Here is a 144179-nt window from a genome sequence, read left to right as displayed (position 1 = left end):
CAGCTCTATGGGGACAAAACACAACCCAAGGCATCCCTCCTACCAAGAGCCAGGTCACCTCTCCCTTAGCACATCTTGCTAGTGGGGTGTAATGTGAATCAGGAATGGCTGATTTCAGGGAATAAGCCAGCTCGTGCTGCAGAGATTGGACCCCAAGCCCCACTGCTGCTGATGATTGTCCCCAGCAGCTACCAGCAATTGCCAAACTGTCCTCTGCTCATAATTTAAGGATTTGCTAAGCCGTAGACAGAGAGCAATACAACTGCCTGACCAATTCTGTAAACAATTTGCTCAACATTATTTTTTGTTATAATATGACTTTATGCTCTTCTCAGTTCCCAAAAAACTGTAAGGCCTTTTCTTTTCTTTGAAGACCTCTTTGAAATTTAGGAGATCTTGAAGGTGGTGGGAAGGAGAGAAGGGGAGAGACTACTTCAGAGCTGGGCTGAAATCATTTGAGAACTAGGCTTTTTGCTACGGCAAAATTTCATACACTATGCCATGTTTCCAATTACAGTTTCAGGTCAACTTCTAACACCAGTGAACTAACCACCAGACACCTGCTGAATGCTGTTTACAACCATGTACTGATTTCTCATTATAGGAGTACATACAAGAGTATTTTCTGTGGAAGGTCCCTATGCTGAGTTGGATGTATGAGAGAAATTTGAGGTCAGTGCAGCATTTTGGTAATAGAATACCTAGGTTTTTACAAATCCATGGAAAGTGTGGATAATCATGGGACTTAAACACCTCTTCCATTGCTAAATCTCTTTCTTCTCAGTCCTCTTTCTTGGAGAGAATGAAGGTTTGCAGTCATACACTGTCCCTGTGTGCATGCTTTGGAATTATTTATCCCACAGGCTTACACAGGAGAAGAGCAGCAGAAGACGTCCTGTACTCTGAGCCTTCCAGTTGTTCCTTACATTGCAATATATGACACTTGAGACAAGGGGAATTAGTCTCCCTGCTGCCAGAGGAACTCGCAGTCTCATTTACTTCATGTCATGCTATACTAGCTAAGGATTGGGCATTTTTCCCCAGTAAATGGCTGCTTGATCCCAATACCATTACCTTGTTAGGGTTACATGAAAATACATAACACTTTTATCACCAGCCAGTAGATAACCCTGGAGCTGTTTCTCCTGAGCCTACAGAAGTACAGCCCCTCTGCTGACACCTGAGCAGTCACCCTAAAAGTCCAGAAATCCTGATTAGAAAGAACAATTAAGCAAACCTTCTGCTACCCCATCCAGGCCTTTTGTATAATAAAATTGTACTCCTACCTCAATGTTCAGTTCCTAACCCTGCCTTCAGACTTCTACCAAAACAGGCCCATGGACAAAATCCTCAGGTTTTTTTCTTCTTGTGGACCTCCCTAGCAAAACACACCTCATAGTAGATCATAGCTCTTGATCAAAAGACAGAGGGATAAAGTCTGTTTTCTTAGAGGGGCTATTGATTAAGTACTCTTAGTTAGAAATCTGAAATGCTAATTGATTTTGTTTTTCAAAGATCCCGTGGTACATTTTAAAACAACAAACTCCTCTGTCTAGGCAAACTCTTGATGGAGAGGTGGGATTGTATTCTATCTTTACCTATTGCTCCTAAAGGTCTCTCTTTCTCTTTCTCTCTCTCTCTCTCTCTCTCTCTCACACACACACACACACATGCTGGCGACTCCATTAGGTCTCAGACCCGAGGCTCTGAGGTATGGTGAAGGAGTGTGGGTCTCTGGTTCTGCTACAGCTCTATCTTTGACTATGGATGTTGTTGACCTAGACCCTGACCTGCAAGCTGACTTTTCAGCTTGGCCATGAAGGTAGTTTTTGACCTAGGCTCTGATTTACCCTATTCCCTTGCTTAAGTTCTGAGTGCTGAGCTATGACACCCACCCACCCACTGCCCACCAAGAGCCCTGTTAGCTTGGGAGCCTCTCCCAAGTTCTTTGGCCGCCAGGGAGCTTCCAGCCTGCACCATGTCCTGATAATAGATCCCCGTGCTTTCATATATAATAATGCACTTTGTGCCCTGATGTAACATATGTATATTGATCAACAAGCTGGGCAAGAAGATAGGCTGGATGCATCTTTTTAACTTACAATGTGTGTTCCACAAGTTTAAGTTCACTCTAAATAACCAGCTGATTTAACATTGTGAAGTATGTCTTTTGAAACGGTCAATAACAGGCAAGCTTTGCTACACCTAGACAAGAGTTAAGCACATTATTTTTATAAGACTATATTTTCCTTACTAAGTTTATTTTTTTAACAGCTAATAATGATAGTCTGCAGTGTATGTTGATAGGACCACGTTGTATGTGAACAGATCATAATTAAAATGAGTTTGCAAGTTAGCAGGTATGTGCTCATTTAATACATATGAATGTATTTCTAATGGATGAGTGCTAAACTGTATAACCTTGCAGTGCTGACCCTGTCAAAATTTGTTTAGCTACTCATGACCTGTCAAAGAGGTCACTTAAGCATTTCAAGCTCCGTATGTGCATAAACTTTTGCAGGAACAGACTGTAATTCTGAAGCTTTGAAATTCCTTTTCATCCTGTTACAATCATGCAAAGTACCCTCATTTTTTTTAATGTCTATCTTTACAGAGAATAATGAATTCAGATTTAAAAAAGCTACATGTAGCAAGTGAAAGTTTTATCCACTTCAAAGGTACAGGGCATGAAATGTAGCTTTGTGCTGGAGAGATTAAGCAATTTGCTTTAAAATTCTAATCGTATTTTAGTCATAAATTGGAGTATCTCCATCTTTAACAGTCTGCTGCTTTCTGTTGAAGGCAGGCTCACTGGTCAGTGGGCCGTCTGGTGGGTTTATATGTAAGAATTAATTCTGCAATCTTTACTTAATTGCCTCTCTAACTGCATCAAGGTGTTTTGACTTACGACATAGTAGTTTTGAGCCTCCCATTATAAACTGTGTTAAATTGGTCAGCTTGAAGGATAGTTCAAAGTTACTTCTGGAACTTTCCAGTGTTCAGCACAGCAATAATTCTGCTCCCGGCATTAAACCTACAATTAAAGCCTCTACAAGTTCCGTTACATGATCTTTTTTTTTAGCTAAAGTAATCCTTTGTAGTTACTCCTTTGAATGTACATCAGAGTTCTTAAGGTCCTTTATTTCTGAAGTTAGATGTGTTCTACCTGTTCAGCTTTCTTTTGTCATTCTCCCTTCCTTTGTATTACTCTTGTCATCCCTGTCACTACTTTCATCAGTTAATTGTCATGCGATATTCTGAGCGTAAGCCAGAGATGCTTAGGCTTGCATTGTTGGAGTAGAAACGTATGTCTGAATTTATATGAATAGCTTTCAGTCCAGTCTGATCCCTCTCTTCTGCAGCTGAAACCACTGAGCCTTCTGAACCTGAGCCTTTTATCCTAGGTTGCTCCGTTGCTGTTCCCAAGAGTGTAATTATCTTAATGGGATTGAGATGTGAACTGTAGCCTTTGTGATAAGAGGCTCCTGGGTTTTACAGGCCACTTGCACAAAATGTGTGTTTCCTTGTTTTTCTTATGAAACCACTTATGAATCCACCCCACACCATCAACTCAGCAAATATGAAGTCCAAGTAGGAATTCTTTTTTTTATTATTACATAGGTAAGTTCTTGCCTAAGAGGAAATGGGGCAGTTCCTTGGTAAAGGTAAGTCTCTTGCAGGAAGGTACCCTCTGCCAGTCTGGGTATAGCTTTGCATTCAGGGTACAGGATTTTGCTGAAAAAAGCTGAACTGGCTGGGAAATTGCCTCCAAAAGCAGAAGTAACAGGCCAAGTAACTTCTGAGAAGCCTGTCCAAAGCATTGCTTTTTGCTGGTATGTTACTTGATGCTAATATATTGCTAAGTTCCTTCAAGTTCCTCCAAATCATCCTGTCTTTTGTTCAAGGAGTTTAATTACAAGTTCCAGACTATATATCTTGACAGTCACACATTGTACTTGTAGTGTATTATACAGTAAGTTTTATGTACAGCAGTGCTTGGAAAGTTATGCCATAAAACCTGCACTAAGCTCAAATCCGAAGAAGGGGATGACTTTTTAAGAGCACTTTGATAAAACTTAAGTATGGAATATAGAATGTCTTATCCAAGGATCCACCAGTCTGAACTGTAGTGAAATTAGTTTAGTTTTCTGTTTTTCTGTAGGACTATTGGTAGTTTACATAAACCAGAAGTTACTTAAGATACAGTATGGGTTTACTTCTGACGGGTTTATGTATGTTTTCCTACATAATTTAGATATTGTCTCCTGTTAAAGGCAATTTATATAATGTATAAATCTTGACTGGGCTTGTAGCCTCCTTTCACAATGCATAAAGAATTGCCCAAATGGTATTTTGGAGGGATTGTGTGTCTTAGAAGTAAAAGTTTCTTTACTGTTTGTATACGAGTTTACTCCCTGCTATAAGGGATCTGGGTCACAGGAGTAGGGAGTTGAAACAGGTGAAGAAATTACGTGTCTAGTACTCTTTCTGTGTTAGTGACAGGTTGTTCACTGGCCAGCTGTATATTCCCACACTTTCCTAGTGAATGCTGGGCTTGAATGAGTTATCTTATTCTAGGAATTACATACTAAGATTATTATATTGCTGGGTTAATAGCAAAAGCAAATAAGTATGAGTTAATTATTATCAGAAATAACATGTTCTGCTTTCGGGTCACTGACTGCTGTGAAACTTTAACATTTTGTGTCCATCTCTGCCTGCTATTTGTGCTGAGGAGTAAGGCTAATGTCAGACTAAAGCAGTCAAAGCAGGAAGAGATGGGTTACATCATCAGTAGAGTCCAAGGCCATTTACAGTTTCTGAATTTACCCTAGCACAGCACTCCTTCATGTAGGGGTGTTTTTCCTTACCCAAATATTTTAGTTTAAAAAAATTACTCCCTAAATCACCTTAGAAGATAGAGACACCTGTTAGATTTAGGGAGTTTATGTGTTTATCCCTGGCAGAAGGCTATGAAATTTCTCTTCCTGATGCAGTATAATGGAAAAATAGGCAGTGAAGTAGCTTTAGGAGATGATGCTTCCGCTGGAAAATAAGGCTTCTCTTAGCATATTTAGCATAAATAAGCTGAAGAACATCAATTTGAATTTCACAGTTCTAATTACTTGTAGAGTGTAATGAGTGATTACTTGATGTCATGAATTCAAGCAGAAACTTTTCACTCTTGAAACAAGAATTTGATTCCTAAGGCCAAAAGCAACAGTGCATTGCAAATGTCTCTTTTATGGATGTCTTTTTCAATTCACCCAATGCGTGTTTGTCAGCTTCTCTCCTGAAAAAACCTTTTTCTAATAAGTGTTAGATGTCAGGAGTGCCAAGGGTTGCTGCTATGGGTTCATCGAGTCTAAGACTTTACTGTGCATGCCAACTCTTATGTCTAGTCCTAGCTGCTTACAGGGACTGCTGTTGTTTTATGAACATCAAATGGCAAATACACAGGAGTATTTCCTGTGCCTTACTAGCTCTTTGTGGAAGCATTAAGAGAGAAAAGCAATTTTCTGTTAGGAGCAGTTAAGTGCACAAAGTCACTGCAGAATGGTGGTTTCGTATGCTGTTATCAACTTGCCAAACTCAATCAAGTAAATGGAAAGACTCGGTAGGAAATTAGCTTGTGCTTCATTGTCTGCTCGTGGATGCTTGGCTGTGTATTGGCTCTGACAAATGCTTTCATTCAACAGTGTAATTGATAACTGCCAGACTTCCTCTTAATCAGCTGGTTTGATGTCATGCTTTATTATAGTGGCTTGTTGGCACCTTTTTAGATAACCTTGGGTCAGGGCTTCCATTGTAGAAGCCCATATGTTCAGAGGTGTAAACACAACTGTGTTTACAATAGGTAGAAAGGGACAATGCCACTTAGGAAGATCATATTTATTTGTTGGGCAGTATGAAAAGAATAAGGGTAATATTTTAAAATTGAACTAAAGGAAAAATGTCACGCATATAGCTTTGAATGCTCCAGTTTCCCAAGCAACATCTAGAGGCTCTAAATGGTGCCGGGTCTAATTATTATGCATGCACAAAGGAAGAGACAGTTCCTGCTCTGAAGAGATTAAACAGACTGGTTATTTCTTATGCATAAAGTTTTAGAAATTAGATGACTTTCAAAAAAACGGACATGGCGACAATCAAGATAAAGAAGTCATAACAGAAGCATCCCAGAGTGTCAGGTCTTTGCTGTAACTTGGATGTCACTTGACATTTCATCCGCAGGAATGTGCCATCTAGCTGCAAGCTTCACTCCCATTTCTTATTTTGGTTTTGTGTTTGGATTTTTTTCCCATTCTCCAACCTTTTTCTCAAACCTAGATGAATCCTGAAATTCATGAGAGAAAGAAAACCTATTTACAGCTCAGTCTGCTCAGCCTTGAAGTGTTTTACCACCTCTTTATTAGAAAATCCAATGTTGGATTCCCCAGCATTGAACACTTAGGATTCAGCTGGACAGGGTGCTGGGCCATCTTGTCGAGACCGTGCTTTTACCAAGAAAGTTTGGACTAGATGATCCTTGAGGTCCCTTGCAACCTGATATTCTATGATTCAAAGATGATTGAAACCAAGGAGACATGAGATTGACCCTGAACCATGGCACGCAACTCTCCCATACTGGTAAGAGTCACCAGTGCAGCGTTTGTCTGGGTAAGTTATTCCCAGCTGTGGTTTGGGAGCTTGCACAGGACAGTGACTTGTGGTGGAGACAACCTGTCATGGAGAATAAGTGAGTTTAGCTGTCTGGATGTTGGTTGTGCCAGTTTGCCTAGGGGACAGAGAAGCGTCTCTGTCTTGATTTATATGCTAGCCTCTGAAGCTGCAGAAGAGTTCAGAAAGAATTCAGTGTTAATATAAGCTCAGCAGGGGAATTTCAAACTAGTGAGCAATAAGATCTGCTGGACATGTCTCCCAATGCTTTTCACTGAGATGTAGTCAGTCAGGAAAACATCAGGAGACTTCATCTTCTAGCTGGGGAACTTGCTGTAGTTGAACTCCAGCAACATGTACCACATCCTCAAATGTTGAAGAGGTGTAATAGAAATGTAAACAGACTAACCAGCACACAAAGAAACAAAATATGACTAAGCAGAACCTTGAAAAAATTCAGAGATCTGCCATGCCATGCCAACGTTGAAAAGCTTCTTGAGGGAACTGCTAGAGTCCCTGGGGCTTTGGGTGCCTGGGCTCAAGGCCAGCCCAGAGCTGATGTAGCAGGTAGCCTTGAAAGATAGATAAGGAGCCTCAGCAAAGGCTCACCCTGAACATCTCTGTTGAGAAGCCTCAGTGGGTGCTCCTCACACTACTTTTCAGAGCTCCTTTCAGGTTAAGGCTCACACCTTTCCTAGCCTGAGCTTTGATGCAGCCATGCCCGTACCTGGCAATGGTACCGTGCTGATCTGGACACTGGCCCAGACCTGTGTTCTTGACTTTCCAGCCTATGGCCATGAACTTGCCTGATGTTCTGAATTAGGCTCTTCCCCTGGCTACCCTCCCAGATCTGGTCTGCTCCACTCCCATGCTGGGGCTGGTGGGACAGACTCTAGATGATGAGAACCCTGCACTGCCAGTGCCATGGGGATCCTCTTCTCCTCATAGTTGTCCTCTTGCAGAGCAGCCAGATGCCTCAGCACCCTGATAAGAGCTACTCTTGGTAGTCGTCCACCAGTGTGTGACCCTGGAGAGGTTTTCAATCATAAGGAACTTGTGTCAACGTAAAGAAGTTTTGATGCAATATTCCCTTAGCCCTCAGGAGCACAAGGATCTGATGTCATTGCAACAGATGTCATCATCTTGTGTTATAATAACTATTACTACATGTGGTAGGTGTAAGTAACAATCTAATACTGACAGTTGGATAATGACAGCAGGCTGCCACAGTAAATGTTGATTTATTTTTTTTAACGCTAAAATACATCAGCCTGAAAGTAGGAGACTGTGTTTTGAAGCTAACACTGAGGAGTAGTGTGGAGTAGAGGAGTGTGGGTCTGCTGCTCAAATGGTCCATCACTGAAGGGAGCAACTAAAATGGGTGACTAAGCAAGGAAAATGAGATGGTCAAGGAAAGGAAAAAGAACAATAACAAGATGGTTTTATGAGCAACACCAGGCTATTTCCTGGCTATAATGGAAAAATGGTGTCATTTTTATAACAATAATGGTAATTATTATTCACAGATCCTTTTTGTGCTAAGTATTGTGCAAACAGACCAGAAATGCAAACTCTTCCTCAAAGAATGTATGATCCAGCCATAAAACAAGAGAAAATGAACAGAGAGAGATGAAAAGAGCACAGCAAAATACAAAACAGTTTCATGGACACAGTGGAAACTTTTACAATGCATTCAAAAGTGTCTACACTAGAATATGCAGTTGCTATCAGGTAGCTTCTGGTCATTAGCATAGGCTGAAAAACAAACATCCAGAGCAGATGAACTCACGTATTGTTCCTCGCTAAATCTGCAGAAACTCCACCTTCCAAACAGCCATAGATGGTGCTGGCACTTGTTGCAGCAGCAGAGAATTTTCTAGTCCTCAAAGGTATTACTGGATGCTCCATAGCATGTGCTGTTCTGTTCTGCTGGGTGTTTGATGATTGCAGCAAGGTACTCAGCCTCTGCAATACGTTTGTGGCAAAGATCAGAAATAACCTTCTAACCTTTGCAAGCTAGGAATGTTGCAAAACCGGATTCTGCTCCAGGCTGTACCAGTGACATGTTGTTTGTCAGTCCTGAGTGAGTTTAGACCAGTGTGCCTCTTCCTGGTCCAACCTCTTCTGTGTCAAATTTGTATAGAAAGCAAGTAGTGATTTATTTTCCCTCCCCTTCAGGAGGCTTATATGTGTATGGGGCCTAGCATAGCAGATCATTTAGCATCGTGGGTCCTTTAGGCAGTGCCGTAATAGTGATGCTAAAACCAAGGAAGCTCCCTGTTTAAGCAGTGAATGATATACATGGGGGAACTTCAATATAAACTTTCCTATCCTTCTCCTAATATATCTCTATCTTGGTCTGGAAGGACAAATCTAGTTACAGAAAATAATCTAGTGTCTCAGCCTAGCAGTAAAGTACAACTTGGCTTCCTCCATTGCCAATAAAAAATATGATTTGGAACTGGACTGTCAAGCATATAAAAATAGCTTTGCCTTATATTAGGTCTTTATAATCTAGTCAAAATGACAAGTGATGTTAATGTTATTAGGCAACTGTATCCAGATGTCTCATGCCATTTCTGGAGTCAAGGATGGATCAGATTAATGATATTTCCACTTGTTTCCAAAACAGTTGACAGGAGAAGTGCTTTCATGAGTTAGAAGACCTTGGACTTACTTTTCATTCATTAATACCCACTCCTCTAATGAGGAAGACATTATAAACAGAAGAAATGGGCACAGAACTTGTGATGTTAATTTTATTGAAATGTCTTAGGAGCAATGATTGATGCATGACTATTCAGATTTCTCATGTTAGCCCACTACCTAGCACATAACATGTGAGAGTAAAGAAAGGAGTAATAATTCTGGTGTGGCTGTGTTCAGGAAACAGTGTGGTAACAGACCTATGAAGATACAGCATCTTTAACTTACAGTATCTACTATATTTAAGAAATCAAGCCAATTGTAGGACTACTTTAATGGTGAGATTAAACAACAGAGAATTGCATGTGGGCTCCTGAGCACATGAGGATCTGTAGAAAGCAGAAATGGTCCTTAGCCCTTGTTTTGTCAAATATACATTGCTATAATCAACTGGGCCTAAGCAGAATGATGCTAGAAAGAAATCTCTCAACAGACATTACAGTGTTTTTGATTATATGTTTCAGTGTTTTAAAAAAGTGATTGAACCCCTTGAAAATCTTACAAGTTCAAGGGACAGAAAGAGGCTAAGAGCTGGACAGCTTGTTTACTGTGCAAATATGAAATCAGATAAGTTCAGTCACTTGATTCTGTCAATAGGATTGCAGTAATTTGAAGAAAGTGGCAGAAAAAAAGCCCCAAAGAGCAGTCATTTAATTTTCCCTCATACAGGGAAGAGTGGCAAGGACTAGCGTTCACCTGGTTCTGAACAAAGAGAAGTGAAACAGCTCTGTTTGTGTCCTTCATAGATTCAACTGGAAATCCCTTGCTTAGTTTCTTTCTACATAAAGACTCATGAATTCTGGAGCTCACTGGCTACATCTATACAAGTAAATAACACAAGTCAGTGTCTAGTTTTTAGGTATTTGTAATAATATTCTGCACTCAGGGGTAAACACTCCTGCCATTTAAATATGAGCACTTCCAAATTTCCCTATTAGGAATGATCTCTGAGTTGCATCATGATGTCTGAGAGAATGCTGTTGGTCTGGGCTGAAAGCATGAAAATGATTATACTAAAAACTTAATTCTATGGACAATCTGATGCCTGTGCTCAGGGCTATATCCTTACCCTACATACTTATTGTTTGTACAAATGTTGCTTTAGTTCTTAGCCAGTCCAGGCTATGGATTTCTACGCCTGTTCAGTGGGTTTCTGTGGAAACACGAGGTGTAGAAGAAGTAAGAATTAGGTAAGACAATTAACATCCTGAATTTCAGAGAAAATCAGGTTTTTGACTGGTTGTTATTCTTATGTGAAGTTTACACCAGTACAGAGAGCTGCTGCACAGCACACTGCTTAAACTATTGTTTGGCTGGGATGTTCAAAGTAACTCAATGCCCACAGCTGTGTAGGGTTTTCAAAATATTCCATATATCTTGCAGTGATTTCTTCAGAAAAAAAAAAAAGCAGATATTTTAAGTGGTAATTGTTGTTGCTGAACTCTGAAAAATGTAAGGAGTTGCTGGTGTTGATCAGATAAAATTCTAATCTTCAGCGTTTTTAAATATCTGTTTAAATATTGAAGGACTTACTGAGACTTCTACTGATTCATGGACGTAAGAACCTTCTTGCAGAAAAGTAACTATCCTGTGTGCAAAAACATGAATAATTTTTCTGTTCTTCAGTGAAATGGTGCAGTAGATATGTTTTTCCTTAGTCTCTGTGCCATAATATACTAGTGTGTTTCATTATGGTAACGAAATAAATTGAAAGATGCTAATAGCTGCCATTAGGTGAATCTGTTGCAAAGATTCTGGCAAACTGAATCAAAGTAAGTGGATATACTAAGAGGCAAAAAAGAAAGAAAAAATATTTTCTTCCCCATGGTAGGCAGTTGCATACAGTGGAAGGTCTGCTGAAAACAGTATTGTATGTAGAAAATGTTAAGACACTTTATAATGCAGTGTTTTTAAAATAGGCCATAGTCAGCAGAAGGCTTGGAAAAGTATTGATAAGAGTTTGAGAAAACATGTAGTAACACATTTGATGTTCTTCCTCATCAAAGAGATGGTTAACTATTGTTTCACAGACTTTTAGATGAATCTTGTGAATAAATAAAAATCCTCAAATAATATAAATGCCTTATGACATCAATATTTGATTCAAATGGAAATAAACCTGGGAAGCAGTAATTTCCCAAGACCTAACTTGTCATCTCTGTGCATATTTTTCCATTATGGAAGGCTGACAGAAAAAAAGCCATAAATCAAAATGGCTGCATTATTTCTTCTGCACTGATTAAGTAAGAATATATATACAATTATAATATATATATAAAATAATATATATATGTAATAATATGTATATAAGTAATAATATAAGAACTGTACTGAATTTGGCTTATTAATTCTACTTCCAAGAATTCTGTATGTTTACAGTGAATAATATTTAGAAATATCACAAGTAGTTTGAAAGAAGCTAGTTCAGACTCGACAGCAGCAGCAGAAAACTCTGCCTAGGCAAGTTCACCCGAACTTTATGCTAGGTTGGAAGCTGCTCTGCCATTTGTTTCACTGAAAAATGCAGCCAGACCTGTACAACTGCAAACTGTTCAGACTTGGACAGCCTGTAGTTTGCTAAAGGGGACAATGGCTCTGCACATTTCCTCATATTAGCTGCCTATAAAATCAGAACTTACAGCATAGCAAGATCATGAGGAATCGACATCAGGACTTGACCAAACTTATTCTCCTCATAGGTACATTTCAAAGCGATAATTTTCGTATTTTCATACTTTGTATCAGTGAAAGAGAATTGAAGTTAATGTGCTCTGCTGGCATTTGAAGTCAGAATGCTAGGTCTTCCACTGTCATATGTATCCAGCTTCAGTCCATGGCTGCCTTCCAATGATGGTTCAGCATTTGTTTCACGTCTTAACAGGGTATTATAAGCTTAGCCTGCGGGCAGTGCAGGAAGTGCTTCTTCCTGCTCTGATATCACCAGTATGATAAGCAGTGCAAAGCAGTATATAATTGCTTAATGACATGCCTACTGCACTCTAAGTATGTCTTTAAAGGAATTACAGCATATAGCTCTGTAGCAGTGCAGCTATTAGTGGCCTGACAAAAGGAAGAAAATTAGTCATGCTGGACTTTGTTTTTCTGTTTGTTTTTTTTTAATAACTGTCTGTGCAACACAACGAACCTTAACAAAAAAAGCCAGAGCTTTTCATTGTAGAGTTATTAAAACTGTTCAGTGGCAGGATGCCATATGTATTCTTTTACCTTCTTTTTATTGACATTGGTTTTAATTTTAGAGCAGTCGATATCTTAGCTGGACAGCAGTAAAAAAAGTAAATTATTTAATGCAGTGTCTTTGAAATGACTGCTTTAAAGTTCTAAATGTAATTTGTAGAGTGACTTATTTTTAGAAAAAAATCAATGGAAAGACACACACACAAAAATCTTTAATCATACACTTACACAGGTACATAAACACACACACATACTCATTCCTTGTTGTCTTTGTTGTTATCCAGCTTAGGGTTTCTCTCCTAATTTTGCTTGGTTTCCTGGTTATATAAGTATTTTGTTAGTAGTAAATGACTCTCAAAAACTTAACCTGTTCAGTTTGGATAATAACCATAAAGGCAGGATAATGCTTTTATTTAAAAGCTACATCAGTTTTCCTGAGCATTGGAAAGTGGGCTGCAGTTTGCATAGTGACAGACCTCAGGCTGACCAGGGTTCTACTTAAGTTTCAAAATGGACTGGAAAGTACAGAAATCACACAGATATAGTGATGGTCATTATCTTTGCCTATTAGCAAATTATAAGGAATATCTTTCTGCTGGTGTTGGGCAATTGGAGGAAAAAATGAGAAATGCCCCGACTGCTGAATGAACATGAGGGAAAGGGCTGTCTGTAGTTGCAAGGGAATATTTTCTTCCATGTGGGTCACGCTCCTTTCAGCCCTTTTGTTCTACTGCCTGCTCATAAATACTGTTCAACCTAATGTCAAAGAGCAGTATTATCCTGCCAATGGCAGGTCTGTAGGAGGAGTGGCCACTGACTACAGCGGTAATCCTCCTTCCTGGTGGATAAAACCTACATAGTTACATTGATGGGCTTTTGTCATCATTTTGAACCATTTTGGTCAACATTTCTTTAAATGTTGTGTATGGTATAAAAATGGCATGAAAAAAACCGAAGTCCCACAACTGAAATGCTCGGAAGTTCTGCAATGCCTGCCTTAACACAATTTGTGCAACCTGAGAGGAGCCTTTGTCACTTTATGAATCTGTTTCTAACACCTGACCTCTAACCTGTAGCTACTCTTGGGCTGATTTGGAATTGTGTTAAGGCCTAGCATATCTACAATATCTCTGCTTCAGATGTTGCAGAAACTCAGAGCGCATCTAGTACATATGGTCTCCTAAAGATCAACTCAGTTGAAACTGAAGTCCATGGATTTTGTGCCTGAAACAAATGAAATAAAATGCAAGAACAGTGAAAAATCTAAAGTTCTTGCTTTCTCATATGGGGTACTCCAGACGAGTGTAATTTTTTTTTACTTGATTCTTTCTGTGCCTTGGCTTTCTCTCTCACATAAAGAATTGTATGAAAATGCAGTTATTAGGTGTTGAAATAATCAGATACGTTTATGAGGGGTGACCTCATTGCTCTCTACAACTACCTGAAAGGAGGTTGTAGAGAGGAGGGTGCTGGCCTCTTCTCCCAAGTGACAGGGGACAGGACAAGAGGGAATGGCCTCAAGCTCCACCAGGGGAGGTTTAGGCTAGACGTTAGGAAAAAATTCTTTACAGAAAGGGTCATTGGGCACTGGAACAGGCTGCCCAGGGAGGTGGTTGAGTCACCTTCCCTGGAGGTGTTTAAGGCATGGGTGGATGAGGTGCTGAGGGATATGGTTTAGTGTTTGATGGGAACGGTTGGACTCGATGATCCGGTGGGTCTCTTCCAACCTGGTTATTCTGTGATTCTGTGATTCTATGATGATTAAAACTCTAAGAATGTCTGTAAGATTATTGATTATTCCATGGTAAAATGAGTTAGAATTCATCATAGTAAGACAGAGGATTAGGCAGTAATTATTGAAGATAGAACAGTTTATCAGAAATCATTCCATTTACTGGTCATAATCCATCTTCTGTGAATTAATTTAGAGCCCCAGTTAAAACAAAAGTAAGATGTAATGAAAGACTGACTTTGCAATCTGAATATTTTTGTATATTTTTGCAATTAAAATGCATTCTCCTGGTATAAATCAACGTTGAGAATGCAACTACCCAAATGGAAAACCATCACATACATCTCTCGCATCCATTTCATCTCATACAAAAACACATAAAAAGAGGAGTTTCCCTCTGACAAAGTAATAGACAAAAAAAATGACAGGAAGATGAAACAAAGCCTTCTTCAAATAGATAGTGACTAATCTATGACTGTCCTTGGGATAAGATTTTGAAGGTTGGCTTCTTGGCTGGGGTGTATTGCCAATGTATCAATGGAGCTGTGCCAGTTTACAAGTGCTAAGAATATGACCACATAATATTACAGATTTATGATATTTACTATCATAGATAGACAATCTTCTTTTCATAACAGACATTGTACTTGGGTTTGGGTTGTTAATGGAGTGAGATATCACAGCTGGTTTTCTCTGAGGCTTAGAAAAGTTAAAACTGAAAGTACAGATATACAATAACACACTATTTCAGAAATGAAGCTCGCATTCTCTTGTAATCACCTTTTTCTTTTTGTGATTTTCTGATCTATGTCATTCCTAATAGGATCTCCTATGCTGTAATACTCTACTGTAATACTCTAGTCTGCCTGTACCATAGTAAAATTCAGCAAATATACATCAAAGTGATGTCTACTGAGGAGTGCGTATGTACACACACATGAACACCCTGGTTTTGAAAACCTGGTGAAGTCATTTCTCTCATCCAGTCCCTTGCTTTGTATTTCCCAAAAAAGGATCACTCAGAACGTGGCTTTTAAAGTGCTTTCCAGTTAGCAAAGCGGTTTTTGTAATTCTGCCTTCCCACAGGTTGATGTACTCAGTGTGGGAAGCCCTCGACTCTCTGCTAGCTCAGAGCCAGCAGTGCTGCAGGATGGCTAAGTACAGCCACGTCTCCTGGTGCAGGTTGTCCCAGTGGTTACTCATTCACAGATCACAGCAGAACAGGCCTTCTAAGCCATGGAGCAGTTTGAGGTTGCCTGAAACGGATATGGCTAGGGAGTTGTACTAACCCTTCTGGTCAGTAGCATCATCCAGCAGCCCAGTATGCATCATTACACTCTGGATTTATTTATTGTCACAGTCTAGGCTTATTAATGACCAAGAGAAATTCTTCCTTATGGTTGTCACCCTACACGGCCATCTTCTTTCCTTTGTGCCTCAGGTAATCTGTGACTAAGAGAGAGATGGGATCCATACCCAAGCCATTGAACACTAGAGCAGTGTCTCATCTCCTTGCCTCTTTCCTGCAAGTAAAGACCTTCACAGACATTTCACACATCTCACTCCTCACCCCATCCAGTCCCACTTATGCCAAGTGCTAAAATCCTGTTTGAACCCTGTCCTCTGAACTGGCAGTGGGAAGCATCAGGGTCTGATGAACAAGACACCAGACTGGGGAGCTAGACCTGACCCCTGGCTGCCACTGGTGCTATGTGTGTAGCTGATAAGATAATTTCACTTCTCTGTGAGCTTTCACTAATATTTAAGGGCTATTTCTCCTCTGCCAGGCAAAGCTGCAGTGTGTGGAGCCAGTCAAAGACAAACCTCACAACATATTCCATTCTTGCATGAAACTATTAAATCTCTGCTGAAATTAGGAACCATAAGAAAAGCTGATTCTAGCATGAATTACATTCAGCAATGTAACACACAGGACAGCTGGAAAAAAAGTGACATCGCTCAGCTTTCAAAATGTGTAGTTAAATGTAGGCATTACTTTGAATTACTCTAATTTTAGAATACATTCCTGGAGTTTTTAGAGGAGGGAAATCCATGGCTGCACACATGCCTTGTGAAATTATCATCACTACTGTAGGAATCCCAGTTCTGGCCTCTGCCTGGCCATGCTCAACCCACTAATGACTCAGACTATATGAGTATGTCTGTGTTTGTGTCTATACTTGAGTTTACATGTGTCCTTGCATGGGGGAGCAAAGTCTTTTTTTACTGACGATATTCACTCTTTTGCTTATGTGCATATCTGATGATGAACAGCATTGGGGTGGGATACTTTTCTATGTGGGCTTTACTGCTTTATCTTGATGATCAGTAATAGCTCCATAACTGCAACAGATTTTTCTTTTCTGAGAGGAGATTCAGTGTACTATAATGATTTCTCAGTCATACCCAGTAGAAAAAGAAAGAACCTGGTTTTCACTTTCATGACTGTAAAGATGGCATTAAATGTCTGGAGAAGTAATAATATAATAATATAAAACCAGTTAAACCCTCTGTTCTCTCCATGAAACAAAAGCAGTGTCTAGGAGTCATAAGATCTGGCTGGGTATGTGCTCCCTTTTCATTTGGAAACAAATTCCCAGATACTGCTCTTTCCATGCAGCTTGAGAAATGTGCTCAGCCTGCTGCTGTGCAGCTTTTTGGATGATTTCATTTTCTATAAAAAGATGATGATCTCATCTTTATTACTTAAAGATGTATCACTATTTTCTCCCTTGCCTAGCATGAAGCGGAATTTCAATTTATGACACTTGAAGCCTGGTGTGACTGTAAAAGGATTGACCTGAATGACAGAAAGGCATTTAACCCCTTCACCACTTCCAGCCTGTACATGCTTGTGTTCCAGCAGGAAGAACAGTCACTTAAAGCAGCTGGGAATTTAAATTCATGCAAGTTTTGTTTGGTGGGCTGCAGAGATGCTGCATTTCTCCATTGCAGACAGTATTGCTCCCTCTGAGCTACAGCATCTCTGATCCATGGCAGTACTTGGGTACAGACAGTGTGGTTGGACTCGATAATCTCAAAGGTCTTTTCCAACCTAGGGATTCTATGATTCTATGCTCACCTCTAGAAAAAGAGATCAGGATAGAATTCCCAGTGCATCCTCTGTATAGACTGTGAGAATACTGGCAGCCTTCCAGAAGAGAGGCATTCTATATTACAGTTATTTATCAACATTTTTCAAAAAAGAAAGGTACAGTTCAAACCCTGAAGTCATATTTTGGCATGCTCGCTATGATTTGATTTTCAAAAGACCTGTGGCATATCAGTGAGAAATGCTTAAGGTGCTAAGACTTTCAAGAACCAAGATATTAATTTAGGGGTCAGAGATACTCAAAGGTCTTTAGGCTCCAGAAACCTATTGATGCTAAACTTAAACTGAAGGTTTAAGAACCTAACACAAAACATTTTGACCTGGGTTTTTTTTTTTTTTTCGCCCCTGTGTATGCAACAAGGCTGATTGCAGAGTAGCCTTTTCACCTTAGCTACCTGTTTGTATTTTCATAACACAAGAGAGCTTTTTTGCAGGGTCATTTATTAAACTTAGTCTAATCCCAACAAGAATTTAAAAAAGAAAAATGTAGAAGGGATGAATAACTGTGTTCAGAAAAAAATTTTGCATAGAATACCACTTGCCTCCAACGTTCAGTTGTGTCTTCTACAGTAGTTTCCCATGAAGACAGGGCCCAAGAGGAAGTGCCCTGTAATGCACAAGTGACCAAAAGTACTATACTTGTGAATTTCCCACCTAAATACTCAGCCTTTCATATCTTATCACTACTTTGTTCCTGGCTACCACTGATAACATGTACCTCAAACTATAATCAAGCCCTATGCTTACATTTCAAGTCCTTCTATTGCATTGCTTCTTAAGAAACTCCTTAATAAATGCATCCAGTAGTTTTAAAATAGGCAAAAGCAGATGCTGAATTGTCCTGAGCTCAATAGGTGTACTAACAAGAAATAAAGTTTCCAATATCCCAAAGTGGCTTTTTTCTCTGTTTTTCCTTTGAAAAACACTAATCTTTAAGACCAGTTCTAATCCACACAGTTTAATCATCTTGATTTACCTCGGCCAGCACCATGCTCAGAAAGGTTGCTCCATATAAAAATTCATTTTTTACTGCCTTCTAGCCATGTCTCAGATCTTGCTGCCATGTTAAGTGCTTCTCATTAGGGGTATCACTCTTACTTTATTGTAGCAGAAGAGACAGCTTACATGGAAGCCTTGTAGAAAAGGATGATTTAAAAAAAATGGTTTATGCTGTGAGCAGTAGATGCTGATGTCATGGTTTTGTTTGGAGGGTAAAGAGAGAAACTATGGATTGCTCTTGCACAAAGCCAGTTTTCCCTAGGGTTTCTTATTATCTGTTCTTTGGTCCTGTCACAAACATAGTTCAGTAGCTTTCCAAGCACTCTATAAATGATTGAGTTTCACATACCAGCGAAATACATAGAGCAATAAAAAGGTATTCAAATAATAACAATTACGAATAAAAATACTTCACATTTGTATAGTATCTTTCAACAAGACCTTTCAAAAAACCTTTTTTAGCATAAATAAAGTCTTAAATATCTCTTAAAAGAAGATGAAAACTGTACTGCCAGTGTGAGGTTCACTGGTAAAATACAGCTGCTGTCAGGGTGCAAAAAACTAATGTCGTAAAAACTTACTGTAACATTACAGTTCAGAAACGGAGGAATTGAAATCTGCAATTGAAAACACGGGCTGAATTACTAGGAGTAAAATACAGAATAATCTTGGTTGAAAGTTGGCCAGAGCTCCAGAAATTATGCTTCTGTGAGCTCTTTAGCGACTGACAACAGCAAGCAGGCAGGAGTCCTGTTCTATGTTACAGCCTAACTGGGACATTGCTAACACTAATACATCCCTTCAGATTCTGAGTAAGGGGATCCTGCTGAACCTTTTCTAGCAATGATACCTTCACCAGAAGGGAACAGATACTTTATTAAAATACAGCAAAACATTTCCTTTTATGACAAAACCAAAGGTACTTCTATAGAGAATAAACTCATAATTTAGGCCTACTTTTGGACTTGAAGTCTGGAAGTTTGCATTTTTATGTGTCATTTGCTACCAATGCCCAAATCCAAACTAAAAGTGGATTCTTCCCCCACATACAGTTTTAGGGGAGGGTAGTCCCAAAAACCCAAATAGATACAATTTGAAGAAATGAACTTTGTTCAAGTTAAAAAAAAAAAAAGATACAGAAATAAGTGAAAAAAACCAAAGAATAGTCAAAAGTTAAATTTGCAGTAGACTGTCTAATAAGCATGCTATGTGACTTAAAAAAAATCACTCATTAAATGCTGTTTTGTTGAGAGATGCTTGGATCTTTGAAGAATTGGAACTTCATTTGCAAATGGATGTTCTCTTTTTGTACTAAAGCCAAAACCTCTGTTCAGACCACTTCCCATTTATGGATTGCTGAAAAATCTAGATGGAGATACCTTGAGACAGGGTGCCTTTGTCTCATTTTACTGTGGAAACGTGGTCCCCCTGAAATGTCAGCAAACCATAACGCAACTGAAACCACTACACAATAAAAAATCCCCACATTTATCATATGATTCATAAAACATATTAGAGTAGATCTGCTACTCAGAAGACTTCCTAAGAGAAAAGATAAACATGAGAAGAGGAACGGGCTTCCTGAATTAGCTCTGCCCTTCAAAGGCAGTCATTCTCAGGTTAGCTTAAGGGCATTCTGGCAATGATATCTCGGATGCCTGAGGCAGCTCCTCAGGTGTGGTACTTTGAAAACAGGATTTTTTTGGTGAACTTTGAAGCATCATTGACATTCAGGAGCAATCAGGAAATGTGGGATATAAATGGAAATGGAAAGGTTGCCTTGGGTAGCAATGTGGAGGCTGAGTTCTGTTAAGTCAAGCCCTGGTGACTGCAGCTAAGAGGTGCCTTGAACAACCCTAGATCAAATATATGCATATTTAAAGTCTGGTTTTCTTGCTTTTATTTCCAGATTTAAATGAAAATATATTTCAGTCTTGCTTGAATAAAATACATTGTTTTGAGTTTCTTTGCCATTTAGAATGTATTCCATAGAGCCTGACAAACTACAGAAGGATGAGCCAGCAGTGTGTCCAGGTGGCCAAGAAGGCCAATGGCATCTTGGCTTGTATCAGAAACAATGTGACCAGCAGGTCCAGGGAGGTTATTCTCCCTCTGTACTCGGCACTGGTGAGACCGCTCCTTGAATCCTGTGTTCAGTTCTGGGCCCCTCACCACAAGAAGGATGTTGAGGCTCTGGAGTGAGTCCAGAGAAGAGCGATGAAGCTGGTGAAGGGGCTGGAGAACAGGCCTTATGAGGAATGGCTGAGAGAGCTGGGGTTGTTTAGCCTGGAGAAGAGGCTGAGGGAAGACCTCATTGCTCTCTATAACTACCTGAAAGGAGGTTGTAGAGAGGAGGGTGCTGGCCTCTTCTCCCAAGTGACAGGGGACAGGACAAGAGGGAATGGCCTCAAGCTCCACCAGAGGATATTTAGGCTGGACATTAGGAAAAAATTCTTCACAGAAAGGGTCATTGGGCACTGGAACAGGCTGCCCAGGGAGGTGGTTGATTCACCTTCCCTGGAGGTGTTCAAGGCACGGGTGGATGAGGTGCTAAGGGGCATGGTTTAGTGGTTGATAGGAATGGTTGGACTTGATGATCCGGTGGGTCTCTTCCAACCTAGTTATTCTATGATTCTATGATTCTGTGATGGGATGTCATCGAGAGGGACCTGGACAGGCTGGAGAAGTGGGCCACTATGAACCCTTTATTTGATGCTGCTGAGGCAATGCTCAGAGTGCTATGTCCAGTTCTGGGTTTCTCAGTACAAGAGAGATATGGACATACTGGAGAGAGTCCAACAAAAGCCACAAGGATGAAGGGAGTGGAACACCTCACATGTGTGGAAAGGCTAAGAGACCTGTGACTGTTTAGCCTGCAGAAGAGATTGCTCAGGGGGATCTTATCAATGTATGTGTATAAACAAACAAACAAATAAAATACCTGAAGGGAGAGTGTGAAAAGGATGGATCCAGGCTACACTGATTGAGCACTGGCACAGCTTGCAACCCAAGAGGTTGTGGAGTCTCAATTTTTGAAAATACTAAAAAAATATGTGGCCATGTTGCTGGGCAGCTTGAGCAGGGGTATTGGATGATGTCCAGAGGTCCCTGCCAACCTCAACCATTCTGTGATTCTCTGTTAAGGTTGAGCAGAAAGTTTACAAAAACACAATTTCACATTTCAAACCTACTGACCGGTAGTGATGAATCCTGTGAATCCCACAGACCTGATTCCTTGTTTGTGAGCTGGCTGAGTTCATCTTGAATAGCCCATTGAATCAGAAGAAACCATTCTGGGTTTGTCTTCTAGGGAGAAACTATCGGACAACCTTTTCTTGAAAGATGGAATCAAGCCTTCCACTTATTTTCTACCACTGCAAAATTGAAGTCTACACTCATCAGGTGGTGATGTTGACCTAGAAAAAATATGAATCCACTTTCATTTCACATTCAAGGCTTGATTTCTTTTCTGTTAAAATCAGAAGCATTGGGGTCCAAGGTTGTTCTTAGACTAACCTTCCAATTACCCACACTGTTTGCATAGAGGAGTCCAAGTATGTTTAGAACCTACTGGAAGCCTAACCTCTCCTTTATGTCATCTTGACAGTTTTGTTCACGTGTTCACATAAATATCAAGGGAGCTGATTTTTTGTTTTTAAAGTATATTGTAGGTCTAGATACAGCAATGTGTATATAATGCATTACTAAACAAATAAAGAATTATTTGCTCACCAGACTAAGGGACACTCCTAAGATAATCAGATGCAAAAGTATCTTGCACCCCATAAACCCCCCCCTTTGCTAGCCCTTTCTCTATATTTCATCTAATTCAGATTAATTGGAAAGTCAACGTGTGATTCTTTGGGTGGAATGTATTTCTCAAGCCTGCAAATATGTTATTTCACTGAAATGAATATGAAATGCAAGTTCATCATTCAGTATCCAATGTACTTATCCTAGGTGTTACCCAGGGACTTTCTTTTATAATTACCCATTCTCATAATGAATCAAGCAGAAGACAAACAAGAGAAGACATTTTCATTTGACACCAAGTTCTATGTTTAAACTGTTCACTGAAGCTACGTTTGCTTAAAATATAAAGTTAAGACTTGCTATAAAAGTTTTGATTTCTATTATTTTCATTGGATATCGTAACATTTCAAGACGTTCCAGAATGGCACTGATGTTAAAGCCTGTCAAAAGCTTTCTTAAAATATGTGAAGTTTGTGAGAAGCTCTTGCTGTTCAATTATTTCTTTGATTACTATTCTTAGGGGAAAAATCTGGTGGGCACATCTTTTTCTGGATAGAAATATGCCTTGTTCTTACTTTTGCCTTACTTTAATTCAAGTCAGTATGTCTTCATTGGAAGAAGTGACCCTAAAATTGTTGCATACACTTAGGTCATCTTTGGTATTTTAAATGAAATCCTGATTCCACATAGATGTAAAAGCTTCTCCGGATCTCATAGTTTTTTTAACTATCTGGTGATTTTACTGATAACCTTACAATTTCCAGCTTTTTGTGACTGGTTTCTGCTAAAGCTTCTACCCAAAGCTGCATTGGGTTTACATTTTTTTGGCTTTGATTGTTCAACCGCTTTGTCAACATCATTGGTTTTCTGTGCTGCTTGCCAATGTTTCATCTCTTAAGTATGATTTGTCCATAGGCTTTAGGTTTTTTGTTTCACTCTGCTTTCCTTAATTAAGTAATTTACATTGTTGCCTTTCAGAGCATTTTCAGCTTTTGTGATAATATTTACTCACATATTTGTTCCTTTCTCCTAGCATTGCTTTTCCCCAACCTATCTTATGCAGGGGGATTGTTGCTGCTTCTTTTTGCCAGATGCATTTTTGAGACAAGGTGAGTCTCAAAAGAACTCACAGCTCTTCTTTCACACAGCTTTAAGTCTTTACTCATCAAATTTCAGATTTGTTTGTCTGGAAAACAATCACTATTGTTGAGGTTTCCTCAGTATTGGTACAGCAAACATGCCATACTGATTTCTTGTACTGGTCCATCTCAGGACTTACCTCATTCTTCGGTTCAACTTTATGTTCCTTTTGTTATATTTCTATGTTAACTTTTTTCCCCTCTGTAAAATGTTAGAGCTCTGAGTATTTATATATTTTTTAAAATTTCATCTCAGATTTTACTAAGCATGAATTACTTATGCTTTCCACATCGTTACCTGTATGTGCTCAGACATTGCTGGACAGTATCTGCAGTGAACCTATTAAGAAAAGTTCTCTGAATTAATTACAGCCTTTTGTTTTCAGGGAGTTGAGTTTAACAAGAAACAATTCACTGTTCATCTTCACAAATGTTTATGCAGTCGCAAGACACAATAGGTGTGCAGTGACAGGAACAGATAGCATGTAAGTTGGGAATGCTTCTTTAAGCTACAGCACTGGTTTATGCCAGTTGAGCTCCAGTAGGAGATGATCCTCTCAGCAGCACTGTCAATCAGGATCTGAAGGCAACTGTACAACTGAGGAGTTACCTCAGCTGCACCCTCTGTGAGTGCTCACCACTGCAGAATTCAGCTTGCATGTGTCACGGCTGCTATTTCATGTGGGTCTAATCAACTGTTAGCTGTTCTTTGGATCAGAAATACTCCTCTGTTCAGTAAGACATAATTAACACTAGTCCTACTGTGGTTTGCTTCCCTTAAAATTCTACAGCTCTATCATTACGTGCCAATGACTTTTATCAGGTCCTGAATACTGATGTTAGCTTCCTCCAACAGTCTTGTACATTTTTTGCCACCTCGTAATTTTCACTGTTGCACTATTTTCTAGATGCCTCAAATCTGCTTTGCTTTGTCTTTAATATGGATTCTCAACACTGCAGTTATCAGGTAGCTTTTGCAGGTTTATCAAGCCTGCCAAGAGAAAATCGAATATTTTAGCAGGCTGCTTGCTAGAATGGCTATTTTATTGTGTTCCTGCATCTTAATTTGTTTCTAGTGGGATAGTCTGTGAGCTTATGACCTTGACAACCACTGCATTTGTGGTCCCTAGTCTCAAATTATCCGGTTTGTATGGCTCTGTACTAGCTAAATGTCCTGCTATCACAGAAACCTGTGTTTTCGCCGTGATAGCGCATACTCCAAAGAAGGAATAGTATGTCTTCAGAAGCATGATTCCTCTACTAGATGGAAATTGAAAGGTTATGGCCCTTTTCTAGCACACTCTCCCATCTGTTTGGAGTAAAAGAACAGAATTTAAATTATTAATTTTTTTTTTAATTAGCGGAGACAGTTTGGGAAAACTAAAAAAAAAACACTTGTTAGGCTTGACAAGTCAGACCCAGATCTGCTGAGAGGTACTGGAAGTATTAAACATATTTGTGTAGGTCAGCCCAGCTCTAGCTATGTCCCACTTTCTCTTCCCAGAGTCAGTGATACGCTCCACAGTTGCTAATCTCCGACATGACACAATCTTTTCCACATTTTCTATCTAGAAAAGGTATAAATTTAATTCATACAGTAAGCACAGACAAATTCCTCATCAAATAGGAAAAACAGAGCTGTTCATAAAATAGCTTGGGAAGTCTTTTGGAAAAAAACCTGCTTTCCATCAAATCTGAACACAGACAATCTAAGTAGCTCTGTAACTCATCAACAAAAAAGGTACCTCATCTTAAACAAAAAAATACACCAAAGAAATAGTTTTCCACTAAAACCAATTTTGACAGGAAATGTTCAGCAGCCTTTGTGTAGGCAAATGACTCTCTTGTTAAAACTCCCACCTCCTGCCCACTGTCTCATCTGCTGCCAGCTTGGACGGGAGGCTGCTACTACCCTGTTTGGAGCACTGAGTGCAAAAAGAAGGCAGCGGAGGACAAGGCGGCAGTGCAGGACTCCTCCTCCTTAGGGGAAATCTTACTTTACCTTGACAATTGTATTGTTTCAGAAAGCAGAATGGAGGCAATAAAGCTTAGTTTAGAAAAAAACTTAGTTTATAGTACCCTCCTGTATCTCCTTCATCTAGCATTAAGGAGGCTGATCTCACACATAAAATACAGAAACATCGTAGAAGCAGTTAGTCTGGAATTACAGTACACTGACAAACCTCAAGGGCTGTTTATGCAAGCTGTTGAAACTAAGTACTTTGATTTTTGTGATGAGCCTTTATATGCTGCACAAAACAACACGGTACTTTATACCTTTATAACTGTTTGAGATGAGAATATCCCCAAAGAGCAACTCATGGGCTTTTTTCCTTAGGCCTTTTCAGAAGAATTTGTTGGCAAACAACTATGGATGAAATCATAAGTAAGAGTCTGCTCAGGAAAACACTGACCAGGAAAAGGTATGTAGTGATAGTATGAGTGCCTGAAAACTCCTTTCAAACCAAACTCAGTCATTGCTCTTGACACTGCAGGATATCAAGTAAGTGGACAAGGCAATGTCTGTGGCAGATACACCTCCCTGTGACAAGAGCATGTTTCATCAGTCACTTCAGGGATTAGAAGACAAGAACAGTTTGGTAAGGCACATACACAGAATAATTACCAAATGCCAGCTCAGGCATGAATACAAGGCAAAAAAACCCTCTCCCTGAGTTCTTTGGAAGTAGCTGACAGAAATATCATAATGCCTATTTTGAGCAACAGTTCAGTCATCCAGCTGTACCAGAAATATATGTCTCCATAACAAGAAGTGAAAGGGCTGGGATGTTCCATTACTCAGATGCCAATTAGATAAAATGGGTATAAAATTGGTTAATACTTAAGCTGATTCAATCAGCTGTCTTTACATTTAAAAGTCAGAACAGTAATTATTTCAAGCATGTTCTCAGCCACACAATCATGACAGCCTGAGGATGAGCCAATTCAGAAGATGCATCCAGTGAAGCTTATCAAGAGCTGGTTGACACACATAATTTTATTTTTATTTTGGCTTCTCTCTTTTGAGTCAATCATTTTTATGTTGAGAATTTACAGTGATATATGCATCAAAGCACTGACTAACTAGCATTAACACATAAAGATATATAAATCCCTTACACACCAATAGCAAGAACTTTTTATTTTCATTTTGCTAAGGCAATAGAAATCTAAGCATGCGGCCTCTCTTCTAGTTTTTGTAGCTACCTCACTGTGGCTGTGAATGTATATAGCTGTATGGGTTTTAACCTCTTCTCCAAGTCCCACTGAAGATAAGCCATCTCCTGTCTGGCACCCAGTTTGCAGTATTAACATGACACAGTGCCTCAGCTCATCTGCCTGGATTCTCTGCAAAACTTCTCGTTAAATCCAGCACTGTATTAACAGATACTTCTTTTGGATATTGGTCATTTGTTGAACACAGACAATATCCTTGTTCTGAACACAAGCTAGAAATATTTTCCACTCTATATTTGTGTGAGGCACTTGGAACACCTCAGACAGTCAGCACACACACTAGGAGTTGTCCACTCAGTTTACACCACTAGTCTCTCTAATAATTTAGTCTGGTTTTACAGGGCCAGTCTGAAGAAACTGGGAAAAAGCCTACTGAGAAAAATAACAAATAACCCGTGCATCAGAAGACTTCTTCTCTAAACCAACTAGTTGATTGTTTCATGTCTTTTACCTCCCAATTCAGTTGGGCAGTTTATACCTGCGAGAGGGGAAAAAAGAATAAAATTTGCAGGCTGAAACAATAATCTCTTCATCCTTAAAATAATAGTAACCCTCCTCTTCAAAATATTCCTTGGCTGCTTACTACAGGTGGATTGTTTATTAAGAGAACATGCGTTGTGTTCTCAGAAATATCTTTGAGATCTTCCTGTGGATATTATCTGTGTTTACATTTTGAACTGATTGATGTTTTATAGAAATGCACTGAATCTTTTGAATGCGCCGTTACCATTGAGAAATATTTCATGTTTATTGGTATACAGCCCAATTAACCTTTGAGAAATGATTAAAAGTGCCACACGTTAGTTTATTGTTCAATTCTTTAGCAGCTGTTCTTCACTTGTCTGAAATCATGTTATGTTGTGGCACGTCTACCTGCTCTAAAAACTGTTAGAGCTGTTTTAAGAAGTATACATGTCATTTTTTTGCGAATATGCAAAGCTCTAGCTATTATGTTTCCAATGATATTTTCAATTATGAATTCACTCTGAGGTTTCAAATCCCTGTGGTATTGCACAATACTATCAGGCATAGATCAACTACCTTTCATTCTACATTATCTTGTTAATCTCTGATGCACCTTACTAAATTCTCTTTAGACTAAAAGGTGTCAGGTACAACATGGAAGGTGAAGCTTCTTTCTGTCTGCCAGAGTACAATTCCCTGGAGCAAATCACTTATCAAAAGCCATTTCCTGTTTTTTTTTTTCATTTAATCACATTTACTTTCTCTATTAAGGATAAAATGTCCCATTTTAAAGAGATACCCAGTGCAGTGCAGAGGGTGCTTTGTTCGGGGGTGTGGAGGAAGAAGGGGTCCTGCAGTCCTGAATCCATTATCTGACTCTTCTACCAACTTCCTCTGTCTGTTGAGATGCTTTTTTCTTTTTTAGGTCTTACTGAGTCACTTTCTTCTTCCACCTTCTCTCCATGATCTCAGCTCAGCCTGTACATTAAAACAGACTCGTAATCTGTGCAGACATGGTCATTAGAAACAGGTTGTCAGAAAGTAATTAGCAAAAAAGGCCTTTGCATATACTGAAAGATAGGAGAATGAAATCAGTACTACAGAACACGACCATATAAAATCTGGCTGTTCTGTTCCTTCTTCACCCCCTCACATCATCCCGTGACACATAGCAATAGATGGTTTTATTTTATTTCAAAAATCAACCAAGTTGGACTTTCATCAATAAATTTTGCTTGTCCTTTGGAAAGTCTGGACACTGTATTCACTTCTGTTTGTTCCTTCTGTGTTTTGCTATAAAAAGAGTTCTTCATACTGTTACTTCTCAGATTTCTACCACAAAGTCCTTCTGCATTTCCCTGATACACTCCTGATCATTTTAATAGGTCACATTACAGAAGAATGTATAATTTGTCCTGCTTCACATTATCATGTGACTTCTGCGAGCAACAGCTTGGGAAGTGTCAGACCTGAGTAAGAACATGTGAAAACAAAGGGATAAAAATAAAGCAGGACAGGAAGAAAACTAAGAAAAAAAGAAAATACCTGATTTTTAACAAATAAATAAGTAAATGGCAAAGTAATTGAGTAATGACTACAAAATTCATTATTTTCAAAATATTTTCCCTTATAACTGCATCTCACCCACATTGCACACAATTTTAAGGTCTAAAAGCTGTCAACATAGAAATATCTGCTGAAGGGTAGGGAGGCTCTGCAAAGGGATCTGAACAGGCTGGACCACTGGGCTGAGACCAATAGCACGAGGTTTAACAAGGCCAAATGCCGGGTCCTGCACTTGGGGCACAACAACCCTGTGCAGTGCTACAGACTAGGAGAAGTCTGTCTAGAAAGCTGCCTGGAGGAGAGGGACCTGGAGGTGTTGGTTGACAGCTGGCTGAACATGAGCCAGCAGTGTGCCCAGGTGGTCAAGAAGGCCAATGGCATCTTGGCTTGTATCAGAAACGGCGTGACCAGCAGGTCCAGGGAGGTTATTCTCCCTCTGTATTCTGCACTGGTGAGACCACTCCTCGAATCCTGTGTTCAGTTCTGGGCCCCTCACCACAAGAAGGATGTTGAGGCTCTGGAGTGAGTCCAGAGAAGAGCAATGAAGCTGGTGAAGGGGCTGGAGAACAGGCCTTATGAGGAATGGCTGAGAGAGCTGGGGTTGTTTAGCCTGGAGAAGAGGAGGCTGAGGGGAGACCTCATTGCTTTCTATAACTACCTGAAAGGAGGTTGTAGAGAGGAGGGTGCTGGCCTCTTCTCCGAAGTGACAGGGGACAGGACAAGAGGGAATGGCCTCAAGCTCTGCCAGGGGAGATTTAGGCTGGACATTAGGAAAAAATTTTTCACAGAAAGGGTCATTGGGCACTGGAACAGGCTGCCCAGGGAGGTGGTTGAGTCACCTTCCCTGGAGGTGTTTAAGGCACGGGTGGGTGAGGTGCTATGGGGCATGGTTTAGTGTTTGATAGGAATGGTTGGACTTGATGATCCGGTGGGTCTCTTCCAACCTGGTTATTCTATGATTCTATATCAGCTGAATTACCAGTCAAAACCCACAACTGGTTAGGCTGCGTAAGATAAACATATGTGAAGTTATGCTGTGCAAAGCACTCGTATCCATAACTAAACGTCCAGGAGCAATTGAGCTGCGACCAGCTATTTACACATGAAAGACAGCCATTACAAATTTCACAGAATCCCAGAATCTCTAGGTTGGAAAGGACCCACTGGATCATCCAGTCCAACCATTCCTATTAATCGCTAAACCATGCCCCTCAGCACCTCATCCACCCACCTTTTAAACACCTCCACGGAAGGTGACTCAACCACCTCCCTGGGCAGCCTGTTCCAGTCCCAATGACCCTTTCCGTGAAAATTTTTTTCCTGATGTCAAGCCTGAACCTCCCCCGGCAGAGCTTGAGGCCATTCCCTCTCATCCTGTCCCTTGTATTTGTCTTGTATTGCCAGTTGTGGAAATGGTTTGAGATGCTGCTGAAGGCAGGATAGACTACTACAGGAGGGTCTAGAGAAAGCATTCAAAATCACTTTGATAGTTTTTCCTCAAACGTCACTTCTAATCATTCCTATTGGAAACAACTTCCCCAGATAATGCCTTCTTAGTTCAAAATAAAAATCAAAGCTATTGAAGGTCTCTACTTGTTGAAATGTGGTCAGCAAAACTACAACACTATTAGTTGACTTCTCTTCAGCCTGATGAGTGTCACTGAGATCATGAACAACGTTCTTCCATCCCTGTTAATCCTAGTGTATGCTTTACATACTTTCTAGATTAAAATCAATACTACTTCCCTTCCTCAGTACTGTTCAGCAGAGGGATTCTTTTGATTGACCTCTTTCCTTTTATTCTTGGACTTCCCAAAGGCACGCTTGTCGCAGTAGATACTTTTGCTTCACTTCCTTTGTGTCTCACATAGTTATCCATATTCTCTAGATAAAGCTGATGGGTTACATGACAATCTCAATGTTTACTGAGAATTCATTATACACATTTAAAAAGTTTTCCTGAGATGCTTGCCTTCAAAAGGCATTCGGAGATTTTTTCAGAACACTGGAGAACTTCCAGGTTTCAGAGTCAAAGATAAAGGGTGAAATAACATTTGATTTGAAGATTCATAATTCAGTTTTTCCTTTGCAGACTCTCTAGTCTTTTTGAAGTTTGTGACAGCATCCCTTGCTCTGCCTGCTTACAAAATGATTTACTTCCTCTCCCACTAGCTTTAATGCAAGCCAGTTTACTACCTGCTTCAAGGGAGGAGATGTTACTGTGCACATGCATTAAGAATATGACCAAGATTATGGTGAATTTAATTCACTCCTGGTTTAGCTTTAACTGTATAATCTTTAACTGTGTAAACCAATGCTTTCCAGAATCTCAGATGTCAGATTCCTTTCCACTGTTCCCAGATTTCTTCCCCACCCCACAGTGGGTAAAGCAGCTCAGGAAACTTTAAATTTCAGCCTGCTTGATTCTATCCAACATCTCATGGGAAGGATAGGTGAATTTCACTAGATGCCTGTAGTCACATTCACACTCCAGATTGTGCAATGAAAGATGACCCTGCACCCTCAGCAAGTTTGCAGATGACACCAAGTTGAGTGGTGCAGTGGCCACTCTGGAAGGATAGGATGTCACACAGAGGGACACAGACAAGCTGGAGAACCTCATGAGGTTCAACAAAGCTAAGTGGAAGGACCAGTGACAAGTGGGGTTCCCCAGGGCTCAGTGCTGGGTCCAGCCCTGTTCAATGTCTTTATCAATGACCTGGATGAAGGCATCGAGTGCACCCTTAGCAAGTTTGTGGACGACACTAAGCTGGGTGGAAGTGTCAATCTGCTGGAGGGTAGGGAGGCTCTGCAAAGGGATCTGAACAGGCTGGACCGCTGGGCTGAGACCAATGGCATGAGGGTTAACAAGGCCAAATGCCAGGTCCTGCACTTGGGGCACAACAACCCTATGCAGTGCTACAGACTAGGAGAAGTCTGTCTAGAAAGCTGCCTGGAGGAGAGGGACCTGGCGGTGTTGGTTGACAGCTGGCTGAACATGAGCCAGCAGTGTGCCCAGGTGGCCAAGAAGGCCAATGGCATCTTGGCTTGTATCAGAAACAGTGTGACCAGCAGGTCCAGGGAGGTTATTCTCCCTCTGTACTCGGCACTGGTGAGACCGCTCCTCGAATCCTGTGTTCAGTTCTGGGCCCCTCACCGCAAGAAGGATGTTGAGGCTCTGGAGCGAGTCCAGAGGAGAGCAATGAAGCTGGTGAGGGGGCTGGAGAGCAGGTCTTATGAGGAGCGGCTGAGAGAGCTGGGGTTGTTTAGCCTGGAGAAGAGGAGGCTGAGGGAAGACCTCATTGCTCTCTACAACTACCTGAAAGGAGGTTGTAGAGAGGAGGGTGCTGGCTTCTTCTCCCAAGAGACAGGGGACAGGACAAGAGGGAATGGCCTCAAGCTCCGCCAGGGGAGATTTAGGCTGGACATTAGGAAAAAATTCTTTACAGAAAGGGTCATTGGGCACTGGAACAGGCTGCCCAGGGTGGTGGTTGAGTCACCTTCCCTGGAGGTGTTTAAGGCACGGGTGGGTGAGGTGCTAAGGGGCATGGTTTAGTGGTTGATAGGAATGGTTGGACTCGATGATCCGGTGGGTCTCTTCCAACCTGATTATTCTGTGATTCTGTGACCTATACCTGGGTCAGGGCAATCTCCAATTTCAATACAGGATGAGGATGATGTGATTGAGAACACCCCTGTGGAGAAGGACTTGAGGATGCTGGTTAATGAGAAGCTCAACATGAGCCAGCAATATGCACACACAGCCCAGAAGGCCAACTGTATCCTGGGCTGCATCAAAAGAAGCACAGCCAGCAGGTTGAGGGAGGTGATTCTACCCCTCTATTCCTCTCTTGTGAGACCTCATCTGAAGGATTGCATCCAGTTCTGGAATCCTCAACAAAAGGAGGATATGGAACTGTTGCAACAGGTTCAGAAGAAGACTACAAGGATGATCAGAGAGCTGGAGCACCTCCCATACGGGGACAGGCTGAGAGAGTTGGAGTTGTTCAGCCAGGAGAAGAGAAGGCTCCGAGGAGACCTTAAGCAACGTTCCAGTACCTGAAGGGGCTACAGGAAAGCTGGGGAGGGACTGTTCACAAAGGCTTGTAGTGATAGAACTAGGGACAATGGCTATAAACTCGAGAGGGGCAGATTTAGACTAGACATAAGGAGGAATTTCTTCACGATGAGGGTGGTGAGGCACTGGCACAGGTTGCAGGAAGCTGTGGCTGCCCCATCCCTGGGGGTGTTCAAAGCCAACTTGGATGGGGCCTTGGGCAGCCTGGTCTGGTGGGAAGTGTCCCTGCCCATGGCATGGGGGTTGTAACTGGATGATCTTTAAGGTCCCTTCCAACCCAAACCATTCTGTGATTCTGTGACTATAAAGTCATTTGTTGAACACTGCATGTCAGCAGTAAAGACATTTCTACCTGTCTTGGACAAAGCTCAGAATTACATTGTTGATCTAAGACATCACAGGAATTAAGTTGGAGGAATATTTCCAGTTCAGATAGTGTCTCATTTGGTTCCATAGTCAGAGGAAACTTGCTTTCTAGGACTGCTTTACATGGACTCCGCCATTCAGCACCTTGCCATCTACAATCTGAACTAATATCAATTCAGAAGGGAAAAGCAATAAAATAACTAGGTGACAAGAAAACATTTCATTATTTCTATCCGCACTAAAAGCTTTTGCAAGGGGTTTATGCAGTACAAATAGCAATAGACATGATGACAGATCATACCTCAGTGTTTGGAATAACTGGCGATTCCTTTCAGGAGTTAGTTTTACCTTGAAGGACAAATAGAAACACTAGTCTGTTGGTATGTTGTACCTCTTATTTGCAGAAATGGAGTGAAAGGAGAGAGGTGAAGCTCAGGGCTTGGAAAGAAAGAGGTAAAAAAAGTAATTCTAGCTGGCATGAGAGAACAGGTAATGCCTGAACAATTTGAAAGGCATAGGAGTATTTAAGATGCTGATGGTTAGGCATGACAATTTGACAGCCTCTGCTAAAACCCTTTTCCTCCATACTTAGAACTCCTGATTTTCCTTCTTGCAAGAGAAGGAGAAACAGTAACTGAGGTCCTTGGGCCTGACCCTCTGTTTTTTTGTGAGCAAGGGCAAAACAGCTGCTTAACTGGAACACCCTCAGACTCCTTCTCAAGCATGTTCTTATCACCCTAAGTCCAAGGACCCCTGCGTTTTCTCATCCTGGCTGTAGGAAAATGATTTTGTCCAGTACGGAATATGGACTACAGCTTCATATAGCTAGATATGGATTCATTTTAAGCTTTTCTAAAGTCCCAAGGACTTAGATCGAGTGGTTTTTTTGGTAATTATTATCTGATAGTTCTGAATCTAAAAGAGTTTGGGGGATGTTCTGGCACAAGAAAAACAGGAATCCCAATGGTTGCACACCTGTGCCTGTTGGAGTGCAGTTCACTAGAGGGAGCCATTGCCACTTCATTTCAGTAAGCAGCTGCATCACCAAAACCAACCAGAAGAAACAAAGTTTCTGGTACAGAACAGTAATTGTCTTCCAATGTCCTCACACTCATGAATTTTCATCTGTACAACAATTCCCTTGCTTTCAAAAGAAAGATAAGATGAAAGACATAAGGATTTTCTGAGAGACTCAGATGAACTCTGGACACAAGAGTAACATCTAGGCTCTTCTGTATGTACATTGTTCACCTCATTCCCATTTGAGATTTTGACTCTTACTCTTCCCCCCCCCCCCGATTTAAATCCATTTTTACATATAATGCATTCAAGATGCATTACATCATCAAGGCTGAGAGAGATGGGGTTGTTCAGCCTGGAAAAGAGAAGGCTTCAAGGAGACCTTATAGTGACCTTCCAATACCTGATGGGGGCCTACAAGAAAGCTGGAGAGGGCCTGTTCACAAAGGCTTGTAGTGATAGGACTAGGGGCAATGGCTTTATATTGGAGAGGGGCAGATTTAGACTAGACATAAGGAGGAAATTCTTCACGATGGAGAAGGGTAATGGAGCACTGGCACTGGATGGGGCCTTGGGCAGCCTGATCCAGTGGGAGGTGTCCCTGCCCATGGCAGGGGTGGTGGGACTGGATGATCTCTAAGGTCCCTTCCAACCCAAACTGTTCTATGATTCCAAGATGCAGAGCATTCCCTTTCTTCCTATAAAAATACATTACATGATCTATAAGAACTCTCCTACAATCAAAAGTGTTCTGTCTTGAAAACTGGGGTGAATAGTATATTATTTTGTTAGAAAATATCCAAAGCTCCAGAAATTCTTAACAGAAAATAAAAATTATTTTAATTAAATATTTCCTACCTCAGAAGTAACTCAGTTACAGTAATGATATGAAATGAAGTGAAATAAATCCCTTAAGTAGAATTATAGAATCACATGAAAACAGAATCAGATTCTATATTATGAGGGAGTAAATTCTGAATATTACAGTTTAAAGCCTGAAAAGTAATGTTGATACTATTATAAATTCTACTTTTGTAGCTTTTCCAACACAGGAAAATGTCTGGAAAAGAGATGGCACCGGTTTAGATGCTGCTATTCTCAGGAAATCTGAAAATCATTCTTACTCAAAATATGCAATTCAAACTGAGAAGGAAACACTAAATGATTCAGTCTCATGCCTGCATGTCAAGGAACGTGGCTTTTGAACCTCTGCAGCATTATCTATGTAACTTCTGCTTTCTACCTTAAAGTTACCCAATAACGATTTGAATTCAACAATTATTCATTCGTGCATCATCATGGCTCGTTCAATTAGTTCATGTTATTTTTAAAAAGTCTTTCATGGACAAGGCTTTGCCAAGCTTTGTGTTTGCCAGGCTTCGTTTTCATTCCTCACCTCTTCCTGCCTTTCTCTAAGGTGAAAGTAAGAGACTAGAGTACCTGGCCTTTTCTTCCCACAGAGACTCTCCCCTGCTGTAACCACGTTCTTTCTTCATTCACTATTTTTGGACAAGCTTAAATCTTTCTCGCAAGAAGTTTACAGAACTGTATGCATACATCATTGCCTTCAGTGATCTTCATCATGTTGCCTTAATGTTTTAGTAAAATACCTCCCAAGGTTCACTCACAAAGATAGACACAAGTAATTTTTATCTCAGGATCCCAGTGGCACTTTTCTCTCTGGGGTCAGTCCATTCCTCCCTGTGATTTTTCGGTCCTTCTCAGTGTGACTGATTTGAAGCTTCGCACCCCTCTGTCCATAGCAAGGTTTACCTTCCTTGTTCAGATGTGTAATATTAGCATTTGGCTATGCATTTTACTAGGCTCTCAAGGTCAGTTTGTTGGTTGCTTTACCTCTATCATTATATACCTTTTTGCCAATTTTAGTCTCATCAGCAATTTTATCAACAGTGTCCATTCCCTGTCACAAATGACATTTTTCTGCTATTTTAATGGACACTACAGTCAGCAGTACTTAGGTGCAAACAGGGAAGAAATGCTTACATGCAAACGAAATTACAGAACTGTTATGTACTTCTTGATAAGAACTGCCTAGACATAATTGGAACGTGCCTATATATAGGATGTCCTTGATGTGCCTCAAAGGTATACAAGCTCTTACCTTACAGACACTTTTCTGAAACTGAATATGTTTCAGGATGTTTTTACATGTAGAAGTGACACAATCATGTGTAAGTATCAAGTATGGAAATCTTTAGCTGTAAAATGACTTGGAAGAGCAAGGCGTGAAAACACCTATTGATTTTCCAACCTCAGCTAATAAATTCTCTAGGTTTTAAGATACTATTCCAGAAAGACTATTTTCCCAAAATAAATGTGTAGTTTCTTAGAGGAAAATGATCTTTTAATTCTACCAGCTTTTTTAATCAGCAGGTCTTCTGCAATGAAGCACTCTGCCACCAAACCTTTCCCCTCCAAAGGCACAGTTAAATCCATGCTTGCCATTACCAAGGGGTGGTTAGTCTTGCTTCTGAGATTTTCAAGTGTTTCGCTCCTATAATGCATTGCTTCATTTAGCATTAAATTGAACAAAGGATGTTTGAGGCATTACCTTGTTGAAGTCTTTCTTCTGGTGATGAAATTACTAATGTGTATAATGCAATGTCTCTCAGAGAATCTCTTAGGTGCTGATGCAAATCAATAGGGTTGCTATTTGCAACAGCAATGTTGTCAAACTATAATGAGCCTATTAAGTATAACTAACTATAATTAAGCCTATTTACTAAGGAGCAGAAATGCAGGGGTTTTACTTAACCTATACTCCCATATTGTCCTTGAGAACTTCAAATCGTAAGGAAAACACTGCAATAAATAAGGGAAGGTCAGCAACAAAGGCACAGAGAAATCAACCACATCTTGTTTTAGTGCAGAGAGGTGAATAATATATATAAGATACTATGATACTCCCTATCTATTGATAAGTTCTGTGATGTCTGTGTCATGATCCCACATTTTTAATAATAAAAGCATACTCAAAATGCAAAGCATAAAGACATGGGGCGTTCTCAGGATAGAGCAACTGAGGCACATGACAATTAAGTGACTTGCCAAAATTATACAAAAAGGTAGAAGAAATTCAGGAACTGGCATTCCCAAGGCCCAACTGAGCACTTCAGAAGTTCTCCTTGTATCGCTCCCCATTCCAATGGTTTGGGGGCTAAGACAGGGGACAGAATTAGAACCAAACAGAAGGCAATTTCTACTGCCTAAACATATGTTAGCAGCTGAGGGAGATACTTACTTCCCATAGACAACATAGAGAAGATGTCTTGCTCATAGTAAGGGAAAACAAAAGGGAGGCAGCATGAAGACCGAGATTTGCAAGGACCGGGGGAATAGAAGCAGAAAGGAGGAAAAGAGAAGCCAAAAGAAGCAAGGGGCAGAGGCTGATGAGGGAAAAGCTTGTTGCAGTGGGAGAATAAGAAACAACAACATATCCTGCTGTAGTGGTGAGGTAGCAGGCAACCAATCTGCAGTTAGAGGAATATCAGTAAAAATTTATGAGCCTGGGAGCTGATGAGAGCTTTCCTGAGTTTGCCTGTGTTTGGCCATATAATAGAATATCAGACCTCTCTCCACTCCTTCCCTACAATGCTTACATTTTCTGAGCTTCCCTTTTATTTTGCTTTAGAAAAGAAAATAACAAAATATTTCAAATGAGATAATGAGGGAAGGAATAAATCATTATGTTAAGGGAATGAATTAGCTTAAGCAATAATAAGAATCAAATCTTGGTCAGCTTGCAGTTAGAAAGAACATGATTCTAACAGGAGTTTAGCTTGTTTATGAGTTGAAACAAGGAACAAATAAAGTATTGAAAGGGCAGCAAGAACAAAGGACAGACCTGAGCTCACCAAGAGAACACAATGAGGAAGGAGATAAGATAAAGACCATCAGAGACTTCTGAAGACAAAGAAACTAATGTGCATAGAAGAGCAGGTATGCTAATACATTCCCAGAAAAACAATGGACACATAACATGTAACTGTTTAACCAGTATTTCCTGGACTCTATGTGACTATGTATGTTTAACCAGTATAAAAGTCATGCAACCAGTCTCAATAGCTGGACGCATTAGGTGGATTACCCCATGTGTACCCCAGCGCTGTTTATTAAATTGGCATTGATTATTGAGTTTGGTTTTTCACAGCATAGAGAAAAAATCCCAAACCAAACAACCCTCTCCCCCCGAGAAAACCCCAAGTGCAGATCAGGCATTAAATCACCCTCGAATTCACTAGGTGGCCACACAGAGTAAGAAATCGGCACTAGAGTCTTCAGTCAGAACATCTCATTGAAACTTCACAGCCTGCCTTCCTCCCCTTCCCTCCCCTCCCTGGTTGCCTCTTAAACTCAAGTTCTCTTTGATCAAAGGACCGCCTTCTAAACACTAAATAAAATACACTCCCTGCAGATGCAAAAATGTTGTTCCAGTTGGCCAGCGCTCATGCTGACTATCACTACAGTTACCTGGTTTCACTCACAGCCACCTTTGTATGGCTTTGATGTGACATTGAAGCTACCAGCTTTGACGTAAGCCTTGGTTCTGTAAATCCCTGCTTCCCAAACACAGAGCAATTACTTTCCAATCAAGCAGCCTAGGAGCGTGGAGGCAAAAAATCATTTATTTTCTTGAAGTATAAATCAATTACATGTGTTGAAATGTTCCCACTATACAGATGATGAGTTTACAATGGAGACATGGGCTTTCTTTTCCCTTGTTCTCCTAGATTAATGTCAGCTTTAAGTCAGTAAACAAAGTTGCACACAATTAAAATGTATATTTTTTTCACACAGTTAGAAAATATGGGTTTCATCTTCTGCTATATGAAGCCCTGAAGTCAGCCATTTGTAAAAAGAAGTAATACCAGCATGACATCTTTCAAACTTAACACTCTCATTTCCTTATAGAGGAAGACCTACAGAAATGTCAGAGCCCTGAGGGAACTAAACAGGCCTAAATGTTCCTGACCAGCCCCATCTGGGACCTTCAGCACACTCCTGTTCATGGACCCAGAGGTCTGTTTAAAAGCCCAGCCTTATGCTATAGCCCCTGCCTGGGTCATGTGGTGGGAGTGCAGGGCTGTAGCTGTAACCATAGCTGCAGCCTGATCACGGACCCTGTTGATCTGGACCTGTGGGCTGGCTTTCTGGCTTGACCTCATGCCTGTTTTTTCACCATAGATCTGCCTGGGGACAGATCACAGGGGTCTGTCTGACCCTGATTACCATCACTGGACCTGATCCCGACTTGTGTATTGACTTTCTGTCTTGATGCTGGACTTGCTTCATCACCACAAACCTTGCCTGATGGCCTTCCGACTGCTTTCCTTGTACCCATAGGTCTGTCCTGCTCCGCTGGGCCTACGGGATGGACCTGCCTGGTGAGGACCCTGCCCTGCTGGCTGCGGTACTCCCTTGCCTCCCAGCCCTAGGGAGGAGACGACCTGTGCTGTGCCCCGTTGTGAAGTCTGGAGTTAGAGACAGTGCAAAGTTTGCCACTGTGAAAGCAAGTGAGACTAGAAAAGGTAGCCGGGTGTAGGAGTACCCACAGCCTCTATGAAGACTGCAAATAATCCTGCCTTTGTTGAGCAGACAGAAATGGGGGGCAGAAGTCCCTCTGAAATCTGCTGATGGCAGTCTGCTCCAAACATCCCATTTCTCATGGACCTTTCACTCCTCTCTCCAGCTGTATGTTATGTGGATTCAAACCACAGTGGAAGGCTTGGGATCCTCTGGTCTCAATGCCAGGCTTGGCACAGGCTGCTTTTGGATGCCAGAGTGGCCACTGTAAGCCTAGGACCAGGCACCTGTGATATTTCAAAAGAGGTACCAGTGCAAGTTAGTGACTGTGAGCTCCTGGTTCCCCATGAGTTTCCAACTCTACTGAAGTTACTGCCTGCTACAGAGGCAAGCTGTCACCTCTCATCTAAGCAGCTTGGGAGCATCTCAAAGTCCCTCTGGGCTTCTACCAGCATGTCAGCCACTCATCCAGGGCAGAACTACATACTCTGGCATGTCATCCTAGCTAAGCTGTCAGCCTACTCAATGCACAACTGATGAAGGATGGAAGAGAGACATGTTCAATTCCTGTGCCACCCCCTTCCTTCCGGTTCAGTCCTCCCATAGACCTGTCAGCTTATTCTACTCCAGCTCTACAGCTGTAAAATGGGAATAGCACTTTGCTTCAGATAGCTGGGATACGAACCCACCCCTGGCTCTGGGACTTCCAGGCAATACACTGTGTGCTGTGTAGCTGGGTACATCAGCAGCTGAGTTCTTTCTGTGAGTAACATTGGAAACTGTGTACCAAAAGTTTCAGATCTAGATTTGTACACAATGTTTATTTAGCCAATGATTCCTAACCCCACTGTAAAATGTCAGATTCCTTTACCATAGACTCATGGTCAAATACAGTGCAGATAGGCGCTTCATGCTAGATTAAATCTAAGCCAGGGCAAGACGGCTTCATTCTTGGGTAGTAACAGCACTCTTTATCTCTATTTGTTCTTTATCTTAACTAGATAAACTTTTAGTCTTCCCTTTCTAGTACTGGTAGTACCATTAATTTCATGGACATCCTGCTCAAAAAGTGCTTACAATGTCAGCAAACACTTTATTAGTTTCACTCCCAGCTCTCTGGTGAGTGAGCATGTGCTGCATCTCTCACTTCCTTTCAGGCACAGGAAAACTCAATCAGCCATGGAAAAACAACATATTGACCTCAGTGGACATAAGTCATGTAATACAAAATTATGTGAAAACACAGTATTAGTTACAGCAGAATAGTAATTCATAATATACTACTGGAACTGGGTTTGTTTAGCCTTGAGAAGAGAAGGCTGAGGGGAGACATTATTGCTCTCTACAATTACCTGAAAGGAGGTTGTAGAGAGGAGGGAGCTGGCCTCTTCTCCCAAGTGACAGGGGACAGGACAAGAGGGAATGGCCTCAAGCTCCGCCAGGGGAGGTTCAGGCTGGACATAAGAAAAAAAAATTTCACAGAAAGGGTCATTGGGCACTGGCACAGGCTGCCCAGGGAGGTGGTGGAGTCACTATCCCTAGAGGTGTTTAAAAGATGCATAGATGAGGTGCTGAGGGGCATGGTTTAGTGGTTGATAGGAATAGTTGGACTCAATGATCCTGGGGGTCTTTTCCAACCTAGTGATTCCGTGATCAGGATTTACATTTAGTTAGAGACAGTAAGATACTTAAGTGCAGTAATCAGGCAATGCTGAAACAGCCCTTTTTGTTAGGCTCTTCTGATGTAATTTTTTTAGTGCTCCACTTCCTGGTCCTTAAACAGATATTCATTATCTGAAGACAATTCCCCTTCTAAGTTTTTGCTCCACATCTCTTGAACGCGTTATGTCTCAAGCTCTGTAAGGAACATTAAGAAGCCTGAAGTGCTTTGTTACCACAAGTGCAACTTTAACAAGCAGACCGTTCATTAGCTGTGACCACATGGTCACTGTGTAGAGCTTCAAGTATACACCTAAGGACTAAAAGGACACCCCTGACAAGAAGATGGCAGTTCAGTAACACCAGTTCTCAGAATTCCAGCACCACAATTAGTCCCTGTTCTTTGTTTTTTATCTTGGCAATAACGGCAATTGAAAGTACTACTTTCTAAGCTAGATCACTGCCATATGTAGGGTTTACTGAGGACAGGAGAGGTGGATCCTCAGGAGGAGAAAGGTTAATAAGGTAAGGCCTGAAATGATAGGTTGGATCACCAAAATAGCTCTCTTGTGCACAAAAGAAGTAGACTGAACCCTGTGTGTTTCTCTCCACATGTGGTGGAAAGTGAACGGCAGCCTAGCCATACTCTGCTAATCCTTGTAACTCATGAGCCTGAGCTGGAGTGAAAGCATTTCTAGGGAAAAGGAGAAAATACCATGTCTTCTTGTGGGGCGTAATGGAGCTGGACTGCATGAGAGCAGAAGCATGCTGCCTGCACAGTTCCCCCACAAACACAGACTATACTACCATGGGGAAGGAGGAGCGTGGGTTCAAACTGTTCAGAAATCAGAATATAAAGCAGACTTTAAATCTGAGGTGTAATCTGGAAAATGGATGTTGCTTTGTGACATCTAGGGCTTTTCTAGTAATGTGACTAATGGGACAATAGTATTTCAAAGAACAGTGTTCCTGTTAGTAGCAACTACACTCTGTGCATGTCTCTCTCCTTCCTTACTTACCTATTTATACTGCAAGTTTTCAAGGTGTAGGCTATTCTCCACTTAAGAGACCTGCATGGTGAAGATGACGTCTCTCCCGGGACTTCTGTGTCCAGCTGAAACACAATAGAAGGGTAAATATTAATTGCAGCAACTTAAGATATACAAAGTGGAGAAGCGTATGCAGTTTATTGTACTCTTTGTGGGTTTTTTCTCTCCACATTAATTGGAGGGTATTCATGTTCTGTGCCATACGTCTATCATAAACACTATTTAACTCCAGGAAGAATTTCCTCCTAAAATTCAGGACTTGACTGTCATTCAATGTCCAAAAGAGAATTCTAGTAAAGAAAAATTAAAAAGTCTCTGGCTTAGATGACTAAGCCTTATATGTGAAATGATTTTTTTTTTGTATTCACCCATTTAATTCCCATTACTAATACAATCGTTGTATGTCAGATCAGACATTTGGAAACCAATTTTCACCAAAAGGGTTATCGGCCACTGGAAGAGACTTCCAAGAGAGGTGGTTGTGTCACCATCCCTAGAGGTATTCAAACAACAGGTAAACGAGGTACTTAAGGATATGGTTTCTTGGCAGATGGGTATGATTGGACTCAATCTCAGAGGTCTTTTCCAACCTGGTGATTCTCTGAAACTACTGTAAATATAGATTTAGAAACCCAGGTTTCCATGACTCCAGATCTCAAAGAGCTGGAAGACAGAATGGAGCTACATAGCCAGCCAGTAGAACTCTCTTCTTGCAGGTTGTGGTGAAGTATAAGAGCTAATAAGAGTGTATACACCTGATGGCACACAAATATGCTCTTAAATTATTGCTGATAGAAACCATTCTCTTTAAGTCACTATAACCTTGACCACTTTCAAGAGCTCTGAACTAGCTTGCAAAGCAAGTTGGCTTTAACACCCAGTTTCATCTGGATGAGAAAGCGCTATGTAAAGGTGAGAGATTGATATCACTAAGCCCTGAGGCTTCAGCCCTCAAGCTATCACTTCATACATCATCTAGTATTCTGGTGCAGGGCAGAGAAAAGAATATTAAATTTTAATGGAAATGTTAACTTCACTCATAAATACTTCAGCGGATGAAAAACATTTTAAAAGGGTAACTGTACATAATATGGTCTATAAAACCAAAAATCTATGCTTCCTCAGACTATTTTTTTCTTTAGATGAGGCTTTTCATAATGCTGGTAAGATGAATTGCAGTTCACCTTTTGTAGTATATTTATTTCAAATTATTGTAGACTCTAATCTCTTTAAAGATGTATGACTACTCATTTTAGCAAACTTTGGATCGGATGTCACTACTTCAATCTAAGAAAAGATTGGAAGAAAATACATTATTTTTTCCAGGGAGATACTGACCTATTCTGCAGTTACAGAGTAGAGTAAATTCCAATATGAAACGCTTCATTAGCTTTATATACTGGGATGCCTATAGACAGAAAGGTAACAAACAGCAGACTGAGATGCAGAAGCAAAAGGTCAATTTCTGATATGTAGCTTCACAAAATGTATGTTTCCATTCCTGACAGCGTTGAATTCGCCCTTACTGATAAAACTGTAAGTAAAAACTGGCTTGAAATTATATTCTCTGGTTATCAGCTAACCAATGTCAGAAAGATTCTCCGCAAATCCTGACTTTCAGACTGCTGCTCAGGTCATCAGACCAGAGCATGGTACATCCATGTACAAATATCAGTGAACCATGTCCATACAAAGTCACAAACACGTACAGTGAAAGACTCCTTGGGAAACTGTCAGGGAAACCAGGCAAACTAAGCTATATATAAACACTAGACTTCAGAACAGATTCTGATGACCTGTGGGTTCCTGTGGTTTCATTTCAAAAGGCAACAAATTTAAGAGCTACAAACCAAAACTCTATTTCAAAGAACACACATTTCTTCTTAAACACACACATCTAACCCAGAATTCCCAAACCCTTGTAAAAGGATTAGGTTGTAGATGGTTGGAAGGAAATGATTTTATAGAGACACAAAACCAGTTAATTTCTGTTTACAGATAATGTAATGCAACTCATTAGAGTAATACCGGCGCTTTGTCTCATTATCTAATAGTGATCTCTAATGTAATTAAATAAGTCAGTATACGGCTCATTATTCTATGAAATTATTTAGATGTTGGAACAAAATTTAAACTACTGCACACTGACTTAGGATTTAATATTACTTTGTACATGTTTTACTAGCACATCTTATAGTCTCTATGTGTAATGTGGAATAAGGGAAGTTTTGTTTAAAGATGGACAACCCAACGGAGCCTTTGGTTTTTCCATAGCTTTTACTCAAACAAATGTCTGCCTGAAACTGATTGTAGTTTAGCTTGTGGCAAGATTAAGGCAGGGGAGGTCTGGATCTATAATAACAATGATAGATTGCACCCACAAAGCACTTAATCATCATTAGTAAATTCTTCCATAAAAAATTGTGTAGCATAATTTCTCAACTATTAACAATATAGTTTAAATTCCCTTTTGTTACAAATTCATCATCCCCTCCTGCCACCATTTGTATTTAAGGCTGAGATCAGTGCTTTTTTAACACTTTTTACCCATAGATTTTGCTTTTTGACCAAGCAGGGCTATGGCTGTTTAATACAGTTGCAAATGCCTGAGCTGCTGTATGGTTCGTATTAAATATCTGTGTTGTGCTACATACATTCATCATATTTTGGAGAACTGACTTTGAAGAGGACACTTGAGGCTTATGTGAGCTATAACTGCACTGAAGGAAAGCTTGATGGAATAAAGTTCTATAATAAACAATCTTCCCTGGGATATGCAATTCTTTGTTAATAGAAGAATTGAGATCAACAGAAAAAGAGAGAGCAAAATGTGTAAATAACAGGATCTGAAATGTAGCCCTCTAGTAGGTGAGCAACTAAAAGGATTGTCATGCGAGATAAGCATCAGGAGATAAATTAAGTTTTGCCTGACTGAGATGTGAATACAGGTTTGGAGCTTTTCTTGGTTTTTTTTTTTTTTGTAGCTGCCTAAGATGCCTTGACCAGACAGGGCGCTGAAATACTAAAGCTACTGATAGGAAATTATCAGATTGGATGAGTGCTAGGCTAAGTATAATTATTTTTAAAGCTAGAAAAGGTAGGAAATTAATTAAGCTTGCTCAAACTTTTCACTTCATGCTACCTGCGGGACTGACGTGTGACCATGCATAGACATAGTTGCAAAGTTCAAATTCCCTCATTTTAATTCTCTGTTATTCATCAAATAATACAATAATTAGCAGGGCAACATGCTCTTATACTGCTGCAGACGTGTAAGGAAACGTTACTGGTTAAGTGGTTTAAGTTAACTCATTTTACTCCACAACCACAAGGGCCTGGGAAATCATATACACCCAGCTCACAAGCTGGAAATTCAGAGCAACTTACTGACTGGGTCTATTTTATTCCCAGTTTTAAAAGTATTTGAGGCTAGAGTAGAACATAATTTCTTAGTGTTTATAATGACATCGGTTGCTGGACTTTTAAAATTACCTGTGCTGAAATTTAATAATTCCACCAAACAGGAACAGCCTCTTGGACCTCTGCATTTCTTTTCAATGTTTAACAACAAAGATACAGGAAAATATCTTAAAAATGGAAAACTAAGATGACAACAACAAACATATCTGGTAGGACAAGAATTATAAACATAATGAAAGAGGGTGAAAAGGTCTTCTGCATTTGACAAAGTCTATTTAGTACCTTTTCATTCTCATTTTCAGGACTTTTCTACCAGTGATATGTTTTAGCAGGTGCTGCAAATGAGTGTTTACTATTAATTCCAAAATCAGCACAGCAAATGTAGTGCAGGATTCATCTGCCTTTGTCTACTCACCAAAAGCAGCACAAAGTATCTGACTTCATTCTTCACAGGAAGGACAGAGATGAGCAAAGACACGTCCTCCAATAAAATGATACACTATTCAGAATTTTGCAAATCAGGTAGTCTGCCTGATCTCTGGTCTAGATTACAGCAGCTCTGACCGATGTAGCTTCACATGAGCATTTTCTAATCAGACTTGTTTGATTATCCTGACTGCAGTATACTTAAAAATAAATTCACACCATGCTGGGTTGTAGCCTTCCTGACAAGGCATTCCTAAATCATTTGAATTAGCTTCACAGAAAGCCTTGTTCTGAGTTGCTTGGTTGGTTAGTTATACACCTGGTAGGCACCTCCTTGTACCAAGCTAGTAACTTCATTTAGCCTAGACTTTTTATACACTTCTTTCTTTAGCCACCTTCTTTTTACTGGTGCCTTCCCATCAGGTATTTATATACATCACTCAGGTTCTCCTGAGCTTGCCCTTTTCAAGGCTGATAAATCTCAGTCCTTTCAGCTGTTTCTGTTATATCAGATGTTCTAGTCCTTTAATCATCTTAATTGCCCTTCCCTGAACAAGTGCTAATAGTCTCTCCTACAGCGGAGACCCACAAGCTGAGGAGAGCATTCCAGCTGGGGTTTTACCAGGGCTGAGCAGGCAGGAAGGATCATCCCCCTCAACCTGCTGGGAATGGTCTTGATGCAGCCCTGAGTACTGTTGGCCACCTTTGTCACAAGGGCACATTGCTGGCTTGTGGTTAACTTTTTGCCCACCAGAAGCTTACTTCTCTTCTGCAAAGCTGCTTTCAGCCAACCTGCCCCATTGTGTACTGGTGTATAAGGTGATTGTTTCCTAGGTGCAGTACTTTGCACATACTGCTGTTCAACTTTATGTGGTGCCTGTTAGTCCATTCTTGACCATGTCCAGGTGCCTCGGGATGGCAGCACATCCCTCTGGTGTATCACCCACTCCTCTCAGTTTTTTATCATCTACGAACTTGCTGAGGGTGCACTCTGGTCCATCACCTAGGTCATTAAGGAAGATGTTAGACAGTATTGAACCTAGTACTGACTCCTGGAGTGCACCACTAACGACTACTCTTCAGTTGGACTTCATCATGCTGATCATGTCTCACTGAGCCCAGCCATTCAGTCTGCCTTGCTGTCTGCGTATCTGGTCTGCTCTTCATCAGCTTGTCTAGGAGGATGTGCATATCCATAGAAATATATAGCTCAAACCTGGAGTTTCATAGTTTGTGCTTTTAGAATGTGGCAATACTGAAGACATGTTTTTAAAAAATCAAGCCCTATTGTGCAACAAAATGCTGTGTGTATGAAAAAAAAAGTCCAGTTGGGTCTCAGAACCTGAGAAGGAATATCTGTTAAGACTGTGTTCATATGAAAATCACTCTTGGAAGTTAAATGTATTTAACTTACTTCAACAGCTTGTACATATGGCACACTGCACAGGGAGGACTTTCTTTCCAGAGGAAACTGAAAAGTGTGTTTGAGGGTTTCGTTCTGTGTTTACCTCAAACAGACCAGTGAATTGTATTCCACAGTCATTCTTTTAAAGGCTAAAATAACCAATAAATATATGTAGTTAGTAAAGAATAATCTTTCCCTGAACACATATAGTCTCATTAGACAACACTAAAAGCTGATAGCAGAGTAATTTTTGTTCCTATTTTAGAAGTAGTCAGCTCAAAACCAGAGATTAAATAGGTTGCTTTCAGGGGGAGCTACTAACTATGCATGATCCTTTGGATCTTCATCCAAGGTCCTAATCACAAACCAACTCTTCCTTAAGGGAGCAATTAATGACTGAGAGCTGAGTCAAGTACGTTGCAATGCTCGGCAGGCTGGAGACAAGGATAAGATTGGAAGCTGCTTAGAAAGCAGATTTCAACAAAATGCTCCCACTGAGTCCCACTGAAAGTGCATTGAGGGGAGAAAGATAAGCATTAAATAGCTTTACATCAGAAAAAGTTTCTGCCTACTAAGTTAATTAAATACATCTAATCATGATGTGCTCTGAAATAAGCTTCCAATGGATTCGGCTCAGTCCATTAGACTGAATTAGGAGCCACAAGAGGTGAACCATGGGCTTTCCTTACTACTGTAACAGCCCAGTTAAGTCATTGTACTTTACCATGCATCAGTTTCTCCATTCAGATACTGGTCACAGCAATGCTTACTTTTTACATATAATCTTTTTATGATAAACACAATTGGATTTACCCATTCAGTTTTATCTCCCTTTTCAGTGCTCTTGATTTAAGTCTGTTGATCGCAAAGAAACTTACACCAGCATACCTGAAATTCTAATATTGTCTTATCTATTGTATCCCTCAGCTTTTTACACTGAATCCTGCAGTTTATTATTAATTGTTAATAGTTTTTAACTTATATTTGCTACTAATATCAGCTGAAAGCTTAGAACATCAGAAGCGTGTGAGTCAAGAGAAACACTTTATTTTCTTATATTATTTCTTGAGTGGTTGTTTCACTTTGCGATGTAAAAAAAAATTATTCTGGGATGTATTTCTGCAAATGCCTTCTACAGTATCAGATTGACTTTTCTCCACCTTCAACCACTGACCAAATCTATTTAATGCCAAACATATTCACTACGTACATGATCTTGAGAAGCTGTAGAAAAACACTGAAGCATCTCAGTTTTATTGTAAACTGAAACTCTATAAATGTCATGTTAAACTACAAACCATACAAACACAGCTGGGTTAAGCATTTCTCTCCTTTTCCTAGAGCAATTTTGAACCACAGTAGTTTACTACATCAGGATCCTTTTTTCCCTGAATCTCATTTTCTAGTCATACTTCAACTGTGCTTGTGCATGAGAAGTTGCTGTATATCAAGTTATCAAAACATGAGAATGAGCTCCTTCAAAAATAGAGATCTTTTGATGCTACTCATTGACTTACAGAGATAATTCAACACAGGGCTGGTAGCATTCCTGCTTGACATGTTCTCATGGCTTCCATCCAATTAAGAGTTGAACAAGAAGTCAGTATTCAGAAGGGTATTGTAGTCCTTTGAATGCTGAAGAGGAATAGAGATGAAACTGATCCGCTTAAACTTTGCCAGTAGGAACCTACATGCAAATTCTATAGAGGACCACGTTGTCAAACAACAAACAAAACGAGCATACCTAGCCAGAAATACAGATGTTGTTTAGAACATAAAGTCTGATTAGCAGCAGATGGGCGCTCAGTACCTACTTGTACAGATTACTGCATCTTCCTGCATCTTCTGCACTGGAACCATGGATATGAATACAATGGACCTGTGTCTCAGAATTGTGTCCTGAAGCCCTTTTATACCTATTATAAGGTGAATCAATGGAGCATATTTACGATATAGTCTGAAGAACAAGTAACATCTGATTCATATACTCCTTCCTCTTTTTAGGGAGTAGTTCTGGTTTAGGGTTTGTGGGCATCTATCAGAACTTAATGTAAAGCATTCCAGTTACAACATAAAAACTGTAGTCAAAACCAGCACATACATTTGTCCTTCTGGAAACAAAGAATTAGGTAGTGGGCTGTAATTCAGTGAGTTAAGGAAGTCCTAACAGAAAGCTTTTTCTATTTTTTAATTGCAACATCATAGACCTAAGTCAACATTTTTTTAGAAAAATTTTACCCTGATCTGACTGCAGTGGAATTTGGCATACTGATCAGTACAGGAGCCTGGTTGTGTTGTAATTCACATTCATATAAAACCACAGCTATTGCACCGAAGTTCAGCTGAGTCTCAAGAGTATTAAACTGGTTCCATGAAGTGATACTTCAGGACTCTAGGTTTAGAGACGTATTTCAAGCCCTAATACAATCTTTGTGAGGAAAGAGCCTGCTCTTCAGCCATTACAGAGAGATCCTTCTCAAAACAAAATACTAATCAAGTTGTCTGTCATTAAAATCCACTCTTGCTTGCAAACACAGAAAGCTAAATTTTATTTACCTGGTAAATTATATTGAAATGGCTCCATTATAGAAATAATCAAGAGCAACTTCAGGACAAATGTGAGGAATTACACCCACTGCTTAGGGAGGTGTGTTTCCTCACATCAGCCAGGGAAAGCGTCGTTGCATTGACCCATATTACACCAACACAGTAAAGTTAGTTTTGCATTAAGCCATTTAACAGAAACTGCAGCCTGGGAAATTTAGCCCGTTCACAGGCCAGGAAGATTAACTCCATCCCCTGCCATTTTTGCTTAGTTCTTCATAAAAAAACATGTTATTTTGGCCACACACATAGCACACAATTATCCAGCCACTCTAAATGACCCAACATACTTTCTGTTCTTCCTCTTCTGCACCAGTGTGACTCCTCATTATAACTGATGTTCAGAGCAAGACCCTCAGCCAACAGTGGATTCACTGCAGTAGGAAAATGCAATTTTTTAAGAGAAGAAATGTAGGACCAATTTACATTGACCTGCCTGGTACAAATGATCTGTCACAAGGGTCAGTTCTGAGAAGGCTGCAGCAAAGAGTGCTTGCGTTTATTAGGGACATCTACATAATCATGTAAGCCCAGGGCTTTCATAAAAATACTTCTTAGTGGTTCTTATCAGCATGAGATGAAAGTTCAAGCAGATAACTGTAAGTGGTAAGACATTGCTTCAGCAAAGAAAACAAAAAACTCTGTGGAACAAAGAAGCCTTCCATTTTGACCCCTGACTCCTTAAAGCTGCAGATGTTTCAGTGTTCTGTGATTGTTCAGGGTTTATCCTAGTGATAAGATCTTAATGTGATTTCTGAGGGGAATGCAAGAAAGACTGGTTCTTCTCCTAGTAAGAAATTTACCTCAATGGAACTATGCCAATCTGTGTTAGACAATGGTGTGGCCCTGATTCCTTATGTATAGTATTTTTTTCCTGATGTTTCCACTGCTTGATCTTTCACATTTGCACAAAGTCAATTGCCACCACATGATAAAAAAACATTCCAAGTTCTCATCTTTCTAACTGAGACTTCATATTTCCTTATGGACACATAAAAGATTTCTAATTTAAGCAGATCAATGGTTCAGTGAATCATACTGCTCCGATCTGTGCATAGATGGCACCCCCACTCAGCATAAAAGTCTGGTTCTATACTGAGTGAAGGTAGGACAAGGCTTATCTCCATCACACTAGTCCCTTCTTAACAAAGCGGTTCACAAAGCTCTTCCAGAGATTCATAATATGTAGACACAAAGGGACTCTATTAAGAAAAGGAGCAAGAGAGACACTGACAATAAATCTTGAGGCCATGTTAATAGGCGTGGAGATTTTATGACCAGAAGTAAATGCCCCTTGTGGCAGCAACAAAGGACAGAAATACTATTCTCGGAAGCCAAAGACATATCAGAGAGATTTCAGAACTGCACAACAGTACCAGGGCTCCATGTGGTCTTCATACAGCAGATCTTGTGAGGTGTGACTCTCCTACTGCCTTGAAGTATGCTGGGAAGACTTTGAAAGAGAGAAATGTCATAAGAGGTACTTTAACTCCTGCTTCACTAAGGAGTTTTATCCCTGGATAAATAAGAAATGTCTCCCTTTTACCTGCAGCCTTATGATATAAATATGGTGCAGTATTGACTGAAAGTTATTTACCATTAGATGAAATTTTCCATTGCCAGGATAGGCTGGATTTCCAGACACTGCTCATGACAATTTGTTACTAGCACCAACTGCCAGAACAACCTCTTCTGAAGTCTGTGGTAGCCAACCAGCAGCCTCTTTGAATAGATTTTTTTGTTTTGGTGGCAATCTCAAACAAGCAGATGTTCTTATCGTAACAGCAATAATATTTCTGCTTCCCTTTCAGTTAACCTCTGCAAAGCAGATGATGCTTAAGACTGAGCAGTAGAGCTGGTTATAGTTCCTGCCAGATCATGTCTGAAGAACAGTGACTGGGCAGAAGGAAAAGATTTTCCTTTGTTTTTAATTCCAACTTGTCCTCACCTTCACAACATTGTATAATGCTGCATCTCCATACTTCCTTATTTTTAACTCTGTCAGCTTTCCACCACTCTCCCAAACCTTAATCACCTGTTCTATCAACTCTTTGTTTTTAACCATCTCTGTGTTCTCTTTCAGATTTCCCATATTCATAGAATTCTTTTAAAAAAATAATTGACAAAGGCATTTCTCCTCTGTTCTTTCCACTTATCCTCAAGGTCTACACCCACCAGGATATCTGCAGGAAATGATGAGCTAATACCGGCAATGAAGAAAACAAGTGAGTACAGTCAAAGTACTTTGAAATGGATTCTATGTTTTATTTGTCTTTCTCACCCGCTGGATTAGATTATCTCTTGACTGGTGGATGTCACCACCATGTTTTTCGATCTTCTTATCAAATACTGTAATGTCTCTACATGGAACTGGACTTGCAAGTTGCCAATGAATTTTAGCCCTCCCACTGGGCCTGAGAAATGGAGCACAGCAGAGTACAGAGGGTTATCTCCATTACACCCAGATGCGAGCATATGAAAAATATTTTGACTTCAAACCCTGGAGGGTTCCATACATTTTGCAACCTTTTGGGACTGCAGGCCTCATCATCCTCAAACACTTATGGGCTTTGTATAGCCCTGGAAAGCCAAGGCTAAAGCCAAACTGACTATGGAGGCTTCTCTTAATTACTCCAGAACTTTCCACAAAGTAACATAAACCAAGAAAATCGGCATTGTTCCTTAAATGAAGACATAGGAATTAATCTCTTTCACTTCCTTCAAGGGAGCATGGTAATTATACTGAGGTTAAGTTTGTTCATAGTAACATCCTCTAAATCCAGACCAGCTCCCCTGACTTCAGTGGAGTTAATATGGATTCACGCGAGTGTAAACAAGGATGGGATCTGGTTCTAATTTAGGACACATCTGCCAGCACAGATGGAGCTGAGAGTTTATTGTCAAGTTAATTTTCTACCTTCATTTGAGATTCTTACGACCCAAAAATTTCTAAGCCTCACAACACAGACAATGTTATCCTCCCTTATTGTGGGTGGTGAATTCCACCACAGCAAAAGATGACATTATTCTAAACTGTGATGGCTTGAAAAAATAGCCTTGTGAAAAATAACGGCTAAAACTGTCATCCTATAACCAATTTAAAAGGTGATTAACTTGATATACTCCCAGCTGTTGTAAAACTAATTGCCTGAGTAACAATTTGCATGGCTGCAGCCCAAGGAACAGTTTGCCACACTCTTCATGCAGGGAAAGCACCAAGAAGATCATGCACAATTTTGCCTGAGTAAGAAGATTTCTTGCTTGATGGCTGTGAATCTAAAACAAATTATAATTGTTACCTTTACATCACCATGGTTTTTGTGATTCTGGGCCTTAATCTTTGATTTTTAAATTTTATATTCTTTTCTGTTGTCTCTTTTGATGCTTTAGAAAGTGAATGAGGGAGCACTGCTTTGTTATAAAACTTGGAAAAATATTTTGTAGCACATGCAAGTGGCTTGCATGGCATGAAGCAGAATATTTTTTTTCTCTGCCTACAGTATGTCCTGGTGTCTATTTTTTTTCTTTTTTAACTAGGCAAATAATGTATATAATATCTGTCTTTAGGAAAAAAAGTCACTGCTGATTAGTCTGGAAAGGTTACCTATATAAAGAATTCAGGATCTGATTTTACAGGAATCACTGTTTGGATGAAGTACTGATTTTATGATGGAGAGAGAATTTGTTGTTCTCAAAGTCTGCTTTTATTGTGGAGTCAGAAAACTTTAAGGTTTTGTGCATCATTTGTATTGTTTTAAGGGACAAAAACACTCTTGAGCAAATCAGTACCAAGTCTGTACAGCTAACACCCCTAGTGCAAGTGTTAAAAATCAGATTCTTAGGAATAAAAGGCAGAAGGATTAATCTGATTTACCTGAGCATTTATGCCAGCACAAGCTTAGAGTACATTGTAGAGTAAGAAGGAATAATATAACTCATTCCTATTCTATAGCAATGCAAATCTGGGATAACTCTGGTATTCAACATTCTCCCTCAAAAGTAACGTGAAAACAAGTCAAACCAAACACACAAAAGATGTCGTGAAGAATTTGAAAGATAATGAGACACATATGGGGAGGAAATTGCATCATAATCATTTGATTGCATATTTCAAACAGATTTCTGGGGCCCATAGCACATCCATAAAGGAGATGGATTTGGTAAAGTAACTGTAGTGATATTAGTGTAAATCTGAAGTTGCTGCAGTGACAGCATGTTAGCCCCACTAATTCTGTAAAATCCTGCTGATACTTCTTTTCCTCCTTAGCCTGTTTTAAGTGGGTAATTAATAATCTTGTAATCTGAGCTCTTATATAATAGGCCATTCATAATACCAATTACTCATCAAGAATATTCTCAGCTGAACAATTTGGCACAACGGGTCAGATTCAACTTTCCTGGTGGTTTGCTCTCCATGTCATTGCCTTGAATCACGTTAGGGTTAAGAAGGAGCAGAGGCTTGTGATTTTCAGGATGTAACCCAAGAAACATAATTTAGAAGGCAACTGTAGCCTCTGTTAAGGCTGTCTAAATGTAGAGCTCTGAATCAGAACCATCCATGATGCGGACTGGGTGCAGATTTCAGATATTCAGTCCCAAATTTTCCCTACCTGAGCGATTTGAAAAGTTTCTAGGTAAAGTACAAAGCCACCTATCAATGATGCAGGTGGGGAAAAAACTCTCTTCATGCCCAAAACACAGCTGAGAGTTCCGCTACTGCCCAATATCAGATAGAAATCAAAGCTCCAACATCCTTCCTTCCCTGGGAGCAGATAATAGCTGGAGGAGGTTGGTGACAGCTGAGTAGGAGGGGCAATAAGCATGTTGGGAGGCGCTGAGCAGGTGAATAGCTGCTAACCAAAGGGACCCTGTGGAAAGGAGCAGGTGTGATTGATTTCAGGGAGGGAGTGGATGCTGGAGCTCTTTCAGTGAGGGCTGTCTCCTTACTCTAAAGGTTTATGGAGGGCACAAGCATGTGCAGCCGTTGGATTGTATTAGCCTTTTGCTGCATGGGGCAGCTGTGTGCAGGTAAGAAGTATCTATCTGCGGTCTTTTCTCTGCTTTTTGCTGCTCCTTTCTGTATCTCCTCCCTTTTTATTTCTCTCACTTTTTTTTGTTTTGTCTTGTATCTCAACTTTATAGTCTAGGATCTCTGCCGGGAGAGGAGTTTAGGGCTTCAAACATGTATTCTACTAGAAAATGTCTCTACTGCAGCTAGGCTGGGAAGGAGGAGTAGCTGCTGAATCTCTCTCTTTGTTCTTAGTTAATCATTCCTAGGAGACTAGAGATGAGATGAGCTTGTATAGGGAGGGGGGAAAGTGTATGATAAAGTGTCTGATATAAACCTTATTCTAATACCACTTGCTCTCTCCAGGGCCTCTCCCAGGCAGCTTTCCTCTCTACTAAATCTCTTACTCTGTATGTTAACAAGCCTGATCTTAAAAACCTTATTAAATCTCCTTGCTGCTAAAGAATTCAAGAACTGACTGTACTGCATCTGGTGCTGCTGCTCCAGGAGAGGAGGCTGTAGGTGGGACCCTAAAGACAGAGGTTGGAGTCTCTCCCAGAATGAGGTTTTGCTTTTGCTGTTCTGAGGTGACGTGACCAGTATGTTTGGAGAGAAATATTGCTTACCTCCCACCTCAAATCCTTGTGTTTCCCATTTTGCATTAAAGTCCTTACTTCTTACATTTTCACCGAGCAGGTAGGCTGTTTCCTGCTCAGCTGCAGTTCACATCCCCCTTTTATGTTTTAATGTCATTTTTTAGCACTGCCAGATCCTCCCTTTTGAGTCAGAGCTTGCAGGGGGAGAGGGCAAAGATTATTCATATGTTATTTTGGTAACTTCCTCTTCTAGATCAAAGCCTGAAACCTCAGCTTGCAGCTCCTCAGCTTGCTACAAACAATCCCACTCTTACTACAGTTTCTCTAGAAAAACCTTTTTGTGTGTTTGACAGCTCACTACATCCAAATAAATCTTACGTCATCTACTTGTATGCAATGAAGGAATTGGGTGAGTATCCAGCATGACACCTCTGAGGAACATAACTACATGGTGTGGCCATGGCACGCAATTATTCACAGCTTTAAGGGAATGGGTCTGAATGGAGAAAATGACAGAAATCTGTGGCTGTAAGCTATTTATAAGCTGACCCTCTGGTCTCAGTTTTCTCCAGGGTATTATTATAAAATGTAAAATGTAAATAACTGTAGTGTTTCAGTGGGGCTGATTAATTATAGCAAGTGTATGTACCATGTTACCTGACTCCCAATAGGTGCTGAGCAGCACCATCAGCTATAACCATTTGCTCAAATCCTACTAATGAATCCAAGTGGTCCACCAACTGACACCTTATCTGTGTCTAAACACAAACACCTTATATAAAAGCTTGAATTCCCCTAAGGAAACCTGCTGAGAGAAGCTGGGTAACTGCTGCCATTTGTATTGTAATTAAGGCAGCCAGCCCTCATAAAGCGTACATTTTTCTCTTTTTAGACAAGATAGGATATGCTAAACTTGTAGTCAAAGATGACTGGCCCATGGGTTCATTCATAAAATGAATTTCATAACTGCTTGGCAATGAAACATTGTTGGCAGTGACCAAGAGCTGCCTTCTCTGTATCCTGCTGCTGCTCTGGCAGTCTGTTTTGAATCCCAGCAAGAGCCACTTCGCAAGCTGACAGAAATAAATTACTTTCTTATATACCTTCTGCCCTAAAGGCTGTATACAGCCTCCTTTTCTAAGAGGAACAGGGAAGAGATCTTGAGAGGGGCAGTAGAGAAACTCACTAACAGACAAAACTATCTAAAATTTCCACTGCTGATTGTTGGCCATTCTGGACAAGGTTGAAGGAAGGAACCTTTGACAGACAGAAGCTGTAAGCAGAGACACCATCCCATTCAGCTAACATAGACTATTGTGAACGCATGGCCTTCTGCAACACATCACACAACTGAAGTGAATGTCTTTCTATATCTAAACCAGACTATAAGTGCATTATAATTATGTAAAAGGCTACAGATATCTAGTTATACATGCAAATACAGTGCTTTGTGTTAAAAATTGCATCAGCCATCCCTTCTTCTGCAGGTACTGTGGCAAAAGCCTCCTACACAGATGGGTGAATCACTACAAAAAGGTTTATGTACAGAGAAATCTCTTCTGCTGTTTTTGAGGCAAGCAGATGCAAACTTGTTACTTGGCAGACTGGGAAGAATTTTGTTTGGATTTGTCTCTGGTCTGCTGAGAAGCACATTGGCTCACCCTTGGATGCCTCTTGGAGCAGGGAGAAGGGAAAGTTAAGAGGACTTCATTTTCTTAACATCCTATGTTTAGCTCTGGTGGTAAGGAAATCTGTCAGCATACTACAAAGCTAAGGGTTGCAAGAACTCTGCTCCAGGAGCAGAGCAGAATGCTTCCAAACTTAAGTAGCTCCCAATGTACCACAGCTTTGGAAAAACTAGTGTTGTTTGGCTGCTGACAGCACTAAACAGCTAGAGGGCAATCCCGAAAAGAAATTAACCTACAACAGCAGAACTCGGGAGCATCTCTTGAGATTTGTGCTTTGGCTTTGTAGTGGAAAAGGTTTGCAAGTTGCAACTGAGGTTCCAAACTGTGCTGTAGGCCTGGGCACAGATCCACGCTTTGCTTGAAGCTGTGAGGACTTTCAGACACGCAGTGGCATGCTGTCTGGAAGCATTGGCTTGCCTGGCTGGCCAGAAATGTGGATACCACATCTGTTCATGCAGCCCCTACATGCCAGTCTGTGTACCATGCAGTTCTGGGAGGTCCAGCTGTTGCATGACCAGAAGTCTAAGAGTTTCTGCTCCAGGAGATGGGACTGTATAGGAACTCTGCCTTGGCTATAGTATCTCAAAACTATAGTATTTCAAATCTGAAATGGGAGGATTTAGTGAATGTTTATTGGAACTGCGTGTGGCATAGGGGAAGAGCAGCCTTTACTACCACACTCCCTTCTTCATCAGATTCTCCTTGGAAAAGAGGAGTTTTAAGAGGGTGGGCTAATAAAAAGTATTGCTCTGAGAAACACTGTAGCTCTGTCATAGTTTCTGAAGGACAGGTACCAACAGTTCTAACAACAATTAAAGAATAAGGTGTAGGATCACCACACAGCTAAAATGGTGGCACATTTTTGGTTTCCCTTTGGGGTGTTCTGCAGTTAAAGAACAAATTGCCAGGTAAATACAGTGTGAATGGAAAGGGATGAACTAGTTTTAACAGACTTGTTAAAAAGCATCTCTCCTGCAGCAAGTGTGATAAGCTCCCTGGTGACTGACAACAGCAACAAACCTCTTGGCAGCACATTCCAACAAACAAGCGGAGGAGAGCTTGGACCTTACAAAGCTGCCATGTTCAATGTACCCAGCTGTGCATCACCTCCCAACCTTGCTGATGTAGGAGATGTCAACAAAGTTTCTAATGTCCTGAAACAATACCTCTTCAGAGTCGGGGATGATGGGACCTGTTTGTATGACCCAAACTTCCTAGATGTCTGTAATCCACCTCTTGCACCAGACACAGCATACAGGTATAATTCTTATTTCTTACAAGGTGATGGCTGCTCTTAATTATGGAATCATAGAATCTTTAAGTTGGAAAAGACCTTTAAGATTTAATCCAACCATTAACGTAGCTTTCCTGCCACTCCTCCCCAAGCCTGCAGCATGGCATGGGTAAATAGAAATAAAACATAATAGGAAGCAAAAATGAGTCTGTACTGTTCCCTTGTAATGGTATGATGTGAATTACCTGTCCCTAACTGAAATGCTCTGTTGTGAGAGTGGTTATGAAGGTGGTTTGTCTTTGAACTAGTGTCCCACAGGTGATGTCCTAGCAATGGTGAGCTCTGTTAGGTTAAATTCATGGATTAGTAGGAAAATTAATGTATGAACTGCTGGCTCTATACTTATGTTGGTGTAGGTAATCCAGTGACATCATCTGATTAGAAACTGGTGGAAGAAAGGATTTGGGCTGGAACATGATGTTGAGATTATTCACTCCGTACTTTGTGTTAGATGATTCTGCCAAATTAGAGACATGGACCTGGCTCCACTTACTTTGTTTGGATGGAATTCTGGGGAACAAAAGTTCTCCTTGGTGTCCAGCTCCAAGAAGCCCCTATCCCTACATGACTGGAGACTTCCCAGTCTAGGTAGCTTGCCAACTTGTCTGACCCCTCTTGCCTGGGGAAGCAGTCAGTCCAGAAAATTTGGGCACCATAACAGCTGTTACCTGAATCACTTGTTTTGCTGTTGCCAGCTTTTTAAAAGCTGTAGTAAAAATGGCAGTCATGTGGAGCCGTATCTGCTGTGAAGGCATAGTATGCTTCTAAAAAACAAAAATACTGTGGGCTCTTAATTTTGCAAAAACTGTTTTGCCTCCTCTGTATCTTCAGGACAATTCTGAAAACTCCAACTATTGTGGAAAGGAAACAATTTTTTTGCCAAATCTGATGTTAGTCTGACTCTGCAGTGCTCTCGTCTAGCAGGGAAAGTGCCAAAGATCTCTACTGTTGGACAAAATCTTTGACTTCCATATGGAAATGAAAACCACTGTCCTAAATAATGAAGCTCTTCACAACAGGGAATAGCAAGCTGGGAAGAGCTATTGTTGGAAAGATCACAAGAACAAAGCACAAACTGTGTATGACATAGCTCAGAATGCTTTTCCATGATTAATTCTGTTTGTTCTTTACAAGGTTTCTGGAAACGATCAGTTACCTCTGACTGTCTCGATCTAATGCTTTGACAAAAGCTGAAATCTCAACAGCTAATCCAATAGCTTAAAAATGCTAGTATGGATGCTTCAATTTGAAATGCCTAATTTATCATTTTTTCCCGACAGGTTTAAATATGTGTTGGTAGATAGCACTGAAGGTATCATGAAAGACCAAAGTCTCTGGTCTGATCCAATCAAAACCAGAAAAAGTAAGTCTGTGGCTTTGCTCTGTTCTTCCAAGTACCTTTGCTTGCCTTAGTATGCTATTACTTTATGAGCAACACCTCGTCTTTTCCTAAACAATTTTAACAATTTTGTCAGCTTTTCAGTATTGAAGTATCAGACTTAAATATGGAATAATTCTCTACTTATTTTGTGTATTTCAAGTAAAGATAAATTTGTACATACAGTTTCAGATTTGATGTATGTAATAGTATCTGGTGGTGTTGACATTTCTCAGTAATACAGATATTTGTCATACCAGCTAACCTGCTGAGAAAAGTTTATAAACTCTAAATGCAGGCACTGAGCCTTACGCCTGTTTCTTGTAAATCATCTAAAAAAAAAAAAAAAGAAAATACTTGAGGTATAGACATAATCAGTTTGCCTCTCCTAAATCACTAGATTTCTCGTATTTGGTGGGGTATTCATGGTCAAAATGAGATCATAGTAACAGTCTTTCCATGATTTTCTAGTTAAACTTCCCTTGAAAATTGATACCTGGCCTGGTCGAAGGAGCGGAGGCATGATTGTCATTACATCAATCCTAAGTGTTCTTATTTTCCTTCTGCTTGTTGGCCTTCTTGCTGCTGTGTCCTTTGCTGTGTCCTCTGCTGTCATGTAAGTACTGCTACACCTTACAGCTTTCAGTAAAAGTATCTAGCCCCTCAAGCCATCAGCCTCTATGGCTATAAGTCATTGCCACTGGTCTCTTTCAGATGACTGACCAGAAGACACCCTCCAAATTCTGAAGCTGATAAAGGGAAAATACTGCTTTATCATAACCTTCCCTAAGATCAGCAGCTCTTGTAATCATTACACAGCCTTAAGCTTACTAGCTGCCAGACTTTAGTAAGGGCTACTGGAAAAAAAAAAGCCCAAACAGTAGTTGCACATAACTAAAACCTGTTATTGATTTTAATTTCATTGCCTACTCCCCAGGAGAAATAAGTTACCTCTTTGAATTAATAAGTGAGGCTTTGCAGGAGCCGTATAACTGAACTGCATGTTCCTTAGTTGTCTATGCCCTCTGCCTTGGGAAATCAATGAGGCTTGACTGATTTCTAAACTGAACTTTTAAGGGAACGAACTAAATTTTAGAAATGGTAGGTATCAGGGCTGCTAACACCCACTTCTTTCATTCACTTGAAAATGATGCAAATGTTCTGTATTCAGTCAGCCTGTCCTGAATTAAAAATGTGGAAAGCAAAAACTGCATTGGAGATGATCATAAAAAAAACCCCCAACAATCTGTGGACTTCTCTGATGCTAAATGATTTAAGTAGCAATCAGTGTTTGCAAAATGTTGTGATAGTAGACTCCACTCAGTCTCTACTGGAGCTTAATAAAGCCTTTCACTCGCCCACCAGAAAATCAGAAGATTCTTCTGCAGAGACAAGGCACATGTCTCAGACTAGTCAACAAAGTGAACTGAGACCACGGTTAAGCTCTGAGTGAAGAACCTGCGTCAAGTCAAGGGTGGAAATGCAGATGAATTGCCATGTGTGCTGGACCTATGAGACTGTCTCTTCTGCTCAACACCAGGTCAAAACACACACAGTACACCACCAGGCAACTAAAGACGAACGGAACAGATGAAATAAGGACAATTTTTTTGAAGTTCTGCAGTACATGCTATCCTGTCTTGTCCTAATGAAAATTGAATTAGTTAATTGCTCTGTATAGCACAAATCAAATGTCTGGAGTGAGGAAAAGAATCTTCACAAGATCCTTCAGCTTCAATGGTGGGATCAGATGTTGTCTAGTACATATGTATCTTGTCTGGAACAAGCATTACTAGAGACCTCTGATCTGCTGCTCACAATCAGATGAATGTGATGCAGCCATTTTTGTCTCAGTCTTTCCCTACAGCATTATAACTGATGAGGAATTAAAGAAAACACGGCTGTTTTGGAAAAAGATGTTCGTTGAGAAAAGTAGGGATTAAAATGTAGACAATAAGGAACTACTGCTGCTTTCTCGGGATTTAGTGCCTATTTGTGTCATAAGAATTCCCCTTTTCCCCCTCCTTCCGTAAAACAAAGCAAGCAAGTTCCAGTTGCCCTGTATGTAGCAGTGTAATTCTGATCTCAAATACTTAAGTACCTTCAAACAGCTTTGCAGGGATGAAAGCTAACAAAACTGCCTCAAAGCAGGTGTGTTCCTTCTGAGCTCTGTATAATTTGTTAGTGGGCTAGTAAAAGGGTGATACTGCTTTAGTGGGAAACATGAATATATTCACTGCTGTTAGGCTTAGCCTCATTTCTGACCTTTACCTTAGGCAGCAGCAAGACAGTGCTTTTCACATTTCAGTATCTAGGTTAGTGAAGATTTTCTGAGCTAATTCTCTTCCTTCATTCCATGATCTCAGTTGGTGATTAGAAATAAATCTTTGCCCCAGATTTGAGTTATGTACTGCTTTTTTCCACTGATGCCAGCTTCCATAAACAGTTTTGTCTCTTCAAGACTTGAGGAAGATCCAACTTCAAAGCCCTCCCTTACACCTCTTGAGTATCTAGAAGCAACTGTCCTATTGCAGCAAGCAGTTACATGTCATAAGCACAGAGCTGTCACTGGTTATTATTGATGTTTTCCTGGTTTATGAGTAAATTTGTTAAGCTGTCTCAGACCATAAATAAATAATTCTGGTTTGACATAGATAGTTCACTGTCACTGTCATGACTGCATGATCTTGCACTAATACTTATTTCAGGGAGTGGGACTTTCTCTCTTCAGATTCTGAAAATTAAAATGTTTTGTGTAAAATCAGACATTGTCAGAATGGAGTCTTGATATTGTTGCTTGGTGATTCCAAAATTTGTCATTTTCAACTACAGGACTTAGGCTCAAGAGAGTCATACACAAGCTCCTGGTGTTTAGTGATTGTAACTACAGTATGTTAAAGTTTGCCTGCTCTTGTCTTGGTTTCAGCTACACAAGGGCTGGCAGGGAGAACAGAGGAAACACTTTAAGGGAGAGGTGGGTGCTGTGCCTTCTTACTAGGAATGGATGTTGAAGTCCCAGGGATGACATTTTCTGGGGTTTTTTTTGCTATTGGTGCATTCTCTGTAATTTTCTGCCACACTAGCTGCTACAAACGTCATTCTGAGGTGCTTTCTCATTGGGTGATAACTTGGAAGATACAGATATGTGAAGAAAAATGGGTTATGAATTTTAGGTGTGCAATGCTGAACATGAGACTATGTGAGAGATCCTTGGAGTATTTGCCTCCTTTGTAAAGCCAAACTAGTATTTCATTGTTATAGAGAGCTCTAACCCAGTGGGAAGAAAAAGGCTGTAAGTAGGATCAGTAAAATTAATAAAGCCAAGTAAGTATCCTTTCAACTGCAGACAGCCAATACATTATGTTGTGTGCCATATCAGTTAATTCTACTACAGAAATAAGTCTCTTTCACTTTGTTTTAAGGAGTTTCTTAAGACAGTGTGTCAGCGTGTACAGCTATCATGTAAAATACAGCATTAGAATAATCAAATCTGTTGGATTCTGCCAGTATCTATGAAGACACTCAGATTAAACAGTTTGTCTCTCACTCAATAAACAACTGATTTCAGTCAGTTTAATCCTGATAATGGGCCTAGTTGTATAGCTTGTATTTCTCCTTGTGCTTCTTCTATGTCTTTCATTTGGAAGATTGTCACTTTATTTCTTTTTTGGAAGAATTCAGTATGGATTCTTTTTAGGGTCATTTTTTTGTTCCACACACAAATGAAGCAGAATTAACTGCCTCAGTTGGTCCTATATTACCATGCATTCAGGCTTTGTGGTTTTTCAGTTTAGCTTTTCAAAACTTCCCCACCGTTCAGAAAGTTTCTGTGAAGAAGAAAACTGTCTTTCACCAGCTTCGAATCTTAGGACATCTCTTCCTTTCCATGTTCTTTTTGGAAGAAATACTCTAGTATATTATGTTTTTTACCAAAATTCCTTGTTGAAATATTTTGTTGAAAATGAAAACTCAAAATTGCTTTTTCTATGCAACCCTGTTTTTTCGCTTTTCACAAGATCTTGCCTGTTAGCACCTATTTGTTATGCTGTGAATTGTATTTCAGGACTGTGCCCAGTCAAAACAACAATTATGGTAAATACCAGAACAGGGTCACAACTGCTTTTGCCTCTCCATGTGGTATTTCGATTGATCTAAATACTGACTTGTTCCTGCTCTGCTCTTGTTTCTGCTCAGCTGCCTGAGCTTAGATGTGGAAGGAAAGTGGGAAAAATAGTGAGAGCTGGACAAGATTCGTGTGGTTTCGAACACTCTCTCGCCTGTAGTTTGGTTGGTCCTGGTTCTGTCTGCTGCGAAAACATTGCTATGCAAGTGTTGGGTCAACTAAAATACTCCTTTCTGTGCCAACTGGAATATCTTTTGTGAGACATTTATAAGCATATTGTGCATCTGCAGCATACCAAATAAAATAATGGCAGATAAATAAGCACAAAGATGGTAAAGACACAAATAAGCAGAGATGTTATGTTGCATTTCTTGGACGTGGTGAGTTCATGACAACAATGGTCTCTGCACCTTCAGAAAAGTCTTTTCTGCCCTTCTTTCACCAGTGCATATGCATAATTACTCAGAATTAATACATGGGTGAGAGAAGAGGTTGTTTTCTTCAGAACTACTTGTCTTTTATTCAGTAAGTGATTCTGCAGATATTTAATTGAATTGTCATTAGAAACATTAGAGATTTTTAAAAGTGCCTTCTTAGATAAAGGAGGAAGCAGGTCATTTGATTGTAACAGGTGATGTTTTGGGGCAGACTACAGAAAATTAGCGTTCTCCCAAGCTCCTGGTAAGAAACTGTGTTATACTCTCAGCTGTATGGGAACTGAGCTGGGAACCTGGCATTTGCAATATTTGATACTCTTTTTTTAGTTAAGTTGGGGCATATTGCAATAGGTTTTTTGGATGCTGAAAGAACCATCGCCAGTTCACTGAATTAGCTTTTCTTCTGTTTAGCTTGGGCATAAATGCAGATCACTTGCTGGATACATTTGTAATCAAGGAATGAACCTGAGGACAAGGGTGGTAGTGAGAGCTGTGCTGTAAAGCATTTGTGGTACTTTTTATCGATAGTTATGATAGATCTGGTCAGCTGTGATCAGGACACATACTTCAAGAACAGGACCACATTGCAAAAGACATTTTCAATGCCTAATGGTACTGAGCATTGGTACAGTACTGGCTGCTTTTACTAATGAGCAAATAACTTGGTATTTCCTACTAGAAAGAGTTTGCAGGCTTGTTCAGGAAAGAGAAACAATCGGACAACAGAGTACAGGTTTCCCTGCGGGAGGAAAGCTTGCTCTATAAATTATTAATTAAAAAAATCAGGAAAGTTTACAATCCCTAATTCTGCATTAAAAGGTTCAAGATTAAAAGTGGATATGGAGGTTTATGGGTGTAGCATGTAGGTTTGCCATTTCTAATCACCTGAATTAATTACTCTGAATAGTTTTATTTGTGATTTTAACATGAGAGCAACAGAGATAGAGGTATATTCTAGGATTGTGATATTTCTGAGGATAATGCACTGTTTTCTTATTTAACCATGAGCTAGTATTCATAAACAAGATTCATGACATTTCATTGTTAAGACAGTCATATGGTGTTTTATGGCTAAAACAAAGCACCAGCTGAAATCAATCTTTCCATTGAGGGTTGTTTTGTTTTTAATAGCTCTTGTATCATGACTTCAGAGAATGATATATATCTTCTTCAAAACATTGTAAATTCTTTCTGGATGAAAGGAGTTATTTAAATACAATGGATTGTTATTGTTCCCTTATTGGTATGAGTAAGTTTAGGATAGATCTGTTCCACACTTGCCAGCGTAACCCCAGCCAAATCCATTGAAGCCTGTCCACTTTCTTTGCATTTATACAAGCATGGCTTAGCAGCAGAATGCATTCCAAGACTGCAGCCCTTTCTCAGGAAACATCCCTACTGAGATTTGTCTGACATTTGAAAGATTATGCACAGTTGGAATCAGTTTATCAATATAAGATTCCTCTGACCTCCTGGCATCAGCACAACTGTCCAGAACCCAGCTAGAACACACAAGAACAGTGCACAGAAGAACATCACTCTGCAGCCTCACTGAACTGGTGGATCTGCTCTTGGCAGCTGCAGGAGATCCCTAGAGTTTATCTCAAATTTGGCTTGGGGAGAGGAATTTTCAGCTTAAATTTTAGTAAAAGTTCATGCATTACTGATAGCACATGAGGTAATTGCAAGAGTATATGATGGGGCTGATTCTACAGGTTCTTGTACCACTTTTAAACTCCTGCTTAATGAAGAATCTCAGCCTGCACCTAGTTTAAGCATGTGAACATTGGAAAAAGACTTATCAATACACAGAATTCTAGAAAAATGTATTGTTTTAATCAGAAATGTGTTTTCAAAAGGGGAATAAAGAACCTGAAAAGTGTCAATGAATATCAAAACACTTTGTCCAACTTGTTTAGGTTATTATTGGGGTTTTTTAGGGGGGAGGCAGAAATAATGTCTTAACTAGCTGGAACACAGCTTTTATCTTTTACTAGATTCCTGTCCATTGCATCTTTATTTGGAATAGTATTTGCTCTGATGTTGTCTCTTAGTATCAACAGTGCCTTTCTGTCCACTTATAAACAAAAATATAGTAACAAGAATGTTTATTTATGTTGGTCATATTCCCAAAAGTATCCCACCTCCTTTTCAGTTTATACCCAATCATTAAGGCAGCAGTAGCTCTTCTTCCAGGTTCAATTGCTGCACCAAGTTCTTCATGTTTGTCCTGTTTATTTTTGGATTCACAGGTGGTTTTTAACTTCTTGGTGCGTTACCAATTAGATATATGTGAAAGGATTGCCACTGTCATAAACACGTTTTTTAATGCATTGGTCACTTCACCCTCCATCCTGAGATCAGGCCTGTCTATGTATGTCTGCTGTTTATTTTTATCATTGAAAAGTAAAGTTAAACAAAGATAAGACTCTGCAGTCTTAAAAAAACCATTATTAAAAAAAGTAACAGATGAATGACATCAGAGGATCAGTGAATGTTCTACATCACTGATGAAGCGCTGGTCTGAGGTTAAGCTCAACAGGGAGGTGAGGAAATACTGAAGTTGATGTGATAAGTTGCTGGATGTGACAGATAACCATGTGAGAAGCTGACAAAAGTTACAGAAAGTGCTTCGAGGAGTGGCTGGATTTCACATGCGCTTAAAGGGGGAGTTATATGAGAAATGGACAAACTTCATGGGGAACTGGAGAACAGTGCTGGGAACCTTTATGGGAGCAGAACCTTGTGAGGCCATCTGAGGAACATTATGAGGCCAAGATAACCTAGGAAATCATATCAGAAATTACATGTTTGGATATGCATGTAGCAAAACTGGGACCAGAAGGGAAAAGTGAGACTATTTATTGAATAGGGGGATGAGCTGGAGAAAGGGATGGTTAAGAAACACAAAAAGGTCACTAATGCCTGCAGGTACTGTAGCTGGGGCTGTCTTTATTTCAAGGGCAGCACCGAGTTCCATCACTGCAGCTTGGAGCAGGACAATAAACAAAGTCTGTTCTAAATGGTGCCAGAGGTGTCAAGCCCATTCTGCAGTTGAGAGCTGTGGTGCCTACCCTTACCAGTAAGGAAACACTCAGGACAGATAGATACTAGACGCACTGTGTAGGAGCCCTCTCCAGGCCTGACAACACCATACTGACAGAGTCACTGTTCAGACCATACTTTTCCGTGTGTTGCAGTGGATATAGCACAAGACATCTATCTTCAGCTGGCTTACTTCTTTATGCTAATACTTAACTGGTCTCTGTTTATGTACCAAGGGATGCTGCTTCTCTCAGTGTCTACACAAAAGATCTCTTCCTTCAGCCGCCTTTTCCTGCCACACTTTACTACAATTTACGTTACAAACTGAGCTAAGGCTTTCATAGTACAGTATCACTATTTTGTTGTACCCTCTACTTGCATAGTTAAGACTTCTGTTTCCTGCAGTTCTTTTCAAGGTGTGATGGAGATGAATCAGATCCCATCTGTGCATACTTTCTCTCCTAGACAAATATACTTCCAGGGAGAATCACGGTGCCTTCTGTTATAGAAGCTAGAGATTTTTTTTAAATGGATATTGACGGGAACTGTGAAGTCATGACTGACTTAAGCTGTCAGGTGGAGTTCTTCAACAATCACGACCATCAGTCGTCCTCATTTTAAATGATTTGCATCAGCCAAATGAGATAATAATATTGTTGTTTCATTTAACTTGTTTGGAAGATTTTACCTCTTAAAAAAGTAACTCTTACACTAGTATTGATTATAGGAAGGTTTGTGGTGGACTAAGGTTTGCCTAAAACTAAAACATCTTTTCCTGGTTGCACTCAATCCTTATGCAGAACTAGCAGATGTACTAGAGAATTATAGGAGCGAGTAGTCCACTGCCAGTAACTTTAAAAAAAAACTACAGCAGAGCTGATAGCAACAGAGCTGGTTTGCTTTTAAAATCAAAGAGATGTTTTCTTGCGTCACAAACAGATACCTGAACACTCAATGCTCATATATTACTAGCTGACTGGTATGTGCTTTGTTTTTTATGTTGCACCATTTCAAGTCTAAATTTTACCTGGAACGTAACATACCAGCTTCACAAACATCTCTCCTTTGCCAAATGTTACAAATAACACTTTCCAACTTAAAGTGTGTGAGATTTACAGTCTGATTCCAAACACATTAAAGTCTATAGGACTCTTTTGGCTTTAGACCAGACAGTGTCTTGTTGGTAGAATGATGAAATACATAACCGAAAAAATGGATTGAGTGAATATGTTTAGGATAAACTCAGAAACACAGGTACACATTTCAGGTAAGTCTGAAAGTGAAAACAAGCATTTCTTAACAGGATAAGAAATAGTGGCAAATCTAACCCAAATGCTCTTTCTAAAACTCCTTTCTCTGGACCATGGTAAATTGAATCCCATGGAGGGCTTTGATCCACATCTTTCAAATGACTGATACCACATGGCCCTGCCATTTTCTGTCTTCCTCTATTAAAGCAATATTTATTACAATTTGGACTGAAGTGACATAGTATTTAGAAAAAAACATACTGCAGAGCTTATCAATAAAACAAATACAGTATGTTTATCTCATATAACTCTACTAAAGCGACTTTGTACTCTCTTTAGCCTTTCCCAGGGTTAAGCTCTGTATTTTGGATGAAGGAGCTACAATAAGTGCTCACAGGAATTGGCCAGTCTTTAAGTTGATGATGTAATGGTTCAGCTGGGCTCATCATTTCTCTTTATTTGCTCTTACCTTGCACTGAACAGACGCACACAGTAATGAAACCTTTCTGTAAACTTGCAAAGTTTCTACCACTCCATTACACTTCACGTTTCATAATTGTTTACATATGTACTATAACCAAATGGCAACATTCATTTTACAAATGGAATCAGATCTCTGGCTACACCCATACTGGTAAAACAAAACAGGTAACAGATGACAATCTCTTGCCTTGAAGGCAAGTGACACATGACTAAATGCTTTCCTCTTGAAATAGCGGGTCCTTGTCCATACTGCTGTTGGGAATGACACCTGGCTAGTGCTGTTCCCCAGATTCCATCTGGGTACTTGTCATAAGCCAACTTGTCATAAGCAAGATTGCTCCAAAGGGTTGATATGAAGAGGCTGGACTTGCAAGACACACACAAGACACACACGCACACACTTATGGACATATCTACATGGCAAAATTTTCTGTCGCAGTAGACTTCCCTTAAAAGACTGTACTGTAATTGTTCTAGACATAATAAAACTCTGATTTGGTTCAATACCTTACTGATGTAACATTTTTCTCCAGACATATAAAAGCTCACCTGCAGGAAATATATTGCACTGACTTAATGATGTAGACTTTAAAACCAACTTACTTAATTTACTGCAATATCTCAATTGAAGGTAATTTTAGATCAATTTACATCTAACTTTACTAAAATAACCCTGAGTCCCTGCTGCATTGACTGAGTTCAGTCTTAGTAAACGTAGTTTCTGTAGCTGACATAGTTCACCCAAAGACACACATCTAGCTAAACTGCAATGAATCTGAATGCATGAGTATTTGAATGCATATGAAGTCTTATATTTAGATTTTTAAATACTGTTTATATTCTTATGCTGAGATATAAAACTGAAGAAGGCCGCTTTGAAAGTCTGCTGCACCTTCTTTAATGTCTTATAGTTTTAGGATTTGGATTTTCTTTCTTTTTATCAGTAAGTTTCACTTAGGATGAATCATTTGAAGGGCAAATGGGGAGACTGGCAGTGAGTGTTTTTCTACATTTTTTGTTAGATGCTTCCTGCATTTTTTTTTGGCTTAATCATAGAAGAAAGTCATGAAAGTAAAAAAAAAAAAAAGTATGAAGCAGAAAAATAATTATTTCCTTCCAGAAGAAGCTGCAAATAAAACAACTGATTCAGAAAATAATATGATGTGAAGAGTAGTATCTCATGCAGGTAGCATAAAGAATTAGAAATAATGCAAACTGGGTAGTGAAGACGTGCAGTTTATGAAGTGTGTGCATTGCCAGTGTTTATCTCAATTTCTCATGGAAGACACACCATATTAAATCTCTAGGCCCAAGACGAACAATGATTATTACTTTGAACCTTTTAAGGAATGCCCTCTGGAGCATAATAGAAATCTCATTGTTAACTGAGATATTAATATGGGAGAAGGCAAAACTTCCAATATTTTGAGAAGCAGTATTTCTGAGAGAGTAGACTTTCCATCTCAACATATACATATATGAGGTGTAATTTTTGCAAAAGACAGCAATATTGATAATTGTTACAGTGATTCCTGAGTGAATAAAATAGTAAACCAGCAAACCTCTGCAAAATTCTGTAATAGATTTCATATAATGTACTGTCTATAATGAAGTAGAAGTTATAGAAATTATCCTAAACTTCACCTGATTATTCTCAACAGAATTCTATTCTCAATCCAACTCATGAAAGGCCCGTTGAATTCAGTGGGACATCACATGTTAAAGCACAAACAGACTGTTACCTTGGAGTTGTTCCAAAGCCTATTGAATTAATACAGAAAAAAATCTGTATACATGTAGTGGACTTTAAATTTAATGTCTTTCTGGTTTTTATCTTTCAGGAAATGAACTTTTCCAATACCTACAAATATGGAAATGTGAGAGGTTCGTGCTGAAGATAGTGATTGGCGATTACTTTCATAAGATGACAATAGTATAACAAACAGCATGAAAACCTACAATAAGAAATAAAATAGAGTTATGACAATAGAAATGTAGCTCTAGTTCTCAGATATGCAATACTGAGGATAAGGGTGCTTTCCCAGGCTATATCAGGGAAAATAAGCTCTGCAGCACTCCATGGAATGTTCTGACTGATTTAAAAGCAATAAATACAGAGCAAATTTCACTTTTACTGAAATAAGAAAACCAAAAAAATCACAAGCTATACACCTGACATATATCAACAATGATCTATTAGCAAAGTTGTCTTGTATCTATTGATACCATTATTTACAATTTACGATTTTGCTACTCAGATTTTCACTACAAATTGACATTTTCAGCTGAAAAATGCATAAAAATCTACTTTTAATGGTCTTGATAAATAATGACATTTGGGCTTTCAAAACACATGAATCATTTTCTACCTCTCCCACTCCAGTTTTTGTTCCCCACCCCCTACTCTGGCCATTACTTTGAATGTCAAATAAAAATGAGTGATGTTCATAATCTAAAGATTAAAGACAAATACATCCTAAGTCAAAACACAGTAGCACTGAATCTTGGTTGAAAGGAAGACTCTTCTTTAACAAAAAAGAGATACAACGGTGATCTATTAAATAAGCCAAAACAACCTCAAAAAACATGTAATAGGAAATTTTTAGTACTTTCTAGATGCTTTCCAATTTCAAATATTGAATATTTGAAATACTTTAGAGTTACACCTGCATTAAAGTGGAGTATTTTTTTTTTTGAATCCTATGAAAGTGTATTTACAAACAAAAGCCCTTGTGTGGATGTAAATGCATAGTCACGCTGTGGGTGACTGCAGTCAGTACCCTAAGAAGTGTGCTTGTTAGGTGTGAGAGCATGTGAGAGTACTTAGGAAAAGAATGCTAGAAAATCAGCTCTGACAAGCACTGTATCCCAGCTGGTAGCATCTGCTGTAGCATAAAGGCATGGGTGAAGCAGTAGCTGGCTTTTTTCACAAGTCTTAGATATAGATACAGCTTTAAAACACAGTGTAGATATCACTGGAACTCTCCTATGATGTGGTCAAACCACAGGTGATGAGTCTATGACAAGTCTTGATACTGTCTTCTACAAGATAAAGAAAACCTGAAGATTAATCTTGGAGTACCCAGATAACTCATTTCTTTGGTGGTGACGGCAGGGAGATCCATCCAAAGATAAAGGTAAAACTGACACCCATAGTTTTGATCTGGAATCAGAGGAGTGGTGGTACCTACAGATGGCAAAGATTCACTTGCATGTCAAATGAAAAATACGCTCCATTCAAAGGCATTTTGGAGTCTGGGGGGAGGAGGGTGCATTTGCTATTTTTGAGACTCATTCAACACTCAGGTGTGGGAGATCCCAGCAGCAATTTAGACATGTCAGTCCCAGGTAGGATTGTGTTATCTCTGCCAACACATGGAGCCACTGTCTTTCCTGCTGGGGCCCCTGCTCTGGATGGTGCGACTGCTACCATGAAGCAGAGCTCTTGCAGTGCTGGTGCTGAATGTAGCCAGACAGGAGCATGTCAGTGGTTCTCTGCTTAAAACCTAGGCCTAAATCCTGCTCTCTGAGGGCAAAGGCAGAGCTGGCTCTTAGTCACGTAAACACTGTCATAGTTTTTAAGTTTCAATACAGGATGGGGGATGATGTGATTGAGAGCTGCCCTGCAGAGAAGGACTTGGGGATGCTGGTTGATAAGAAGCTTGACATGAGCCGGCAATGTGCGCTCGCAGCCCCGAAGGCCAAATGTGTCCTGGGCTGCATCAAAAGAATTGAGGCCAGCAGGGTGAGGGAGGTGATTCTGCCCCTCTGTTCCTCTCTTGTGAGACCTCATCTGGAGGACTGTGTCTGGTTCTGGAATCCTCAACATAAGAAGTATATGGAACTGTTGTAAAGGGTCCAGAAGAGGACTACAAAGATGATCAGAGGGCTTGAGCACCTCCCATACAAGGACAGGCTGAGAGAGTTGGGGTTGTTCAGCTGGGAGAAGGGAAGGCTCTGAGGAGACCTTATAGTGACCTTCCAGTACCTGGAGGGGCTACAGGAAAGCTGGGGAGGGACTAATTACTAAGGTTTATAGTGATAGAATGAGGGGGAATGGGTACAAACTGGAGAGGGGCAGATTTAGACTAGACATAAGGAAGAATTTCTTCATGATGAGGGTGGTGAGACACTGGCACAGGTTGCCCAGGGAAGTTCTGGCTGCCCCATCCCTGGAGGTGTTCAAGGCCAGGTTGGATGGGGATTTGAGCAGCCTGGTCTGGTGGGAGGTGTCCCTGCCCATGGCAGGGGGTTTGGAACTGGGTGATCTTTAAGGTCCCTTCCAACCCAAACTATTCTATAATTCTATTCTATGATAGTTAGAATATGTAACTTACATGAGAAAGTATGTAAAGCAGATGAACAGATGAAGATTTCTCCCACAGAAGGCAAACAGAAATAAGGCACACCAAAAGAAAAATAATGTAAGGTAAGACAACAGGATCGTTATAGACAAGGAATGTATGTGTGATAACATCAATGAGACCTGGAAGTAAGCTCTAATCAAGCCAATGGATTAGAGAGATTAAACCAATGAAGGTGTTTGATGTGGAGGGGAAGTGAGTGGCACTGAAGTCCCTTCTTTCAGTACTGAAGTTCCACAGTAGTTCCTGAGAACAGAGGCTTTTTGAACAGTAAAGAGACCTAAAGAGTGACTCTGAAAAGGATAATCACCTGAAGAGCGTGTTTTCTTGATACAGCATAACTTTCCCCTTGCACACAGTGAACTACAAGCACCTTTTAAAGTTTTTTGAGGCCTAATGTGAGGCAAGTTGTATTCTGCTACTTCCTAGAAGGATTCAAATAGTCTAAGTTGTACTTTATGATTTTATGGGAGGGTCAAAGCAATCTAACTTTCTATTGTAGTCGAGGCTTAATTCTATGTCATGGCTCCCTTACCTGATGATAGTCCACACGTATTTAAAGTGGATGTGAACTCATACCTAACCATGGTATGTGAAAGATACCCCCACTGCATCTTTTCTTCTGCACCCCTGTGCTGCACAGGAACTTGGTCCTTTGGAAGACTGGTAGCCACACCAGCACAGCTCTGAACCTGTAATGGTATGTCCTATTTCCAGCCAATTCACAGACCTAGAATGACTTATGGTGGGTAGCAGACCAGGTTAGAGTATGCTTGCAAGCAAAAACCTCAACTGTATTTGTTCTTGTAGATAAACCCTAGTATCATGCTACTATAAGTTTCTATACTACCCACAGGACAATAAAGGCCAATATAGTTTATTTCAAGCAGACAGACTGTTTTTAGACCCGGGAAGGTTGAGTGAGAGAAGGCACTGCAGCATTTCTTAGTCTTCAAGAAACACCAATAGTTCTAAATATTGCCTTCAAAGCTTGCATCTGCAGTCTTGTTAGGTTGTTTCTCTAGCGCTTTTAGTTTCTACCTACTTAGACTATTTTGAAATCAAACATACACAAAATCTACTTGTGTACTGTTAATTAGTACCTGATCCTGGATAACAATTTCTCCAGAGAAGTCTAAAAGATTCTCAGTGAATCAGGAACTCTGCAGATATATATCTACTTGCAGTTAAGTTAAAAGCACTGAACTGTGTAGAAGAACTTGTGCAGTGGATAAAAAAGCTACACTAGAAGACAGTTAATTATTTTAATTTCATACAGGTGTTTTTAATAAGATCTAGCTGGGATTTTTAAAATATAAAATACTGTGTCTGTAATTAGTGGCAAAATGTCCGTTAGCTTCTGTTAATTTAAGATTTCACTCTTTTTTTACCTCCAGATGTTCTTTCCTGTTTCTGAAAATTCATGGTCAATTCTATCTTTGATGATGATACAGACACTATATAAGGTGAGAGAAGAGCACCTACCCTTCTTATCACTGAGAATATCAATATAGGACATAATTCAAAAGCTTTAGCAGAGTAAGCTGCCAATATATTACATGGGAGCGCCAAACTCTAAGTATTTATTAATAACCTGGAAGTTATGATGCAGTACGCTCTCAGCAAGTTTGTGGACAACACCAAATTACAGTAAGCAGTCAATATACCAAGGGACAGGACTACTATTCAGAGGGACATCAACAGGCTGCAAAAAGCGGCTAACAGGAGCTTCATGAAGTTCAACAGAGGCAAATGCCAGGTCTTGTGCCTGAAGTGGAGGAATTCCATGAAACAGCCCAAACTAAGTCTCCAGCATTCCCTCCCAGCCTAAATTTTATGGTATTATACTGTTTATGCTTTCTATATTTACATACACCAGGAACCAGGTGTGTATTGGTGTTGCATTGCAGAAATAAACTACCCTCAAATGCACAGTTATATTTAAAAATAAATATGGTATGAACAGGGTACTTAAGTTATACAGTAGAGTTGGCACACATCTAAACTGTAATAGAAAGTGCATCCTCCAAACAATTACTACCACAACACATGACAGATTTTACGTTTCTCTGAAGACCCTCTGACAGATGCCTCAGCTGCAGGGCATTAAGCCAAGCAACGCTTAAAGTGTCCTAGAAGTCATAAAGCACTTTGCAGAGTTTATATGTAGAGAGACTTATTTCTGCTTGAGTACACACTTATGGTTCCTATGAACTATTAAGATACACAAGGCATTGAGAGTTGAACTACTTGTGTATATACTGTTGCTTTTATTTGCATTGTGCAACATTTAAGAGATTCTCCCTTGTAAAAACAAGAGCTCACCGTGTTGTCTGTTCTGCCTACAGAGTTCAAATCTAGCTGAAAATGTAGGATGGCCTAGTGCTGCTTTGTTTAGTACCACAGAATCTGTTCAACAAAGCAGAGAAAAGCTCCAGATCCTGTACCTGAAAAAGACCAATTTTTGCAAACCGCTGTACTTCTATACACCAGGTTATTAGTATAGAATTAAATAGCATAAATGGAACGCACGATTCCCTTTATATTATTCAAGACACTTCACTCCAGGTTTAAAAAGATATTTGCTTGAAGATAAACATTTATATCATATATTTTATTACTTCAAGCCCTACTTCCTTTTTTCATTCTTCTACCATGTTTGAAACCTGGGGTATTGCATATGCCTTGCATGTTCCCAGTGTTTCACCATTTTCTAAGAAATGAAATATTTACGTCATGATTTCCAAAGATTTATTTACCCTCAGAACTGAATCATCTGTAGCTGAACCAGCATATATTGTTTCAGTCACAATGGCCTCTGGGCACTCACCCCACAAGTCCTGGATAAGTGCCTAGAGAAGCAGTGGGTTCTGGGAGAACTTAAAAACCAATTTTGAGCTGTTGAACAACAGACAACCAAGTAAAATTTTAAAATGCATTTAGTTGACAAGATAAAACTCTAGGAGAAGTTTAATTTCTTTTTTACTCCTAGTGTTCTAGTTCAGTTTGCAAGATATATCCTGCATCAGCTTAATGCTCGTCCTCTGCTAAGCTTGCTCATGTACAGCAGAAGCATTTGCATTTTCAGTACACACTGCTTATGATAACTGATCACCTGAAAACAGACGTCAAGTAAAACAGCTCACTGTTTCTCTGTGGCAGATGTTTCTTCATAAGCAGTAATCTGTAATGTCTACCACATCTGTGTTCTGTGAGCTATCATGCTTTTAATCACAGCACTGATAATAACATGTACAGTTAAGTTTTCCCACCACTTTCCATTAAAGGACCTGATCTTTAGGTACTTCATGAACTTCCCAACATCTAACTAGTCCAGCTGATGTTTTGCGATATGATAAAAAATACTCCAGAAAACAGACTTAAGCAATTCAGCACTTTCTAAGACCAAGGCTAAATAAAATAGTTTGCCCCTGTTTTTAACCCTTGAGCACCAGTAGCACTCCAGTGTTTTCTACCATAATCTTGAAACTTCATGTGAGAGAGAAAGGGAGGGGAAAAGGTGTATATATATGCAGACTAGAAGTTGCCTCACCTTCTTCTCCTCATAAAAGTAAACCATAACAAGATAAACCACGCTTAAATAAATTTCTATGTGGAGAAGGTTAAGCAAGCCCTCAGTAGACATAGCAGTCTCCCCAAACATCTTCCCACCTTGCTCTCACCTTTCAAGTGCTGCCTCTCCAAAACAGGGAAAGAAATGCCAACTGGAGGCACTGCGAACTGCTGCAGCTGCACAGGGAGAAGATGTGTCTTGGGGACTGTGCCCTGGCAGCAGAGTCAGCATGGGCACTGGCTCTCAGGTAGAGCAGTATAGAAACAGTAAAGGGACTGAGCTCATAAAATGCAGTTTTCTCTGCTAAGAATAAAACGCTACCAGCTACTTAATGCTCTCTAGTTTGCTGGGACAGCTGAATTCCTGCTGACTGGAGAAGGGTTGAGTTTTCTAGAGCCCAGGTAGGAGAGCTGTGCAGGACAACTCATGCTTCAAGAGGAGCAGCAGCTGCCAGGCAGGATAGGTGAGTTCCAGGCAGGTAAAACTCTCGAAACCCAGCTCTGCCACCAGATCCCAGCAGCACCACTCAGCACAGGGCTGCCATGCCCATCCCTGCCCATGGCCTCCAGCTGTAAACCAGTAGCCACTGTGGGTAAGAACACCAGAAAACAGCTGAGTCCCACTGAAGTGGATGGTCTGTGCCAATACCTGGGCTAGGAGCTTAACTGCACCTTTATTCTTCAGCTTGGCCACATGAGGAAATGAGGCACACACTGTCATGCCAGCTCCTCCAACAGCTCTTGAACCTGCTGGGCACCTGTAGCCAAATTTGAGTGCAGTGTGGTGATCTCAAATATAATTATGATTCTACTTAATTAGCAGCCATGGCAGCAGCTGGGCAGAGGAGGTAAATGCCTGCTACAGGGAAGGCAAGCGGAAACTCCTGCCTCTCCCTTGGCAGCAGAAGCAGCATGAATCTGGCTTTAAACCAGCAGCTCCACTGGTATAACTAGCCTTTGGAGAGACACTAATGCAAAAGAGAGGAGGTTTGATAGTTCTGCTGATTAAGAAGCAATTTATTGCAATTTATTTTCATTTGGTGAATCAAAAAGCCTCTCCCCAGTGTTTCATTGCCCTGCAAGCTGCAAGTAGTAGCTGCTTTCATTTGATGTTGCTCCCTGTCACAGAAGTGTAAGGTTTCCTCGTAGAGGGTTAAATCAGTCATTCTGTTCACTTTCAGTCACTTATACTAATTACCTTTTTGATATTAGTCATTTGTATATTTACTTAATGCTGTCATTCCAAAGCATTTAAAGCAGATAGTAACCGATATGCCCACCAGTGCAACCTAGATTTGTACTGTTTAATAATGCAGCTAAGATATAGAACTGGACTTGTAAACCCAGAAGATTCTTTCTGAACCTACTCAATACGCTCCTGTATAAAATCATAGAATGGTTTAAGTACATTGACAGGAGGCATCCAATTAAAACTACTAAAGGAAGTTAAGGAGAACTGAACTACTGAAATAGGGATTTGACTAAGCGGTATGTCAGTTAAGTCTCTGTCTTATCATAATAATAGCAGAGTTTTTTGTTGTTGCCATCTCAGAATTTTATTTTAGTATGGGAAAAAGAAAGATCCTACTGACTTACCTGTGGGCACCAAATTCTATGTATACTAACTGTTGTTTTGGATCCTTCTGCCCAAATACCAATTTCTATAGCTTCTGCTGTGTAACAGAAGCACAGCCCACAACAGGATGGCTGCAGATTGAAACGGATCTTCTTGCGATTAACAGCCTTGTGTTATTACAACATATTCTGATGCCTTTCCAGGAAATACTTCCGGGATGCCTGTCTTTGCAAATATTCTTTATAAATCTTAACCAGATACTTGTGGTCAGTATATCATTATGCCATATACTCTAGTGATAGTACAGATTTTCTTTTTTGTTTCTACAGATCTTCTATTGTAGGAAAAAAAAGACTGGCTTTTAAGTTTGCTGAGAAGCTGAAGAGTGAAGTAGAAAAGGCAATGGCTTTTTGTACTAAAACTCTTTGAAAAGTTTTAATTACAGTGCTGGTTCACTTTAAGACACCAAACAGAATCTTAGCCTTTTATGTAGGAGGAATAAAACACCATTGCACAGAATTTCTTCTGACTGTGGCATCTCACAGTGTGCAGTGCCAGTATTTGCTCTAGCACGCAGGTGAGGAGATGCCGAGTGAAAATCAATAATAAGCCTTGATGAGACTGAAATCTTGAGAAATTCATGCTACTCAAATGTTTTACTTCTCTAATCTTTCCACAACAAACCAGGACTAACACCTAAGTGAAACTACTCAGAGGTATCTACATTTTCTCATAAGGAAGCTTTCCAGCCTGGAACACACTGCATAGGTAAATTGGTTTTGATGTTATTTTATTTGTTATAGGGTTTTTTTTTATCTCTACTGCTAAGAGTCACTGTAAGGGATGTAGCAGGAGGAGGCAGCCATTTATTAGAAAGCTGACTTTTTGAAAGTTACTCACAAACCAACAGGCATTTGCTATCAGCAAGATTGCAGTAGTAGAATAAACCTAATTCTACTTTTACTGTTTCTTATTAAGAATGAGGAATTCTGGAGAGAGCCATATTGCAATATGAGACACTACTGAAGTTAATAAGTTGCACAATAAATCCAGTAAACCCGGAGATTATGGAGCCTTTTATGCTTCGTGTAGTTAAAGAGACTCAAAGCCAGTTAACAAATAACAGATTGAAAATTTCTTTCAGAAATTTCTTTTTGTAGTATAGCGTAGTAAAATATTAAAGCTCAAAAGTAACCTAATAGCCTTCTTCTTCTGTAGAATGCAGGACCTTCTTACTATAACTTTTCAAGCATTTACAGTTTACGTAGTATTCAACTAGTTAAAGCTGAGGCCTGAAGAATTTCCCTGATAATCCTGCCTGAATGTCTTCTTTCTATGATATAGTACCTACAAGTTCCACAATAAGGCCCAAATTCTCAAACAAAAGAACGATTCTGCAATCTTCATTGGAATAATAGCATACATCATAGCAAACCAGTTGGCTACAACGTGTTCAATGGGATTTGCATCTTAGATCTTACACCAAAAATCATGTATGATGCATAATACAGTTCTTCTTTGTTATGTTAATCCAAGCAAGTATAATGTAAACGTGATATAACACTTCATTTCTCTTCTCTTTAAGCATACTACAGGGTATAACATATGGCAGCTGGCTGGATACAAAGAACTTTGCTTCTTAAGTAAGATTTCATTTGGCTTGCATCCCCAGACTTAAGTGCTGCATTCACAGCTTCCCCTGTAGATTTGGTTGTAACTTCACAGTAATTATAAGTTACCTAAACTATACGCCTAAATGAGGAGCTAGGCACAACCATATAAGTTTCAGGAGAGATCATATTACCAACCACTGCAAAGCAAAGGTTTGTTTACTAGAAAATACATGAGATCTGAGTAGGCAATAGCATTATTATGCAAACTATTCCCCATCAGACAGTCAGAATGATTGGCCTCGACAGGGTCATGGCATTCCTGTCCTCAAGGCTCCTCTTTGCTGTAGTTCAAGAGAAGTCCAAGACTGGCCGAGAGAGTTGGGGTTGTTCAGCCTGGAGAAGAGAAGGCTCTGAGGAGATCTTATAGGGACCTTCTAGTACCTGAAGGGGCTACAGGAAAGCTGGGGAGGGACTGTTTACAAAGGCTTGTAGTGATAGGATGAGGGGCAATAGGTATAAACTGGAGAAGGGCAGATTTAGACTGGACACAAGGAAGAATTTCTTCACTATGAGAGTGGTGAGGCACTGAACAGGTTGCCCAGGGAAGCTGTGGATGCCCCATCCCTGAAGGCCAGGTTGGATGGGGCCTTGGGCAGCCTGGTCTGGTGGGAGGTGTCCCTGCCCATGGCAGAGGTGTTGGAACTGGATGATCTTTAAGGTCCCTTCCAACCCAAACTATTCTACAATTTTATGATCTTAACCAATGCCTCTCTACTGCACTTTTATACTGCAGACTGGACCTCTGTGCTGGTCACTTTTCTGTTGATTGTGGTTTTAAGCCTGTTAATGTATGTGTAGGTAGAAGAAGTAGTCATTGGGCTACAAAAGCCCAGCCAAGCGAAAAAACGCTCTCAGTATCGCATCAGACATGTTCTAACAGAGCAGAGAAACACTTCTACTTTTGTCCTGATTTTATGTATATTTTATTTCTGCAAATACTTTGGCAAACATTTTCAACATCTGATATTTGATATTTGACAACCAAGGAAGACCTTTATGCTATTTCAGCAACAAATTCTTATAATAATATTCCCAAGGTTCATTTCCCTGACATAGCTATGTTTTTTACCGAACACCAACTTACTCAAGCAAAATTTGAGGATTTACAGCTTCCTGTCTGGCTTTCTCTCTGCCCACTCTTTACAGTAATATGATTGATTTAAATCCATTCCCTGAAGTGTTGATAATGTTTTATTTCCTTTTATGTTTTTATCTTCTTTTTTTTTTTCTTGTACTGTCTTCTCTTTGGTTTTGGTTTTGCTGCTTTTTTTCCACGACAGTTCTTGCTCTCCTCAGAAATAGCTTTTCTCCCTTTCACACTGCTTCATTCGTTGTTGCTGTTCAGAACAGCTAAGAGCCTTGTTACAGAGCCCCTTTGTATTTTTTGCCAGAAAAGTGCAAAAGACAACCTATTTATTCAAAGGATATTCCGGTCAGTTACACTACTTTGTTTCTCAGAGGAAACTCAAATTCAAAGTTTGTTATAAACAGTTCAAACTTAATTAAAGTCAGAAAGACTGCAGTTAACAGAGCTAATTTCTCTGATCATTTACACTTCTTATAGTAGTATGTACTTTTTCCACATATGACTACATTGAAACCAATATCCATGCAGTAGATGTTTCCACTAGAACAACGGAGCATGTTAAAACAGGAGCCATGTAAACAAAATTATATGTTTGGGGTGTTAAGGGGCATGGTTTAGTGTTTGATAGGAATGGTTGGACTCGATGATCTGGTGGGTCTTTTCCAACCTGGTTATTCTATGATTCTATGATTCTATGTCTAGGCTATAGTGACACTGCCTGGATCCTGGATCTTCTCAGGAGGACCATTGAACCATAGCATTTTTTGTGAAAGCCTGATTACTTTGTATAAGCAACGCATGCCTTACGTGCCTTGCGTGCGATACCTTTGAAGAAGAACTAGAAGACTCATAAGAAGGGAACATTCTGCCCCAGAAGGTGCTGAAAGTAGGCCAGATGATTACTAAAGAAGTATGACAGCAAGCGAGACTAATTTAAATATGTTTAACCAATAAGGGATGACATGTTAAGTATAACCAATAAGCGTAATTTGGGGTATACTAATCATGTAAAAAGAAAAATATATTGTAACGCCTTCAGATGGCCCACTAGATTTGTAGAATACCACCTAGCACTTGTCCTTGCAGAAACATGAATTAAATGAAAACCTCAACTCTGTGTGCTTTGGTTGGCACTGCACATCAGGTAAAGAAACCAAATCAACAAAATTGTGCCATCCAACTAAGCAGGTTGGATAAGGTTTTGAGCAACCTGACCTAGTTCCTGCTCATAGCAGGGGGTTTGGAATTGGATGATCTTTTAACATCACGTCCAAGCCCAGACATGCCATTCTATCATTCTATGAAAATAAATATACTCTTACTGATGTTAACATTACTAGACTCTAGAAAATGGATTTTAATTATAGGAATTAATTTATTATTAATCAAATAATTATTAATTTAATAATTGTCAATAATTGGATTAATTTATTATGGGTGAAAAAAAAAGCATGGTAAATGGAATGGATAGGTTAATCCTAAAAGGGAGTACACTATAAAATTATATTCTGGAGTTCTGTCCTGTATTCAGTGTAAAGTCAAATCTGTTACTAATGTCTTTTATCACTAAAGCTTACAGTGCTGTTCAAGAGAGGTTTCAAAAGCATTTTGCAAGAAGCTGCAGCTTATCATCTCTTCCCTGTCTCATTGAAAGCACAGGGCAGCAGCTGCAAATCATACACATTGGAGAATACTGACTGCAGTTCAGACAGTGCGAGAGAGGGAGGTGCAAGGTAATGCAGAATTTGCATGTAGTTGTGCTCTGTTAAGTAGAAGTTGACTGCAGGGAGATCTTGTTGGTATCTGTCATTGAAAATGTGCAGATCACTTAGCAACTTTAAAATTAAGCTCTAGCATATACCTGCAGTGACATCCCAAAGATCAGATCATGTCACTCTACAGGGCTTATACATGTATAGTGCTGGAAGTAAAAATTGAAAGGTTGTCCTTGAAAATTAATCTCTGTATTCAATCACAGGTAAACTCTGAGTGAACTGACACTGGCTTTTGAAAACATACTTCAAATTTCTGATAGTATCTTTCTTCTTTAAAGCATTTTATAAACTATTCTGTTTATAAAGTTGGCAAGCTAGTAAGATCCAGTCAGCTCTGAGGTAGAAAAAACTAATGACCTACCAGGGAGTAATTAGTAGTTCCATTGTGCATGTAGAAAGAATTTTATCTCAATCAACAGGGGCAAATTGGCTTCCTGCTATGAAAAAAATTAAGACATGAGTCAGCTGGTGTCTTAAAGATACTTTCCAGCAAGCTCAATAAACTTTCTTTACAAGTTTTACTTGTTTTCCTTCAAACCAGCAGGTTCTGGCACAACATAAACTAGGATTTACTTTATCATAACTTATTACACAGCATGATGTCAAAAGTAAGTCAGCATTACATCTTGGTGCATAAAACACAGCTGAATAATCAGACTCATTGCCTCTTCCAGCCAAAAACAGCCAGCTGCATTTCTTATCCTGATTAAGTCACTTTGAGTAACATTTCCAAAGTCTGCAAGAAAGCCCAAAATAAGCAACAGAATACATGTATTGTGTAGTATGCTTGGAAAAAGTATGACAGTTGGATCAAGTGGTAAGCTTCTGTAGTTACTTCATTTAAAATATGTATTCTACCTCTCAGAATTTCTCTGTTGTAGCAACAGTGTTTGTTTTAATTTGCTGCTTCTTGAAAGAAACTCCTTCCTATTTCAAAGCTTGCAGGTTACAACACACTTTATAATCTGCTTCCCACTCTGACTTTTGATACTGAACTTTATGCTGATTTTCTTGTAACGGTGTTTGCTTGCCTCTGACAAGTTTTGAATAATCATTTCCTTGTTTTGAATAATAACAAGGAAATATGACGGAAAACAATACTTTGTTGCTGCTTGTAGATTTGGTAAACTATACTAAATCTCCTTCTGGTTATATTTTATATGACTACTTTTGGACCATACTGGACTGAAAAGTGTTGATATTCTTCACCCTTAGTGACTTTCCTAACCCCTTGCAAGGGAATCCAGAGCTTAGGTAATTATTATTGCTGCAAATACTGTTGGTTTTTATAAATAATAGTTAATGTAGTCTAATATAAAGGAGCAAGACTTAGAGGAAAAGGTAGTAACATTTATTAGGTGTATTGATTCTGACTGAAAAATGGAAAAGTTTTCAAGGTCCTTGGAAATATTTCCTTTCATATTACTTTTTAAATTAATGCAAAACAAAGAAGAATAGTAGGTATTGTGAATCTACAGGATGAGTCTGACCTTGAGTGTCAAACTCAGGAAAATATTTAGTGAGTGTTTGTGACACCTGACAAAACATTCTAAGATAGTCAGCAAATTATTTAGTAATACATTCCAACGTTATTAAAACACAGTGTCAAACAGCATTCCAAGCTGTATTTCCCATATAGTTACTGGCATTTAGGGAGCAAAATATCACCTGGTTCTTTTAAAACAGAAGAACTTGGACCTTTAGGGTTACTGAACCCTAAATATCAGCAGGTTAAAATACTTTGCTGACTGACCAGCAGCAGTGAAGAGTGAAAGATGAGGTAGAGGTATTGCAGACATTCTCTAACTTCAGTTTTCAGGTGGGACTGTAGTCACATTCTTTCTTCTCATTTCCTGTTCCCTCTCATCCCTTACCCACTATGAATATGATTCTCCTAATGCTTGTTAAGCCTTTCTAGAGACAGCACAATATAGCAATACAAGAAAATGAGAAAGCAAGAAGTAATGTCTAGGGAATGTTACGTGGACAGTTCACAAGGACACAATCTTCTTATGCAAATTGAAAGTTAGTGAAGTCAGTGCAGTCAGCACAACTATTCTTGCCAAGAGTAACAATGGATATGGAGTAAAACCAGCGGGTCTATGTTTCATCTGTAGAACTGGCTATCCTTACCAAAATTCTCCTTAAAACTGTACTACAATATCAATGCAACACTGACATTTAATGAACAAAAGAGAATGGTCGAATCCATCATACAGGCATGCAAAACCAGTGAATCCTGATTGTACCCCAAAACAACAGACTTGACTGACTACAGAAACAAACAAAATCTTTATAAGAACTAAGCCTGGAAAGTGTCTGCCAGTAAATACCTCAAGGCGGCCTGCAAGAAAGCTGGGGAGGGACTGTTTACAAAGGCTTGTAGTGATACGATGAGGGGCAATGGGTATAAACTGGAGAGGGGCAGATTTAGACTAGACATAAGGAAGAATTTCTTCATGATGAAGGTGCTGAGGCCCTGGAACAGGTGGCCCAGGGAAATTGTGGCTGCTCCATCCCTGGAGGTGTTCAAGATCAGCTTGGATGGGACCTTGTGCAGCCTGATCTGGTGGGAGGTGTCCGTGCCCATGGTAGGGGAGTTGTTAAGTGGATGAACTCTGAGGTCCCTTCCAACCCAAACCATTCTGTGATTCTATGAATCAAATACCTTAATAAGCTGTGGCAAAAGAACTTTGAGGTTTTAGGCTTTGGTTTGAAAAGATTAAAAACTGAAAAAGAAAAGCAATTTGAGGAGGGGGAGAAGGGACGGTGTTGTTTTCCAGCCGTGGCCAGCTGAGGCCAGTGGGCTGGGTGTGGGTACTGGGCTGCTCAGCTGGCACCGTGGGCAGCATGTGCCTCCCACTGCCAGACCCACAGCCCTGATGCCTCACTGCGCCCAGGCCAGGCCTTCGGCAAAGCCACTCTGCCCACTGTTTTTGCATCTCTTTCTTTTGTAGTTGTTTTATTTTGCTTTTCCCTCACCCTATTTGTTTTCCTATTTAATTCTATATCATAAAATGATAGAATGATAGAATGATAGACTAGTCTGGATTGGAAGGGACCTTAAAAATCATCCAGTTCCAAACCCCCTGCCATGGGCAGGGACACTTCCCACAGGATCAGGATGCTCCAAGCCCCATCCAACCTGGCCTTGAACATCTCCAGGGATGGGGCAGCCACAACTTCCCTGGGCAACCTGTGCCAGTGCCTCACCACCCTCAAAATGAAGAATTTCCTCCTTATATCTAGTCTAAATCTGCCCCTCTCCAGTTTATACCCATTAACATATCATCTGAAAGTTTTCATTGCACTATCCCCATTAATCTTCATGCTTACTCGTTCCCTTTCCTCTGTAAATTGTGCAGATTTGCAGACCACTCATTTGCATTTTTGCCAGTAAACCCTTTCAGGTGTTTTTAGGGGTGTGTGAACATTAACCAGCCCCAGCTGATGAAAACAAGCCACATGCTGGATCCCACACCGTCCCACCCAGTACCACCCAGTATGCTGGGGGTGCAGTGCTGCTCAGCTCTGCTGCACCTCAGCCACCGCTCAGATCTGAGCAGAAAGGTTTACGGTTTTCAAGCAGGTTCAAAGGCAGCAATTGCTGCTGTTTGCATTTTTCAAGTTGAAAATTAATATACTCTAACTGATGCTAACATTACTAGACTCTAGAAAATGGATTTTAATTACAGGAATTAATTTTTTATTATTATTAATCAAATAATTATTAATTTAATAATTGTCAATAACTGGATTAATTTATTATGGGTGAAAAAAAAAAGGTGTGGTAAATGGAATGGACAGGTGAATCCTCAAATGGAGCACACTACAAAATTATATTCTGGCGTTCCATCCTGTATTCAGTGTAGAGTCAAATATGTTACTAACGCTTGTTACTCTATCACAGGGTGGGTTTTTTTTTCTTTGTTCTTTGGTCATTTTCTTTTTCTACAGTTAAATGGTATCCAAACTTAGGCCATGTGCTTCCAAATCAGCTTTCAGCATGTGAACCTGAAAGCTGGCAAGTAGCCTTACGAGACGAGGATCTGGCAGAATGCTTATTTGAGGGATTAGAGTCTGCAATCTCCACAGCCAAAACCTAAGATGTGTTTCAAAGCCAAACAAAAAAATACATCCTTATAAAAACAAACCCAAGCATTAACGTAATGAAGCTTGAGGATTTCCAAGTGATGACACTGTAGCCAAATTCTCTTGCCAAGGTACAAGAAAATGTCATTTTTTATGTTTTAAGTTGGCTTGAGAAAGTTGTTGCAGAGAGAGACTAAGAAAAGTTTTCCAAACTTTGAGATTGTTATAGAAGAATGATAGTTTGGATATCATCCCTGATGAAGCAGTTTCTTAAAAGGAGTAGTTTTATAGCAGCGCCAGTGTAGAGACAGCAGAGACAAAATAAAGCCAATGAAGATCCATACAATGTGGATTTCAGGATGGAGAAGAGAGACAGGATTACCAACAAGAGTTTTGTTGAATTGATTTGATGAACGAGAGCACATTCCTGATTATTTTGGTACCATTTTCTTGGTTTATGTATTTGATATATCATGCTTTACAACATGGAGCATCGGGCAAATGATTCTGTGGTTTCATGGATTTTGGAGTATTAGACACAATTCTAACACTGGTAACAGTAAAAACCCAGAATAAGTCCAAGTGTGTTTATCTGAGGTTCAGCGGCGGCAGCTATGTTTTTCTCTACTTTCACCATACATTTTAATTGAGTAAACAGTCCAAACTTGTTCTAAACGCACTGCAGAATTTCAGGGAAGGTAGAATTCAACATTTCATTTAAAGTCTGTGGCTTAAAGAGAACTGATTGCGCAGATCCTTGCTCATGGTTCTGTTTCATCTGAGCCTGTTATAATCTTGTATGCTTTGCTTATACTAACTTACAGGGTTTTGCCTTAAGGATCTTAGCTGCCGCCTTAATGGTTGTTACTTTCCATAGGTACCTTGCATGGTTGAACTAGCTGCACTGTAGAAATAGGAGTTGCTAGGTGGCTTTGCAGCTTAGTCTCTTTCTAGTAAATGATGAACTTGTCTTTTAGAAAAAGGTGTGTTTTTTCTTTTTGTGTTGTCTACAATGTTAAGAACACTTGGAATGTGTAATTTAGTTTAAGTTCATAAAAACATAGAACTTATTTTAGGCTGAGCAGAGTTCTCCTTCAGAACACACAATGCTCTAAAATCTCTATGTGTAGCTACCATTCTAGAAGTGTCCGATAGCTCTGCATGGATTTCTTTCAGATTCCTGTGCAGAAGTGGTTTTGAAAGGGGAGGTTTTTCTAAAAAATGAAACGTTAAATTTAATGTTTTATTTTGTGTATCAGCTTGGTTTTGGTGAAAAGATACTTTTCTCCTAAGAATGTAAATGCTTTCCATCTCTTTATTAGTGTAAATTAGGAAGCAGCTGTAGACATACAAACTCACCTATACAGAGAGACCCTGGAGTAGTCTACTCTTTATGTAAGATTTGTGTGACCTTTGTGATTTTTGAAAGTATAATCACTTTAATTTTTTTTATTTGGTTTATCTTGTCTAAACAGTGCAGCTTTTTGCCTCATGTCAGAATCTGCTGAAATAGTGAGAAATTGGCAATATATAGGGCTGGCTGCTGGCATACAGTAATGATGCAAAAGTGTTATAAAAGCAAGAGTAAAAAAAAAACAATCAGAAAAGTCACTGGACAATTCTAGGACAGTGACCTCAACTGGACAAGAGATCACAGAATCACTAGGTTGGAAAAGACCTTTGAGATCAACTCCAAATGTACCTGTCTACGAATAAATCATGTCCCCTAGCACTTCATCTGCCCACCTTTTAAAAACCTCCAGGGATGGGGACTCCACCACCTCTCTGGGGAGCCTCTGCCAGTGCCCGAGAACCCTTTCTGTGAAGAAATTTTTCCTGATGTCCAATCTAAACTTCTCCTGATGCAGCTTAAGGCCATTCCCTCTTGTCCTGATGTCACCCATCACTTGGGAAAAGAGACCAACACCCACCTTGCTACAACCTTTCAGGCAGTTGTAGAGAGGAATAAGATCTCCCCTCAGCCTCCTTTTCTCCAGACTAAACAACCTCAGTTCCCTCAGCGGCTCCTCGTAAGACTTTTTCTCCACCCCCTTCACCAGTTTCGTCACCCTTCTCTGGGCGCGCTTCAGGACCCCAATGTCTTTCCTGTAATGAGGGGCCCAAAACTGACCATAGCGCTCAAGAGTGTGGCCTCACCTGTGCAGAGTACAGAGGCACAATCACTTCCCTGGTCCTGCCCATCACAGGGGGGTTGGAACTAGATGATCTTAATGATCCCTTCCAATCCAAACTATTCTATGATTTTATCTGTAGGGTGATTTAGAAGCAAGTGCAAGTTTTCTCTGCCTGTGCTTCAAGCAAGCTGGACCAAGCTCTTACCAAGGTGAAGCCCCAGTAGAGATGATGTTTGAATCTGTCAAACATGATTTTGGGGATTCCTGTGACTGAATGTTAGTTGCCTTTAAAATTAAGGGGGTTTTACTCTTTTCTTATCAGGGGAGCAGCAGTTAGGCTGGTGGAGGCTGAAATCTTCAGAGGTCTGTCAGCACAAGGCTGCCTACAAGCTTCAGATTCAGAACTCTAAGCTGTAAGAACAGGAAACATGTCACGATTATAGAACCTTCATCACAGTAAACCTGCCTATCTTATATTTCTGCCTTGAGTATTTGTATTCGTCAGTCTGCTAAGACATGAGATTATGTGAGGAGAAATGGATGCAATAGTAATATAGCAGCAAGGACACAGTACAGATGCATTGGGGTTCCTGACCTCTTTGGAGTGTTTTTTCTATGGAAACGTTCAGCAGCTGTTTAAATTGTAGTGTGCTGCTCATTATCTCAGAAAGGACACAAGTCTTAATGCAGCAGAATTAAAACCAGTTAGTGCCTAATGATGTATCTGTAAACAATTTCTAGTGTTTAAGTTTGACTTCGGCTGAACCAGTCAAATGATAGAGTTAACTGCATTAACTGTTTATTTCTGAGGTGCTGTTACTTCACTCACCACTAAACTGTCTCACCACTAAACTGACAACAGTTACCGCCCCACTTGCTAACACAGATCATCTTCTGAAATCTTCTATCAGCTGCCTCTCACATCAATGTCTGCAGAAGAGCCTGTTCAGGATCATTCTTTGTTCTGATACTAGCACATTTGTATCTGGCAGTCCCAGAGGGTTTCTCTGTTTGGCTCACTGTGGATTTGATCTGTTAGGCCTTCTGAGATCCCATCACACTAATGTGGTTTTACAGGGAGTGGAAGTGATGGGTCTGTCAGATGACCTCTCTGTCTGAACCGTGGTATGTCAACTCTTTACTCCTACCTCACAAAACCAATTTTTGATTGTTCTCTAACATGTTCATGTGCAAAATGAAAAGCTTAAAAGTAAGGTGCTTGCACCTTTCTAGACTAACAAATACTGAGACAGGTAGAGTTTTTGTGGTGTTGGAAGTCTTTGTCCCTGTTTCAAAGTAGGTAAAGATCTTAAGACATTTTGCCTAGAAAAGCAATCTTAAACAATGCATGCACGCTATCTTTTCTACCCTAGAAGAAAACACCCAGTTGTCTTTCATCGCTTGACTGTTCAGAAACCATACCTGGGGGCAATGTGATATAATTGCTAAGGATCAAAAAGTACCAGTTCTCAAGGTTTTAGCCAGCTTTTTGTAAAGGGTTAAAACCAAAAGCAAAGCCTGCCTGAATACAGACCATACTCATCCTCTCCCTTTGAGAGACCGTATTTATGCATACATCACTTCTGAAAATGGTCTTTTAGCATTGCTTATAGCACTATCAGCTTGAAAGTCAGCTTAGAACAGCTGTTGCTTCATGCTGCAGCAAATTTAATCAGAGGAGTTAATCTATTTGTGACTCTGATTACTGTGATTATTTTACTCCAACCCTCAAGGCATGCAGCACCTTATCTTGTGCCTGAAGTCAGATTCACATTAGGAAATCACATCCCTTCCCCTTTAGTAAGGATCAGCTTACAGCTAGCATTGGTGATTCTACCATTTTGTAGACACTGCTGAACTGCAACTTGTACAACAGCCTGCCCTCCCTCCAGGACTATTTATTTATATCCTGAAATACAGATTAGTAAGTAATGGGTTATTTTAATTCCTAACACACACAATAAGCAGGTAGAAATACCTAGTTTTGGACTTGTGCGCCCCCCCCCCCCCCCTCCATATCAGGGACTGGAATACAGTCAAAAAGGAAAGAACTTGAAACTTGTCTCTTCCATTTACCTGTTAGAAGTGAAAGAGTAACTTGTTGAAGACCCTGTTCAAATCATTACCCAAGCACAGTGAAAGAACTAAACATACAAAGTTGTAGGTTAAATGATGTTTGCTGCCTCTTCTACTTAATTCACATTTTTTTTTTCTAAATGGGAGTACGATATTTATTGAAAACAAACTTGTTGACCAATTATTATCCTGTTTTGCTCAAGCTGTATAATGAAGTTGAGGGGACATCTCTGGTGATGGTGTACACTCTTAATAAAATATTTGAAGCCAAACAGACCATTTTTGTGTAGTAGCTAAAACATAGCTTTCACCACTCTTCAGACTGCTCAATTCTTTACTGTATTTTTCTATGTCAACCAACTGTTCCTTGGAAATGGTTAAAAAAATTGCACAAACCAACCCAAAACTTCTGTATTTGCTGTACAGACTAATGTGGGTCAAAGATTGCTGAAAATTACTAGAGGCTGCTCTTCTGTTCATCCTTCACACTACCGTATTTCACATTTGCCAACAGATTCTGAATTAAGGTCCTGATGCTAACTTATGACTTATGCTGAGTAAATAACTTTATTTAATAAAGTGTAACAGTAACATAAGCATTTGATAAACATCTGTCTACAGTATACGTGGGCAGATTTGTGGTCTTGAAATGCTCCTAGAGGAACACATTACCTGCTGCTCACATGTCATTCCTTCCTTATGCAGTAAGCCCATGTCTTCAGTTACGTGCAGTGAACATGCTACTAGCAGCACATTACAAGGTAGACAGGTACAAGCACATGGTGAACAAAATGAAGCTAGTATATGAACAGAAGACAGAATTATTATGAACAACCACAAACCAAGTAAAACTCCTTCTCTCTTCAGCACACACTGAGGTGAAACATAAGCCAGATGAAGCCATTCAAGCTCTCTCAAATAGTGTTCTGTAACTAACCTCATTAACTTTGCTTCTTAGATGAAGCATGGCCACCAGAACAAGTTTGACTTTACTGGGACAGCTACGTAACAACAATCTAAACTGCAAACAAATACATTTCTTTCTAAGGCTGCTATCTGTATGGCATCTGACTTGCACCCGATGTATTCCTTTCACTTTTGTGTGGGGTAGAATACCTCAAAGCTGAATTTTTTCCAGGTTGCATCACACCTATAGGGATATATCATGAGCTTTAATAAAATTAAGTAATTATTTCATAAGGTTGCAGTGGAAGACCAAAGTCTTACATCACAAGAGTCATGTAAGATAATGGCCAGATTCCCATAGCTTGTTTTGAAAAAACAGGAAATAATTCTATGTGAAGGCAAATAGATGCAGCTACAACACCAAAGAGAGGTGCAGGTCTTGACTGGTAGTAGGATGCACCCAGTGCACTGGAGATATGGCTAAACACGTTACTTTTCGTAAGAAAAGCAAGAGGCTTATTCTTTGTTAATAGTGTGCTTACGTGAACCTGTAGCCCTTTATCATAAGGCAGAAACCCCCAAAAACATCTGAAGAGAAAGCTTTGCTTACCAGAACATATATACCTCAGTAACAACCTCTGACCATCTTCTTTAGTCATTAACAAAAGTGTATCAATGAATAACAGCTGTTTCCCTCAATATTTTAGAAAATGGCTTGGTTTGACAGGTAAACATTTCTCTAACAACCTCTAGCAGACACACTGAAACATAAGATTTCTAACAGTCTGCTGTAAAAACAGTTCTTGCTGTGGTCACCTGGCCTTGAAATCATCCATCCATGCTTTATTCTGAAACAGGACTGTGTGTCTGGTTCTCTGTTTTTTCCTGGTCACCATTCTCTGGGTACTGGGTGAGATCAAAAGTCAGGACTCGGCTGAACATAAAGTCATCTTGCTGAGAAGAGGAAGGATCATACGATTTAAAACATTTATGTTATTTGAAATAAGCATTTCATAAATGACTATAAGACAGAATAACGTGCTGGAGTTACCAAAATGATCTTTCCATCAAGCCAGTACCTACACTTATTTCTGAACACAAAGTAGTTCACATCCAGCAACACAATTATGTACATGATTCACTGTAATGACACTTAAGGTGTAAATCAGTACTTGAATGAAAAACAGCTTGTATTCTTTAACAAAACTTAGTAATAATCAATTGTTACCTCTGGACATACTCCAATCAATGCGTCTGCTTTGGAATAAAACTCTTCCTTTAGAGAAATAACTATCATTTGCAACTGTTCATGTGCCTGATCTCTAATGAAACTTGATACCTTTGGAAAGAAGTGAAATATTTCAATAACTTAGGTCTGGCAGAATTAAACCATGCTATTGTTAGGGAATGAAGAGGAAAGAACTGAACATTAGATACAAAATTCAGCAATTCAGTTAGGAAATAAGCAGGATAAAATGAGAAATAAGTCTTTAGATAGATACTGTCCATGTTCTTATAACAATCCCTCAGATTTGCTACTTTTTGATAACACCTAAGAAAATAATAATTCCTTCAAATGAATAAAGTTACAGAAAAAGGGCATCACCGATGAAAAGTATTTTACTTGAAATAAATGTGAAGGAAAGTGGAAATTCCTGAATCAGGGAAAAAAAAAAGCATGAAAAGGCTGTTACTGGCTGTACACTTAAGTATGTGCTACTTTGCTGCAGAAAGTAGCATTTTTTTCCAATTATATACAAAACTAAGCCACAAATATTAAGTTATAAATTGGTGACTGAATAAGCCAGTATCCCACAATATATATTAAATGCTGAATAAAGGAAAACCAGTACATTTTTGTGAGTGCAGGGGCTAAAAGGGTGGCTTCTGTGAGAACAACCTGACTCCAATACAGACCAGTGATGGCAGTAACACCTCTGCAATAACATATTTAAGAAGGGAGGGGAACGATAACAACAGAAGAAGAGTGAGAATGTGCAAGAGAAACAACTCTGCAGACACAAAGGACAGCGAAGGAGGAGAGGGAGGCTCCAGGCACCCAGAGCACATATTCCCCTACAGACCATGGTGAAGCCCGTGGTGAGGCTGCCTGTGCCCCTTCAGCCCATGGAGGTCCCATGGTGAACTAGATGTCCACCTGCAGCTCATGGAGGACACCACAGTGGAGCAGGGGGAGGCCTAAAGAAAGTTGTGACCCCACTGGAAGCCCACACTGGAGCAGCCATCTGGCAGGACTGCTCGGTCCGTAGAGAGAGGAGCCCACACTGGAGCAAGTCTACTGGCAGGACTTGTGATCCTGCCAGGAACCTATGCTGGAGTAGCCTGTTCCTGAAGGGCTGCACCTGTGGGAAGGACCCATACTGGAGAATGGTAAGCCATTTTCATCAAGAATTCATGTGAATCACAGAATCACAAGGTTGGAAAAGACCCCCAGGATCATTGAGTCCAACCATTCCTGTCAATCACTAAACAACGCCTCTCAGCACCTCATCTGCCCGTCTTTTAAATACCTCCAGGGAAGGTGACTCAACCACCTCCCTGAGCAGCCCGTGCCAGTGTCCAATGACCCTTGCCATGACAAATTTTTTTCTGACGTCCAGCCTGAACATCCCTTGGAAGAGCTTGAGGCCATTAAATAAAAAGATAAGAAAGACGGCCCTTACTTGGTGTTAGTTAAAAATATTTACTAGGTTAATTCTAAAGAATTAATACTCCAGTGACAGAATGACTTGATTTTGGACGTGCAGTTACCCCTAAGAAGCAGAAAGGTGTGTAAGGGAACTCAAAGGCCTTAAAAATTCCAACTGAACAAACCCGAACACCAATTTACAAGTGACCTTTGTGTCAGATTGTACTGCACATGGTCATGCAGCATATTTTCACTCTCCTGACCTATTTTCTCAACTTCACAGTGCAGGGACTGATTAAAACACACTTAGATTTATGAATTTAAACCTACCCCATGTCTAACATTTCATAGAATGATTATTTCACTCCTAAACCAAGCATACTTTAAAATAGGTTAATGCAGTGTCATCGATCTTTTTATCCCAACAACCTGCAATGAACAGTAGCCATTCTTCTACAAAAAAATATCATTAAATCAATGATAAAACGGTATGGTGAAATGAACCAACTTACTTTATCGATGTTTGTGTTATCCAGGGCAGCATCTATCTCATCCAAAATAAAAAAAGGCGCTGGCCGAAAACTGTAGAAGACAAGACAGTATTTAGGATGAAAAAAATGTTAACATTCTTAACTTTTTGAGATTCACGTACTCTACTATAAAATTTGGTAAGAAGTAATGACAGGTTAAGAATAAAGGACTTCGGTAAATCTTCAGATACTCTGTTACCAGATCGTTTTAACTCAGTCACATATTTGGATAACATGGTACTATTTCTTTTACCTGTGTATAGCAAACACAAGAGCCAGAGCTGCCACTGATTTTTCACCTCCTGACAGACAGTCCATTGGCATAAAGCGTTTTCCTGGAGCCAAACAGTTAAAGCCAATGCCTTCCAGATAAGGCTCCTCAGGATTTTCAGGACTAAGGAATGCCTGGAAATGGATACATTTCATTATTAAAAGCGACACATACAATATTATTAAGATGGATATTTTTAAAGGTTTAAATACTGACTGAGCAAGTCTTGAAACTGGGAAGTTAGCTTCCTTTGCAGGAAACAACTGTACACCTACACAGAAGAGCGGCACTATAATATTTCCCAGTAAATATGCCTTTGTTAATGAACCATGAGCTATGAGGCTAATCTACAAATTAATGGCTCCATGTATTTGTTTTTCCCAAACTTTCAACTACTAAGTAAACTTAATTTTATCACCTTTTATTAGCTTCTTTTTTTTTTTTTTTTTGAACTATTACAATTTTAGACCACAAAAGCAGTTTTCTTTTCTGTGTGGAAGTAAATATACTCCAAAAAGAAACTTCTTTTGTGAAAGGTTATCATAGAATCATAAGGTTGGAAAAAGACCTTAGATGTCGTCAACTCTAACTGTACCTGTCTACTATTAAATCATGTCCCCAAGAACCTCATCTGCCTGCTTTTTAAACACCTCCAGGGGTGGTGACTCCACCACCTCCCTGAGCAGTGTCTTCCAGAGCTTGATAACCCTTTCTGTGAAGAAATTTTTCCTAATGTTAAATCTAAATTTCCCCTGATGAAGCTTGAGGCCATTCCTTCTTGTATCACCTATCACTTGGGTGAATAAATTTAGTAGTTTTACAAAATCTGGGTTTGAGCTTGAGAAAGATTTTAATACAGGTAGGCTTTCTCTATTACTTTTTATCCTGGTTCCCAGGTTCAAAAATTTATAAGTACTATTTTGAAAAAATGACCACTTTACCAAACCATAAGAAGCTAATGACTACATGGTTTATTTTTCCCATTAAATAGATGAGACAATAAAAATTATACAGCGTCTTCCCCTCTGCACAAGCAGATACAGTAAAAAAGATTCCCATAGTTGACACTTATTTCAAAAGCCTCCTCTCAGGTAACAGATACGATGGAAGAAAAACAAAACAAACCACTCCATGTACTTTGATTTAAAATCATTTCCATCGTAAATAGTCCTGGAAGTACGATATAGTGCTTACAGTATTTTGCTTTCTCAGAGGTATGCATATTTTCCTCTTTTTCTCTGCTGAGAGAACACCTGTCATTGTTATTACAATGTTCTTCAGGCTGTAAACGTGTAAAATACCTTGCAAACTCTATGACCCTTGCAACGTCTATGACTCTGCATGTACATATGCAAGAGGAAGTTTTCAGATGTACGGACATTGAGCTAAAGTCATCTTGTAGCTTACTAGGGTAGACATATTCCTTGCTCATCAAGACAGGAAAGGAACATTTCACTGTCCACAGAAGACAACTATAAGAGATCTGTTAGCAAATCCAGCAGTTGATTTGTTTGTTACATACATTTTCTTAGGTAGTAGTTTCTTTTAAAAACACACAAGATGCTGATGAAATAAATTTTACTGAGCGATCTATTCTCACAAATGTTCTGAGTTTGGAAGTTAAAATAAATCTGGAAGTTAAAATAAATCAATTACGAAAGCTTCTCTTTTTTTGTACTGGAGTGTATTAAGAAATATTAATCTTAAATGATCACGTTAAGAAGTTGTTACTGTTGCTTCAAAAGACATCCATTCAAGCTGCAACCTAGGCCACCAACTCTGATGGCAAAACTCAGGACTATCTCTTTCCTTGGCTAACTAGAGCAATCATTTCCCTTCCAATGCAATTAGACCAGCTTCTTTTAGCTACTCTGTTAGTATCTAGTAGGCCGTTTTAACTTCCCAGCTAACCACAGGATAGTACCTTGGCCAGGTTGCCTCCATGCCTCAAATCAAGGCATGGTATCACAGAACTCAGAAGGAAAGCACCCAAATACTATTTTTTGGCAATGCATGTGGAAAATCCTAGTTGTTTCAGTGATAAGAAGTTAAAGCCTGCCTAATATTTAGTCTAGGAGAGAAGGCATGTGCCCACTATTCACGAAGAAAGAAATGCTTTATTATCCTGTCCAACCTAGAAGCAGAATGGGTATATTTAAAGTGTTCACTGGATATCTGACTGAGAGAAAACACAAAATCTGAAATTTAAGACAGACAACAGTTCAAGCCTGGGCCCTTTAAACAATGAACATTCTACATTTAATGTAACTAAAGCATTTGGGCTTTCCTCTTTACTTTTGGCATTAATACTGCAACATTAGCAAAGATTAATACAATTGTGACAAGCCTTCTACAGGTTCCTTAAAAGCTGCCACAATACTACCTATGTCATCTTAAAATACTTAAGTGTGGTATACGGAGCTTTAAGACCTCATACAAAACACCAGCTCTGAAATAGAGATTGGTTTTTCGATTTATCTATACTAATGATTAAGAGGTTCTAACTACTCATTGGCATCACTAGATCTGTAACCCAATATTAAGTGAACTACTCAAACAGATTACACATTCATGTCATGATAATTTACAATTCTGCTAAATACAAAGAATAAAATTAACCCAAACTGAGTAGTTCCCAATTTTGTTAACACTTGAGATCATATTTCTCTGTCTAATGTCAAGCATTACTTATTCCTCCTCTGATTCTAAAATTCTGAGTCATTATTTTCTTCTTCAGGACTGAAACTGCTTTTGGAAACTAGAAGTCTTCCTAAGTTCTCTTGTTCTACTTAAGAAAGCTGTCAAGTAGGCCTTTTAAGCCAACAACTTAAGAAGATGACACACCTGAGCACTATGGTTTCTGCAAAGCTTCTTGTAGATCTGATCAACAGCTACAGATGCATGCTCAAAGCACTGGCTAAAAAGCTCATATCTCTTTTTTTTCACGTCTTCAAACTCTTGCTTGCATGTTCTGGCCTCCTTCCTGCTGGTCTCAAAAGCTATGAAAAAAAATTACTTCATAATAAGCCCCTTAGCAAATACACAGAACAAATACATGTTGTGTACCATAACAAGCACAAACTCAAAATACATTTTGCAGAAAAAGGTTCTGATGCACACACAAGGAACATACCAATACTATGAATTTCAAATGGAGGCCCAAAAAACCTGAAAAGGTGCGATGTATTCAGTCTGCTCTATTCCACATTTGTCTGGAGCAATGAACAAAATTCTTTTCCCAATTCCTTCTGTAAGCTGGGTAGCCTCAAGCAGCACCAGCATTTACCTGTTACAGCTGCAGAACTCCTTGCTTTTCTTAATACATTAATGTCTGCAATGCACTTTGAGGCCACCAATAATTTTGCAGTAATGCTCCTGTCTGAGGTCTGGACAACACAGACATGTTCCTTCAGTTATTTAAGAAAAATTTCAAGAATTGTACGATTAAAATCAGTAACTTTTAAAAATTAGTAAAAACACTCCACAATGTCGTGTTTTGGTCAACAATGTACCTTTCCTGTCATTCAAACTGTATTTCAATAAACCACCACGGAGTAAAGTATATGTTAATAAATTGTTTACAATAATTAAAAAGACAACCGAGGATAAACACTTTGAGCACAAAAAATACCTTAATTTCTGAAAGAAGCACATCCCAGAAAGAGGAATTTAGAGTAGAGTGAAAACTCTCACAGTTACAAACAAGACTGATAAGAACAGCTCAGTGTTACCATCTATTGATTCTTGGAGCTTGTCCCGAGCAATCTGTAATTTCTCTACTGCTCTCAGGTTTGGAGCAGCTGTCTTCACTAAAGTATTCTCTTTAGATTTTATTTCCTGCTGCATCTGATCCAGCTGATCTTCTATATCTTTGTCAGACTGTAGGTCCTAAAGAAAAAACAAAAAATACGAGAGCAATGAAATTTGTTTGTAGGCCAAGACACTTCAATACATACAGCAAGTGCTCGTGGTTTCTGCAAGAAGTACCCCACTCAGCTTTAACTGGAAACACAACAAAACACAAAAGCTCTACCACAGTCTTGGTTCTCAGAATAAATTTTCAAGGTCCTAAGCATTGTTCCACAAGGTCTTTAAAAACAGACAGCAAATTCCGTCCAGTTTGGGTTAAACTGTAATAGAGAAGGAGGAGTAGCTGACTTCACTGTTCGATTTAAGAAGAACCTTTGCAGACAGCTTCTTGATGAGTTCTCTGAGACAAATTCAAATGATGACAGATTCGTCCTTGGCTCTGTACACAGCCTCTGACATTTAATTATATGCCTTCTGTTTAAAAAGGGAAAAAATAAAATTACAGAAAACTGCTGAAAAAACATGACCTAATGGAGAGTTACAAAACTAAGTATGGCGGTCTCAGTCTCTGAAAATGCTACAGACAGAAAGTGGTACAACTCCGCTGGCAGCCAATCATTGGTTTCTAGAGCTCTGAGACGTAACCTATAGTGTTGGAACTTAAAGGCAGAAGGTAAGCAAGGAAGGAAAACAGAGTTATATTTATTATTTCTCCATTCAATTTTTATGTTTTAATTACATGGGAAGCTGACCTATCCAGAAATCCCATACATCAGCACTATGTATGACTGCAAAACCAAAACATATACACATGCTCTTAAGCTTAACAGTGGTTTTACTAAGTTTCATTTAAAGACTAGCATGAAGAATTATTTCAACAACTGAAATATTTTAAATAAAAACTGATCTCTAATAATTTCAAACAAAAAGACTACCTTCAGGTCTTCTGCTAGGCTGCTGTAGTCTACCTGAATTGCCTCTTCCCTTTCATAGATACTTGATGTAGTCTTGGTGCCTTCTGTTTCAGTTCCTAGCTATAAATACAAAAGACATTCCGGTTCAGAAATACAATATAGTTAACTTTAAAACTGTTATAACAATACATTAAAACGATACGAAGTGAGGAGACAGTGGCAGCATGGTATGAGGCAAAGTTATTCCATTGCTCCTCCCCTAGCTAAAATGGAGTTGTTAGTTAAGATCCTAAAAGTCTAATTAAAAAATGCACCTTTTATGTGAAGATGAAAACAACTGCTAATTTCAGTTCAAAGCTAAGAAAGCAGCAGTAATTTATTTGTTACATATTTAGAATAATGTGCATACTGACTGAAAAGGATTTACATTCCCATGATAATGCATTCCCCTTTCAAGAAAATGCTCTAAAGTGCATAAATCAAAGCAATTCTTCTACTCAGCCTCAGAAGAAATTAGTAGCTTCAGTTCTCTAGGGTATAAGCAGCCTATCTTCTTGACATTGTAAACTTGCATTTCAAACACCTACTTTCCCTTGAATGAAACAAGTGCTGCATGTTGTTACCAGTCTCTTTCCTACCAAGATTCTTTCTCAGAACCAAATCTTACTGGTCTTCTCAGTGAAATTAATTAGGAATTAAAGTTGATTCCTACTGTCCGCCTCCTTGGTTTCATTTCTTCCTTATTCTTTTAACAGTGAGAGCTGAGCTGCCTCCATACTCTGATGATTAGCAGTTCACGTCCTTTCCCTTTAAAAACTGCTCACCTCACTGCTGTCATTTTGCTGTCATTTCTGACCCACTCATTCATACCTATCGTTCCAACAAAAGTACTTTTCTAAGGAATGGTTCAACAAATCTCATCCCAAATTCACAGACTTGTAAAAAGTCCGTTGAACCCACAGCTCTTTTCTTTTGTAACGGTGGAGAAAGTTTAATATCTTCTCATAAAAGATATGCTGGAAAAAGAGGGAAGACTGAGAAAAATGAGGGTCAAATCCTCTGATAGCAGGGGTATTTCTGTTTTAGACTATCCCCAATTTCCATGAATACCTACATCTACTGAAGGCAAAAGGATGATTTTGGACACTATTTATAGTATGGATGGTTAACCAAGTATTACCTCAACTCACATACGTGCCAGATTTAACAGTTCTGAACCAACCCCTGCACGTCCTTTTACATATGTATACCTAGAATGCTCCTTCATACCAATTTTCTCATTCCACAGTGATTTTACATACCTCAGAGGAATACATTTCCATCACAAGCAAAAACACTTGCAAACAACATTACTGTCTAAAAAAATAAACAAAAATCCTTCTCTTGAATGGATGGGGCCTGATCCCATAAAAACAATGTATTTATTTTAACATTACCAGGCAAGACAAGAAGTCCCTTAAGGAAAAAGTATGTCTCTTTAAAATCAAGACTTAATTGCTCCTCCATAACATCTATGTCCTGTAAACATTTTAAGTACCTCTATTTCACTGATGTCATCCAGAGATCCAGACATGAGCTTTATTTTCAAGTCCTGCACCTTGCATTCAAGAAGCATATTGTGTCGTCTTAATCTCTTCTCTTCCAGAGAGGTTTCTATAGCTGAAGCTTCCTTTTGTAATTTTGTAGCTTCCCTACATACACAAAAGACAAAACTATTAAAGAGCAGCAGCTTCACTGCCAATAACGCCCACAGTCATACACCATGAAAAACAGTTATCAAGCACAAAAAGGGCTTTTTCCTCTGTAATCCCCATCAAACAAAGGAAAACGGTACTTAACTTCTTCCACTCCCTTCATTCTCCCAAATTACTCAAGTGGGAGCTGAGAATCACAGGCTATTCTAGTACATAAGCCAACACTCTGCACTAACTCTTAACTCTATCACAAGATAAATGCTAGTAGCACAGACATAGTTTCAATATATCACACAGTCACACTATATGTTCAAATATCCACTTTTCCTAATTACAACTTAACTCTGTTCTATTCAGCTGAACATATGGAGATTTGGTTCTTTTAAAATTTAATCGGTACCTTTTATCATTACTCTCCGTGGAATAACACCTTTACAAGTAATTCCTTTGATAGTATCAAGTTACTAAATAAGGTAGAGATGTAACAGTCTTATATTGTTAAAATTACATAATATAAAATTAATTACTAGGCATACAATCTATGAGTTTATATAAAATTTGGAAGTTTATCTAGCCATACTGTGCCAATATGTTGGGGTTTTAAGCATAAGGAAGACACCTTATTAAGAGACATTAAACATGTTAATAATAAACTAAGAAAACTGAAGTGTAAATTGCCCTCAAAGTACTTTATTTAAAAGAACAGTAAGGGCAAACTAGTGACCCAAAATTAATATTAGTTTAATACTTGAAAGACCTGGAGAAAATGAGAACACTCTAATCAGAAAAAAAAAAAAAAATCTCATTAATTGAACCAACTGTATGACAAACAAAAATACAGAACTACCAGCAAACTTAATATCATAGAATCACAGAATCATAGAATAACCAGGTTGGAAGAGACCCACCGGATCATCAAGTCCAACCATTCCTATCAAACACTAAACCATGCCCCTCAGGACCTCGTCCACCCGTGCCTTAAACACCTCCAGGGAAGGTGAATCAACCACCTCCCTGGGCAGCCTGTTCCAGTGCCCAATGACCCTTTCTGTGAAGAATTTTTTCCTAATGTCCAGCCTAAACCTCCCCTGGTGGAGCTTGAGGCCATTCCCTCTTGTCCTGTCCCCTGTCACTTGGGAGAAGAGGCCAGCACCCTCCTCTCCACAATCACCTTTCAGGTAGTTATTAGAGAGCAATGAGGTCTCCCCCCAGCCTCCTCTTCTCAAGGCTAAACAACCCCAGCTCTCTCAGCTGCTCCTCATAAGGCCTGTTCTCCAGCCCCCTCACCAGCTTTGTTGCTCTTCTCTGGACTCACTCCAGAGCCTCAACATCCTTCTTGTGGTGAGGGACCCAGAACTGAACACAGGATTCAAGGAGCGGTCTCACCGGTGCAGAATACAGAGGAAGAATAACCTCCCTGGACCTGCTGGCCACGCCGTTTCTGATACAAGCCAAGATGCCATTGGCCTTCTTGGCCACCTGGGCACACTGCTGGCTCATATTCAGTCGGCTGTCAACCAACACGCCCAGGTTCCTCTCCTCCAGGCAGCTTTCTAGACAGACTTGTCCTAGTCTGTAGCACCGCACAGGGTTGTTGTGCCCCAAGTGCAGGACCCGGCATTTGGCCTTGTTAAACCTCGTGCCATTTGACTCTGCCCAGTGGTCCAGCCTGTTCAGATCCCTTTGCAGAGCCTCCCTACCCTCCAGCAGATCAACACTTCCACCCAGCTTAGTGTCGTCCGCAAACTTGCTAAGGGTACACTCGATGCCTTCATCCAGGTCATTGATAAAGACATTGAACAGGCCTGGACCCAGTACTGAGCCCTGGGGAACCCCACTTGTCACTGGCCTCCAGCTGGATTTCACACCATTTACCACCACTCTCTGGGCCTGGCCATCCAACCAGTTTTCCACCCAGGAGAGCGTGTGCCTCTCCAGGCCAGAGGCTGACAGTTTCTTAAGCAGAATGCTGTGAGAAACTGTGTCAAAAGCTTTACTGAAGTCCAGGAAGACCACATCCACAGCCTTTCCCTCATCCAGCAGCCAAGTCACTTTGCCACAGAAGACAATCAGGTTAGTTTGCCCCTCCCCCATCAAGTTATACCCCAATATGCACTTATCAGAAGTCATTATATATTTATCAGAAATCACAAGGAGACCTAACACCAGGTAGATGTTATTCTACGTGGTTTACAGGATGGCTCTCATGAAATAGTCTGGTTCCCATCACTTTTGGGAACCACATACTGAATAAGAAACACTCTTTAACGAATGCATACTGTAAATTGAAATTACCATGTCTCTAATGAACCTTTCACAATAAAGCTGAACAAGGGAAATTCAAACATCCAGTTACTAAAACTCTAAATATTATCACATTAATCATTTTCCCAGGAGTACAATTAGCAATTACCTATTAAGAGTTAACAACGTCTTTCTGAACTCTTCAACTTCATTTTGGGTTTTTCTAACCTGAGATTTATGAGCATTTAATCTATCCTTAAGATGTTGCTGCTCCTCTGTAATTTCATTCACTTTTTCCAGAAGCCTCTCCTCATCCTGCATAGAAATATTTACATTTTTAACCTTTCACCAAAAAGCTTGATACGGAACCTTTATTATACAGAAAGAAAGACTTAAACTTTCAATGTTACAACACATTAAAATGTGTTACAGCACAAAATCTAAAAGGCACTGGGAAAAGAGCCTGTCTTCCATGTAGGAAGATGCAGTGGTTTTGTACACATACACAAAGTCAGCTCCAGATTTGTGATTGAATTGGTCTAAACTATAAAGTCATAAAACAAGGAAGGGACCCTAGGATGCCTACAATCTGTAGGCTACTCCCTTTTCTTCAATAGTTCCTCAGCCCTGCAAGAAGGATCCTGTCTGCTGCACATCTACAATACATTCAGCAACACCTACGGAACCTGAAATCCTTTCAGAAATATCGTTCATTAAAGACAAATCCTCAAGTAATCTGTGGAGAACAAATGATCTGTGGAGATACTCTAGAAGAGTCTTCCCCTATATAACCCATATAATTGCCAAATCGCCAGAAATGAGAACACAGTAAACCTAATACTACCTGCATGAAAACATGGTCCTTAAGAGACTAGTATTATGGCAACTTAATTAAGTCCTACTGTTGTTGCAGTATCGGAACAAAGTGCCTTCAGAATTTAATACACATAATCCTTCTCCAGGATAAAAATATCTGAATTTGCTCAGTCATACTGCAGAAGAATTATGCAAACAGGCATGAAGTCAGACATGTTTTTGTGCATGCCTGAGTAAGGGTCTATTGTTTTCCCTCAATATCAGAAATGTGTCTTCTAATGTAAAAATACAGAGTTTGAATGATGCAGGTGGGGTTTTATGTCCACTTTGGGGAAGTTACAAATTTAATCTTTGTTTTGTATTTAACGCAGTACACATCTTCTCTCCTTCACTTTCCAGTGCACCACAAGCACGGTTCAACACACAACATTAACTCAATAAAAATTACTTAGGAATAAAGAACACCATCAAGGAGGCATCCATACTTCTTACTTCAACAAAATATCTAAATTAGTTTTCAAATAATTATTTTAAGTCTATTAGTGGCTGTCAAGCACCTTAAAATATGCAAAGCACCAGAGTTGTTCACCACTACTCAAAATCTCGTAAAGCATCTCAGTCATGTGCTACCAGTTTTATCTGTAGTCATATGCTGCTTTTCCATATAAACTAAACCCAATGTAACACTGTACATACAGTAATCCCACATTTTATTTTTTAATTAATAAAAAAGAAGCTTACTAAGTACCTTAATATGATAGGCTATTCCAAGGTTAAAATGACAATATGCAATTGCATTTTTTTAACATTTAGAAAGTCAACACTAAATTAAGCTCTAGAAGAATTACTCAACAGCATCAACTATGTTTATTCACAACTGTAATCCAACATATTATTTTCTCTCAGCCCCAGATAGAGATTTTTTATTGTTACCTTCTGTAGCCCATTAATCTCAGCTTCATCTTTCTGAGTGGTCTCTCTTAACTTACTGACTGCATTTGTTGATTTTTGTAGATGATCACGATTATATTCCAGCTGAATGTTTAGTCTCGTCTTCTGATTTTCAAACTCTAGTCTAGTCAAAGTACAGTATTTCAAACAAAAACTTAAAAATCACTGTTACTATAGCCTGTTTGTAAGTTACTGCATTTTCATTTGACTAATCAGACAGCATTTTTATATCTTGTACTTGGAACACAAAAAAATTCATACATTTGGATCATTGACTCCACTACACCACATCCTACAGATACACGGCAAGTTATAGAAATACAGTGATAATAGTTAAAAAAACTACAATATAAAGATACATTACAATATGGAAAGTAACACTAGAAGTTCCAAGCATCTCTGTATGAATTATATACCTGTAAACGATGCAGATACACATTGGGAAAAAGCTACGCCTATGCTGTGTATTTATCCAATGCTTGTGCACCCAGCTCAGCCTCTGTAAGCCTCCTAGTCAGACTGCATGTATGTTTATCTTTTAATATTAAAAGAAAACTATCTCAGTTGGGAGATGGCAATTAAGAAGCACGAGACCAGGGTTTTTAAGCTACATTTGGCCTTGCTTATCTCTCAATTCAGACCTGTACTTGTTTACAGAGGTACAATGGCAGAAGCTTCTTCACATGCCACTTGTGACAAAGGACCAAAGTAACACTAAGCAGCTGTTTACAGCAAGGTTTCCTCTCAGCTGTTCCTGCCCGCTTCTGAACTTTGAGATTCCCTAAAGCTTTACTGCATGTGTTGCATCTGTTGTTCAGGCAAAAGGGTTGGCAAACACCAGCTCCAGGCTCTGCAGACCTGGGCAAAAAGGCACCATAGCACAGGCTTGCAGGACTAACAGTGGCACATTAGAGCACAAGTAAACCCAAGGCTGTATGTGCAGTGTAGCATTAAGCCATGCAAAAAGCTCCTCTTTCCACTGTCCTGCTACTAACTTACTACACTTCACCACACCTCAGTTCTTGCAAGCATAAATAAATGATGAAACCCCTTCAGCCAGCAGGTGCTGTAACTAAAACTAAATACACTGCACTACTACCTCACTGCAGCCTTAGCCAAAACCATATGACTGCACCAGTTTCTGAAAACCAGAGTCTCTTAGAGATGGCTGAAAATAAAATGGAGTTCAGTGCTAGTCATTACACTCCTCATGTAGAAAAGGTGTCTCTTCTATAAATAATGTCAGGAAAAGCACAAGCTGCAGTACCAGGAGACAGTCCATTTTAGCATTCTCATTCTTTAAGAGAGAAATTGGTGGTCCTGTGACATGTACCTGTTTGAGGGGAACCCCAGTTGAGGTTGCCTGTGAGAAAATTAGGATCCTGTTTTCCTTAACAGTACATTCCTATACAAAATCACTGCATCTTACAGGCAGTTCTACTTTAAGTTTTTTGACGGACAAGAGAGCCTTCACGCCATCTCAGTTTGTGATGGAGCCATTTTTCAACGCAGATTTTAGAAAATTATTCTTTGCTTTGTTTTTCTACACCACTGCTACCAGGAAATTTTACTTTTCAAGTTTGTAGCAGAACATTATCGATTATAACTGGCCAATAAACCCAAACCACAGCAACGTAACTGCTAACTTACATTGCAGTGATAATATAACCTTTTACAGAACTTAGTCTTTGTGGTATATCCTGTGATAGAATTACTCCTTTACCATGGTGTCCAATCTAACACAAGTCAGTTTTTATATTTCAATTACAAAGACCACCTTTTCTTATCAATCTCCTCTTGTTGTCTCAAATGTTCTTGTTCATAGACACGAATATTTTCTATACCAATTTCTTCACAGAACTCCTGGAAAATGGCATCTTCAACCTTTGAATAAAGAGAAATAGGGCAAAAAACCATTTCTACTATTTTGGCACTAACAGAAGTAAAACATTTAGACTATCACTTTATGCTACAGGATGTACTTCCAAGGTATTTTAAGAAACAGAAAATAACCTGTGCAGAGAAACAATCTGTACCTGACCTTTTCAAACAACACTTCCATTACAAATGTCAGACATGAGGCATACAATCTGTAAGAAGTAACTCTGATCTAAGCTCTTCTTGACAGCACTTGGTCATTTCAAACACAATTACAGTCAGAGTAACTCCCCTGGTTTTGTCTGTGGTTCCCAGTCAACCAAAGAAGAGAAAGCTGAATGGTATACAGGAAACTGATCAGATACACCAGGCTTCTTGTGTGGCTCATTTTAACCTTTCAAGTGACCCATAAATATTAATTACTATGTACATTTATAGCAAAGACACAGCACAGAACCTCTCATTTTCTAATTACACAGTATGTACTAACAAAAGCTTCAGGCAAAACCGGTCCTGAAATTCTAATGGAAAATTTAACCATACAAATATTAGGTACAACATATTAACATACAGCAGGACTAAACAAAGAAACAGCAGCAGCCAAAAGCATTTAAAAGAAAATTCAATGGACTGAATGAAATTGAAGAGAACTTTACAGGTCAAAACCCCGTACTGTTTATATTGTTTTCGTACATGGGTTTGTTTAACCAGATGTCAAATACTACATCAAGTTACACTAAGCAAGTACCACTATTCTTCAGAAACTGATAAACACTGATAAATAGCCTCCACTTTGTTTTGGTTTTTCGTTTTTTCAAAATAAGCAAAAGAAAAGGTCCCTGCATCTGCAAATCTTATGGCCTAAACATGAATGACCTTCTCAGTGTTTCCAAGCTGCAAACATCTACATTGCCTTGTGCCTGCACCACAAGCACGACAGAGAACATGCAACAGTTTTGGCTTCATTTTACATGCAGAATTCCAGTCCTAGATTAATCCAAGAAAGACTGACGATAATGGATCAGAGGCCAAGAACTAAATTATGCAAATACTGTACATCTCAAACAACTGCCGACAGTGGTGAGGAATCTGAAGAATCTCTCTAAGAATCTACATCTACAGAAGCATCTAGGTGCAGGGCTCTAACACTTCCAAATAAAACAGCAGCACCACTTTTCAATAGTTTGTACCAGACCCTTTTGTTTGGCAAGACTAGGAACAAAGGCAATTTACAGAGAGAAATAGAGACCAGAGGCCAGAGTTACTGTCTACTCTACTAAAACACAGTACAAAATCCCTCTTGCTATCAGATTAGGCTTTACTCCTATTCACTTCACTGAATGCCTTCAGTTTTTTCACAACAACCATGCTTTTGAATTTGTCACCAGTGTGCACAAACTGTTCTGGTGATCATATGAAAATTAAAGAATAAGGAAACTGAGGTATGACATGGCAAAACAGTCTACAGGAAAAAACAGTTGCTAACTGACAGATGATATATCACAGATAACTTTTCCAGATGCTGATAAAAAGCAGAAAGGAATAGTTTTGAATGACAAAAGTTGTTTAGCACCGTAACAAATAATGAATTTAGACGTAATGACAAAAGCTGTTTAGTCCTGTAACAAATAATGAATTTAAACATGTGGGGACAGCAAAAGGTCCCAACAAGCTCCACATCAGCTACCCCTCAAAAAACAGGGATATCAAAGGTAACAGTTACATTGTAGGCTAGCTCAATCTAAATTAATGTACACATACGATGATCTTCAACAACAACAAAGAAAACCCCATACCTCCCACCCACCCCCCACCAAACCCAAAACCACAATGTCCAAAAAACCTCCAAACTCTCAAGCAAACAACAAGAAAAAAAAATCACCAAAACAGTGAAACAAGGAATTTACCGACAATCACGCACAACTCAACCATTCTCCCAGACTAATGACAGCGCACTGAAAATAAAGTACAGATGCTGGCTATTTCCCAAGAAGTGAAAGGTATATTCACACTATGGTGTTCTTTAGCTACATTTCTAGTATATAGTGGTGTAACAGGTCATCACCAACATGACACCTGTACAGTCCAGAACAAAGCACTCCAGCAGTGCTGAGAACTGATCTTAGCTCTAGAAAACTGATACAGAGCACTCTTCCTAATGGCATGAGTGTGCCTGATCTATTCTGCTTGTTGCTTGCAGAAGTGTTGGTTCTTCTCCACGTGAAAAGATACTGATACAGCATTTCTATCTAGGCACTGAATGGGTTCTGATATGACTGCAGCGAGAACAATTTGCAGGATAGTCACTCACGCGGACTATTTACCTACTGAGAGCACTAATTACTAAAAGATCTATACATTTTGTGCGTGCATACAGAGTTTAGTGCAAATAGCTGCTGTCACAGATCCACAATAGCCAGGAAGACTTCACCCCAAAAGAAGGTTACAGCCTAGTCACGCAGCCACACAAAAGGGATGCTTCTTTAGCTAGTTTCTTACAAAGAACTTTGACACTATACTCTAAGAATAAGCTGAGTCTTATAAAATTTTACCCTCAGGTCATGAAAGAGCTAAAGGGTATTTTTCTGGGAACCTATCTACAGTTACACTCTGCATTGCAAGCTCTAGAGCTGTGAACTTTGATGGACTGTCCTTCCTCAATACTACAAAGAGTAAATCATATTTATTAGCAGAGCAGGAAAAGGTGGGGGAAAACCAACCCATCTTCTTCAAACTCAAACATTTTCTCCTTTATCAAATGAAATTAGAGTGCATATGTTAAGCAAAGTTTAAGAAGAAGGTGATGGATTTGGTTGGTTGGGTTTGTGTTCAACACATAAAAGTCACAGAATTTTGATATTAAGAAGCTGATATGCAAAGCTACAACACATGTATACCATCATATAAGTGCATTTTTACTCACAGTTACCTTGGTAAAAAAAAAAGTAAAGAACGTGGAACAATGCTGGAGTAACTTACAACCCTTGTTGACCAAGTAGTTTACAAAGTTACACATTGTCCGATTTTAAAATTCAGCAGGGACAGAAAGAATTTTCTGCAGTAAAACAACACAAGCTGTCTCAACTATGACAAAAGTCATTACCTCGTTAATTTTTTTCTGAAATTCTTCTATTTTTTCTTTTCTTTGCGCTATTCCTTCATTAAGCATATCATGCTGAGACTTAATATTTACCAGTTCACTTTCAAGTTTTGATTTTTCCTAGACAGAAAGAAAGGAAAAAGATGGTATTTTTTCTTAAAAGGATGGTCAATTTTCTAGAAATCGAGACAATTTTATTCCAGATTAATTGTATTTTTCCTGATTAAAAACATCAAATAGTTACTTCCCAAATGCAACCTACCCACTATTATAGCCAATTTGCATGCAATGATTACAGTTTTAATGAGTAAGAAAGCAAGCTGCATTATAAGGATCATTTAAGTGCATTTTGACTTATAGGCTTTTGAAGGTTACTAAATGATAAACCAAGCTTACCAAAAACTCAAATTTAAAACCTAGAATAGTAATTTACTTGTGACTTTTTCTTTGCATTACTTTTTTTCATATTTTATTAATTCCTCAGTCACAACTGCTATGTGTAAAACTTAAACTGAATTAAAAAAAATAACACATAAGAAACTAGTATTTACTTCGCTGATAGCTACAGCTTAGGGAAAAAAACCCACAATTATTAAACATGAAGATTATAAAGGATTAGTACTATACCGCATAGAGATTAGCAAGATGTTTCTTTTTAATCAGCTCTAATTCACTCTGTGAATATTTAAGTCTTGTCTGAATTCCGTGGCAATGGGCATGCAACTGCTTCAAGTCAGCCTCCTTACGTTTGACCTTCACTAACTCCTAGAAAAATATTACAATGAGAGAAGAGAAAAAGCATTTTAAACTAAAAGAGACTTATTCAGAAATCACTCATTTTTCAGATTCATGCACTACATAAAGCTAGTCTCATTGACATAGACCCACTCAAGGTAAGTCCTGACGACACTGGACATTTTGTAACAGACTTATTTCTCAGAAGAAAGCATATGCCTGAATTCCTACTCTATCCCTACTCCAAACTAACTAGAGATAAGACAATTTGTTTTAAACTGACAAATTTTAGTTCATGCAAACACCTTCACGTTGACAGAACGTATCATCTTTTGTACTAAAAGTCTTCAGGTACTTTGAACCACAGTTCTATTTCGTTGAAGGAACTTCTGTCAACAGTGTTGTCCTCTTTTTCCACCTCTGCGACACATCAGACAAGCCACCAGCTAAAGGACAGAGTCCCAAAGTCGAATATTATTAACCGGAAGAGTATAAATAGCTACTACGCCCTGTCTTCATCTTCTAGAAGTTTTGGAAAATCTTACTTTTAGAAAATCATCCTCCTATAGCTGAATTACATTAGATAAAAGTTTTATTCCTTTATGCCTTCTGCAGGTAAGTGCTTAAGAGACCTACCTTTAACTCATTAATCAAGCTATCTCTTTTTTCTTTCATTTTATTCATTTCTTTATCATCCCAACATCTCGCTTTAAATCTTAGATCACTTGATCCTCCAGAAATTACTCCAGACTTCAAAAATAAAGTTCCATCAAGAGCCACTGTCTGGAACAAAAATAAATTAAAACCAAATAAATCTGGACACAAGACTGCCAAAATATCCCATGAACTAGCACAACAAGACAGGGTAGTTAAACAAGCAACAACCACATTTTAGCTGGCCTCCAATTCTTCTTCCTGTTCCAAACCTACTAACATGAGATACATGCATCCACAAAAAAAAAAAGCTGTTGTTTTGTGGCACTAGTTACATTTTGGTATTATTACAACAATCATAATAGGAAATGAAACTGTGTAATTTCCTTGTATTTAGGAAATTAATATGATACATTTATGTATACACTAGTGACTTAGAAGGTTACGTCTGGCTCAGTAGAGCAAACCAAGCAACGTGATAATGAAGTGAAGGAAACCAGATCGTTTGTAAATGAAGATTGTAAATTTCAGTGTTTTTGTGACTTGACTGGATTGCAAGTAAACATGATTTCACATCTCCCTTCAAGTTGTTTTGAATTAGGATTTTAAAACATTTACTAAGTGTACGAAAGGACAATACAGACTGTGTCAGCAACAGAGATATGGATAAGAAGAACTGCAGAAAGAGATAGAGAAGCTTCCAGCCCTCAATGCAATCTGCATCTACAACTAAGAAGTTCTGTCAGATATTTTAAAGAATTTTTGAAAGCATTTCTTCACAAAAAAAGCTAGCAAGATAAGGTTTGTATTTTCATAGCAGAGAGTTTTAAGAGTAGGATTATCCCTCCTTCCTCCTTCTCCACTTCATCAAAAGGAACATACCAAGAAACATATTTGGACACCAACTGATTTGCCTCTTTTTCCTAGAAAATCAAACATACTACCAGTCAGAGGAAAACATGACCATGTGAAATATCTGGGGATTTGTTTATGTGGGCATAGACTAGACAGCATAGTACCATTCTGTGTTTATCTGTAACAGTTTGTGTGATATTTATAGAATTACTATTTAAACAGCAACAAATATATAACTGTAATGAAAAACGGATGCAATAAAATTCAGATTCTTACTTTCAATCTCACTGGTCCATCAAACGCTATTTGTTTTGCTTCTTTAACTGTTTCACAGACCAAGCCATTCCCACACACAAACTGAATCACTCTTTTCAGCGGAGCAAATGGAGTTTGTATAACATCCACCATCATCTTAGCTCCTTTTATGTCCCTTAACTTTTCATTGATTGGTTTAACCTGTAAAGAAAACAAGCAGTGTTTAGAATCCATACTGTATTAGCAAAGCACATCCAGATCTGAGTGATCTGGGGACAGACATGCAAATCAACAGAAACATGGTCGCAGTCACTGCAAGACATATACCATGGTCCTTACATCTGCATCATCTCTTTCACCATGCATGATTCTAAGTACACTAATGCATGTAGCATGGGGAATAAACAGAACGAGTTAAAGATCTGTGTGCAGTTGTAGGACTACAATCTTCTTGGGATCATGGAGACACAGTGGGATGACTCCCACAACTCAAGTGTTGTAATGGAGGATTAGAGGCTTCTCAGGAAGGAACAGCTGGGAAAACAAGAAGGTGGAGTTGCCCTGCCTGTGAAAGAACAGCTGGATTGCATGAAGGTCTGCCTGGGGAAGGATGGGCAGCCAACTGAGAGCTGATGGGTAAGAACTGAAAAAAAGAGAATGGGTAAAGGAACATTGTAGTGGGTGTCCACTACAAGCTGCCTGACCAGAACAAGTGGATGAGGCCTTCTAAAGATAACTAAACGCAGCATCACATCCACAGGCTCTGATCCTCACTGGTAACTAGAGCCACCTCAGTATCTGCTACAGGGACAACAGCAGTACATAAGCAACAGACAGTTCATGGGAATCATCAATGACAACTTCCTCACCCAAGTGACAGAGAAGTCAACGATGAAAGGTACTTTGCTAGACCTCATACTCATCAACAAGGAGGGGCTTGCAGGGCATCACAAGGTCAAAGGCAGCCCTGGCGGCTGCAGTGAGCACGAGATAGGAGAGCTCAGGATCTTAAGAGAAGGACAAAAGGCGAGCTCACAACCCCGGACACCAGGAGAACACACACTGGCCTTTTCAAACATCTGCTTGGTAGAGTCCCATAAGATACGGCCCCAGAGCGAACACAGACCCAAGAATCCTGGTTAATATTCAAGGATCATTTCCTACAACCTTAAAAGCAATCATCCCAGTGAGAAGGGAGTTGGGCATGAGTGACAGGAGGCCTTCATGGATAAACATGGAGCTCCTAGCAAAACTCAGACACAATAAGGAAGCATACAGAAGGGTGAAGTTTGGGAGAGGCAACCTGGGAGGACAGAGGCACTGTCCAAGCATGCAGATATGGCCAACAAGAAAGCCAAAGCCCAACTGGAATTGAATCTGGCAAAGGATGTTAAAGAAAGCTTCTGTAAGTACAGAGGTAACAAAAGAAAGACTAGGAAAAATGTAAGACTGCTGCTGAATGAGGCAGGGGACCTGGTGATACAGGATATGGAAGAGACTGAGGTACCGCATTCCTTCTTCACCTCAGTCTTCACTACCAAGACTGGCTTCCAGCAACCCCAGTTTCCAAAGACCAAGAAAGAAGTCTGGAAACCCTGGAATGCAATCAGGCAATGCTTAAGCGAACTGGAGATGTCATTGCAAGGGCACTCTCAATCTCTGAATGACCATGACAACTGGAAAAGGTGTCCAAGGACTGAAGAAAAGCAAGTCTCACTTCTGTGTTCAAACAGGGGCAAGAAAGACAACCCAAGGAATGACAGAACAGTCAGTATCACCTTGATTCCTAGAAACTATTTCCAGGCACATGAACCACAAGACAGTCTTGGAGAAGTAGTCAACATTGATTCACCAAGCTGGTCATGCCTGACCAACCTGATAGCTTCCTGCAATGAAATGACTGGCCTAGTAGACAAGGGGAAAGCAATGGATATTGTATATCTAGACTTCAGTAAGTCTTTTGACATTGTCTCCCACAAGAACCTCACAAAGAAGCTGATGAAACATTGGCTGGATGAACAGATAGCGAGGTGGACTGAAACCTTGCTGAACAGACATGGCCACAGGGTGGTGTGGTGGCACAAAGTCTAGTTGGAGACCAGTAACCAGCCAGCAGGTCCAGGGAGGTTATTCTGCCCCTGCACTCGGCACTGATGAGACCGCACCTCAAATACTGTGTTCAGTTCTGGGCCCCTCGCCACAAGAAGGATGTTGAGGCTCTGGAGTGTGTCCAGAGAAGAGCAACGAAGCTGGTGAAGGGGCTGGAGAACAAGTCTTATGAGGAGCGGCTGAGGGAACTGGAGTTGTTTAGCCTGAAGAAGAGGAGGCTGAGGGGAGACCTTCTTCCTCTCTACAACTACCCGAAAGGAGGTGGTAGCGAGGAGGGTGCTGGCCTCTTCTCCCAAGTGACAGGGGACAGGACAAAGGGGAATGGCCTCAAGCTCCACCAGAGGAGGTTCAGACTGGATATCAGAAAAAAAATTTTCACGGAAGGGTCATTGGGCACTGGAACAGGCTGCCCAGGGAGGTGGTTGAGTCACCTTCCCTGGAGGTATTTAAAAGACGGGTAGATGAGGTGCTTAGGGACATGGTTTAGTGGCAGATAGGAATGGCCTGACTCGATGATCCAGTGGGTCTTTTCTAACCTGGTGATTCTATGATTGTATGTCAAAACTGGGATCAATCCTGTTTAACATGGGAGATGGGGCAGAGTGTAACCTCAGCAAGTTTGCCAATGATACCAAACTGGGAGTAATGGGTGATGTATCAGATGGTCATGCTGCCAGCCAGAGGGACTCAAGTTGCCTTATCACTTAAGCCTGTTTTAGTTAAGCTTAATTAAACCTATATGAAAATTTATAAGGGTACTAACTTGCTGATGACAGTAAACAGAAAAACATACTTACATCAAGGTAATCCAAAGCAAGAAAAGTTTCAGGTTCAGCTCGTTCTTGTTTTAGGAACCGAATGCAATCTCTTGCTGTTTTTTCAGTGGCAACAACAATAGCGGTCATGTATCTGCTGAATACCTTGGTAACAGCAAGCTGGTATTTTTTATGAATAGGATGACACAAGTCAAGCAATCTTCCAAACTGAAGATAAAAATATAGGGAAATATTAATACATTAATTTAGATATTAGATAGTATTCCTAAATACAAGATACTGAAGTGGTAAGGAGAAAATGTGTTACTTATCTACCAGCTGCACTCTTACAATGGCTATACATCACAAAAAAAAAAAAAATTTATCAGTCATCATCCCAAATTGCAAAGTATGCCTTCAAAATCTAACAGGATTTAATATTTTCCTTGAGATTCCAGACACACGGATCAATGTTCTACTCAGTCTCTAGCACGTGCTTATAGAAATATGACAGTGACAACAGGAAAGCTAGCTAAGCATCTTTGTTGGAGAAAAAGAAAGTATTTAAAACACATTAAGATCACTGAATGGCAATAAGGTCGTACATAAATATAACCTCTTGTGAAATGTTTTCTCCTTTCTGGAAAAAAAAAAACCAACAAAAAAAAACAGTAAAGTGAGGATAACCTCAACATTGCAAAGGTCTTTATTTAGCTTCCTGGTTTTCTCACACTGTCATATACTTGGATGCTTCTATGTGTAGCTCAGACATATGATGTTTCAGACACAGAAAACTATACAAATGATCTATACATTTTCAGTCACGAGCATTTAAGTCCAGATGGAATGCAGACTTCTGTGAAAAAAAGTACTGACAGTCCAACTGAATCTGTAACAAAAACAATCCTGCCAAGTAAAACTACCAAGGTAGAAATGCTATCTTGAAAATAAAATTGTAGAAACTGTCATCAGTTACAAAATTCACTTTCTTCATTGGACATGTGTGAAAATGCACACAGCACTCATTGCTGCACAGCTATTCCATTACCTGGAATGTTCATCAACTACTCTTGAGACGGACTTAAACAGAAGAACAGAAGCTTTAAAATGGATGTGAGAACTAAACATTTAGGAGCTGTATGCAAGTTTTTGCCCATGAAATCCAGAAGACCAACACCAAGATTACCTACAGTTGTGCCTGAGTATGCAGTGACCTAGCAGAAGACGAAATGTGTCATGACCCTTCCATCCTGAGACTTTTAATTTGGACTGTATTCAGTAATCTGGAATCAGTACACTGTAGTGTGAGGAGCAGCTCAGAAGCAACTCTGTCACCCCACCTGGAGTACTGTGTCCAGTTGTGGAATCCCCAACAGAAGAAGGATATGGGGCTGCTGGAATGGGTCCAGAGGAGGACCACAGAGATGATCAGAGGCCTGGAGAACCTCCCATATGAGGACAGGCTGAGAGAGCTGGGGTTGTTCAGCCTGGAGAAGAGAAAGCTCCAGAGCGACCTTATAGCAACCTTCCAGTACCTGAAAGGGCTACAGGAAAGCTGGGGAGGGACTGTTTACAAGGGCATGGAGTGATGGGATGAGGGGAAATGGCTGTAAATTGGAGAGGGGAAGATTTACATCAGACATTAGGAAGAAATTCCTCACGACAAGGGTGGTGAGCCACTGGCACAGGTCGCCCAGGGAAGCTGTGGATGTCCTATCCCTGGAGGTGTTCAAGGCCAGGTTGGATGGGGCTTGGAGCAGCCTGATCCTGTGGGATGTCCCTGCCCATGGCAGGGGGTTGGAACTGGATGATCTTTTAGGTCCCTTCTAACCCAAACTATTCTATGACCAAAATGTTTTCAGTTGTTTTTAGCTTCTTGGCCTTTTGCAAAACCCTCCTCTGAATCTGTTCCTACAGCTCTGTTTCTTTATGTTGAAGATTCCAGAACTGGACACAATACTCCAGATGAGGTCTCACAAGAGAGGAACAGAGGAGCAGAATCACCTCCCTCGACCTGGATTGATTATACTTGAGACACATACAGAACCCAATTATTCAATTTATTATGTTTATTTAAAAGTTCTTAGCTGGAATGACTCAAATGCTGGAACAAATATTTTTAAGTTTCAATAAAAAGGTGTAACTATGCCTCACAAAACAATCAATGTCTGCTTACAATTCAGCATCAGTATGCAAAATACTTAAATTGCTCTTCAATATAGCAACTGATAGTAAAGAGAGCACTTGGTAACACAAAAATCTCAAGCACACAAAAATTGTCCTTTGGAAGAAGTATTTTTTCTGGTAGGAATAGTCTCACAGCTAACTTTGCCATTCATTTGCTCAAAATAATTAAGTTAAAAATATGTTTGAGGACAGAAGAATACAAAACCAAAAAGAAAAAAAATCTACCACCATTAAATTGCAGTCATCTGTCTACTTCTGGCAACTGAAAAATGATAGTATATGCTACTATTATTTCAGTAACACTATTTCACCAAGTACAGTCAAGCAAGCATGAAGTTTAAAATTATATTCGAGACAGTTCAATTTACTCTAACTACTTACTCAGTCTAAGGCAGAACTCTTAAATCTTAATTCTAAAATAAAGTATTTAAATGAGGCCATTCAATTACCACAGAATCCGGATATAGTCTTTTGAGACTTTCCAGGATCTCTGCTCTCATTTGCTGGCGCCTTCCTTCATGATAATCAATTTTGGCATTCTGCAGTTCACTAACTATTTTGTTTAATTCTTCATTCACTTCAGCCATTCGTATTGTTGCATTTTCCATTTCCTTAGTTAGCACTTCCTCTTGCTGTTTTTTGTCAGCTAACGATTCACTTCAAACAGAGGCAAAATCAGAAAGGAATTTACCATTTCATTTATACAAGCTTTTAGTTTATAAAATTAAAGTCATTCTGTGCTGATAGGCAATGAAAATCAGTAAAGTCTTTAAGAGTCTATAAGAAACTGCTTCTAGAAGTTGCATTCTACAGAATAAGCTATTTTTAAGGTTTCAAAATTGAGTTCAAGTGAGAGATTTTGCCTGCGGAATATACAACCATGATGTTCTGTTCTCCAAGGAACCATCTGGTATTGTAAAACTAAGAAGGACTGAGAATTTTCATGCAACATAATGATGCACTTTACACACTTGCCCAAGTTACTAAGGTTCTACCACATTTTACTACTACAACTACTTAACGTAAGTAATCTTGCATCACACCAATCGTAATGGTTCTGCTGCTCCCCATCCATGGCAGAATTTCATTCAGTATACTGACAGTGTTAAGTCTAAGACCACATTACAGATGCAGAGAGAAAGAACAGGATGAGAAAAAAAAAAAATCTCTGGACATCATCTCCTCTGATCTCCTGCACAAAACACTGGCTAATATCAAAGTTAGTGCAAGCTGCTCAATGAAGGGCTTATATATCTCATTTCCCAAAGAGTAACATCAGGTAGAAGACAAGACCTAGGAAGCAAGAACCAAGCTGTGCTCCTATTGCCCAGCGTAAATATTAACTGCTTCCAAGAGCAGCACAACTACAGAACTGCCCTGTTCTCTAACACAGAATTTGTGCACTAACAGACCCATACCCTACCTGTAGTGACATAACCTGCACACCTACAAGAAATTAGAAGCAATTATAAAACCATTTTAAACATCTGGATGAGCAGTGATACTTCCTACTGTATTCCAAAAGCTGAAGTAGCTAAATTATTAATTAGAAATAGTAATAATTCTTATTAAAATTTGAAAGGATAGAAAATAATCAGAAACCTGCTATGTCAATTTGCAAATACATAACATGCAAGAAATCCTCTTAGCTTTTAAGTTTTTGAACATACTTGCATATCTTGGCATATTCTTCCAGCTTCTCTATTCGCGTTTTATGCTCTTCTATCTGTCCCACAGTCTGTTTTATGTTTTCCTATGCAATCACAAATAGAATGTGTTAAAAACAAGTCAGAGGAAAGCAAAATAAGGATTTAAAGCACTTAATTGACAACAAGTATGGAGGTAGATCTTTTCTTCCTTGTTGATATTTCACACTGAAATAACATCAGCTTTTTCAATAGCAGATGCCAAATTCCACTATGAATAATAAAGGAAAGTTATTTTATCAAGGTCAGAGGAAAAAAAAATAGTTACCCACACATTTTATTAGTTATTTAACTTCAAAAATCCCTGTGACCTTTTAAATAGCTCTAGGGATGGAGAGTCAATAATCTCTTTGTGCACCCACTTCAATGTTTTGACTGTCTTTGATATGAAATAGCCTACCTACCAGCTATTCAGAACTTTCTATGTTCCAAGTGGTACCTGTTGTCTCCTACCCTATCACTGTGCACCAGCACAGCTCTATCTTATTCAAACCTTCCCATTAGGTAACTGCAGACAGCAATAAGGTCTCCCCTTAACCTCTCTTTCTCCAGGCTTCACAGGTCCCAGTCTCTCCCAAGACAAAAGCTCCAGCTCCAGCCTATTGGCTCTCTGCTGGATTCATTCCAAGATGCCAGTACCTTTCCTGTACTCGGGAGCCCAGAACTGAACAGAGCATGGTCACGTATGTCAGCAGTACAGATAAGTAATGCCTGCCCTGAATGATCAGACATGTATTTTATGAACTCCCAGATATCTCTTATTCCCTTCTTAACAGTACAATGGGACTTGCAGAATTTAATAAGCACAAGCACTAGAATTTATTTCATGCCTAAATACTAACTAGGTTTTCCTGGCAACTAACACTTCAAAAACAAAAAGTAGTATTGTGCCAAGAGCAAAATGGTTGTATAAGTATTAGCTTGGATATCATGGCAAAGATGACTTTACATCTTCATAGACAAACAATAAATATAGGCTTTTCCATACAGACAGTTTATGTACAAGAGTGAGGTGTTAGGATCCCATCTGATGGACTCTTAAGTTTTCTGAACATAAAAGTTTTGTCCAAACCCTGACTCCACAACTAAATGGTGAGGAAATGCATGCTGCTTCTCTAACTTCTTAGAAAGTGACAAAACTCCAAAGTCAACACACTTTGAAGAAAAAGGTAAAACTCCAAAACACCTAATAGGGCCAGGTTTCTAGCAAAAGACAGATCATCATCTGAGCTTCTGTCCTTTCTACTTCTATCAGAAGTAGAATGTGAAATCGAACCATGAGTTGGAAATGAGTTTTCTAGAAGAGAATGGTAGACATGGTAATCAAGTCAGTGAAAACAATGGGTATTTTGTTATTAAATTTGGATTTGCAATGATAAATGAAATCAGAAACAAAATGACAGTAGTGATATGTATTCATGCCAAACACCCTGCCTCCACAGTGCAACAGAAGAGTTGACACCAAGGAAATCTTTCCAATTACACCACACTAATATACACAACCAACCCTAAAACCTCAACAAAAACGTAGCTGCGATCAAAATGAACCTCTGTCTTACAAATATACAACAGTGGTAGGATATCTCAGAGAAAAACTACACTTACTAAACCAGGAACTGATTACAGTTAAAAATATGTTCTAAGTAACTCTAAAATATTAGAGCCAAAGCTTTCAAAACTAAATCCTCAGTGTGGGCCCACGCAAACATTCCCTGGACAAATTTAGAACCCATTTCCCTTAACCTATTGCAATACAAAAACTGAACTAACACGTGCAACGTACCCCTACTTTGCTAGCCATTTGGTTATGTCACAGCATTTAACACATTTATATAAACGCTTACAGCAAACGGAAGGGTAGAGAAACATTTTTCTCCTTAAAACATAATCATAGCTTGATACAAATACCTCAACTTCTTTTTTCTTCCTCCAATTAAGTTTCAGCCTTTCTTGATCTGCTTTTTCTTCCCAATTGAGTTTTTCTACCTGCTGGGTTAGCGTAGCTACTTTCTTTCTTGCAATTTCCTTCAGCTCTTTATAGCGCTCCACCTAGACAAACAACAAAAGCCAAAATTCACTCCACTGACAGTGGGAAGACTCATGTTGTTACAGCCACAGTTAGTAATTGCTACTTTATCATATATTAAGATTATGAATACACCAAATTCTCGAGAAAACCTTTCTAACTACTACTTGCATTATCAGAAATCATATTTTGTTAGAGAAAGATTCAACCCAAAGCTTGTCATCAATAGTTCCTGCCTACAGTCTTGTTCTAGGCTTCTAATGACTTAATTATCAGGAAAGTTCATAAAGTTTACTGTACTTCACTGTTAATCTTATTGTTAACACCTTAAGGTGAACACAAACACCAACATTTTAAACAACGCTGCAAGGCTATGACCGTGTAATCAAATGCCTCTGAAGTGCAGAGTAGGAAGATTCACAAACTAAAAGAATAACCCTGCAGGTTCTCCATTACCTGATTAGAAACTATTTTAAGGAAGAGGCAGAGGAGTAAAGAAGCTAGTACTTAGTTTATAAGTGCTTTGGGACATACGGCTGTAAAGATAGCTTCTGCATATGTGATTTTACAGTGAAGTGATGCAGTCCTTTCTTTCCAGAACTTAAAACAGCTCACAAGTGAGCTACTTCAGTTTTAGATTCTGACTCACAGTAGTTGGTACATATACTAACAAGTCTTGTTTGCATTTTTATTGTCTTCTTGCTTTTTCGTAATTGAAGACATGCTTCTGTACCTCAGCTGACAAGCCACTTCTCAAAAATTACCCTCTTGCCCCAAGCCCCTACTGGATTTTCTCTATCCTACACTCTCACAATGTACCACGTGGGCCTCCATGAAAAGAAAAAAACAAAAAAAATAAACAAAAAAACCCAACAAAAAACCCAAAACCAACCCAAACCAGAGCAAACAATCTAACAATGGATAATTGCATGCAGCTAAAATCCTAATCCACAGGTGAGAGTCCCTGCATAAAACCCATCTGAAGTTCCTGTCAAGCTCTACCAAAATTCTTGTTCACTGAAAATTCACTACATACAAGCTTAGAAGCTGCACTTCACATCCCAGAAGAGATGCTTCCCATTTCCAGTCTCACAACGGTAAGTTTCTAAAATCTCTATGAAACCAACTTAGGTCTACTTCCTAGAAGTGTTTCACATTTATAACTTCTGAAAGATCCGACTTCCCCTGCCCCTGAGAAAGGAGACAGCCCACCCCCTCCAAGAGCCTGCATCATAATTACTCCACATCTGATGAAATGGTCTCTTATAAATAAAAGTCACAACTTTGGCTTTTGAACTCAACAGCAAAAACATCATTAGAAATTAGAGGTTAGTGGTAAAACAATTGTTTTGAACAGTACTTTTTGGCCTTCTAATTCACCTGACTTTCTCCCAACTCAACACGTGCTGCTCTCTGCAGTATCTCTTCTTCAGTTTTCTTCTCAAAAGCTCTCCATGCCTTCTCAATATTATTCAATTCTACCTCTAGTTCTTTTATGTTCTGCTTTTCCTTATCACAGGATTTCTCCTTGTCCCTTAGAGATGTTTTAGATATTTCTACTTTCTTGATTTGGTAGGAAGTGTTTGCCTTTGCTTTTACATAGAGGGATTTCTGCTGAATTAGTGATGCTTCCAGAGTCCTAAAAAAAAAAAAAAAAAAACCACCAACAACCAAGCACAAAATACATCCAAAACAAAACCACACCAAAAGAAAAAAAACCAGTCCCCTCCCAACTACACATACAATATGCAGTTGTTAACAGCAATTTTACATACTCAAAAGGTATTTATTTCTTTTTTTTAATATCCACTGAAAAGAGAAAGTTAAGAAAGAAAGCATAAGCTTCTAAAAAACCAAGTTTTTACAAAATGAAATCACCAACAACATGGACATGGTGGTGGAGGTAAAATCAATGTCTAGATATTACTTGAAGAACTGCTACAAATTTATTTCCATAGCATTGGGATATCACACAACTACCTTAGCAGAAAATACACCCTTGCCAAGGAATTCCCAGTGCAGACTATGCTTTAACTCAGCAATCAGAGAATCTGACTGGAAAACCTACTTAATTTCTCTTTCCAACTGCTGTTGCTCTCTGTTTTGTACACCAAGCACCTTCTTCTTTGCTCTAAATGCATCTTCTGCTGTGGAAAGAGAGTCTTTCTTGACCCTAGCCTCCATATTCTTTTCATCCAAGCTTGTTTTCAGAATATCAATGTTTTTTTCATTGTGATAAAGCTGGAAAAGCTGCAGCTGTATCCTTTCTTCATCCAGGTCCTGGAGAAGTACCTGGTAGTGCTCTGCCTACCAACACGAAAATTTTATTTATGTTTTATAAAAAGGATTTTCAATCACTATCAGTCTAATTCCAAGTGCAAAGTGATCTAAAATGAAGTAGCAGTAGCCATTATTCCAGTAATATGCACTAATCACAAAATTCAAACATGTCAGTCAACACTTTCTTTACTTATACTCGCAAATCTACACTTTCATTTATTTAGATACTATGATATGTATTGCTCTATCTTTTTTACATTCATTATACTAATAAAACATGCAAAATCTGAGATCTTAACGTGAAATAAAGGAATAACTGAGTTACCTCCTCTTTCTCTATTTTTGCTTGTTTGCGTTCTGCTGCAATGCTTTTTTTCTTGTTATAATTAAACTGTGCATCCTCTTCTGCTTGCTTCATTTTTTTCTTTTTTTGTTCATACTCTTCAGCAAATTCCCATGAATTACTGATTTGTTCAAAAAGTTGAGTTCTCTCTTTTGGCTTCTTCATTGCAATTGATTCTACTGTTCCCTAAAATAAAATTAAAAAAGAAAAAAAAAAAGAAAAGAAAAAAAAGATCATCACTATAGATCATTATATTGTCTAATGATTAATTTCTTCTCTAAGACACATAGTATAGACTTATCTCTTGACAAACATGGTAAGGAGAATTTGTTAAGTTCTACATTCTTTTTGAAATACTTTTAGACTCTAAGCCAAGGCAAAAGTTTTAGTATCAAAAGGAGCAGCACTTAGCCGCCTCACCTAATTAAAGACACTACTAAAAATTTTAGAACGCCATATACCATCTATGAAAAAACACCTTCAAACTAAATCAACTGCACAAACAAGTAAGCAGCACCATAATGACAAAGTTAAAATCCTGTTATCCTCTTCAAAGGACATGAATCTAATTTTCACCACCCCATCCCCCCCATATTTCAAAAGAAAACAGTTGATTCTAATTCACCAGAAGATCAGAAGATTATATGATTTATGATTTGACACACTAAACATTTATAAACAGAGACCCACTTTGTCTTGCACACTCTGAATAACTCAAGTACTCAGTTTCTTCCAGATTAGCTTCTTTCTTATCAGTGCACTTACGTACACATAAAACCCACTATTTCCATTTTGCAGTCATGTAATTCTTGATCAAAATCAGGAAAAAAAAAATGTACGGGCTTGAAATTAGCTAAGGATTCCCTCTTTTCTATCAAATGGATAACTGTGCACTCACATGAAATAATCTCAAAAGCTTTTATTTTCTTTATGAAGCACCTTAAATGCTCACCTGAAAAATGAGACAATTCCTAGCTTTGACAAGAATGCCTATTTTTTCAAGCTCAGATATGTACACAGATCGGCTGACAGAATTATCATTAAAATAAAATTCAGAACAACTACCTAAAGGAGGAAAGAAAACGAATAATTACTACAACAGGGTTACAACACAAAATCCATAGGAAAAGAGCTAAACTAAAAGAACAATATAACGTGCTAATGTCCTCAAAGAAAATACATTTCAATTATTCCCTTAGTCATTTCAATAATTTAATTTTTCTGTACAAAAATTCTAACTGCATACTTCTAAAAGGTAGTGACTGATGCTTAAGTGCTTGTTGCCTGCAGCAAGGTGTCAAACCCCACCTCCTAGAGCCTACACCATCTACATATTTCAAGTGAAAATCTACAGATAGAAGTTCAGAGCAAAGAACATTACCTGTTTAACTTTTAACTTCCTCGCAGCATGTCTTTTAAGTAACACTTGGCTACTAAATTTCTACTGAAGGACTAGAAGAAATATTGCAACATTCATGGGCTTAGTCCACCCACATATGAAAGAATATTAGGCATCTGAAATTCAAAGTGGAATACCCATGGTCTCCCATTTTTTATGCATAAGACAACAGAAAGTACATTCAAAACAGAATCTACTACCTACCACGGATAACTCTTGAAAACGTTTTCTCTCCACCATCTTCTTCACAATATACTATCTTTACACTAGCTGTAGAAGAAACTGGTTTTCCAACATGTCCTCCATGAATAAGTTCCCTAATGCTTTTAACTCTCAAATTAGATGTCTTTTCACACATCACAAAACTAACAGCATCCATTATATTAGATTTTCCTTTAAAAAAAATATTAAAATATTGCTTTGATATGTCAGAAGTGAAAGGAGGCATTTGATTACCTAAAAAGCACATTCATAAATGTAAATGTCCATACCAATTCCCTAATTCTATATTTCATTGAGGAAAAACATTGAAAAACATAGCACATAGAAAAGATATACATTGCTAGGACATGACACACTGGCAGCAGATAACCCTGTACGTGATAAAAATCATCAAAACACTTTGCTTGTGCTGCCACCCCTTCAGGTGCACTTGAAGAGACTGTAAGCAGGCCCTTTCTGTACTTTCCCCGCCACAAAGCCCTCACAACTCCACTCCTCAACAGGCAGGCTATTACTATCCTGAACCATTCGGGGCTGGCCCTACTCTGGGACTGCACCTGCAGTGCTACCGTTTCCTCCATTTCCATCGACCCTGTGGCATTCACATAAAAGACCTGACAAACACCCCAAAACTGAAACCTCATAGTGCTGAAAGAAATCATAAAATCAGGAAATTAGAACATGGCAAAAAAAGAAACATTTCCCTCATTCATTATGACATTTGATTAAACATACTGACTTTTCAACAAAGCTAATCTTGAGTGGGCACACATGGGCCAAATTTAAGATCAAAAATAGTCTGGTAAACAGGTTGAGCCAAACAAGGATGTGGTAATTGAGAAATGTAAGGACTATTGATTTTAGTACCATTGAGAAACCTGGAAAAAGTTAATCAGTAAGGAGAGGTTGGGTGAAGACTATAGAATATTACATTTCAACTGTAGAATATTGTATTTACGTTTTACAAAGGCTTGTAGTGATAGAACCGGGGCAATGGGTATAAAATTGGAAAGAGGCAGATTTAGACTAGATGTAAGGAGGAATTTCTTCACTATGAGAGTGGTGAGGCACTGGCACAGGTTGCCTGGGGAAGCTGTGGCTGCCCCATCCCCAGATGTGTTCAAGGCCAGGTTGGACGGGGCTTGGAGCAGCCTGGTCTGGTGGGAAGTGTCCCCGCCCATAGCAGGGGGGCTGGAACTGGGTGATTTTTAAGGTCCCTTCCAATCCAAACCACTCTATGATTCCATGATTCTATGCAGAGATTGGCTTACTAGATACTGGTCAACACATTCGCATTTCAGCCAGCGATCACAGAATCAGTTTGATTGGAGATCTTTGAGATCATGGAGACCAACCACACCTGCACACTACTAAACTACATCCCTGAGTAAAACAACACCCACAGCGGAGAAGCAGGGCACCAGCTGCCCACTGCCTCCAGCCCACTACCTGATCCATTGGGCCCGATGATGCAGTTGAACCTCATGAAGGGGCCGATCACCTGCTGCCCGCGCCACGACTTGAAGTCCTTCACCACCAGCAGCTTCAGGTAACCCATCCCTGCTGGAGCGGGAGCCAACGGGCTCCGAGCTTCCCGCCCCTCGCAAGATTTAAACCCTCCACGGGCCTTGGCCACGAGTTTTAACCCCAGCGGTGAGGCGAAAAGGCGAACGGCCTCCCCCGAGCTCGCCTCGACCCGCCTTCTCCCCTCAGCAGGCGACAGGCGCGCTGCCTCCACACCGCGTGCCCTCCTGCCGTCACGTGACCCCCGCCGGACCACGTGCTTCCCGCCTCCTCGTGGCGGGGTCGGTGCACACGCAGCGAGGGGAGGCGGGCTCGGGGGCGGGGCTGGCGTTGCCATGGGGACCCGGGGCGTCGTTCTTTTCCTTCCACCCTTCCCCCCCCCCGCCACAAGCCGTCCCTTTCCCGGTACCCCCGGCCGCGTCGGCGCCATGAGCCGCCTGTGGGTGCAGCGGGACCGGCAGGAGGCGGCGGCCCTGGAGAGGCGGCGGCAGCGGGAGCTGCAGCGGCAGAGCCGCATCTTCAACGCGCGAGTCCGGACCATCGGGGTGAGGGCGCGGGCTGAGCCGCCCGCATCTCTACGGCTGAGTGGAGCCCCCCCATCTTTAGGGCTATGTGGAACCCCCACCCCCCCCAATCTCTAGGGCTGAGTGGAGCCCCTTCCCCAATCTCTAGGGCTGAGTGGAGCCCCCAACCCCCCATGTTTAGGGCTGAGTGGAGCCCCCAGCCCCCCATCTTTAGGGCTGAGAGGACATCCCCCCTCAATCTCTAGGGCTGAGTGGAGCCCCTATCCCCCCCTATTTAGGGCCGAGAGGAGCTCCCCCCCCCAGGGCTACATGGACCCCCCCCTCAATCTTTAGGGCTGAGTGGACCCCCCCTCAATCTCTAGGGCTGAGTGGAGCCCCCAAACCCCGTCTTTAGGGCTGAGTGGAGCCCTCCTCCCCAACCCCCCGGGGGAGACGGGCATGGGGGAGAAAATGCCTTGATACAATAACTATTATTACAAAAAGTGGAGGTTTTATCTAAACTAAAGCAGAGTTCGGTTTTCATCCAAGTTAACTGTACTTTGCAAAGTCTGACAGAATGTCCCTCTGATAGCGTGGGGTTTTTATAGCATTTTTTTTTCCTAATAGTGTTTTTCTAGCCACTGTTACAGCCTTTGTCCTTTTGGAAATTATACTGTCTTGTGTTAAGTATGATCTGTGGTGAACAGATGTGTCTTCATAGAACTGCTTGTTTGGAAAAGACCTTTGAGATCATTAATCCAACCATACCTGTCTCTACTGTTAAACAAGATCCCTGAGCACTTCCTCTACCCATCTTCTAAACACCTCCAGGGATGGGGTTCCAAACACCCCTAGACAGCCTCTGCCAGTGCCTGAGAACCCTTGTGGTGAAGACATTTTTCCTGATGTCCAATCTGAACCTGCCCTGGTGTATCTTGAGGCCATTCCCTCTCATCCTATCACCATCCTCTGTAACCACCTCTGTCTGCAGCCTTTCCCTCTCTCATATGCAAGGTTAGGCAGAGAGCTGGCTCCAAAGCTCCAATTAGCAAGAGTTTTGACTGTTGTGAGGTTCATAATAACATTAAAATTAGTCCCTGGGAAGTAATAGAATATGCATAAGATTTCTGGGAGAATTTACACATGTACATGTAAGTGGGAATACATTCTGTCCCAGCTCTTGTCTCGCTGCACACGTTGCCCAGGCCTGATAAAGGGTGCTTGCTTTCTAAAGCTCCAGAACGAGTCTTGGAGAGTTTATTTCCTGGCATTTTTGGTGTCAGCCCTACAGCGACTTCTGGAAGGCTGAGGAGCTTATGAAAGTTACTGATGAAAGGAAGTTAGTACTCTGTAGGCATTGTCAACAGTTGTCTTTGGCAGCTGTCACTGGGTGAGTGAGTGTCACTCGCTGAGGACTTCTAACTCTGCTGTAGGGTTTGAGGGCAGCATTTCCTTTTTCCTTAACGACAGAAAAAACAAGCCCTCCGTGTAGGAGTTAACTTTGTGTAGTGTTAGCTTCACTTCGGCGTAAGCCAGAAACTTGCAAAGTCAGCTCATCCCATGTGGCAGAGCCAAATAAATGTTTTTTAACTTTCTGCTCTGCTGATACTTCCCTCAGCTGTTTGCTTTTCACTGGAAGCTAGGGTTGGTGCTGTGAGAGATTTATTGCTGAAAGAGATCCTGCAACTAGTCCTATTTTCATCTTTCAAAGTGAGACCGATTCACGAGGCCATGTTTATGTAGAGGAAATTAATCGGTGTGTCTGATTTTTCCTGGAATGCGTGTCAGAATGCGAACAGCCTTCAGTCTGGGAAAATCTGTGGGGACAATAGCTTCAGTCTGATGGGTTTTGTCTAGAGTCAGCTATGCAGTTTACACCCTGACTGTCAGAATTTTGCGTCTTATACCTATGTAAACTTTGAATGCAATAGCTCATCTAGTCTTGTAATGTCTCCAAAACCCCACACTGAGGTTCTCTATATGTGCATGGAAGGAAGAGTGCTGTGAGGTGAAGTAAGTTTAAATTTTACTTGTATTTTGAATGCTCTATGCTGATGCATAAATCATGTGTAAGTGCTGTAGCATTAACTAGCATGAAACCAAATTTAGAATTGGTGAAAATAAGCCAAATCTGTCGACTCAGTTGGAATAGTAGGATTGCAACAGGTGTCAATTTGATCCATCTTGCTCAGGTAGAGAAACATGTCTCCAGTCAGAAAAAGAATATCTTCACCTTATCTCTGACAGTGCCTTGCATTTATTCTTGTTATTCTTATGCAAGAGTCGTTACAGTTGCACAGTAAAGTAGCAGTTCCTACTTAACAAATAGGACAGATTGTCAACCTGATACAGCATCCTGACACATACAGCAGCCAATAATATATATAAGTGGAAGGACCTGAAACTCTTTTTTCTAGCAGATGTGGGATAGGTATAGTTAGATCGACTTTCTTCATTAGGAAACACACAATTTCTCTCTAAGATGGCTTTTCTAGAACCTTAAAGATTAAATGTAAGGCATAAGTTCTCAGCTAACGAACTAGCTGAGAATGAAATAGCCTGTCTTGGTGTGCTTTACTGAGCAATAGTGAAGCACACCATCTGAAGGTCTTTCCCAAATACTTCCACAGGACTAACTTATCAGACAGGTTTTGATAGCTCCGTTTACATGAGACAGGCATCTAAAGTGAAGGAGAGCCCACTAGAGGAATTTTGTAAATATTTTGATTAACACAATTCCATGTACCTTATCCATTAGTGGAACAAAGACTGTGGACAGAAGGGGCTATTCTTACGCTTTGAAGTTAGGCCAAGTCCAAAGCATGAACAGTCAATAAATCAATGCAGACAGATACTTTATCAGTATTTCCAGTGTGGTTTTAGATTCTTTGGTTTCTCTGTCTCACCAGTTTAGCTGAGCAGCTGTCTCTGACAAAATTAAAAAATCAAGGCAATATTTGACTTAGACACCACAATTTTTTAAGCAGGAATTAAGTAGTTTAAAAACATGGAGATAATATACTGACTGGAAAGCAGAGTAGGAACCAAGTTCTTAATTTTTTTCCTCAATTACAGCTAGATTTATTCTTACTTTGATTTCTGTATGTTTCCTCATTTGAGTGGTGGAAAAGTAAGGTATCATTCACTTCACTTACAGATTTAAGAATTTATCTTCAGTAAATCAGTAATTTCCCAAAGAGTTCAGATGAGTAGTCCAAATGAAAAATTTCTTTCCATTTATGTATGGACTACTACACATTAATAGAAGTAGATTAGAAATCAGCTCCTTCAAACTGTTCATAGGAATAGATTTGTGATTTTAATGTTTAAAAGTTAAACCTGTAGCTTCATGTAAGTGGGAAACCATTTTAGGTATGTATTCTTGTCAAGTGAAAGAGTTAAAATAAATAAAGAAATCATTTTGATGTTAAGTAACTTGACTAGTAAAAAAACACAGAAGAAATAAAAACTAAAAAAAAAATAAAGTCCAGGCTTCTGTTTAAGTTAGGAGGCCAACTTAGGTGCCCCTGTACAAACACACAGAGCATGGAAAAAACAAGAAGAGTTAGAGATGAGTGCATGCCTGCCATGCTATGATCTCATTCTTCTGTGTAAAATGTAGGTGTCCATTACGATTTGATGATATGATGTTATGCCTTGTTCCGCTACCACTCTCCAGGGACAGGAATACTTTACCTGTCAGCTCATTGTAGATGTCTGCATCTCATCTATCTCATCTCAAATGCCACCCAGTATTGCATTTTGACAACTACAGATCAGACTGGAAGATTTGCTTTCCATTCCCAGTTATTTCTTGAATGTATTTTAGTGAACCACCTATGTTATTTTCAAATCTGAACTATTACAACTTCCTATCATCTTGACTGTCAAAATACCTATTCACTTTATAAATAAAAGCAGAAACTCAAGAAAAACTAACTAAAAATGTCAGCACTGATGAGTGAAACGTATTCTGTGTAATGTAGCTTAAAATGTTTGTATATTATAGCTCTATATATCATGTAAATGCAGTATTTTGTTCTGATTTGGTGCAGGAGTATACCTATTGTTATTAAAAAGAAACAAACAAGCAAGAATATTGCTGTTACTGAATTTTCTTTTTCTACACTAAATTTTGATGTGTATATACTGCTTTCAATCTTTCAAACATAGTATCTCTTAAAAGAACTTCTTGTTTTTATTTTAATAGGTTGATAAAGATGCACTGGATACCCAGGTCAAGGATAGGAAAATTCAAGAAGCAGCTGAAAAAGCATGGAATGAAGAATTTGGTATATTCATAGATATTCTGATATTTCTGTGAAGAGTTAAATGTAATTTACCGTCTCTTTCCTGCTTCCTTTTTCCCTTCAAGCATTTCAAACCACCATGTTTATTTCCAAATGGAGCTGATCTCCTTGAATCTTGCGTATATCTCTAGCTATATAAATCTATCAATCCATATAAGTGCAATTGTAGGCTTTTCTTTGAATTCAGACATACAAACTGAATACTATAATGTTTAGTACTCTTTATGTTCATACATTTACACTAGTACCGTTTGTTTTCTTCTGTATCTGGAAATTTATATTGATACAATTAAACTGATTTCCTAACAGGCTGAATATGTCAGTGTTTTGTTTTAATAAATGTTGACAAATAGCGTTGTTTAGAGACCTGAAGATACAGGAGCATTTTGAATAAAACTTAATTACTTAACTCTGTACTTCTCAGAATAGTAGTGGCAAATTTCTTTGATTACTTTCTTGTAGAGTAAGTCCACATTCTCTCTGGCCATTCTTCAGTGGGATATATAGATTCTATAGAATCATCTATAGATTATTATTGCTAGAACCATCAGTCATGCACAACAGGGCTGTAAGTAGGAGCCATTGCTGAAGCAGAACACATAGCCACGCAGATATTTCAGTTGTGTCCCCTGACCTCAAACCCCTTTGTGGCTTTCTGTGTTTGGAATTCTTTCCTATGGTATCATGTGAAAAGGTCCCACAGACCAAATTCTCTGTGGGTTTCAAGAAGAGCTAGAATGGAGCTGCCAACTTCCATGCTGTGCTTCTACGGCTGATTGTGATTTTCCTGGCAGAATACCTGTCAGACACTGACTTGTAGGAAACTGCCAGAAGCAATGTGTAGTCTAGCAGCAGGGAAACAATCTTTTTTTGTGACTTATATTTAAATGGCTAGAATGGCTAGTTTTGGATGGCTTTTTTGTTGTTTTTGTTTTTCTTTAAAGCTAAATCAATGACAGTATTTTGATTAAATGGGTAAGAGCTATTAAGCTGTTCAAAAACTGTTAGTGCCAGCTGATTCTTTTGGTGCTATGGTTAGAAAAAATACTTGGAACTATGAAGCAGCTATCTGTATCCCTTTCATTAGGAGCCCGATTTTTATTTTTTCTTAATAAGCAACTTAATGTATTTTAGTTGTAGCTGTAAACTGTTACAAGAACTTTAAACTGCAAATGGAAATAATTAGTATACCGTACATTTTGTGCATTACTGCAAGGTTTAATGAAATGAAACCTCATATTTCTGAAAGTATTCATTGTTGTCTTTGTTTCACATGCATATATTTCATTGTAACATTAATAAGATAACTGACTTCTAAAAACTGGAAGTATTTCATAAGTAAATATTACTAACATTGGAGTGTTTTCTGGGCTAGTACTTACAGATCAAATACTCTCTCCTAAGACAGAGCACTTTGAAGACTTATATTTTATTTATTCCTTTTCAAAATTTTATTTTCCACCTTGCATGTGCACTCCCTTGTTACATGGGCACTTCCGAGAGTTATATTTTCATTGTGTTCATTTTCTCTAGCTAATGAAATGAAGAGAAATGATAAGATCATATGTATGTTAGAAGAACGCCAGAAAAGTGATATCAGAAACATAAATAAGGATATCAATGAATTTCGGAAGAATTTTCAGAAGCCAGAAACAAGACGTGAATTTGACCTGTCTGATCCTCAAGCCCTGAAGAAGGATAAACCTGCTCGACTTTCAGACAATGATCCTCGATGTACTGTGTCTGGCTTGCAGAAGTTTATGGGTGAAGACTTAAACTATGATCAGAGGATGAAATTTCAAAAGGAGCAGTTAAGGGAGTGGTCTCTTCAGCAACAGAGAGAGTGGAAAAATGCATTAGCTGATCAAAAGTTTGCAGGTAATGGAAAGCAATAATAAGGTGTTAATCTGCTTTTTCTGAAATTCTGGTATATCTGACAAAACTACAATATAGCCTCTTGTGTCAGAGTCTTGACATAGCAGTATTTTAGTATATTCAGTGTTCAACTTTTAGAAATACTGCAGCAGATTTTACTTTACAAGCTCTACTGTATTCAATATCTCACTTAAGAAAGAGACAATGGTGGTAAATGGTGTTAAATCCAGCTGGAGGCCAGATACAAGTGGGGTTCCCCAGGGCTCAGTGCTGGGTCCAGCCCTGTTCAATGTCTTTATCAATGACCTGGATGAAGGCATTGAGTGCACCCTTAGCAAGTTTGCAGATGACACTAAGCTGGGTGGAAGTGTTGATCTGCTGGAGGGTAGGGAGGCTCTGCAAAGGGATCTGAACAGGCTGGACCACTGGGCAGAGTCCAATGGCATGAGATTTAACAAGGCCAGATGCCGGGTCCTGCACTTGGGGCACAACAACCCTGTGCAGCTACAGACTGGGAGAAGTCTGGCTAGAAAGCTGCCTGGAGGAGAGGGACCTGGGGGTGTTGGCTGACAGCCGACTGAACATGAGCCAGCAGTGTGCCCAGGTGGCCAAGAAGGCCAATGGCATCTTGGCTTGTATCAGAAATGGTGCGACCAGCAGGTCCAGGGAGGTTATTCTCCCTCTGTACTCGGCACTGGTGAGACCGCATCTTGAATCCTGTGTTCAGTTCTGGGCCCCTCACCACAAGAAGGATGTTGAGGCTCTGGAGCAAGTCCAGAGAAGAGCAACAAAGCTGGTGAAGGGGCTGGAGAACAGGCCTTATGAGGAATGGCTGAGAGAGCTGGGGTTGTTTAGCCTGGAGAAGAGGAGGCTGAGGGGAGACCTCATTGCTCTCTACAACTACCTGAAAGGAGGTTGTAGAGAGGAGGGTGCTGGCCTCTTCTCCCAAGTGACAGGGGACAGGACAAGAGGGAATGGCCTCAAGCTCCACCAGGGGAGGTTTAGGCTGGACATTAGGAAAAAATTCTTCACAGAAAGGGTCACTGGGCACTGGAACAGGCTGCCCAGGGAGGTGGTTGAGTCACCTTCCCTGGAGGTGTATAAGGGACGGGTGGACGAGGCACTGAGGGGCATGGTTTAGTGTTTGATAGGAATGGTTGGACTCGACAATTTGGTGGATTTCTTCCAACCTAGTGATTCTGTGACTCTTTGATTCTATGATGTAATAATACGATGATTTCATTCTGTTTTACTTCTCAAATGAAATGAGAGAACATTCTGAAAAACCATCTATTTTTTTCATGCTAGATTGTGTGTTTACTTGATCAGACCAAACTGTCCAATCTTTACTGTTCTAGGGTAGACAGAATAATACTGATTTTTCTTTTGTAGCTTGTCATGAAACATTTTTTTCTACAGTACTCAAGATACTTTTTCATTTTAACTCTGGCTAACTGTTAAGACAAGCTGGGTTACATAATAAACTGATTTCACAAGACACTTGAAATTCTAAGATGGAAAGCTTTGGTGGCAGGATTTGGAAATATTTATGTATTTCAGTGTGCTGTATCTATAGCTCCTTTCTTGATCTCTGTCTTATAGTGGCTTACTCATATGGCACATCATTTCCATGAATATTGACTAAACTTCATTTTAATCTAATTTAGATGATCTTTATGACAAGAGTAGGATTGAACTTGACCAAAAGAGTGTGGAGCAACAACGAAAAGAAGAAGAAAATAGGCGTGCTGTTTGTGTAGCTACTAAAGATTTCAATAGAGCCCAGGTAAATTCATGTTGAATTTATTTGTTTAAAAAAAAAAGAAGACAGAAGGAAAATAAAATGAGCAAAAGTAGAATGAGTAATGATGTTTTCACAAAGGTTTCTTAGCAACTGACATCCAAGGTTGTTTGTGTAGTTGGAAGATAATATTTACTCACTTTTTCCTCTGCAAGGTTCTATCCATCCTCTATCTAGTTATCCTCTGTCAAAATTCTCGCTCCTGGTTCTCAGCTTGCTAACTAGAAGGCAGCGACACCGCCCCAATCTCTCAAGGACTTCTAGTCTATCAACTAAAACACAAAAGCCTCCCATGCTTCCTTCTGTTTTATACCAGTCATCGAATAATCTTTGCTGTGCCTGGCTGCTTTTCTTTTTGCTTATGTGGAACTGTTACTATCAGTAGCTTTTTGCCTTTATTGCTTACTTTAATTCCCTATGACTATTGGTTTTGAGCACTTTTCTTCCTGGGTATTTGTGTACATGTCGTTTGACTTGTAAAGTGAATATTCACAAGGCAGTAATTGTTGAACAAAGCATGAGACAGTCTTGGACAAAGTGGAGAGGTGGATATCCGCTGGTCTGTTGCAGTCAAGATGTATATGTAAAGCTATGTGTGCAAGACACAGGTTTGGCAACCTGTGCTTTTTGTGCCCTAGCAAGAAAGGAATTACCTATCCTCTGTTCCAATGGAAGCTGACACTGTGCATTTTTCCAGATAATTTAGTTTACATATTACAGAAGGATGAGACGCGATTAGAAATGGATGATACATAGCAATATCGTTCAACTTCTAATTAGTTCACTTGGTCTAATTCTTCTTCAGAAGGTAATTACTTTACAGTAAAATCATCGTATTTGCTTTCTGGAGTTTTGTAAGGGCAGGATTTCCTCTGAATAGGAGACTAGAACCTTATAGTGGACATTAGGAACGGTAATTTACATAGGAAATGCATATTATGATTTCAAATACAGCAGTTATATAATATGATTCAAGTTTGCATTTTGTATCAGCAAAGGGAACAGATTCAAGGCAGCATCTTTGGGCCTAACATATGCATCTAGCGTTTTTTTCGTTTTGAGTCCATCACCATGCTCTCCATGTAGAATTAATATGTAATATATATTGAGGCTAGTTATTTAAGATTGTAAATTTTTATTGTAAATTTCTTCTGTATTATGTCTGGCCTCAAAATATTAACCAGTATTTACTTGTTGATAGATGTGAAATTATTTTTTATTTAATTCTGGCTTTTCTTACAAAAGAAAAATATATTCTCCAAATTACTGGCTGTATATGATGTGACAACATTAATGAAATGTATACTATTCGATTTTTTATCTAAACTGATAGGACCATGCACACAGTATTCATATTTGATGGTGTTGAAAATTGTGTGTGCAAGTTGAAAAGAAATCTATTATGAAGTGCTAGTTTTGTTGCATCCCTTAGTATTTTCTCTTGGAAAAAAACATCAGTTCTCTCCTTTCACTGAATACAGGCTGCAGAAATAGCTGAGAAAAAGAAGATGGAAAAGTATAAAAAAATGAAAGATGACATGGATGAAATTACTAGCCTCCTTCAAGGAGATTTCCTTTCTGAAAACCCTGAACAGGCAGTCAGTTCCTTTGGTAGACATCGTGTGATCCCAGATCGATGGAAGGGAATGAGTCAGGATCAGCTGATGGCAATCCGTTCCTCTCAACAGCAACAAGTTCTGGAGAAACTGGTATTTAAGATTACGTGCATATTCTGTATTCCTGGTTGCAACAATATAGACAATGTTTGTAGTAGAAAATATTACTGTTTGCCATACACGTCCCATTTTAAGACTGTGTTTTCCATTGATCTGATTTTTACCCAAACCTCGATCAATAATCTGAACACAATGTCTCTAAAGCAGCTGGGAGATGTCATGGAGCAGTAGGAGTGGACTGGAGCCCTGGAGTTGATCTGGGAGGAAGGTGTCTGTGGAGCCCTAGGCCACAGGGCCTAAGGAGTCTTGGGCCATGATCCGTGGTGGCCCAGCTGAGGAGCAAGATTGTGCACAGTCTGAGAGCCAGGCTTCATGATGCAGTTTAGGACCTGAGACTGCACGAGCTTCCTGCAAGAGATGAACAGGAATGGGCTGCTTCATAGGGGAAGAAGAGCCAGGAGCTGAGGGCAAGAGCAGAGGGGCAGGCCAGAGCAACGTTCTCATGCTCAAAGGTACTTGAGCAAGACAAGTAGAGCTGTCCCATGGTCCTGCTCATGCATATTTCATAGTCTTCATTAATGTAATGGAATTTCCTTTCTACCATCCCACACAGGTCTGAGCCATGCTCTGGGATAGAGTTACAATGGAAAACCTAAACATTGTTAATAATTGCTGCTCTGAAAGTGTATGGTAGCAGGCAGTCAGAATGAAGAAATCTGCCCTTCTTATAAAGTCTTGAGTATTACAGAACTAGGTATTGTAAAGCAAGAGGCTACTTAGCTCATTCAGTGCAGAGGCTGGATTTATAACAGCTAATGAATAGCTGTTCAATTTTATTTTTTAATCCCTACAATACTGTATGCTACACTCTGTCTTATCTACCGATGTTATTAATGCTGAAGATAGAATTGTCATTTTCCTGGCTTTCCTGTGACCCTAGAATGAATCCAATCAGGTAGTAAAGCTGGCACAAAATGAGCCCTACCAAGAAAAGGGAGTTTTTGCAAGCGTGGTTTCTTGAATCGATTCAATGTGGTGTCAGACAAGAAGTGAGGAGGTAATAGTGTAACAGGAGCAGAACAAAAAACAGCTTGAGTCTACTCATCTGGTGTTGGTAGCTCAGTTGTTACAGAATTAGCTGTACTGTGAGCCCTACTGATGTCTACTAACTTATAACCATAGAAGTTACAACTCTTGCTAACAAGAACTTAAAAACCCCTTATCTGTCTTGCTGCTCTGGGTTTTTAAGAGAGAGCTAATATGTCAGAGAGAAATATTAATCTTCTGATTAACTTACTTCTGCCAGGCAGCAGATTCTACTTTTTTTACCTTGTGCAGAGGCAGGAGTCTGTGTTGCTCCCTGGGAAAGGACAGCTTTTGCATCTGCAGTATCTTACTTCTGCCTAATGTGTGGGCTCCTACCTGGTTTGGAGGTGCTTACTTTTTCTCTGTTTCAAATGCTACCCCTAGTGTTCAGTGAAGGCAAGCAAGTACGTTTGGATGAATTTACCAATCAGACTTTACATAGACTGTTTCATCTTTGAACAAAAGGAAAATGAAGCATTTTTTTCATACCTGCAGAGACTAAAAGAGGAAGAACACCAAAAAGAAGCTGAATGGGACAGGCAAAGTATTCAGAATGCAAGAGCACTGTTGGTTTTAGAGCGGCAGCAACAGCGACAGAGTCGGGAACACCGACGAGCTTTAGATAACATAAATGCAGAGCTATCTCAGGAGCAGAAAGCAAAGTAAGTACCTTAATACAATAGCTTTTAATGAGATTTTTTTACTCGTATTCTTTGTTACTTTATTAAAACACTTGTTACAAGCTTATACTTCAAAAAAAAAACCAAACACAACAATTTAGTTTTAGGGCATTTATCAGTACTATTTAAACAGTCTTCAAAGAGGAAGTTATGATTGTTGCTGCAAAAAAAATTATATTACCAGGTGTAAACCAGTATGTGTTTCTTTAATTTACCTTAGTTTTCTGAAACAAAATGGATGAGTATCAGTAGAACTGCCAGTTTATGATAGCTCAAGGTTAAGCTAATGACACAAATGGAGCTTTTCTGTTATGTATGACAAAGCTACATGATTCTTCAGCTATTCATTGGATGTGTCTTGGTGAACAGGTCTGGCATTTGCTCTAATGGGAAAGGAGGAAGGTAATATGCAAAGGAAAATAAAGTCAGACCAAATGATTCAGTATTCTATTTTTCTAGTCCTCTTTTTTTGTCTTTTATTTTTTTTCTATCATGCATGCATGCATCCACTTCACAAAATAATTTCCAGTGCCTCATGCTCTACGATTACAAAAGCAAAAATTTGCAATGGTGTTAATTTACTTTCTTTGTGTGAGATTTTTGGAAGGCTATTTTAGGATGAAAAAAAAAATGTTTTCTCTGTTGAGATGTGTCATACATTTTGGAGGAAAATATCTAGTTATATTAAATTCCATTTCTAATAATTCTGAATTTTATGAGTGTCTATGAATCTTTATGCATTACATCTTTAAGTTTCTTAGGTTACTTCTATGTTAACAATAAGAAAACACTGACGGCATTTTTTTTTTATTTTTTGCTAGGAACATTTACCTTAAACAAGAAGAATATTCAAATGTTCCAACAGTCCAGTTTTATGCACAGTTTAATACAACTAGCCGATGACATTCTGGATTAATCAGCCTGAGATATACAGAAGTATGTAGACATATTAAAATTTTTGATTGTGCAATCCGATGCTTCATTATTTTGATTTGTTCCTTATGCTGTTCAAACAGTGCACTCAAAGTAAAGAATAGTCTGCTAGGCCGTGTCTGTTCTGAGAACAAAAAAACTTTGTAATAGTTTTTAACTTTTTCACTTAATGTTTTTTTCTAAAAACTGCTAGTAGATGTAATATTAACATTTTCAATGCCTTTAGAAATAAATTTCTGGAAAGAAATAACAATTTAAAATATAATGCTACTTTATGCACCTTGGTCAGAGAGGAATATTGCCTGACATAGATCACAAGTGATGCACACTTAGCAGATTCTGTGGGAGTGAAGAAAGATGACCTAGGCAGAAGGTTTTGGATTTGATTGATTCTAGTTCGGTTTTGTTTTTTGGGTTTTTTTGTTTTGTCCTTTAAAAGAAAAAAGCAGCCAGACACAAAAGCAATTAACAAGGAAAAGTCATAGAATCATAGAATCACCAGATTGGAAAAGACACGCCGGATCATCGAGTCCAACCATTCCTATAAAACACTAAACCATGCCCCTTAAAACCTCATCCACCCGTGCCTTAAACACCTCCAGGGAAGGTGACTCAACCACCTCCCTGGGCAGCCTGTGCCAGTGCCCAATAACCCTTTCTGTGAATTTTTTTTTCCTAATGTCCAGCCTAAATCTCCCCTGGCAGAGCTTGAGGCCATTTGCTCTTGTCCTGTCCCCTGTCACTTGGGAGAAGAGGCCAGCACTCTCCTCTCCACAACTTCCTGTCAGGTAGTTGTAGAGAGCAATGAGGTCTCCCCTCAGCCTCCTCTTCTCCAGGCTAAACAACGCCAGCTCTCTCAGCTGCTCCTCATAAGGCCTGTTCTCCAGCTCCCACCAGTGTTGTTGCTCTTCTCTGGACTCACTCCAGAGCCTCAACATCCTTCAAAGTGGATGTTGAGAAGTGGGAAGTTGGGCCAGAAAATATTGCTTTTATTTCCTGAGTAGTAGAAATAGGAAGAGAAAATTTCAGTATTTGCAGAGGTGATTATAGCATTGAGGCATGACACAGAAATGCAATATGCTTTATAATAATTGGGGAAAAGTATGGGGGACAGCATTCCTGCATACACCATCACTCATTAGAAATAATGGAGAAAATGTAAGGGCAGTGTGCCTCTAAAGGAGAGTGTAGGGAGAGTTTACACATGTGATGAAAGAGGGGTGAAAAAGCAGGCATGTACTAAACAAAAACAATGAGAAAATTCTCAGCTTGTGCAGGGTGTTTCAGGGAAACTGTTCCCTTTCTTTATGGTCATAGAATTGACTTATCAATGGAAAAGCCAATCAATCATATTTGAAAAATGGGCAAGTGAAACACATAGGAAGAAAATACGGACAAACAGTGTCTGAAACTAAATGCACAAGAGAAATGAATGATTGAGAAATGAGATAATGAGAAAATGAAATCCAGAAGGGAAGGAGATGGCATACAGAAGACTGGAAAAGGTTTTAGAAGACTTAATGATCTAAACAGAAGAAAGAGTGAAAAAGAGATGAGAGAGATTCATCTAAACATCCAAGACCTCTAAGACTGTGATCTCTTAATAAAAACAGAGAGCCTGTTTATGAGAATAGATCTTGCAACAAGTGCAGCTTCCCAGAATCTGGGATGCAAACCTGGGGTAAAAACATCCTGATGATATTAGCATGAAGTCCACTGATTGTTCTTACTATCAGGATAAGTTATAACTTTGAATTCCTCTGAAATACATTGAAGATGACTACATCAAGCTAAGTAGGAAAGATGTTTAAAGAGACTGGGGCTGAAGTAAGCTCTGTGAGTTATTCCAGTCTTTGTGAAAATAATCAAAAAAATGCATGGTTCTCAAGATAGCTATTATTAGGAGGATTCTGAGATATTTGAAGGAAGCATTCCTTGAATGGGGGCTGTTCAAACAGGTCTGTTTGCTCTGCTGAAATAGTGGCCCTGTGGGATCAGGCTGTGACTAATTACCATTTTGAACCAGGTAATAAAACCTGAAGTTTGGAAAAGACCTTCGTATTAATTTGTCTAGATGGAGAAGAAGAAGATGATCAAGTAAGGAGACTATGAAAATGGATAAAGAAGTGTCTTGGGGCAGGATTACCCATAACAAAAGTTATGTCCAAATTTTAGTGTATTAACACAACTGGAACTAATTGCAGTATAGATAGAAACAAGGTAGAAAAGCAGTGGGCCTGGAATACGGGAAATGAAGAATCTGCTCTCCAGAAAAGCTGGAAGATAAAGCTGAGAGGGGGTCTCAATTGCAACGTTGATAATGAGCCAGACTGCAAAGAAGTGCTTTTCTAGTGTGATGGTATTTGGAGATCCATGTATTTGTGAGGCTGGGATTCCCACATGGCTGAATGTCTTTGTAGTACTACTCTATTAAATTGATGATCTCAGAAGTGCAGGCACTTGTCTTAGAATAGAAAGGCCATCAAATGGGATGGGAGGATAAAACAACAGGCTATCTATAGTAGATTGTCTTTAACTAAAGGTGGTTTTGATTTGTGTTGACTATCTCAGGCTTTGACTTCTTTTTTTCCTAATGAAAGTTACTTGACAGAAAAATTAATAAAGGAAGTGTTGAAAAGTTCGTGAAGTCGTCTTCATTTGTGCAACTTGTGTCAATAGGTGTTTACAGACTTAATGACAGCTATACAGCTTC

The 144179-nt window shown here is 39.5% G+C and overlaps 3 protein-coding genes across 3 annotated transcripts; 2 read left to right on the top strand and 1 right to left on the bottom strand.

Annotated features, from left to right (window-relative positions):
- The first annotated feature begins 55108 nt into the window (after positions 1 to 55108).
- UPK3A (uroplakin 3A) lies at positions 55109 to 61552 on the top strand. Its single transcript, XM_069849879.1, has 6 exons — positions 55109 to 55163; positions 55993 to 56148; positions 58406 to 58685; positions 60002 to 60084; positions 60571 to 60715; positions 61465 to 61552. The coding sequence occupies exons 1-6, from the start codon at positions 55109 to 55111 to the stop codon at positions 61550 to 61552; spliced, it is 807 nt and encodes a 268-aa protein (XP_069705980.1).
- Positions 61553 to 92789: 31237 nt separating this feature from the next.
- On the bottom strand, positions 92790 to 128636 carry SMC1B (structural maintenance of chromosomes 1B). The gene is made up of 25 exons (XM_069863629.1): positions 128528 to 128636; positions 127061 to 127249; positions 126410 to 126522; positions 125440 to 125643; positions 124903 to 125141; positions 124215 to 124473; positions 122717 to 122857; positions 120773 to 120855; positions 119552 to 119759; positions 116958 to 117143; positions 114073 to 114252; positions 112924 to 113070; positions 112180 to 112317; positions 111556 to 111672; positions 108352 to 108458; positions 106557 to 106698; positions 104977 to 105122; positions 102407 to 102560; positions 100891 to 100989; positions 99877 to 100033; positions 98990 to 99144; positions 96128 to 96279; positions 95857 to 95926; positions 93923 to 94033; positions 92790 to 93648 (listed from the first exon to the last, which is right to left on the bottom strand). Exons 1-25 carry the CDS (start codon positions 128634 to 128636, stop codon positions 93538 to 93540), a joined length of 3717 nt encoding a protein of 1238 aa, XP_069719730.1. The 3' UTR covers positions 92790 to 93537.
- Positions 128637 to 129030: 394 nt separating this feature from the next.
- On the top strand, positions 129031 to 141495 carry RIBC2 (RIB43A domain with coiled-coils 2). The gene is made up of 7 exons (XM_069864752.1): positions 129031 to 129147; positions 133316 to 133397; positions 134949 to 135293; positions 136958 to 137076; positions 138573 to 138800; positions 140349 to 140515; positions 141355 to 141495. The coding sequence occupies exons 1-7, from the start codon at positions 129031 to 129033 to the stop codon at positions 141434 to 141436; spliced, it is 1140 nt and encodes a 379-aa protein (XP_069720853.1). The 3' UTR covers positions 141437 to 141495.
- The last annotated feature ends 2684 nt before the right edge of the window (positions 141496 to 144179 follow it).

The sequence above is a fragment of the Phaenicophaeus curvirostris genome, chromosome 1 (genome assembly GCF_032191515.1).
Source record: "Phaenicophaeus curvirostris isolate KB17595 chromosome 1, BPBGC_Pcur_1.0, whole genome shotgun sequence".
Taxonomy (NCBI): Eukaryota; Metazoa; Chordata; class Aves; order Cuculiformes; family Cuculidae; genus Phaenicophaeus; species Phaenicophaeus curvirostris.
This window is presented reverse-complemented; position numbering and strand designations above follow the sequence as displayed.

What these genes read in the sequence shown, in the direction of transcription:
- UPK3A (XM_069849879.1), top strand. Translation starts at nt 55,109, where the DNA reads ATGTGCAGCCGTTGGATTGTATTAGCCTTTTGCTGCATGGGGCAGCTG. An exon ending in GTATGCAATGAAGGAATTGG is followed by an intron (nt 56,149 to 58,405) that starts GTGAGTATCCAG and finishes TCTCTCCTGCAG; the next exon opens with CAAGTGTGATAAGCTCCCTG. An exon ending in TCCAATCAAAACCAGAAAAA is followed by an intron (nt 60,085 to 60,570) that starts GTAAGTCTGTGG and finishes ATGATTTTCTAG; the next exon opens with TTAAACTTCCCTTGAAAATT.
- RIBC2 (XM_069864752.1), top strand. Translation starts at nt 129,031, where the DNA reads ATGAGCCGCCTGTGGGTGCAGCGGGACCGGCAGGAGGCGGCGGCCCTG. An exon ending in AGCTGATCAAAAGTTTGCAG is followed by an intron (nt 135,294 to 136,957) that starts GTAATGGAAAGC and finishes AATCTAATTTAG; the next exon opens with ATGATCTTTATGACAAGAGT. An exon ending in AACAAGTTCTGGAGAAACTG is followed by an intron (nt 138,801 to 140,348) that starts GTATTTAAGATT and finishes TCATACCTGCAG; the next exon opens with AGACTAAAAGAGGAAGAACA.
- SMC1B (XM_069863629.1), bottom strand. Translation starts at nt 128,636, where the DNA reads ATGGGTTACCTGAAGCTGCTGGTGGTGAAGGACTTCAAGTCGTGGCGC. An exon ending in TTGCTTTGGATTACCTTGAT is followed by an intron (nt 114,253 to 116,957) that starts GTAAGTATGTTT and finishes TTTTCTTTACAG; the next exon opens with GTTAAACCAATCAATGAAAA. An exon ending in GCCTAGCAGAAGACCTGAAG is followed by an intron (nt 100,034 to 100,890) that starts GTAGTCTTTTTG and finishes TTTTTTCTTTAG; the next exon opens with GACCTACAGTCTGACAAAGA.